This window comes from Dasypus novemcinctus (genome assembly GCF_030445035.2).
Source record: "Dasypus novemcinctus isolate mDasNov1 chromosome Y unlocalized genomic scaffold, mDasNov1.1.hap2 SUPER_Y_unloc_2, whole genome shotgun sequence".
Classification (NCBI taxonomy): Eukaryota; Metazoa; Chordata; class Mammalia; order Cingulata; family Dasypodidae; genus Dasypus; species Dasypus novemcinctus.
Window position 1 is genome coordinate 211,506 of NW_027261978.1, and position 144,179 is coordinate 355,684.

The window sequence follows — 144,179 nt, forward strand, 5'->3', positions numbered from 1 at the left end:
CTGGGCAGGAGAGAAATAAAGAACTGGGTAATTAAAGAAGGGCACACTGGAATGATAATAGTTAGAAATAAACACAAACAAGTATTTCTGTCTTTGTGTGTATTTATATGATTGCTGAAGTAGATGGAATAAATAGAAATCCTTGTTTGGGTCTTCTTAATATTCTCCAGGAAATTCCTAGTCTGGAGAGAAGGGGCCGCGAAAAAGGGCTTGGCCTACAGATGTGGATCATATGTATTATGCTTTGGATTTCTAAATGAGGACACAATTATTCCTACTAGTAGAGGCACTGGGGAGGACAAGAAGTAGAGACTAGTTGCTAGAGGTTGCTGCTTTTTATTTATTAGGAAAGTTCTGGATTTACAGTGAAATCATGCATAAAATGCAGAATTCCCATATACCACCCTAATAACAGCTTGCATCAATGTGGAACACTTATTACAATTGGTGAGAGCACATTTAAATAATCATAATATTAACTATATTCCATGATTTAATTTGGTGTTTACTGCCTGTATAGTGTACTTCTGTGGATTTAAAAGTTTATTCTGTTTTCAAACATATGATCTAATATTTCCATTTTAAAAATCATTATAAACTTTAGAGAAAGTTTAACTTACAGAGAAGTAAGGGGATTCCTTACAAAAGTATAGGGGATTCCTGTGTGACCTATACCCACCCTCATACATATTTTCCCATTAGTGATGAACATTTGCTAGTCTTGATGAACTAAATGGAAGCACTGCTACTAATCAAGGTCTATAGTGTGTCTTTTGCACTTCACACTGTATAGTTTTGTAGGCTTTTACAAACGTCTAATGCCATGTGTCTGTCATTGCAATAACATGTAGGACAATTCCAATGCCCTAAAAAGAGTGTTCTGCCTGCTTATCATTCCTTCTCCCTCTGAAACTCTGGTAGTCACTCTCTTTTTATCAATGTTAAAAGTTCATTGTTACCACATGATACCAAAAACAATAAGTCTACCTAAGTCCATGATTAACTGTTTTGCTTGTAACTATAGATTCTCCCCAGTTGGGGGATGGACTTGCCCACCATCATCATGTTGTTGTCCTGGACAAATCTGAAGAACTGGAGAGTAACTGTTGGCCACGACTCTCCTGGGATTCAGGGCTCAATTGGCATATGAACAGTTTGAAGATTCACATCTCTAAGACATATGTTTGATGGTTGTGAAAACTACAGATGGAAGTAAAAAGGGTAGAAGAATCACATGTAGGGAATTCCTGTATAGGGCCAGCTGAACAGATGTGGATTTCATGGAGCTTTGTGCTTTGCCTATAGTGTAGAGATGTCTGTAGGGCTTTTGTTTGAAGTTTTTATAGTGTGGTAATTAGTGAATTCCCCCAGAGGATCTGCATTCATTATCTAAAATTTTTCATAAATTAAACATTTTCCTTTTAAACATAACTCTCCATCATTTTTTCCCAGCCTTCTAATCTACTTTCCATCTCTAAATTTTTCTAGATTCTCCCTAAAGGGTAATCAACAGTATTCATCTTTTTGTGTGTTGTTTCATTCATTACAATGTTCTAAAGATTCGTGTCATGGCTTAGGAACTTTATTCCTTTTTATGACTGAATAATATTTCATTATTTGCCTATACTACAGTTTTTTTATCCATTCATCTGACACTTGAGTTTTCCACCATGACATAATGTCTGGGATGAACTCTCTGCTCATTTTGAACTCTTTTGGTCATAAAAAATATTTAATGCTCCCTCATTTCGGTCATAGTCTACTTCCACATGCATATTTGGTTGTTGGTGCTTGGTCATAATCTCTCAGTACCAACAAGGCTCATCTCTGGGAGTCATAACATTTTCCTTTTAGTAGCACTCAAATACATATATACACTTGGGTGTTAATAGCATCCATAGTGTTGTGCTACCATCATCACCATCCATTACCAAAAAGTTCCATCCTTCCAAATAGGACAGAAGATATCTTAAATTTTAGTTCATTATTGAAGAAAACATTCACCAAAGAATTTTGAGTGCAAGAACCCTTTGCAGTGACTACCAGCCATCCTGTGAGGACCACTCTTCAAAGTTAGAGTTTTGGAACTTGATGTGAAATGTATTCACAAGAGCTTTGGGAAAAGGAAACTTGCATGTGGAAGATTCAGATTTTCCTGGGTTTCTGAAGCTGGTGGGTACAGGAAAATCAGAACTGCAAGAAGGAAACATTTCTCATAATTAAAAGTGCATGTGATACCTTTCCTTTCTTTGCATTTCATTTTTGGTGCAACATGGATATAGTCAGAGGTAATGAGATCTAAGTGTGCATGCTGGTGGTAAACAAGTGTCAGACTACCCATGTACACTCCTTCCATGATGACCCTAAATGTAATCACTTTGTTTTTAGCCCTCTTCTGACAGCCTTGAATCTTTTGTCCAAAAGCAGCATTGGATGACTCTATCACATATAGCTTTGCATTTTCCCACAAACCTTCAAGGTCTTTCCCCTTCTAGTCGCAGCAGCCTTTCACTTCTTAATAGTTCCATAGCAAACCTTGAGAAATAACCCTTTGTGAGCTCATGACTGATGGGTTTAATCTGTATGCTTAGACTTCTCTCCCAGAAACTAGGAATAATCTGACCTTTGAACTGCTTGACTATTTTTGTATCAGTTGCCCCTATATGTAATGACTGTAAAGATGTGACGTCAGCCCCACTGACAAACATTGAAAATGCTCATTTTGTATAATCATTCTGAAAGTGTAACTTCTGCCCTGTTGAGAAATATCGTCAGTGTCCAGTCCTCGATTATCTGTCCAGAGCACTACATTTTTAAATCATTGTTCCCATACATATGCCCTCCCTATCTGCACATAAACGTAGTATAAAAGTACTCTCTTGCTTTGTGGCAAGAGTGCCATGCTGTCCAACCCCCACCACAAAAGATTTAGGCCACGACCATATATTATGCTAGAAGATACATCTAGGACCATTGAGGGTGAGGCCCCTTGTAACCCCCTTATTTACTGCCCTTCGCTAGCTAGGTTGGACTTCTCCAAGTCTTTCCTTTCTCTGATGTATCCTCAGGGGAAGCTGTCATTTTACATGGCTCCCTACTATACTTAGAAAATGGCAGACGCAAAAGTGTCACAAAATGAGCAACACATCAGCTCTATCAAGGATGAAGATTGGATAGTGTTCAGGAATCCTCCCCCCTTCTTTCCAATACGCATTAGCCATCACTTCATTTGTGGATTTGAAACTCTATGGCAGTTTTTCTCCTTCATGAGGAAAGGCAGCTAAGGCTTTAGAGATGAAGTTTTGTCCTGGTCTGACTGCTGATGACACAATCACCCCATAACTGGATTGAAGCAGACCTTCCCACCTCCACGAGTGAAACTTGAAGGGAATCCTTGCAGCTCCTGCATGCCAGTTCCTAGGACTTCTGGGCATTGGCAAAGGAAACTAGATCCCAGTAATCCTTCAGCTGGGTATAAAGCTTCTTTTGGTCTGGCCAAGGATTTAAGAAAAGGAGAGGTTGGGCCTGGATCCTCTGACTGCTTAACATCAAATAGCCAGCTATTTGATGCATGGCTTGATCTGCCCTGGTGGTAAGTGAGGGAAATACTGCCTGGATCCAGGTAGTGAATCTCTCCAGTTCGGATTGTTTCCTTGAGGGCTGCTGGCTGTTGAGAGCTTATTGATTCCTTCCTGGATCACAAAACTTAGACCTGGGTGGAATTCAGCTTCCTATGCAGCACCTTCTCATTAGCCCCAAATTTTCTATCTTTGTCAAAGGAAGTACCCACGTATACTTTTTGTAAAATCTGAGCCCCATGGTCCTCTAAAATCACAGGTCACTGTTCTGTTTTGAGTGTTAGGTCTAAATCTCTCTGAATCCCCCCCCCCCCCCCCAATAACAGGATATTTTGTTATTCTCATTTTAAAGTCCCTGTGATCAGTTTTACTTGTATTTCTCTCTTTACAAGTGTGAGTTTTTAATCTCCTTCCCTGATACCTTGCATAGCTTTATCTCTGATGTCTTTCATTGTTGCCTGTCTAGATTTGTACACCATTATTTCCATAACTGTCTCTGTCTACACCATTAAGGTCAAGCTATGGCTGTCTGTCCATTACTGTTTTGTGACAGTTTCTGTGTCTTCAGTGGACCATTTTTGCTTTTTTTTTTTTCCTGGAACTATTTCTTTTCTCTCCTTTAACCAATATCTTTTCATGGGATTTTTTTATTCAACACTCTTTATTTTGAGCATGGCTAATAAAGACAGAATTTCAAACTAATAGCAGAGTACTTCCTGGAAATCATTGAGATAACTGATTTCTCCCCTGCTCTCTTAGGATGTGAAAAAAGAGAGTGGCTTACAGAGGAATGAATAATTGCTTTTGTTGTTATTCAGAGAAAGAATGTGAAGGCTGTATCTAATAGCAAGATTCCCCTGAGGGGACACTCTTATAGTGGACCATAAGTAGGTTTTTTTTTTCTCTCTCTCCACTTATTTTATTTTAATTATTACATTCAAAAAATATAGTAGGTCCCCACACCCCACAACCTCTTACATCATCGTGGCACATTCATTGCATTTGGTGAATACATTTTGGAGCACTGCTGCACCACATGGATAATGGTTTACATTGTAGGTTCTTAAGTGTTTTGTAATACCCAAAGCAGAAATAAAGGCAATTCATTGGACTTGTTCCCTGAAGTTTATTTGACTTATTCCTTTAATAAATGACTATCTTCAATTTCTTCATGATCTTTTAGCAAAAATTTGTGATGGCAGTTTATATTTGGCTCTGTCAGAATGTGAGAAGATAGGTATTTAGATAACCCTTATCCTCTGCAACATCCTGTGCAAATAAAAGAGGAAAGAGAAAGTCAATAAGAGTATACAGAGAAAGGGCAAAGAAAGAGAGCATAGGGCCTTACCTAAAGCATCAGGTAGCATCAAATCTTTTTTATGAAGAGTAATATTATTAAGGAACTTCTTGACCAAAGAACACTTAATATTACAGTTTAAACATACTGCAGTGGAACACTCTAGAAGGAAAGAAATGAAAGAAAAGTGTTTAATTTACAATGCTAAATTAAATTGTCAAAGGTAAAAGGAGAAAGGAGTGAAGAGGCATGAAAAACTTTGTCTCAGACTGTTATTAGTTTTAATGCCCATTCTTTAAAAAAATATTGCAGGAACATACTTATCTGTTTTGAATACCACATATAGTAGAATCAGTTACATTTATAATGTGCTAAATCACCACCATTCAGTGTAAAAGTTTTTCATAAGCCTTAACAGAAACGCTGTCTTTATTTAACATAACTCTCCATTCTTTCTTTTCCCAGCCCATATTACCTTCTAATCTACTTTCCGTCTCCAAGAATTTATTTATTTGTTTCTTCATAGAGGGTAATCAAACAGTACTCATCTTTTTGTGTTTGTGTTCCATTAATCAGGATTTCATTCCTTCTTACATATGAATAATAGTCCATCATATGTATGTACCATGTTTTGCTTATCCATTCACCTGTCAATGGACATCTGCATTGTTTCCAACTTTTACAATGGTTAATAATGCCAATATCTTCCTGCGATATTTTACAAAATTGTACACACATTCATATGCCTAAGAGGCATGCCTCGGGTGTACCCCTCCGCACTTCCCCCATTAGTGACACTGTGCACCAGAAATCCCCTCTTCCAGAGTTGTGACCTATGATCCAAAACCTCACCAAAAACAAAGCCAAGAAAATTAAAATATGAAAATAAAATAAGAAATATAAAAATAAAATATTTTTTCATTGTCTTTTATCATAATAAGATTAAATTACATCTTTATATTTTGTGTGTACAATAATACATATTTATATGTGATTATTTTTACGCATTTATGTAAGAAATATGAAGTAGATTTATATAAGACTCCATCAATATAGAGCATGAACTGATTCTTGATCCCTTTCATTCTTTCTTCGGTTTTTATGAATTCATAATTTATTTTGGAGACTGTTTAATATATTTGATTTCTTGTTCCAATGTTGTACTTTCCCTGTTGTTTCATTTTATTCCTTTGAATGAGCCATTTTCCTAATAATTTATGTGCCTTCTGGTATTTTGTTGAAGTCAGGGAATTTGAATATTGTGATGTGCTCACCTGAAAGTCAGATCCTCCATTTTTTCCATGTTTTTACTGTATATTGCCTATGTTGAGATTCCTCTTTTCAGCATCTTTTCAACAGTTAGTGTCTACAGAGCTCTTTCTTTTTCTTTTTTTAAGATTTATTTATTTATTTATTTCTATCTCCCCCCCGGTTCTGTTCTCTGTGTCTATTTGCTGCATCTTCTTTGTCCACTTCTGTTGTCAGCGGTACAGGAATCTGTGTTTCTTTTTGCTGCATCATCTTTTGTCATTTCTCTGTGTGGGTGGCGCCATTCTTTGGCAGGCTGCACTTTCTTTGGCTCTGGGTGGCTGTCCTTGTGGGAGGCACTCCTTGTGCTTGGGGCTCCCCTAGGCGGGGACACGTCTGCGGGGCGTGGCTTCCTTGAGGGCATCAGCACTGCACATGGATCAAGGAGGCCCAGGGTTTGAACCGCAGACCTCCCATGTGGTAGACGGATGCCCTATTCACTGGACCAAGTCCGCCGCCTACAGAGCTTCTGACCCTGTGTGTTCCACATTTCAAGAATTCAATGTGCACCACATTTCAAGAATTGCCAAGCATATTATCTGTTTCCCCTCTGGAAAAGGAGTTTCTCTCTGCTTTGTCTCAACCATAGTTTTTCTCCCCAGACTGCTTCAGTCTGTTTGGCTTCTGTCCATTGCTCTGTGCCACCTTTCCACACTCCTTTCCTGCCCTAGGCAAATTCTAGATAGGTGACTGAAATGTGTACACGGAGTCAAAATCCAATCAACAGACTGGGACTGACACCAGATATACAAAGACATAAATTTATTAGCTATAGCACTGTTGTGGAAGCAGAGAGATTCAATAATTGTGTATGGAAGTCCAGGATGCATTAATAGTTTTGAGAAAGACACATTTTTATTAATGACTGGTTGACTCAGGAACTCTTGTTGAAAACCTCCAAGCCCCAAGTAAGATTTTTGGGTTCTTTCCATACAGAGGAAGAGCCAAATGGTGCTTTGTTTGAATGCGCCATGAGTTTGATTTAACACATATTTCCCAGGTAGGCTTGAATTAACATATTTAGTGTGTATCCTCCCTGAATAGTCAAAGTCTATAGAGCATATATTGTTTAATTGGCTTTCCAGGACTGGAGTGGTTGGCCTGGTTACGAAAGGTGGGGCTGCAGTTTATATTGTCTGATTCCCACAGCCCAGGTTATACATGAAGAGATGCACAACCCCCACCCTTAGCCCATATCAGCACCAGGAAATTGCACTTGAGCATGTGAGCCACCAAGCATTTGCCACACATATGCTGCACTGAGCCCATGAAGAATCAGGGACCAGGAAAAGGAAATGCTTCCAACAGCTTTTTTTAGAAATTTTAGGCTTTCTTTGTTCAGCATTTTCTGTGCTGTTGTCTATCCACATTCATTTCCAGAGTCTTGGAAAAGTTTCTTCTGATATATTGTAACTTTCTCTTTTTCTAATCAGGGCCACTCACTTAGGGATATCTTCCTCCAACCTTCTGCTGTATGGTGTTCTTGTTTGACTTCCTTTTAAGATTTCTATCTCTTTATTGCATTATTTCTTTTTTTCATTTACTCTTTTCCTTTAGTTCTTTGTCAAAGCTTGCCTTCAGGTCATTGAGCATATTTGTGAGAGTTGACTTAACATATTTAATTAGTCATTGCAATGTCTGGGCTTCTTAAATGCAGCTTTTGGTCACTTGATTTTTTTCATTGTTTGGGGCATTCTTATTTACTTGAATTTCTTGTGATTTAATGTTTAAATATGATTTTTCAATATAATGCATTAAACTGGAAGTCTGGTTCTCCGCTTTCCATGGCTTCCCTTTTTGTTTATTTCAAAGACTGTGGTGGTTTATTTCTTTAGCCATTTTCCACAATACTTTGCAAACATAGTATTCTTCGTCCTGTATCACTGCTGAAAACTGTTGTTTTTACTTGATTTCATGTTGCTGATGACAGAGATTTCCTGAAATCCAGGAGTTTGAAAAAAAAAAAAAACAGCTCTCCCATTCTTTGCAAATTGGCTCTGTGCTGAAGTCTTCTTCAGCATTTAATTAGACTTGTACAGACTCTAGAAATCAGCCTAGAGTGAAAATTTAGGTCTCCATAAGTCTTTCCTGAAGATAGATTTTACCTCAGGTAGGACATCATTTCTAACCATCCCCCTATACATGGTACTTCATAATATCCGAACTTCTGAAGGACATTTCACTGCTTTTCCTCCCAAGACATAGGTGCTCTTTTGTGTGTCTCAATCACAAAATTATAACTAAAGCCTCTGATTATTCCTTTACAGCATTTTCAAAGAAATGCCTGCTGGCAGTTCCTCAGGAAGCTAAGTATAGAATTGCCATATGATATACCAATCCCATTATTCACTATATATCCAGAAGAACTGAAAGCAAGGACATAAATTCAGATATATGCACACTGATGTTCATAGTGGCATTATTCACAGTTGTTAAAAGAGGGAAACAACCCAAGGGTTCATCAGCAGATGACTGGATAATCAAATTATGGTATAAACATATGAGGGAATGTTATTCAGCTCTAAGAGTGAATGAAGTCCTGATGCATTCAAAATCAGGGATGAAACTTGAGAATACAACTATAGACCAAGGTAGACTTATTCAAGTAAAGAAAGAACTTGTAACATTGACATAAACACAATTGTCACCCAAGATTGTGAGGGGAGGAAGAGGGAAGAACTGGAATAACACGAGGCATTTGGGACATTGGAATCGTCCCCCATGATATTGCAATGACTGATACAAGCCATTATACATTTTGTCATAACCTATGAAATTGTGCAGTGGAAAATGTAAACTATATGTCAACTATAGTCCACAGTTAGTAGTGCTTCAATATGTATTCATCAATTGTAACCAGTGTACCATACTAATGAAACATGTTGTTAGTGGGGGAAAGTGTGGGAGGGGCAGGGGATAGAGTATACGGGAATCCCCTATACTTTTTGTGTAAACTTCATGTAATCTAAAACTTCTTTAAAAATAATTTAAAAAATATTTTTTAAAAAATTCAGAGCAGGGACTCCAAAGAGTAATTTGTGATGGGAAGCAGATTTGGCTCAACTGACAGAGCATTCACCTACCACATGGGAGACCCAGGGTTCAAACCCAGGGCCTCCTGACCCATGTGATGGGCTGGCCCACATGCAGTGCTGATGCACACGAGGAGTGCCATGCCATGCAGGGGTGTCCCCTGCGGAGTAAAGTCCCACACACAATGAGTGTACCCCCACAAGGAGAGATGCCCTGTGCAAAAAGCAAAGCCTGCCCAGGAATGATGCCATGTTCACGGCCAGTGACACAGCAAGATGACGCAACATAAAGAGACACAGATTCCCAGTGATGCTGAAAAGAATGCAAGTGGACACAGAAGAACACACAGCAAATGGATACAGAAAGCAGACAATGGGGTGAGGTGAGGGAAGGGGAGATAGATAAATACAAGCTTAAAAAACAATAATTTGTAACAAGAACAAGAGAAGAGGGATTAGGGTATAAAAACAGATTATGTATATGGTATCAACTCAAACTAGAAGTTTATAGTTTTTTAGGATCTCATAATTTTATTGTGACATTCATGAATTGGGCAGCACCTCATTCAGAATGTAGAAGGGAGATCTACCAAAGTTGTGGAAAGGGGAAACTCAAATAGGATGGGAAAGGAAAGGTCAATATTATTGGTTGACATGAAGTTTTCATTTTACATGGGGGTGTCTTACAAATGGGAGCAGATATACATTGATTAGGGGTGTCTTACAAATGGGAGCAGATATACATTGATTAGCAGATATACATTGATTAGACTAATTTTGGTCTCTACTGGACCAAAATTAATTTGCTCACCAGATTTTGCTTATTAGCAATCCAATAGTGTGTATTCATTTTCACTGAAAATCCCTTTAGACCAGTTGTCTTCTGGAAAATCTTCGCCCTGAAAGATGTCTTCTTCCAGGATGGGCCAAAGCAAGTGGGCATTTTATCTTTATTTTTGAAAATTTTAACTTTATTTTTAAAAAAGTTTTAGATGACGGAATAGTTACATCACAAATACAGGGGATTCTAATTAGTCCGTGTCTTGTTTGTGCGCTATTCAAAACTGCCACAAGGGGGAAGCAACCCAAGTGTCCGTCAGCTAATGAATGGATAAACCAAATTTGGTATATACATGCAATGGAATACTAAGAAATTAAATTGGGATACATAAGCTAACATGGATGAATCTTGAAGATATTATGCTAAGTGAAATAAGCCAGATTCAAAAGGACAAATATCTCATGGCCCCACTAATGTGAACTATACATGAAAAATAAAAGCATGAATGTGGTACATGTGTTACTAATGATGAATAATCTATCGTTCACATTATGGACTATAGTTTACATTATGGTCTACACTTTGCACTATAGAATTTTATTTTATAGGTTTTGACAAAATGTGTAATGAACCATATCTATCATTACAAAATCATGCAGAACAATTCTAATGCCCTAAAAATGCACTATGTTCCACCTATTCTTACTTCCCTCTCCCCTCAGAACCTCTGAGAACCACTATTTTACTTAATGTTGTCCCGCATTTTGATCATCTTTCCCCACGATTGGCATTGTCTACTTGACTAAAACACTGTAGTCACTCCCGTTGATTTCTGTACTTGTCAGGCATTTGAGTATGGTCAATCAGTCATTTTTCCCCCACTTCTTCTTTGCCTTTTTTATGAGTGTTTCCTGTTGTGATTGCAGTGAGATTAATTGGCTGGTTGTTTAATTACAGTAAAGACCCTTGGAATGGATTTACATATTAAGTTGTGTGGATTATGGGTAAGGCTCTTTTTCTGAGTCAGTCTATCTTTTAATTTTCTGTTTAGTCTCAGTTCACTAGAGAGACTCACAGTTCTATCACATTTTCCTTTTGGCTTGTTACATTGAATAGAATCATGAATCAAAATTTGTATAAGATATAAAAATAATCATAATTGAACGCATACATCTAAAACATACTGGCTTTATACAACTAAAACATACTGGCTTTTCTCACATTTCATTAAACCATGAACCTAGGTGATTAAATGGGTCTGATCATTGAAATATTTGAACCTGGCTGATAGGATGATATACCTTAACTTGGCCCATTAATTAATTAATTAATTAATTAATTAATATTCTTGTTACTTCTTATGGTAAGAAATATTAATATAATGCAACATTGCTCATGGGCAACAGTTTAGGTAGAGACTACTTTACAAGAAGACTGATGCTCAGCTATCAGCTTAACCTGAAAGGCTTAAAGAAAAGTGAAGGTGGAAGTAATGGACCACGTGCTCTGCACCCCTGGCACGCGGGCCGCGGGGTGGGGACTGGGAGGAGTGGTGTGGAGCATGGAAAGCTCCACTTTCCCGCCAGGTCGGCTAGGTTGGCGTCACCAAACCCTGCGCATGCGCCCAGGACGTCTCCAACGCCACAGGCTGCAGGAATCCACCCGCGTATCTAGGGGGCGCTGCTGTACCCGCGGGCGTGGCCTGGGGAGAGCGTGTGTGGGTCCTTCCCTGCACCGGCCCGGGCCACATGGCGAGTGAAGCGGGTCCCGGCGAAGGCCCGGCTCCCCAGGCACGCTCAGAACACCTCGTTGGCTTGGCAAGCGGCCCTCTGGTAGGAACAGTCCCCACAGAGCTGCAGGGCAGGGGCGGAGGCACAGGCCCCAGCTGGAGGGAGGGAGAGGGGAGAGGCGCCCTGCGAGGAGGCCGCGGTGCTCTGGGTGGAGGAGCTGCGGGGAAATGGAGATGCTGGAGTGGAGAGCGGAGCTGGACATCTGGAGATGGGGGGACGTGGTGCTGTAGAATGTAGTGGCGGTAGTGGAGGGAGTGGCCTAAGAGCAGGTGCAAGAGCAGGAGCGAGAGGCGGAGCAGAAAAGCCTGGAGGAAGGGCAGGAGGAGTGCGGGCGGGCCCAGCCAGGGTGCGATGCCGCGGAGGCCAGGACATCCCTGCAGGCGCTGGAGGTCCTGCAGTTAGAGCTGAGCAGCCTGCAAGCCCGAGCCAACCGGGCCCTGTGCCTGCTGAAGCGCAAGCTGAAGCGGAGGCTTAAGCCGCACCTGCAGCGCAGAAGCAGCATCATCGAGGGTATTCCTGGCTTCTGGGTCAAAACCGTATCCTTGTGCAACTGCGTTTAGCTAAAGTCCAAGCGCAGGCAAAGCTCCTTTCTGGTGGTAGAAAGCGGTTTCTTAAGTGCAGGGAGGGAATTTGACTGAAGACACACAAGGCGGTGATAATGTACCAAATCCTGTTTTGAGTGGTGATTATGTGGGTTTGTACAGTTGCTGAAACTTAACATATTAAGGGCTGTACATTTTATTATATATTGTTTATGTTTTAATGCAAAAAGTTCAGAAAAGCCCTCCCCAACAAAACAAAACAAAACAAAACCAAAAAAACGTACCCTTACTGCAGTTCCAAGGGGAATGGCCGCGGGCGAGGGTCGTGGGAGGAAGTCATAGCTAGGGAAGGAGGCAGTCCTAGTTGTGAGAGGGAGTGATGCAGGAGGAAAGAGGTCCTGTTGAGGAAAAGGGATGGGTGCAACCACACACAGAGGTCTTGGGTTAATATTGATTCTATTGGTAGTTTTGTCATCCTTCATACTGCTTACTTAGGTGGATACATTCAGCACATGAAGTCCTATGTACACTTTTGCACCCTCACCGGGAACTCAGAGACTGCCTTTCGTGCATAATTAGTAGCATACAGACCCCCACACACATTTGTAAGGTAGAGCTCAGGATCTCAGGAAACAGATTTTCCAAGTGTAAGAGCAGATAGCTATCTGGGAACAGAAAGCCAAGGAAACAGTAGACGAAAGGTAGTCTATGATGAAGGATCTTGATTGAAGGAGACCATCCAGCAATGCCAAGAAATCTGGGAGGTGCACTACCCACTTCTCATTGTTCTGTAGATGTACACTGCTTGCATCTATCCCTTCCATTCCTAGCATGTTAAGGCTTCTTGACCCAGTGCAGATTTTGAACCACCATCAAATGTCAGCCATCATCACTGACCAAGATGTGGACATGCTCAGCTACATCATCAATTTGGAGATAAGTCTGGGAGCATCAGCCCTCTCGGATGAGCTAGCTCTTGAGGGCAAGTAGTACTGATTCAGAACCAAATCAGGAAAAGGCTTGTTCCATAGAGAGGGGTCACCTTTCTCTACCTTTCCCTGTCAGGTGGAAGACTTCAGCTATCCCAGGAAGAGCTGCAAGATCACATTTTCCTTTCGGAGCAACCCCTACTTTGAAAATGAAGCAATCATTAAGATTTACGACATTACCATCACTGGTAAGAGGTGAGTTTCTGGATGGGACAGGCACGGAGGTGTTCAGGATCTTTTCCCACATCTTCCTCTTCTTCCAGGATACTGGGAATTTTACTCCACTCCAGGCCAATGGTTCCACACTTTTGAACACCAGGCCTACAACCGCAGCCACCATAGCACCAACTTTAAGCTTTTTAACTTGTTCTCTGACCACAACTTTGCAGAATCTAATAGGATTGCTGAGGTGAGGCCATCATGGGGAGCATAAGAAATGGCCTTGGAGGGCCTCCCAGCTACTTGGGTAGTGGGAATAGGGTCCATACCCTGGTTCCACCATGCTCTTTCCACTACCAGATCATCTGTGAGGATCTCTGGCTGAATCCCCTGCAATACTACCCAAGGATGGAAGAGGCAAGAAGAGGGAACAGAGAGGCAGACAGGTGAGAATGGGATGCAGTGGGGGTTAAATCTGTGTGCCAGCTGCCTGGAACCCTCGGTTCTCTAGTGAAGGAATTAAGGGTAAGAGAGAAACGGTGAGTAACCCCAGGTCTTCAGGGAGGTATTCCAAGATAGGAACAGTGGAGTAGTGTAATCCAAACAAAGTTGTCACTGGAGAAGCTTAATCCAGCTAGAGAGCATGTCCAGCCAAATACACTTAGATGCAGAGATAATCTTCTCCACTCCTAAGCGTAGTAACATGGGCATCAGCCCCAGCCCCAGCTCCAACATTTTGGTTTTGCTCACCCTAAGATTCTTCAGTAGCCTTCCCTTAAAAGTGTATAAATCCTTAGGGAAGTACTCCCTCCAGTGTCCCATCAGGTATGTTTTTTAATCTTCAGAGTATTCCTGATTTTCATATCCATTTCTTTGTTGTGAACAGCCATACAAATACAGGTCGTATCACATGGACAGTGAGGGCCATTTTGAACTTAAGAGTTAGAATTTAAAGACATCACAAGTAGTAAATGGAATAGGCATTGCGTGATCTAGAGAGTTAAGACCCGCTCTTAAACATCATTTAATAAATTCCATTTTTTATATTTCTTCGTCTGTGTGTGTGCATGTGTGCGTTTTCCAGGGAACTCTGTCCTCTTGACCTGTAGACAATCGAGCAGCAAACTTAACACAAATAGGACAAGACCACTTCAGCTATAGGAGATGAATTGACAACTTCGTTCTTTTGCAAACCTGAGACAGGAAGGAAGGAATAAATGGTGAAAAAACAAAGAATGAGTTTGGATAAAATTGGAATGACACTAGTAAAAGAGAAATAAACACTGCCAAGTGTGTCACTCTGCATGTGTGTTTGTATGCTAGGTGAGAAGTGCCCTCAATGACAGCACAGCTCGTCAGTTTAGGCCAGGGGTTCTTAATGAGGGGTTCTTAATCAGAGCATCCATGAGCTTGAACTTATCTTTATTTTCTCTGACCTGTACCTGAAATTCAGCATTTCCTTCACTTTTGAATATATGCAGTAGATTACAGTAGTGTTCATCTCATGTCACATGACAGGTGTTTCATAAGTTGAAAAATCACTAATAATTGTGCTTACTTTGAAATTACCATAGTTGTTAGACATGACACTTGTTGAGTGTCTTAAAACTCTCTGATGCTACATTTTGAGGAGGCGTCCATGATTTTCACCTGACTGGCCAAGGGGTCCATGGAACACAAAAAGTTAAGAATTCCGTTTTAGTCTTTTTTAAATTGCTGCATAAAAATAGCTTATCTGTGGAAAGCAGAGTCTCTAATGTTGGAGTGACGGGGTATAGCAGCCATGGAATTATAATTTGGGGCATAGTGGTTCCTACCATTTCATGGATTAGGAATGATGAGAGAAGAGAGAGGCCAATTAATTTTGGGTTATCATTTTTACAAGGGGAAGAGCAGACAAAAGCTATAGTGAACAAGCGGCTCACAGGTTGTTAAAACCTTTATGTGCTTAATTGTTGATGTTTCACCTAATATTCTTTCATCTTGAATATTCTTATGAAAATGAACAAAATACAAGATGGAGGAAATCTTAAAACTTCACTTCTAAACAAAATGTTTTCCAAATCTATTAATAACATAGTTCTAAATAGGGCAAATTGTCAAGATCAGTGTTCCTGAACAATAGTTTGGGCAATTCAATGTATTTAAAGATTACCGAGTCAGTCTCTGAAATTTGGATTAATGTGAACACAGGTAGATTTTGTTAATTAGTTATTTCTGAAATATTGTTGCATAACAAACAACTTCAAGAATGTCAGCAGCTTACAACAAAAATACGTTACGTGCTAATGATGCATTTTTATTTATGTGGCTGCATCAATAGGTGATAATAGGTGCATCAATAGTGTGTCAGCATGTATGTGTTAAGTATAGCAAGTTCATTCTCAAAACTGAGTCTGATCTCAAATACCTGGATAAAATGCATACTGCTGAGTGCCACCTGCAGAGATACTGACTCAGTTCAGCTGGCGTGAGGCCCAGCACTTTATTGTTATAATGAGGTGAGTATAATGCAGGTGATTTATGCAGAGCAGACTTTTAGAAACAATGGGATAATTGCTGGAATATGCTCTGGGGCCAGGCTACTGGTGTTTCAGTTCTAGGCTTAGGCAAGTAAACTTGCCTCTCTCTTTATTTTTTTTAATGTTACATTCAAAAAGTGTAAGAGGTCCCCAAAATTCCCGCAACCCCCTCACGCCACTCCTCCCACATCAACAACCTCTTTCATCACCATGGGACAGTCACTGCATTTGGTGAATACATTTTGGAGCACTGCTGCACCACATGGATAATGGTTTACATTATAGTTTACACTCTCCCCCAGTCCACCCAGTGGGCCATGGCAGAACATATAATGTCCAGCATCTGTCCCTGCAGTACCACCCAGGACAACTCCAAGTCCTGATATATCATATATCTTCTTCCCTCTCCCTACCCTCATATATCTTTTTCCCTCTCCCTACCCTCAGCAGCTACCATGGCCCCTCTCTCCACATTAATGCCACAATTTCTTCCTTTACTAATCTCAATATTTCCATAGTAGAATATCAGTAAGTCCACTCTAATCCACACTCTGTTCCTCCATCCTGTGGATCCTGGGATGGTTATATCCACGCCACCTCTGTATCAAGATGAGGGTTAGATTCCACATGGATGCAGACTTGCAACTCCTACACTCTGGATTATTGGACTAAACTTGCCTCTCTTAAACTGAGTCCTCTCATCTCTGAAAAATGAACCATAATAATACCTGCCTTGTGAGGTGGCTGTGAGGATTAAATGAGTTCATGCATTTAAAATGTGTCTACAATGTAAACTTTAATCCGTGCATAGTGGCAATGCTCCAAAGCATGTTCATCAATTGCAATGAATGTACCACACTAATGAAGGACATTGTTTATGTGGGAAAACGTGGCAGGTGTGGGGAGTGGGTCATATGCCAATCCCCTATTTCTTATGTACCATTTATGTGACCTAAGTATCTTTTAAAAAAAAGCAGTTGTAATATGATGGCCTTTTCAGGACATTGGAATTGTCCTTAATGATGTTGTAGTGACAGATACAGGCCATTTTGCCATAACTTATAAAAATGTGTGGCAGAGATTTTAAACTATGATGTAAACTATAAACCACACTTAATAGTGTCCTCCAGTATGTGTTCATCAATTGTAAGAAAAGTACCACGCGAATGAAGGATGTTGTTAATGTGGGAAAGTGTGGGAGGGGTAGCGACTGGGAAATATGGGAATTGTCTGCATTCATTCATTTATGTAACATATATGTAATCTAAGTATCTTTTAAAAGGTATGTCTCAAAAAATGCAGGAAATGTAGATTCCTGAGAGGAGGTGGTAAAGGTGCCATTGATCTTGGTAACTAATGGAAAGGGGATCTATAGGAAAGAAAGAGATTGGCTCATAATTGCCTGGGCTCAGCTGAATTCCTTGTTTTACTCAGGCCTCTCCATTGGGGATAGAAGGTGGAATGGCAAGTATGCAGATGCAAGGTTGTCCCCAGGGTATTCCTAGTGATGACACCAGGTATTTTACCTCTGTTAATAGCTCTCTTGTCTACAGGCAGGCTTAAGTGTTGTGCCAAGCCCAGCAGTAGGTGGTTCATAGGAAAATGTGGGGTCTCTATGCCCTCTGTGAATACACTTCTTGGCCATGAAACCCTCTATTAGAAGTCTCCTACTTATTGTACGGTGCACCACACAGTTGCTATCACAACCAGTGCTTGTGCATCTGGTGGTCCTGTCCTTTCCTATGTCGTCATTTAATAATGCATTAAATTCAAAGAATGGGACGGTCTCCTGCAGAAAGACCCACACCTGGGAAAACTCCCTCAGCAAGGGCAGACACTTCAGCTCTTCCTCCCTGAGAGTGTAATATCCTCCCAGAAGCAACTCTAGTCCATGGGAACAACAAAGGGGAGACCCTGCCCATAACTGTAAATGGATATTCATTGTTTCACCCAGGAACTCCTCCCCATGATCAGGTAAGAGTCCACATGAGCATCTCTGTCATCGCCATAACTATATTGACATTGCTGGCTCTATATCGACTCTGTCCCCCCTGCTAATTTTATGGCAGACTTAATGTTGTGTATCACAGCAGCACTGTCAAGGCACAGGATTTGATATCAGAATTCATGGATCTTCCCTGCCCCTCAAGCATTAGATATCACCTCCTCTATGGATTTGACATTCTAGAAGATGCCGTGGCCCCCTTTTTAAGGGGGGAAGCTTAAACTCTAGAAAAGAAGCCTAGATCAGCTTTGGCTGCTGTTCCTATCACTCACCCCACAGATGGGACTGACAGAGGCCTTTCCAGTTCCAGAACTTTAGATTTCAAGGGGCCCTTACAGTTCTTATCATGCTACTGATATGGGCTATGTGTGGGGGCTGTGTGTTTCTTCATGAATATCTGGGCTGTTTGTGTAAACTTGCTAAAACTTAAAATTCCAGCAGAAGCCATGTGTGCATGCAAAGAATAAGAACTGCAGCCCCGCCTGTGGCCAATGGTTCTGGTGCTGTACAAAGGACAAAGAGACTAGAGTTCATATGCTTGGTATCTGCCCATCCATTTCCATTATTACAAAAAAGAAAAAGAAAAAAAAATGAAAAGAAATAAAAAGAAAGACCAAAACACCCATGACTTATACTGCCAAGAAATTCCAATTCACATCCCTTGAAGCATAGAGGGGGTTGAGGGATTATTCAAGCAGAACCCACTTGTCTGTTCAGGGACAAGAAGTCTGGGGTTTATACAGGCAACGAGTGCACATCCTAGATAGGGAAGGATGCCTGGAAAAGGATATGAGCTAAACAGGGTCCATATAACCGGAAAGTTGTGGCCATATACATGCAGAAGGATTCCAGCGTTTTTATACTTGGAAAGCCCATGTAGATCTATACTTTAGGGAAAAAGAAAAGGATCACTCACACATGTCAAATATGCAGCTTCTCTAAAAACAGTCTTCTGTTAAATATGTTAATATGCAAACATCATACAACCCAGCAATTGCAGCCTGGAGCTTACGCTGGAGATGTGAAAACCTGTGTTTCCATCAATCTGCACAGGCATACCATAGCAACTTCTTCTTTAAAAGCCAAACACTGGAAAGAACTCCAAGATTCTTGAATGGTGACTGTTTAAAAGTGCCACGGCACCTAATGTCATGGAAGAGTAATCAGCAAGGAAAGGGATTAACATATTGACCCCTTAGTCCCACAGCCGGCAACCTCACTTTGGAAATTCAGTTAAGCAGGTGAGCAGAGCTTAAAGTGGCCATTTGTGCTGCGTCTCCAGGGGCTGAGGATGACTCTGCATAGAACAGTGCCAAGGGACCAGATGAAATGCCCCATGTTACAGATGATGCGTGACTCCATGTTTATTAAATCCTGTGTCGGGCAAAATTATGGAATTTAGATGTTTTCATGTCCCACTGTTAAGGGTAGGACGGGAAGCAGGTGATACGGCTCTTTGCTGCGGTATGTGCCACGTACCACAGCACTACTGTAACCTACTAATAGTAGGCGAATCTGTGTGTGGGTGTGTAAGGAGGATGGGGCAGGAATTCCCGGAATTTCCAGTGGAAATTTTCTGAAAACGTTTCTAAAAACAGCTTTTATGTCTAAGTCGGGGGTGGGGGTGGGGGGGGCTTGAGGTGGTGAAAATGTCCTGTGGTTGTGGTATGGTGCTAGAGTTTTTCTTTTAACCAGATATTACCTGTGGGAGACAGTAACGGGTCCAACGGCTTTGGATTCGCTCACTGGCGCACGTGAATCCACAAGGAGGTGACCATAGAGTTAATTAAACGAAAACAATACATCTGAACTGCTGGCGTTCGCTGAGGCTGCAGTGTACTTCCCATCGCTGCTTGGAAATCCTGGCAGCAGACGGGAACCCAGTCAGCGTTCCCCTTAACAAAGACAGTCCTCCCTCAAGCTCCAGGACAGCAACTCGTGGCTCTGCAGGAGAACCAGGCAACAAGAGAGCAACTCCCCAGAAGAGGAGGCAAGCGCTCCAGGAGCAGCCTGCAACAAGGAAGGCACTGAGACCTAGGAGTGGGCCTCGCCCTTCCCGCGCCGTCTAACCTCGCCCTTACTTCCTGGCCTCAGCGGTCAGACCTCCTACTGCGAGGCAGGCTGGGCGCAAGGCCATCCGCCCTCAGCCTCCGTGGCCTCCCTACGAGCCTGCGACGTCCCGCAGCTGCTGTATAACAAGTTTGGGGTGTAACGGGCGACTCGGTCCAGAGTCAGTGTACAAGCACCCGGTAACGGTGCTCCTGCTGCAGGACTGCCTGCTCTCTCAGGCAGCTGGAGGCCAAGGGCGAGCGGAGCTTTGAGCTGGACAGGCGGCTGGAAGGCTGCAGGCGGGGCCGCTTGCACCACGGGACCCACTACCGCGAGGTCCGCTAGGTCCGCTCTGGCCGCCACCGGGTACGCTTCTTCTTCCTCACCGCGTGTGCGCCCGGTGCGCGGAGAGCGTCCTGGACCACCTGCGACGGGGCGAGCACGCCCCCGACGTGGCCGTCATGAGCGCCTGCCTCTGGGACCTGTCCAGGTACGGCCGGGGGTCCTGGCGGAGCTACAGGGAGACCCTGCGGAGGGTGTTGGGTGGTCTGAGCCGCGTGCTGCCCGCGCCCTGCCTGCTGGTGTGGACACCGCCGAGCCGCTGGCTCAGACTTGTCCGCGGGCTTTCTGCCGCGGGAGCGCTAGCCCGGGGCCGCCCGCCTGCGTCGTGGGAAGGCGTTGTGGAGGCCAACTTCTCCAGCGCCCTTGAGGCCCGCAGACGGGATTCGAAGTGCTGACTTCCGCTTCCACTTCCCGCAGACCGCGCAGCACCGGCAGCAAGCCGGCGTGCGCTGGGACCAGCGAGCTCACGCCATCTCTCTCAGCTGCTGCTGGGCACCTGGCTGACGCCTGGGGCGTGGACCTCCCGTGCCGCGCGCGTGCGGGCAGGTGGATCCTGGACGGCGCGGCGAGGGGCCGTCGAGAAGGCGCAGCCGGCAGGGAGCCCCTAGACAGCCGACATGGACGCAGTGAACGCGCTGCACCTCCCTTGCCGTCCAATCCCAGGTCTCTGGGCTCCCTGCGGCGCCCGGGCCGCCCAGGCCCCAGGCTAGACCAGGAACCCTCCACCCAGGCAAGGCACCTCTCTAACCTCCCACCTAATCCGCAGGGTCGGCCTGCATCTGGGGTCCTCATCACGCCGCACAGATGAAGCACGCGAATCCAGCTGCATGGCTGGAAGACACACCCCAGCAGGCCAGGTTCCCACAACTTCTGGTCCTCATAGCGACCGCCGAGTTCACAGGGGATCCCCAGGTGATCGCCCGCGTCCCTCGCCCTCCTCATGGAGAGGACGCGGCAGGCTTTCAGAGAGAAGTCCTGGGCGGGGCCAGAGGCAAAGCCTCGGAAGCCACACTTAGTCCAGTACCCTCCCGAAGTTGACAGGGCGTGCCTGCTGCCTGCCCTTCCCCTCCCCAGACGTTTTCTGAGTATCTGATGTTGTGGCCATTACCAGCCCTGCCACGACGGGGACCTTTTGCCCCTTGTTCTCACAAGTGGGCAGCCTGGCCAATCCTGTTTGCCGGTTGCCGTCCTCTTCCTTGAGAGAGGGTGGGACCTGCCTGGATCCCCACTGCCTTTCTCTTAGGATGCAAAAAATGAAAACAAAAAGCTCTTGCTGAAACACTGTGGCTGGCTTTGGGACGCCTTTCTGGGGCTGCACCCTGGGGCTTTGTCTCTATTTCATGGAAACTGCTTTGCTTTTCCATGGGCTTGAATATCCATTAGGCTTAGGACTAGGTGGGGCTCAGAGCAGTGCTGGGGTACCCACTAAATACGATGTCCAGAATGATTGCTGGGCTGGGGGTGTGGGCAGGAGCTACATAGAACGTGTCGTTCTCTGTGCAAACTAGCAGGAGCTGAACCTCTTGGCCTCGTGGTTTCCTGGGGCTCTCAGAGCATCGCTGACACATCTAGGTATGCAGAAGACATAAGTTTCAGTCTTCAGGTTACAGAGAAGAGAGGAGAGGCTGAGAGGTGAGTAAGTCTTGTTGACGGTCAAATAGCTGACCAGCAGCTCCATCAGGGTGTGTACCGTGGACTAGAAGTCCCTGCCTCCAGGTTACACTCGCCAATTCTAACAACACAGGGGTGTGCCCTGAGGAACACAATACCATGAGCTGAGGGTGGAGTCTGGCAAAAACCTAGGCAAGCCAGGTTTTTGATGGGTGACGCCTCTTGCAGATTACTCTAGCTTTTCAGTAATATCTGAACTGTGGAGATGGGAGTACTCCAATTCTGATGCTTTGGGATGGGTGTTCTAGAAAGACAAATGCATTTTATTGGTATACCCATTAATATTCTGCATGTACCTACACAGTTGCATGCCCACTGTGCTAAACAGCCATGCAGATAAGCTGTCAGTATCCTTTTGTTTGCCTCTATGATTTGGCCTTTTATAAGTGTGCAGGCCAGGATGCTAGGAGCATCCATGATACAGGAGCCTGCGATAGAGCATAGCCTCTAAAACTCACATCTAGATACAAGGCAAAAGCAGCCTGTGTCTGTACCACAGGGAGTGCCCAGGTCCACCCAAAGAGGAAATTGCTTAGAATAACAACATAGACTACCTCACTCGGAATCAAGAAATAAAGGTCCAGGGATTATAAAGTTTAGGAAGATTGCATTCATATGCAGGAGAATAGGTTCATAAGGGAGGATCTTACAATGATGAAAGGAACGACGCAAAAATTTGTTTTTAATATTTAAAAATTATATCATTTCTTTATTCGACCTTGTTTTGGGGGAGGTTTTGGATTGCAGAAGGGTTGCATCTGTGGCAGGGGAGGGTCACTGCTGGGGGCAGTGGTGGGGGCATGCCCCTATGGAACATGAATGTGTTCAGGTGCTCATGAGTTGTTGTCTTGGTGGATGAGATCCTTTCAATAACTGAAGGAATTCTGGATGCCCACTCTGGGTAGTCTTGCTTCTTTCTCTAATAGAGTGGCAAGAGTCTAAAGATATTTTACAACTGATGGTGAAAAAACCTTAATGGAAGCATTTATAAAACTTTTACAAAATATAAAGCCTATTGTTATACATATTATTCATTAGCCAAAAAATTCTTATGTCATTCTTATGGACTTAGCCATTATTTCCATGATTTTTTATCAGAAATGTGAAGCTTAATAACCTGACTTGCCCTATCAAAAACAGCAACAGTGACATTTTATTGCAATTTTCTGAGCTGTGGACTGAGAATCTAGTTTTTCTGAATAAGAAGACCAAAAATTCACCATGTCACTATCCACTAATTGACCTTTTTTTTGTGACATGCTTCATAATGTTTCTTAATCAATTCAACCACAAATTACTAGGCAAGTTAGAACTAACCTAAAAAAGTACCCAACACAAAATCATAACATGACATTTTTTAGTATAAGTAACATGAACCTGCCTGGTATGCTTCCTATGCTGTTTAAAGTTAAACAAGAACTTTTACCAGAAAAACTACACTCAACTATTGTATTTTGATACTCACCAATACAAATTCAGGAAATGAGATTTTTCTCTTGTTTTACATGCTAGGACTTACATAATGCCCTCAGTTTAACCTCTTGCCTTATAAGCCTTAAGGAATTTACTATATGATTTTACGGAACAAGTTTGCTAACTTACACATTAGGGAATTGTGAATTACATTTTTAGAAAAATGAAACATAATAGAGAACAAAATATAAGTATATCACAGATTTTAAGTGCTGGTCATGACATTGTGATTATACACAATAAATTATTTCAAATGTGATGGAAAACCTCTGGAAAAACAATTATCTTGCAATAAACAGGAAGAAGATTTGTTCTATAAAGTCATAAGTGGCTTCATTCAGTCAGTACCCTAATGACACACCCATTTCTAGTTTACAATTTTCTGTTTCAGGTCATTATATGTAAAAAGGATAAAAGCACACTCTAACCTAAATTACAAAACTAACTCAACATTTTTACATATGTTAAGTAATATAGCTATTACAAGAACTTCATTCACTATAAATGGAAAGAATCTGTTTTCTCCCTGCATATTTCACATTTGATAAACTAATTTTTCAATTGTACAAGATATGTTAGCTCAAAAATCACCTGGTGTTTGACTCCCTGGAACTTCATGAAGAGTTGAACTGTATTCACACACAGTATGGTATGACCCACATGGCTTAAAACATTTCCTGCTGCACCACATGAACAACAGCAAGAAATTTGGTCAACTCATGTAGCTGTATTCTCTAGCTGAAATTAAATAGTAGATTAAAAGTAAAATCATGGCATAAACATCTGTGAGATACAGTGTAGCCATTTCCTCATAAATCTCATGTTCCAATCAGAAAAGCAATTAAATCTATAAATATTTTACTACTGCAGTTTCACAAAGTACTGGACTATTCAATATATTCCCAAGAAAAATTTCTAACAAATACTGTGTAAAAATAATTACTTAAAAAGGAATGTAGTAAATGGATGAAATCGTTTATATTTTATTTTATACTTAACATATAATGAGGGATTTTATATTCATAAGAAAGAAGAAAAAGCCTAATTGCAGAATGTTTTAAAATAATTTAAGACTACAACAACTTTTAGATAAAGCTTTATAAAGTGAAAGAATAATGACTGGGAATGAAAGAGTATGAAACTAGACAATTTCCAGTCCTTAATTCTCTTTGCTCTAGTTCAAGGAAATATTACTGATGAAATTACTTACTTTTTATCATTTGAAAGGTCAATGTTGGTCCCAGACTTTATTGTTTTAAAGGGTTCTATATTCCTCTTCCCAGATATTAAAAAAAGAGAGAGAAAATATTAAATTCATGCCTTTTAATGGAAATCATGATGGACCCCAAAAGTTACATACTTATGTGAAGATGTGGGTTCATTATCCAAATAGTCTTTTTGATGAGTTCTTTTCTCATTTTCTTCCTATAGTTCAAGCAAAAATATTCCTGCTTAGAATATTATATCATTTCCTAATTCACATGAATAAATGCTGATTTCTACATGAGTAGTGTTTGTTCAGAAACTAATTTTCTATAGGCTGATTTCATATGAAAATATCTTTAATGGTCACATTAAAGAAAAACTCAAGAAAACTCAAAGCTCAATAACATACTACTTAAACTTTCCCATCAGTCATAAAGTTAATATAAACCTCAGGTAATAGGATAATTTATAAGGGAAGTATGTGCCTATTCTAAATTTACTTTGAAAAAGTTTTCTAAATGACATCAATTTTCTTTACAGTGATAGCAAGTGAAATTTAAGAAGATATGAAAAATGAAAACAGTATGTGAAAAGAAAGAGAAATGTAAAAATAATTAAGGGGAAAAAAGATTATGCTATATGTAATAGCATATTACTTGGGGAGTGGACCTGGCCCAATGGATAGGGCATCTACCTACCACATGGGAGGTCTGCAGTTCAAACCCCGGGCCTCCTTGACCCATGTGGAGCTGGCCCATGTTCCGTGCTCATGTGCACAAGAGTGCTGTGCCACGCAGGGGTGTCCCCCACATAGGGGGGACCCCACGCAAAAGGAGGGTGCCCCACATTGAGCCACCCCATGCAAATAAAGCCCAGCCTACCCAGAAGTGGTGTCACACACACAAAGATCTGATGCACCAACATGACGCACCAAAAGAGACACAGATTACGGTGTTGCTGAGAATGCAAGAGGATGATGGATGTAGGATGACCAAATACCTGAAAGTAACTTGTTTCTCTCCCTGTTACTATGATACAAAGAAAAGAATTGTATGTAAATCAGAAGGTAATGAAATGCAACCCTCTCTTTGGGCCAAATTCCACTTTTGGTGGTCAAGAATATCCTGTTGAAGCATTGAAGTATGAAAATCAGCTTCAACCAGTTGGCCGGACCGGCACAGAAACAGCCCCTTGCTGTCCTCACTTCAACTTGCTTAATTAACATAGTAAAATTCCCACCCAGGGGAGGAGTTATCCACCCCTTTCTTGATCATGAATGTATGTGCAAGCATGATTTCCTGAGCATACTAATCACACAATTATATACCAACTATGTGTGTTCATTCATATGTATAAAAACTAATTAATAAAGCAAATGCTAAGTAATAACTTGGATATTTAAGCAAGGGTGAAACTGCAGCACGGGGAGTCAGGTCTGAGTCACTTTGGACTGGCCTTGGCTCCTTACCTCTGCGGATGTAATAAATGTGAGTTTGCCTAGCTCTCATGTTGAAGTTTACTTCATGCCATCTCTGGTTATCCATAAAGGCCTTGCTTTGAGGCCTAACAAGGACACAGAAGAACACACAGCAAATGGACAGGGGAGCAGACAATGGGGAGGTAGGGTGTGGAAGAAATAAATTTAAAAAAAATAAAAAATGTATACTTCCTTAATATCTGTGAAGTTTTTCACATTAAATGTTGATTGCTGCAAAAGATAATAAAATATTTTTTCTCTTTTTTCAGTTCCAAATATTGTAAAACAATTTACCTTAATCTCTGTTAGCTGCTTATTCTTTTCTGACAATACATAATCCTGTAGTTGAAGCACCTCAAAAGTAGAACAATTAACATTTTTTAAAAAAATGGGAACTCTACCACTCACAAAAAATTACATTAACAGCTTTTATTAAGTATCACTCAGAAAAGAACACAATATTTGCTTTAATTATTTCAACCAGATTAAAAAATGTGAACTGAGGGTTGACTTTCAAACATTTTCTAAACATAAACTAGTAGCAGATTAAAAATTTAAAGGTTTTAATCATTTCAGTTATAAAATTTTGATGAAGTTTAAAACAATAAAGATGAGCATTTAAGAAATAACATTTCTGCAACTTTAAATCTGTGATACTATTCAGAAGTTCTGTTTCATAGTTTAATAGAGATCTGAAAAAACAAACTAAAATATATTTAATAGGAAAATCACAATAGATACTTTACTTGCAAAAGATTTCACAAGGTTCGTAATTCTAAACCTATTTACTGTCTATTGAGTCTTTAATAACAATCCTATGGTTATGCTTTTTTGATAATTTTTATTCCCCACAAATTATGAGACATTTCTGTAAAATTTCTACTTTTCCCACTGAGATTCATCTTACGATACTAATGCTTTTGGTGAAGTGTCTTTCAGATTAAAAACAATGGAAACATGCCTGTATGTGTGAGATGCACACATAATTCCTTTCATAATTACAAGTGATATTCAGCAAATATTAAATAGAAATGGGTTATCCATCTAAATAGAAATATTACACAAATGAGGGAGATGCCTTGTTAAGACTAATTTTTATTTCTATATAATCATGTGTATTTAATCAAGTTAAAGTTTGTGAAAGTCTTGTTTAATAAGTTTGCAAATTATAAAATTTATGTATAATTTATATGCATAAAACAAATATTTTGCAGCGGTCATGTGCCCTTTTACAACTCCAATAAAAATCTCCATATTGAATACTTACTCTCAAAGACTCCTGAAATGAGGCAGCCTGGTACTGTACATATTCAGCAATTGTAGTATGAGATCTATTACTTTCACAACACCATATTTTCTTTGTTCCAGTAGGGTCCCAGTTTTCATCTACTGGTTGCAGCAACTGTGTCCTTCTACCATATGTTCATTGTTAGCTCCTACCAAAGTTTTGGTGAAGTCCAAGATCTTCATAGATAAATAAGTGTTGTTAGTAACTACAATTAAATTTGTAAATGTATTTCAAAAGTATTAAAAAAATAAAAAAGAAATAACACTTCATGGAGCTCCAGACATTTCCTAAAAGATTTCACTGAATCATGTGATGCTCAAATTTGCAAAACAATCCCTTGAAACCCTGGATCTAACCATAATGCTTCAGTACTCTGAAGAAGTATAGTATTTATAAGTAGGGTCTAATTTCATCTTTTTCCTATGTTCAAAACTTCTATTATCTGATAAAAAGCACTAACTTTGCATAGTTTATACAAAATTAAACATTTTAAATGCCTCTAAAATTTCAGCAATAATTTCACCTTTTTCTATTTATATCATATGCTTAAAATGTTATATATATAAGGGAAGAGGGGTGTGGGGAGACACCATCAAAATAAAAACTGAAAATCCTGGGGGAAAAAAAGTCCTGTATGATGATATGCATGACTCTCTTTTAAGTTCACAATTTTTACTATACAATTATGTTCATGTATGAATGGCATATGTAAATTTAAAAATATTTAATAGAAAAAAGATAATAGAGAAAACATACAAACTTTTTATCACTTTTAAAAGCTTACCTAACTTAAGAGCTCCAGCAAGGTCAGGGATTACTGTAACAGGGTTGTTAGGATTTGTACAAAATTGATGTAATGGAGGAAAGAAAGCATCACATTTATTTTCCAACTGCAAAATTAAATATTTTGTTAGATCTCAGAAAAATGACTCTTTAATTATTAATAGCAACTCCATATTCATTTTCTCATCCATCTGGCATTGTAAAATCTACAATGAATGCTAACAATTGATATTTTATTGGTATAAATTTTAATATTTTATCATTATCTCTTGATTTAAGAGACACTATTTAAGAGACTTTACTTTCATCATTATGATATAATAGGCCTAAAAATGTCTCTGGTGAATAAATTCATTTTAAAATTAGATTTATTTTTAAATGGTATTATCCATCTCTCATTATAATATTATGGTTCACAAAGTTATACTTAAAATTTTTAACTGTTTTAAGTATTTTCAGAGAGTTCTTTAAGTAGACTTCCATTATATTTTGAATGAAAACAACCATACACACTCCATGTAAATTAAAATAAAATACATGCCTGTGTTCTAATAAATCTTTTAAAAAAAATACAATTAGGAATTTTGCCTGAGGATTGATGACAGGTATTCTCATCCCTTGAATACTACATATTTACCCCAAAACTTTCAAGATATGTCCATGCATACTCTCTGATTTAAATACATACATATATAATTAGTGTGTTCTATTTTCTAAAGATATTAAGTTCCAACACTGATTTCATTTATTTCTAAGAAACTGGGGCTCACATAAATACCAGGTGTGAGTAGATTCAATGTGTCCTTTGGCAAGGATGAGTATGGTGTAGACTGTAACCTTGGAGGTGGACATTTATCCAACAAAATGCTGCTGTTAGACAAACTGTTTTTACCAAGATTCCTTTTTTAAAAATTAGAAGAAACAAGGGCTGTATATTTATTTTGAAAACTAAGAGAAAAATAAGAAAGCCTAAATTAAATCCCAGTTTAATTATAGGGCATTTACAAATACACTGTAATTACAGGATATTTGGACTCGTAATTAAGAACATTTGATAATTTTTAAAATAATTTGAGTTCTTACATCATTTAAGAAAAATTAAACAAAATACATTATCTACATTTCATATAAATGAATGACAAAATTACACTCTTTACCCATAATTTTCCAATTTATTCTCTAACCTAAAGAACAAATATGGACCCCAATTTTTCCTTTAATATCTTTTACCCTTTGGTTTTCACCAATAAATATTTAAACAATAACTTGCACCAAAAGTCTAGATATCAATATTACCATTAGTAAAATTTGTCTCTTTGTCAATTTTGCTACCCCTTTTTCATTGTGCTAATGAAAACAAAGGCTTGAAAGTTTTGACTCAAGAATGTTATTACCTTTTTTGTTTTTTCCATTAATTTCATTAGATATTAACTCTCAATGAAATATTTAATTTTCCCCATGAAGTTAGATATAGCTCTGCTACATATATATTTTATTAAATGGTTATTACTATAAAAATTCCTTCCTTCCTTCCTTCCTTCCTTCCTTCCTTCCTTCCTTCCTTCCCTCTTTCTTCCTTTCTTTCCTTTCTTTCTTTCGCATTGAGGTGGAGAAAGTGGCCACAGTAGCCGCTGAGGATAGGGAGAGAAAGAAGAGATATGATGTGGGAGGATTTTCAGGACTTGGAGTTGTCCTGGGTGGTTATTACCTTTTTAAAGCCAGCACTCAGCTTCCTTGAGTTGGTTTGATTTATTTTGCTTGTTTTTTGTTTTTCTCAGGAGGCAAGGCAAGGGGAACCCAACGTAGAGCCTCCCATGTGGGAGTTAGGCATTCAACCACTTTAATTATTGAATTTTGTTTTATAAATACAAGAGTGTGAAATTGCTTATTAAACTAAATAAGTTATAACTAACAATTAAGAATATAAGCTAGGGAAACGGACTTTGGCCCAGTGGTTAGGGCGTCCGTCTACCATATGGGAGGTCCGCGGTTCAAACCCCGGGCCTCCTTGACCCGTGTGGAGCTGGCCATGCGCAGCGCTGATGCATGCAAGGAGTGCCGTGCCACGCAAGGGTGTCCCCCACGTGGGGGAGCCCCACGCGCAAGGAGTGCGCCCATAAGGAGAGCCGCCCAGCGTGAAAAGAAAAAGGTGCAATGGACACAACCAATCCAGTGTCCACATAGAAGAGGTGGCATTGGATTGGGAAAAGTGGACATAATGGACAAAGGGTATGGGGAAAGGCAGGAAGAGATGAGAGGTGGAGGCGTCTTCGGGACATGGAGCTGCCCTGGATGGTGCTTCAGAGGTAATCACCGGACATTGTAAATCCTCACAGGGCCTACATGATGGAATAGAGGAGAGTATGGGCCATGATGTGAACCAATGTATATGAGGTGCAGAGGTGCCCAAAGATGTACTTACCAAATCCAATGGATGTGTCATGATGATGGGAACGAGTGTTGTTGGGGGGGGGGAGAGGGGGGGTGGGGGGGTGGGGTTGAATGGGACCTCACATATATATTTTTAATGTAATATTATTACAAAGTCAATAAAAAATTAAAAAAAAAAAAAAAAAAAAAAAAAAAGAAAGAGCAGCCTGTCCAGGAATGGCGCCGCCCACACTTCCCGTGCCGCTGACGACAACAGAAGCGGACAAAGAAACAAGACGCAGCAAATAGACACCAAGAACAGACAACCAGGGGAGGGGGGGAAATTAAATAAATAAATAAATCTTTAAAAAAAAAAAAAAAAAAAAAAAAAAAGAATATAAGCTAAAGCACTACCCAAATTTCAACATCTCTTCACAATGCATGATGATCATGTAATTTTTAGAGTTAGGTATGATACACATTAAATTTTGAAATTTAAATACATAATGGACCTAAATTATAAACTGCACAGGTGTTTTGTTTTTAACAAACAGAAAAATGCTGCACTGTACCTGATAAAGGAATAATTCAAGTAACTTCATTAAACTAATGGGATTAAAATGCCAATTATAATTTATACAATAAAGAAACTGATTTCACTGCCTATGACACGTGTCACTTTTATATTTTAAACAAAATATGGTTCATTTGTTTGATTACATGAAGCTTGTTTATAGTCAGCAGTTAAGATGCAATATATCATAAAAACTATTTGAAGTGATTTTGAGAATGATCCAGTGTTAAAATTGTACTTGAAAACATGTTTATGCTAACTTACGTGCTACCAAAATTGAAGCTTATTCAACATCCATGATATGAGAAATGAGACTAGAAAGCATAAACAGTATAGTCACTGCAGTTTGTACATTTGTGTGATAGAAAAAAGTGGTTACATAGAAAATTAAATCAATGGAAAGTGCAAATGTCTGTATTATAAAGATGTAGCAAATAGAAGGGAGCCAAATTCAAGTTTTCTATCACTTGAATATTGTGAGAATCTTAGGTGCTGTAATTCATATACTTTCAATTTACAGCACTGACTGCACAAGCAAGATGAAACAAATGAGAGCTAGTTTAAAAAAGACAAACTAGGAATATAGGAACAGAATACTCAGAATAAATAGTGCTATATCTTATCTAGCAGTTTTTTAATATGTCAAATATTTACTACCTATGGCCAAGTCAGAAATTAGGAATTTTTGTGAAAGCCACTAATCTATGGGAAATATCAATCTTTCTCCCTTAAAATATACTATTACCCTAATTCAAAAGGACAGCCCTGTTGACAAGAGAAATAGACTATTTTTTGAACATGTATATGCCTAAAATTGTTGGAGACAAAATAGTGAACCTCACCAGAATTATTCAGTGAGAAAAAAATGAAGGTGAAGAAAAACTCAGGTTTGGAAAAGATTAACAGTTTAACCCATTCTGAAAACTTCTTAATCATTAGTTTATTTGTTATTGGAGAAATTAGTCAATATTTTAAAACTTCTTTTAAAAAGTGCTTTTTAAATATAGCTTTCTTTAAAATTCCAAGTTTATCATTTGGTAGAGAAATGAAAAGTTACTTTACAGATAAAACTCATGTACAATTAATTATATTTCCTCATGAAGTTTCTTAATCAGGGACATTAAATCATAAAGTCTATGTTTCTTTATCACTTCTTTTTACTTTCAGACTTCTGTTTAGTACAGATATTATTGAAAGAATCAATATGGACCTGACATGACAAATACCATTTCTTACTGGTTCTTTCTCAGCCTCAAAATAATTTTTACCCCAATTTTTCATAAACTGTTCCTTCCTTTCTACAATCTTTCCTCTTTCCTTCCCCTTCCTTTTTGGGGTGGGAGGTGGGTATCTTTAGTAAACCGAGAGATACACTTTCTGGAATAATCCATGTAGCCACAGAAATGGCTGAACATGGCTGTTCTCTTCAGAATGACTAACAGACCTCTCATGTTTTCTTTCTGTTTTCCCCTCCTCTGTGCCCATTTTATTACCTCATCAAATGAGACAAAATGTTTTTTCAAATATAAACAAAGTGGAATATTAATAATCAATGAGATTCATATCTACTCGAAACTCCAACAACTTCCAGAAAAGAAAATGAGTAGTAGGGTTTTCCAGGCCTTGCAATTATCTATGAAATATGATTTAAGCTTTGTGACAATCTTCAAAATAAAGTCAATCACACTGAAACTTATAATCCTAGAAATCAGAAGAGGGAAATGGCATTACACAAAGACATATCTCAGATTACCCAAATGCTTGTCACATCACATACATTGATAAGGTATAACCAGAAGACTGAAGCATAACCAAGAACCTTATTAAGCTGTTATTTTAAATAAGTAAATATATCAACCTTTGGTGAACTTTGCATTTCTTAAGTGATTCAAATTATAAATGAGATTTTTTAATGGGACCATTAGTCAACAATTTCACTTTGTGAGGAACATACCCACGTTAACCTGCATGCTTTCAGTACTTCTGCTGAACTGGAATATATGGACACAGACACTGATGGTATGATCTGAGAACTAGGTTTGTAGCTAATTTGAGGGAAATCTGTTTCTTTGTGGCTCTGTGAGTCCTCTACCCCTTCTCCATTGGTTCTATGTAGCTCACAGTGAGGACTATTAAGGCTGGGAACACTTTGTGTGGTCATCTGCTCAGTTGACTTAGGAGACGGAGTTGCTGTGGAAATGGCTGAAGATGGTGAAGAGGTAACAGAATCGCCAGTTTTTGTACAAATAGCTGGGAAGATGTTATTTGTCACAGGGTCTGGTATCTACATTGTCACTGGCCTTTCCAATCATCAAGGTGGAAAGCCGAGAATCATCTGAAATTAGTAAATTTGGTGACATGGAATCTCCATGGTTAGGACTGAAAGAACCATCTGGTATCAGCTGATGAACATGATTAGGATGTTCCTTGACACTGGCACAGCCATCGGATGACCCTTCACTGTGCCTGCTCTTATCAGGCACTAAGGATGTATTTCTTGACGGCTTGCTGCTCTCTTTGGTAAGAGTAATGACTTGTTGTCCACCTGAGGTAGCCGTGTGAGAGGTGAAGGGACTGAGAGCAGATCCCTCTGTTAATGAATTACTAGGCAGGGTGGAATGTCCCTTCTGATTTTGAATACTAGTGCTAGCTGATTGGAGATTCTGGGGAGGTCCAGTGAAACAGAGATTGTTCACCATTAGGGTCTGCCAAATGTGAACTCTGATCTCTCTGAAGCTCCTAGAAAGAAACAGAAAGCAAAAATAGGTTTAAAATTTAAATTTTCAACTTTGATTTAAATATTTGAATATTAAAAATCATAACTGAAAAATGAAAAGAAGAAACACATTCCTATGGTCATTATCATTTAAAGCCAAGGACACAAATCAAAATGAACCAAATCACTGGTCCAAGATATATACATTTAATAAAGGTAAACTATATATTCATTAGTCTTTAAAAATCATCAAGGGGAACAGGTGAAGCTCAATGTTTGAAATGCCTGCTTTTCTCTAATAAGGTTCTGGGTTCAATCCCCAGCACCAACTTAAAAAGGAAAATCACCATTAAAACTGTTAAGACAATAGTAATCCTTAATCAAAGGCAAAATTACTAACTCTATGAATATATTTCAAGAAACAGATTCCACAGATTCCACTCATATGTCTAAAGACATTTGAAATATAGCATCTCTCCACTAAGGATTTATAAAGAGATATAGAGGTAAGTTTCCCCAAATTCAGCTAATTAGAGAATATGATCATACTGGAAAAGTATTTTGAGGGAGAAGTTACCATAGTACTGAATTTAGAGGAAAGTTATTTCATGGGATGAATTACACAATGAAATAAGATGAATAATTCTGCTTAGATTATAGCCTTAGAGTCACAAACTGCTCTGAGAAGACTTTCTTTTATTTTACTGAAAAAGAAAACATATTTCTCAGCAATAATAATTAAGAAATACGGGGATAGGCAAACAATAATTTAATAGTTTCCACATGATTCTAATAACAACATATCAAAAATAAATACTGTTGAAAGATTATTTAAACATTAATATATTTTTAAGCTTTCTAGAATATTGGCATACTATATTTAACTTAGATGTTAGAGTTCAGCTATTTTTAAAAATTTGAAACAATTCAGTTAATATCCTAGAATAATTTGCTCCAACAACAGTTATTCAGTTAATATTGAGGGATATAGTTATTTTGTACTTTATATCTACAGAAGTTGTAGGTTTATGGAAAAATCATGCATAACATAAAGTTTCCATATACACCCCATTATTAACACTTTGCCTTGGAAATGTTAAAATATTATGTTCAGAATATGAAAGAGAAATTTTAAACCCTAGAGACATTTTAGAATTGTTCTTTTTAAGCTGGTGATTGCTTCAAAGGCAAGGATAAAGTCATTTTACTTACACATGAAAATAAATTTGTCAAAGTATAAAATAATAAAAATTTATTTTATAAGCTATTTTAACTTTTGAAGTCAGCCAGGATGCCTGTGAAATACAATTCTATAATTTAAAAAAACATCTCTGAATACAATGTTTCTAAGTAAAAATATTACTTATGATTAATTTGTTTACTTAAAAATCAGGTATTTTAAAAGAATGAGTAAGAACGCAAAAGGATGCAATTTGGTTTTTAATTAGTGAATAAGAAAGTAAAGAAATAATTACAGAAATAATTTAACAGTAATTCTTCAGTTGAATAAACTGTTTCCATAAAATAAAAATACCAAATGCTGTACTCAAATCACATTCAAAATACCACAAAAAAGGGACGTGGGCAGAAAAATTAAAAACCCACTCTTTATCATCATTGTCAAACACTGACATCATCAAAATTACAATTCAGAGGTTATCATTTAGCAAGTAAGGAGACAAGTGAAAAAGTAACACTGCTGTTATTTCTTTAGCAAAAAAATATTTTAAGGTAGAAAGAGCCCAAAGAAAATTTAAAGCAAAGGAAGACTTGAAAACTTCCTGCAACTTCAAATACATTCCCCAATCTATACAAAGCTCCATAAGCAGATGACAGTACACTAATGGCACAACCACTTGCTCTCATAATTAGCTGACCACCTATGCACAAACTATGCACAAATGTAAGAAACTCAGGGACCTATTTCTAAAAAATAAAATAAAAGGCTAAAACCAAAGAATAGAGATAAAAATTGGTGCATTGTGTAAGGGAGATTTCACAAACACATTTTTGCAAGTTATACAAGTTACTAAAAAAAAGGAATGGAAGGAATAAATTTCAGAAAAATAAAACCAAAAACACGCACAAAGAAAAACACACAAATTGAAAAAACAATTTTAAAGACCCAGGATTACAATACAATATTACATACAATAAGCAAAAAAAAGACTACCATTTAATACATCAAATTCAAACTGCTAAAAGCTGACAGAGGAATATCCAAAAGCAGCCCAGGAAAATAACTCACCACTTTAAGAGAGTATTTAAAGTATTACTATAACACTTGAGGGTGAAAAGACAGAATGTCTGCTTCCATCACTGTTAATAAACTTTATACCAAAAGTACTAGAAAAAATTTCAAGGCAAGAAAATGCCATAAAGAATATCCAAAATGGTAAAGAAGCAGATAATGTGATGATTTATGCAATTACCACAGAAAACTTCAAACCTACTAAAGCTAATAAATTCAGCAAAATTCTGGGGAACAAGACTTAACAAGTACCCCCTCCCCCCCCCTTCCTCCCCCCCCCGTCCCCATATACATATCTAGGAACAATTTAACCAAGGAAATAAAAAGATTTGTACAATCTGAAAGAAAAAAAATGCAAACGAAGAATTCATTATTTAGTAATTTTGTCCTTCAAATAGAAAAATGAGTTTAAAATATGCACCAACATAAACTAAAAGAGTCTGGCTTTGTAGCAAGCAATAAAGGGAGATTAACAACAGGAAAGAAAGAGAAGCTTGGAGGAGAGTATAGAAGGGAGGACTTCAATGGAGAATGGAAAACCAAAAGATTAAAAAGACAGAAGAAAATAAGATAAAAGCCAACAATAAAATGGTGGAAGTAAATAATGTTTTATCAATAATATAATTGAATATATGGATTAAACACACAATCAAAAGAAATCGGCTGACAGAATGGATAAAAAAACATGAGCCATCCATATGCTGTCTATAAGAAACTTAGCTTAGACCCAAAGAAACAGACCATCTGAAGGTGAAAGGTTAGAAAAAGATATTCCATGCAAACATCAACCAAAAGAGAGCATGGGCAGTTTTAATGGTGTCAGACAAAAAAAGACTCTAAATTCAAAAGTGTTATATGACATAGAAGAAGGTCATTATATACTAAGAAAAGGACAATCCACCAGGAAGGAGTAACTCATAAATGGCTATGCTGCTAACAAAGGTGTCCCAAAACACATGAGGTAAACTCTGGCAAAACTTGGCAAAACTGAAGGGAGAAATAGATATCTCTAAAATAATTAGTTGGAGATTTCATGTAACACTCACATCATTAGATAGAAGTACTAGACAGAAGATCAACAAGGAAAGAGAGAATTTGAACAATATTATAAACCAGCTGGACCTAACAGACATATACAGAACACTGCATGCCAAATCAGTGGATTAAACCAATGTTCACAGATCTTTCTCTCTGAGATAGACCACATAATGGGTCACAAAGGAGGTCTCAATGAAATAAAAGGAATGAAATTATTCAAAGCACGTTGAAGCTGGAATTAAGTTGGAAATCAGAACTATTTGGGAAGAGAAAATTAAAAAATGTGTGGAGACTAAACAACACACTCCTAAATAGTGGATGAAAGAAAAAATTGTAAGGGAAATTAGTAAATATCTTGAGATGAATGAAAATGAGACCAAAACTTCTTTAAAAATTAGTAAAAAAAATTAACTATAGAAAACAAACTTATGGGTTACAGCAAAGGCTGAGAGGGAAAATAATAACCCTAAACACTTATATTAAGAAAGAAGAAAAATGAAGAAATCAAGGAAAAAAAGTCATTTACAATAGCAATGAAAAGTCTCCAATACCTAAGAACAAATTTAACTAAAGATGTAAATGGCTCTTAGGCAGAAAACTATAAAACCCTGTTAAAGGAAATCAAAAAGACCTAAATGGAAGAATATTGCCTGTTCATGCACAGGAAGACTAAACTTCACTAAAAAGTATATCCTACCCTAACTGAGTTACAGATTTAATGCAATCACAATAAAAATTACCAAACTATTTTTTACTGAATTGGAAAAGCTAACTGTGGAATTTATTTGGAAGAGCAAGTGGCACCAAGTAGCCAGAGACATACTGAAAAAGAAAAACAAAATAGGAGGACTCACACTACCTAATTTAAAAACATATTAGGTAAGTGCAAAAGGAATTGCAGTTTTAGACTGTGAATTTTAAATTCTTATAACTAGGCTCAGAGAAGGAGATTTGGCTCAACTGATAGGGCATCCACCTACCATATAAGGGGTCAAATGTTCAAACCTAGGGCCTCCTGACCCATGTGGTGAGCTGGTCTATGCACAGTGCTGATGTGCACAAGGAGTGCCATGCCACTCAGGGGTGTCTCCTGCATAGGTGAGCCCCACATGCAAGGAGTGCACCCCTCAAGGAGAGCCACTCCTTGCAAAAAAGTATAGCCTGCCCAGGAGTGGCACTGCACACACAGAGAGCTGATGCTTCAAGATGACACAACAGAAAGAGACACAGATTCCTGGTCCCACTGACAAGAATACAAACACAGACATAAGAACACACAGAAAATGGACACAGAGAGCAGACAACAGGGGGGAGAGGGAGAAATAAAAATAAAATTTTTATTAATCAAAATAGGAACCATTAAAATCAAAACATTTTTTGTGAATGAGAAAACAGTTTGTTGATTCCATAAGCATAAAAATCCATGCTTTGGATTCAACAAACTCTGGGAAAGCAGTTTCTGCACTTTGTTGGTTGTGGAAGTGTGTTCCCTGCAAAAGTTGTTGAGATGCTTCCAGAAGTGGCTGGGGAGAGGTCAGGTGATTATGGTTGATGAGGAAATACTTCATAGCCTGATTCATTCAACTTTTGAAGCACTGGTGGTGAGACATGCAGTTGGGCACTGTTATGGAGAAGAATTGGACCCTTTCTGTTGACCAATGCCAGCTATAGGCATTGCAGTTTTCTGTGCATCTCATCAATCTGCCAAGTATACATCTCAGACGTAAAGGTTTAGTCGAGATTCAGAAGGCTGTAGTGCATCAGACTGGAAGTAGATCACCAACAATGACCATGACCATTTTTTGATGCAAGGTTGGACTTATGAAGTGCTTTGGAGCTTCTTCTTGGTCCAACTGCTGAGCTGGTTATCACTGGTTTTTGTATAAAATTCACATTTTGTCATACATCGCAATCCGACTGAGGAATGCTTCAGTGTTGTTCCATAGAATAAAATAAGATGACAGTTCAAAATGACTTTTTAAAAATTTATTTTGGTCAGCTCATGAGGCACCCACTTATAGAGCTTTTCTGCCTTTCCAATTTCCTTCAAATGCTCAGTGACCACAGAATGGGCAATTTTGAGTCTTTGGCAACTTCCTATGTAGCTGTAAGAGTGTCAGCTTCAATGACTGCTCTGAATTGGTCATTGTCAAGTTATGTAGGCTGGCCACTTGCTCCTCATTTTCAAGGCTCTTGTCTCCTCTCCAAAACTTCTTGAGCCACCATTGCACTGTACGTTCACTAGCAGTTCCTGGACAAATGTGTTGTTGATGTTGTCTCTGCTGCTTTACAAACCATTCTGAACTCACATAAGAAAATTTATCAAATTTGCTAACATCATTTCCACAGTTTAAAATAAGTATCAACAGCAAGTAATAAGTTCTTAGCAAAAAATAAAGTGAGAAATGCACATTAAAATGATGTATGTAACATAACCACATTTATTTAAGAATATATGCCAATATCAAATAAGAAACATAAACAATGGAAAACAGTAATTACTTTTGCACCGACCTAATACTGCAAAGTTACAGTGGTCAAAACTGCATGTTATTGGCACAAGGATAGCCTAACTGATCAGTGGAACTGATCTGAGAGTTCTGCTATAGATACATGTACATTCAACTGATATTTGACAAGGCCACCAAGCCTACTCAACTGGGAGAGAATGGCTTCTTCAACAAACGGTGCTTGTAGAACTGGATATTCATATTCAAAAGATTGAGAGAGAGGCACTATCTGACACCTTATATAAAACGTGATGGAGGAGGCATGGGAAGAGTTTCACCTGGGGCGTAACTATAAGTCATATAAATGTGTTCAAGTGTTTATGGGGCACTGTCATGGTGGGTGGAGATCTACAGGATAACTGAAAGAATATCCAATTCCCATCCTGGGGAGTTCTGCCACAACTTCTAATGGCAGAGCAAGAATGCTCAGTACAGTGGCAGGGACTGGTGAAGGAGGAAGGACCATTCTTGGGTCCATGTTGATGATTGTACTATGAATCATTCCTTTTTTTTTTTTCAGAAATGGGTTGTTGTTTTTTCCCTAGTTTTTTTTAAAGATACATAGATCACAAAAAAAGTTACATTAAAAAATATGAGTTTCCTGTATACCCTACACCCATCCCCCCACTACTTCCTCATCAACAACCTCTTTTATCACTGTGACACATTCATTGCATTTGGTGAATATATTTTGGAGCACTGCTACATTGCATGGATTATAGTTTATTGTAGCTCACACTCTCCTCCAGGCAATTCAGTGGGATAAAGCAGGATATGTCATGTCCAGCATTTGTCTCTGCAATACCATTCGGGACAACTCCAAGTCCCGAAAATGCCCCCACATCACATCTCTTCTTTCCCTTCTCAGCCCTCAGCAACTCCTGTGGCCACTGTCTCCACATCAAGGATAAAATTTCTTGCATTGTTTGAGTCACAATAGTTCTATAGTAGGATATCAGTAAGCCCACTCTAATCCATATTTTATTCCTCTATCTTGTCAGCCCTTGGATTGTGATGTCCATTCTACCTCTAAATCTAGAGGGGGCTTAGATTCCACCTGCCTGATGGATGGGATTTTCCTGCTTGCCATGGTAGGCACCCTCGGTTCTCTGGTGTGGTGGTTACCCATCTTCACTTCCCTGTTAGCTGACTGGGTAAACCCAATGAGCCAGAGCATAGGTGTTGCAACACTGCTTAGTCTCAGGTCCTAGACAGCACATGCCAGTCCAGAGAGTCAAGTCTCCTGAGTATTCACCAACCCTACCACCAATGACAGGTTCAATAAAAGTGACAGAAGTTATGACCCCAGTGGGTGATTTTGAGTCTTTCCTTTGAAATTTAATCTTAGCCAAGTATTGTATTTTACCTAAGAGATACCTCCTGAGAGCCTCATTTGTGGGAAACAAAGGAATGTTGTTTCCATGGAAGCAAGTTACTTTCTGACTACTGGGTCATGCTGTCCCTAGAGATATACCTGCAGGTGGCTAATCTCTCTGGGAAACATAACATTCCAGCAGAATCCAGACTTGATATCTCAAGTAACCTGGGCAACAAGATTAATGAGTATCTTTGTTTCAATAATATAATAGAACATTATGAGCTTTGGTAACTATCTAATTCACTGTGCTAGTAAGAATGAGGTAATGGGAATAGTTAGCTAGAATAGTTCCTGCTTCTCACGGCCTGTTGGGGTATATAAGCAAGCCCCTGAGATTAATAAACTTGTCTAATGAGCTTGAGACTTCAATGCTCGCAGATTCCGTGAACCCAATATTTCTTTGCCTTTCATTCACAATTCTGTTGGGTCCTTTGACTCCAACAAGTGGTGCCCAATGTGGGGCCCAAGGCTATAACTTCAGCAGAGATTCTTCCACAACAGTATCAGGAATGCGGAAACAGAAAAGCCTTCTTTAAGGTAAGAGCATCAATCAGCAGTAACCTGGGTTTGGCATTGCAGTGTGTTAATATATTTTAATGTTGTTTCCACTAGCATCAGGGTATGGGTAATCAGCCAGGATGCTTGGAAGAATATTCACAAGTTTTAAAAACACTTTTACCTACAGTTGGCATCACAGTAAAAACAGCAGATTCATGACAAAATGTGGCATTGGTGTGGAAAAAGTGGCCATGGTGGCTGCTGGGTGCAGGGAATGGGAGGAAGAGATGAGATGTGGAGGCATTATTGGGACTTGGAGTTGTCCTGGGTGGTGATGCAGGGACAATTGCCAGACATTGTATGTCCTCCCATGGCCCACTGGATGGAACATGGGAGAGTGTAGGCTATGGTGTGGACAGCTGGCCATGGGGTGCAGCGATGCCCAGAGATGTATTCACCAGATGCAGCGGATGTTTCATGATGATGGGGGAGAGTGTTACTGTGGGGGGAGTGGTGGGGTGGGGGCAGTGGGGGTGAATGGGGACCTCATATTTTTTAATGTTATATTTTCTAAAAAATGAATAAATAAAATTAAATTTAAAAAAAACAAACAGCAGATTTACTTGAGCTTTTTGCCTTAGTTCAGAAACATTGTTACTGGTTTCAGACTCAGGAGTGTAATGTTTGAAATTTGAAACAGTGGAAACATGTAATGAATGCTTTACGAAGAGCATATCAAAAAAGGGAATTCATTCCATTATCAGCATGGGCCTTATGCCACCAGATAGTGGCAGCCTTAGATCCTTTACAGTCTAAAGAAGGAGAGAAAGATGAAATTACTATATTTTCTAAGCCCATAAGTAAATGTGAAATGAAAGAAAGTAAATTGGAACAAGAACAGGAACTTGAGACAAATGGGGAATCATCAGGTTTTTTCCCCCATCCTGATATTAACCCTTTCATCAATAAAAGCTCAGTGAAGTGTCCTAATGAAATATATTCTGTGTATCCAGTACAATCCTCTGCACCTACTGAATTGTCTTCTGTTACTAAGCCTAAATTAGAAATGTTTTCAGATGTTGCCAATGCTTTGCCTTATGTTAAACAATTATTATCTGCTTTCACTGTAACATTACATGTGATACCACCAGATACAAAGAATCTGCAAGGGGGTATTGAGTTTCATCCTGAGCCAATATCTTTTAAACTATTGAAAGATTTAAAATGGGTAAAGATACTAAATAAAGTCCTTGTTAGTGAAATCAGGCTTGTAAGAAAGCGCTCTGTTAAAGTGTTAACTAAAATAAAGAAACTGTTCTGGCAGCAACCCTTTAAACCCCCTGCTGTCTACATGACAATGTAGCTGTGGGCTAGTTGGGGTTAATAGAGTTAAGCCACTGAAAAAAGAGAAAAATGTGGCAACATTGGTATTCTGTTTTGTTTTCATGCTAATTCTAATTGGGCGTATTTAACCAAGATAATAAAATTAGTACAAAATTTTTATCAGGGTTTAAAAAGGAATTTTCAGTTTTAAATCAATAGTTTACTCCTGAATTTCAAGTCTCAGTATAGTCTTATAGAGCAATAATCCAAAAATGTGTGTTAACGGTCTGTCTAAACTGCTAAATAAGAGTTTAGCTACATTTCTGCTGCTCAAATTATCTTAACTGATTGCTGATAACTAATAAAAATGTTTCCAAGCACAAGCTTGCATGTTACAGGCAACATGGATTCCAGAAGAAATCTTAAAAGGTAAAATCTAAGATGTGATATTACAGAGAACTTAAAAACAGCTATACCAAGAAAGTAAGAATTATGGGTTAATTGTAAACTGTATGTTTCTTTTACTGTGTTGTGATTATTCTGTTTGTCTATTCATTCAATGTCAGTGTATATTTTGATACCTCCGGATGGTAATATAAATTAATAAAACTTTATAAAAGAGCTCTATTCAAATGGCCAAAAATTAAATAAGTGCTTATATTAATACTTAAGTTTAAATGTTAATAAGATCTCTGCAATGATAAAAATCATGTCTTGATTAACAAAATTACTATAAGTCCTTTTATAAAAAGTTGTTCTTGCCTAGATTAAAATGAATAGCTTATTTTTCTTCACAGGATAATATGAAGGATGTAAAACTTAAATGAATATTTAAAAGGTTAAAAGTTTGTGAGAATGCTAACTGAAATTTAATAAGTTTTTGCAAATAGTGTGTTTTGTCCTAAAGCAGGATGGCTAATTTTCATAAACTCTTGGAACTTAAATGCATGTGGCAAGTTGTAGAAAGTATTGTGGTAACTTTAAGTAAAGAAATGTGTTCTGTAAAGGTAAAATTTGTCTTAAAATAATATAATTATAGTCTATATGGTTATAAATAATTATAAAAAGTCTTATGAAGCATTGTTTAAATTAAAGTGTTTAAGTGGTAATTCCAAAAGGTCATTATTAAACAAACCTGAATTAATAATAATAATAATAAAAGGTAATTTTATAACAGAAAAGCTTTGCTGCAGCCAGCCTCCCTTGACAACTTGCTTCTAAGAAATTGTTTCTAATATTGCATGCTACTAAGTATTTAAAGTAAAGAAAAGTTTATTATTTTAACAAGCTTGTTTAGTGCTGACAGTGTTATAAGAAGTTTGCTTGATAACTTTGCATGTGGCTATATGAAATATGTTTTTATTATTAAGGAAACAGGAAATAATTTTGTCCTAAGATAAAATGATTGGTTATTAAGAAAGAATAAAATATGGAACAAAGCCTGAGTGAATACTGAAAGTGCAGAAGGTTCATGGAAAAGAAATTTTTATGGTTAAAGTTGAATAAGATTTGATGGGTCTATCTATAAAATTTTAAAGGCTTTAGTATCAAGTAGTATACTAATGCAAAGTTAAAATTTTGTTCTTTCTTAAAGCCTCTCAAATCATTAATCTGTTTTTGGTAAAAGTTCTTATCCTCAATAATCAGTATACAAAGAAAGCCTATTTTATCAAAATAGATTCTTGTGCTTTAACCTTATCATTTCCTCAGTGTTCAAAAAAGGAAAAGTCTTATCTCTTTTAAAGAAACATAATGTTCAAAGCTGCTATCTCAAAATCAAATCATAAATGTAGCCTTTTATTCCAAACTAATTATAAGAGATTTGTTCTTTTACCTTGAAAGAAAAATTAAATAGTTGAGTTCATTTAATATGTTAAAATTTAAATTAAAAAGTGTTTTAAAGTGTTATAAAAGTAACAAGTTTTTTCTTTCCTTTAACCCTCTGTTAATTAAAGTTGTGTGAGTAAAAGGTTTCTATTAATGCTTAAGAGTGTATAAAGTTGCCAATATTTCAGCATAATATAAAAGTGAAGTACAATGTGGTTAATTATGGTTTTAATTATTATAAAAGAGTATGTGTCACAGAAAGAATCTCTTATCATAGATTAAAGTAACAACACTGTAGTATGCAGCAATCCCAAACACTGCTAGTTTGTTGCAAAAAGTTAATGTCCAGCTGTATTGCTATCACTTTGTTTTAAAACTTGCTAAGACTTTCTTTCTTTCTTTAGTGTCTTCTTAGACAAATCAAGCCAGCTACATTCCTCTATCTGTAAAAAAAAAAACAACAACAATAAACTTTTACAGTGCTTTTCAGGACTAGGTGCACAGCCCAACCATCTTGTACAGTATTTACTGATAGTAATAATAATAATAAGCAGCATGTGTTAATTCTCAAAAAGAACAGGTTTGGCAAAATCCTTATTCATCTGCTCAACGCACAGAGCTTTCAGCCATCATTAAAGTTTTACAAATGTTTTGAGAGCCCTTAAACATTTTCTCTGACTCTGAATATGTATGTCTTACTGTCAAGCATATTGAAAGAGCTCATATCTTTGCTACTGATGAGTTATCTCAACTTTTCACTAACTTGCAATGTCTCATTAGGTTAAGACAGCATCCTATTTACATTACTCATATACACTTTAATACCTCTTTGCCTGGTCCTATGACAGCAAATAATGCTTGAGCTGATTTATTAGTAAAGTGTTTACAAAGTGCTTGTGATTACCATGCTTTAACTTGCATTAATGCTAAAGGCCTGTGAAATAAATATCAAAAGTTAACAAGACTACAGGTGCAAGAAATTATTCGCACTTGTCCTACTTGTGGACCACTAACAGTGGTGCCTTTTCAGGCTGGAACTAATCACAGAGGCCTGACTCCTAATCAATTAAGGCAGGTGGATATTACTCACATACCATCCTTTGGTAAACTACAATGTGTTCATGTTTATATTGACACTTATTCTCATTTTATGTGGGCTACTGCACAAAGTGGTGAACGTTTTCATCATGTTCATTCACACTTATGGTCTGCTTTTGCTGTAATGGGATGCTCTCTGAAAATTAAAACTGATAATAGACCTCCTTACATTAGTAAATCCTTTAAATATTTCTGTTTAAAATATAGTATTGAACATGTTACTGGCATTCCTTATAATCCTACAGGTCAAGCCATAGTTGAACACAGCCATCATACTCTAAAAACTATGTTTTTAAAACAAAAAGGGGGAGATGATGGTATTATAACACCAAAAGGTCAATTGGCAAAAGTTTTATTTACTTTAAATTTTCTTAATGTTTATAATTCATTGACACCTGTGGAATGTCACTTTGGAAAATGTCAAACATCTACAGTGGATGCAGGAAGTGAAGATCAACCAATATTCTGAAAAGATATTTTAAGCAATGAATGAAAAAAAGACAAGATTACAGTATGGGGGTGAGGCTATGCTGTTATCATTTCAGAAAATGGAGAACAAATTTGGTTACCTGTGAAGAGGATTAAACCCCAGAATGAAGAGATGGGTCTCCTGCAACTTCTGATGATGGTGATCGTAAGTAATGAGGAAGCTGCTGGTAATTACACTTAGTGGGTGTATATACCTAACCCCCCATTACTTAGAGTGTTAACCCGAAAAGATCCATTCTTTCATATATATCGGAAGAAGATCCATATATTCCCTGGACAAACTGATGATCGACTGCCAATTAAACCCTATGAAGAAGAAGAAAGAATTGATAAACTCATATTATCATTTGATTATCAACCCTTATGCATTGGTAACCATCCTTCCTGTATGTATGTTAAAAATTGGGCCATAATTATCTTCAAAAATAATAATACTCAGTTTATTGTGACTTTATTTCCCTCTTCCAATTTATTCATGACCAAAAATCCTACTTATGATTATCCACAAAAAGACAGTAGGGATAAAGAAGGATGGCAAAAGTGCCATATAAGAAGAGGAGCTGTCATTTTAATGATTCCTATGGAATAGTGTGGGAAAGTGCCCCTATGGGAAGTCCCATTGAATATAATAACAGATTTATTTGGTATGGTCTAAATAGTAAAGGACAACAAAAAATAATTTTCACTAAAAATAATAATATTTAGAAACAGAAAGGGAAACAGATCCCTTCTTCATAGTGTAACATTACATCTATACATAAAAGAATCCCTGGAAAGTTTTTCTAGGAATAGCTCTTACTATAGAATGGATTGAGAATAATAGTAAGAGGGGTCAATATCTGCATTTAGATCAAATTATCATCTTCAGGCATGTGTAAGAGATCCTTATGTGTTTGTGGTTGGAAAATTGACTATAACTGAGAATGCTCTATTTTATAAAAGTGGGGCTTTGCATACCTGTTTGTCTGAGAACATTTTACAGAATGGAGATTTCATTACAATGGCTCAGAGGCAGCGCGGAGTATGGATTCCAGTGCGACTGAACTGAATTTGGCAATCATCACCTGAGAGTCAACTGCTGTTCCATATGGCTCAAGAAATCCTGAAGCACTCGAAATGATTTGTGGGGCTGATAATAGCTGGCATATTAGGACTGATTGGTGTCACTGCAGCTGCCGCTACAGCTACTGTAGCCTTGCATGAGACAGTGCAGACTCAACAATACGTGCATGAATGGCATAAGAATGCTAGTGACTTATGGCATAGTCAAGAATATATTGATGGAGAATTAAACAGTAGAGGTAATAATTTAGAATCAGCTGTTTTGCATATTGGAGATCAATTGTATAATTTAAACTTAAGGGGATTGAAATGTGATTGGAATGAAAGTAACTTTTGTATTACTCCACTTGCTTATAATAATTCCATATTTGTTTGGGAAAAGATTAAAAATCATTTGATAGGTCATAAAAGTAATATGTCATTAGAGATAGAAGAATTACAGAAAAAGATATTAGAAATGTCTCAAAATCAGATTTATGTAGCTGAAGATAAGGATATCTTTAATGATTTAATTTCTCATTTTAATAAGTTTAATCCAGTAGATTGGTGGAAGTCTCAACATTTTTATCAGCTTTAGGAATAGGATTTTGTGTATTAATCTTGTTGCTCATTGTTGTCATTTGCCTGGGATGAGAAATATGCCGAAACCTGCACCATGCTGATGCAATGGGACAAGCTAATAATTTGGTACTTGCAAAAAATCTGATATAGTTCCCCATGGTCAGAGAACTTGGCTGGTAGTCAATGACAGGTAAGACTCTCAGAGGAGGGCAGCCTAAAGCAGGCACAGCCACCCTGACTAAAACAAAAGGGGGAAATTTGGGAAACAAAGGCATGCTGTTTCCATGGAAGCAAGTTACTTTCTGACCTCTGGGTCAGATATACGTGCAGGTGGCTAATCTCTCTGGGAAACATAACATTCCAGCAGAACCCAGACTTGATATCTCAAGTAACCTGGGCAACAAGATTAATGAGTATATTTGTTTCAATAATATAGTAGAACATTATGAACATTGGTAACTATCTAATTCACTGTGTTAGTAAGAATGAGGTAATGGGAATAGTTAGCTAGAATAGTTCCTGCTTCTCATGGCCTGTTGGGGTATATAAGCAAGCCCCTGAGATTAATAAATTTGTCTAATGAGCTTGAGACTTCAATGCTTGCAGATCCCCTGAACCCAATCTTTCTTTGCCCTTCATTCCTGATACCCTCGGGTCTGTCAACTCCGACACTCATTGTTACTCAAATGTGGCCTCTCTCAAAGCCAAACTCAGCATATTACCTCAGCTTGACTCCTAAGGATGAACCTCCCTGGCACCAAAGGATTACTACCAAGCACAAAGTAGCAATGCACCTAGAAAAAGACCTTGACCAAAAAGGGAAAAAAGGAAAGGCAAATGAGTTTATATGGCTAAGAGACTTCAAAGTGAGTGGGGAGACCATTACAAAAGTTACATTTATGTATGTATTCACAGGATCTCATTGACTACCACAGTAAATAATGCCTCAAATAGTGGGGTTCCTGAAGGTTCTTGAAACATCCATAACCTGGATGATAGGGTTCACAGCTCAGGAGTTTGGTTCCCTGCTAGTGAGCACTACTTTGGAATTCATGCACCTCAGTATGACAGAGATGGACTCAGTGGTGATTTCCCTCCATCTGTCTCACCTGCCCCTTATATTTGAACTATAGTTGGTACTAGTGCTGTAGAATTTGAGAGAGGTTCAATGATTTGCATATAGAAAGGCCAGGACTCAGGAATGATTTTGAGAAAGAAAAATGGTTTATTGATAGCCAGCTGGACTCAGGAGTTTCAATCCCGAGCCCCGAACAAGATTTTTTAGTCCCTTTTATACAGAGAGGAAAGGCCAAATTGTTCTTTTGTTTCAGTTCTCAATAGGCTTGAATTAGCATATATTTTCTACATCCTAGCTAAGCTTTTAGCATGGACTTCATATATTCTAGATAAGCTTTTAGCACATTTGGTTTGCATTTCCCCTGACTATTTAAAGTTCATAGAGTTTGCGTTGATAAACTGTTTCCTGGGACTGGAGTCATTGCCATGGTCACCAAGGGCAGGACTGCAGCCTCTCATCCCACACCCACAAGTCAAGACAGACAGCTTAGGTTAAGGTTATCTCCAAAGAGAAAAAGAGCCTCCAACCCATAGCCCACATCACTAGAGTTGATAGTTTATGCTGTTCATGCCTAAGAGACTTAAATTTTTCCACTTTCCATGTGCCCATCAGGCCCTGAATCTCAGAAAAGTTACATCACCTAATCTCTAGTTCATTAGACTCATCTACGACAACTAACAAGGACATGATGATGGATAATGACCATCCCAAGGAACAGAGAGAGTCTATAACTGCAAGCAAGATAGATCTGTCCATCTGCCCCCATGGGATCTAAGCCCCCTCTCAATTAGAGGCAGAGTTGGCATCACAATCCCAGAATCCTTAGGATTCAGGAATGAACGATGGACATGAGTAGAATTACTGTTATTGTACCACAAACTTACTGTGAACTTACATCACTGATGTTGAGGCACTGGCCACCAGAGATTCTGAGGGGAGAGAGAGGGAAAAACAGTTGTATTATGGAGGCATTTGGGGACCATGGAATTGTCATGATTTTGCAATGACAGGTACAGGCCATTATGTATCTTGTTATAACTTACAAACTTGTGTGAAAGTTTAACACTGTAATGTAAAATATAAGCTACACTTAGTGGCAATGCTCCAATTCATCCATTGTAACAAATGTTCCACATTAATGAAGGATGTTGCTAATGTGGGAAAGTGTGGGAGGGGTAAGAGGTTAGGCATATGGGAATCCTCTACATTTTTAATATATTAGAACAGAAATAAATGAAATAGAGAACAATAACAACAATAAATCAACAGAGAAAACCCAACAAAATCAAAAGTAGATTCTTTGAGATCAACAATATTGACAAACCCTCAGGTAGAATAGAATTTTAAATAAAGAGAGAAGATACAAATCAATAAAGTCAGAAGTGAAGGGTGGGTGAGTTATGAGTGAGCCCACAGAAAGATAAAAAGGATCCTAAGTGGATTTTAAGAGAAGCTGCATGTCAACAAATTAGACAACCTACAAGCAGTGGACAAATTCACAGAAATATATAAACAACCGACAATGACTACGAGGAACACAAGAACTCAAAAAACCAATCACACTTAAAAGAGACCTATTATCCATCAACAATTTCTCAAAATAGTTGTTGCTTTCATTACATCAATCATTAAGAGCATTTTCCTTATTTCAATATTAATAATAAAACAACAAAACAAGCAAAAATACACAACTATGTGATTCTACTGAATACAACTGATTATACACTTTGAATGAATTGTAGGCGTTGTTAATATTAAACAATAAAAGTATTTGTTTAAAAAAAAAACTCCCAAATAATAAAAGCCCAGGGCCAAATGGCTTCACAGATGAATTCCAACAAGCATTCTGAAAAGAATTCATACCAATCCTGTTTAAACTCTTCCAGAAAACTTAATAGGAAGATAAAAATCACTAAATATTTTAGGAGACCAACATCACCTGATACCAGAGTCAGATAAACTACAAAAAAAGAAAATTACAGACCAATCTCTCTAAAGATATATACAAAAATTCTCAAGAAGATACTTGCAAATAGTATCCAAAAGCATATCAAAAGAATTATATACCACAACCAAGTGGGATTTATTCCTGGTATGCAAATAGTATTTCTATATATGTAAATCAATAAATATAATTATCATCACACTAACAACTTGAAGGAAAAACTACATGATCATCTCAATCGATGTAGGAAGGAATTCAGCAAAATCCACCATCCTTTCTTGATAAGAAACTTTCAAAAGATAGGAATAAAAGGAAATACCCTCACTAGGATAAATGGCATGTATGAAAATCCCCCAGCCAACATCATACAAGTAGAAAGATTGGAAACTTTCTATAAATGAGAATAAGAAAAGGATATCTCCTGTCACCATTGTTATTCCACAGTGTGCTACAATTTCTAGATAGAGCAATTAGACAAGAAAAAATAATAAAAAACATCCAAAATAAGAAACTAAAACCCTCTCTATTTACAGATGTCATGTTTCTATATTTAGAAAATTCTGAAATGACTATGATAAAGCCAGTTGACTTCATAAATGAGTTCAGGTAAGTGGTAGAATACACAATCAACACGCAAAAATCAATGTTTTGTAGACTAGCACTTAATCTATGGAGTAAAAAAGGAAAAAAAAATCATTTACAATAATAACAAAGAAACTCAAATACTTAGGAACCAATTTATCCAAAGATGTCAGGACCTATGTTCAGAGAGCTACAAAACAATGCTAAAAGAAATCAATGAATACCTAAATAAATGGAAAGATATTCAATATTCATAGACGTTGTGACGATGATAATTCTACCCAAACTGATGTAAAGATTCAATGTGTAGCAGTTTGTTATTCTTTATGAATTCCAAATATAGCTACTGAATTGGGATTCTGAGATGATCTTTTCCTCTGGGCATATCAGATTGGATTGGATTCAGAGGTTTCACTTTCACTTGATAAACTAATGAGTAAGTGAATATACCATACTAATAAGGAATGTTGTTAAAGTGGGGAAGATGTGGGAAGCAGGGCTTATGGGAATCTCCTATATTTTTAAAGTAGCATTTATGTAACCTAAGTATCTTTTAAAAAGTAAAAAATAAAAATAAAAAGGCATGGGTGCAGAAAAAAAAAAAAAAAAAAAAAGAAGCCTTGACTGGGTCATGTCACTATGAGGTAGAGTTCCTGCTCCCAGGAAGAGAACACAGGAAGCCTGAAACCTTGCAGATATCAGAAGTTACTGTGCTTCAACAAGTAGCAAGAGACTTTGGTGAGGGAAGTAACTTATGCTTTATTATGGCCTAGTAACTACAAGCTTCTACCCCAAATAAATATCCATTCTAAAAACCAATATATTTCTGGTATTTTGCATCAGTACCCCTTTGGCTGACTAATGTAATACCAATCAAAATTTCAACAGTTTAGTTTATGGAACTAGAAATACAAAAGGCAATTATCAAATTTATTTAGAAGGGTAAAGACATCCCAAATAGCCAAAAACACTCTAAAAATGAAGAGCAGTGTGAGAGATCTTTCACTTGAAACATATTATGAAGAGACTGGTCAAAACAGCATGGTATTGGTGTAAAGATGTATATAGTGATCAGAAGAAAAGAACTGAGAGTCCAGAAATAAAATCTCACCTCTCTGGCCAACTGGTTCTGTCAAACCTACCAAGTTCATGTTCCCAGAATAAGACAGTTTTTTCAACAAATGGTGCTGGGAAATAGCCAAAACAATGGCTTTTCTCATTCCCTATACAAGAATCAACTCAAAATAGAAGAAAGACCTAAGTATAAAAGCAAGGACAATAACACAACTAGAATAAAAGTGATGTTGTGGTAGGTGGTAGTTTCTTAGACCTTACATCCAAATCATGAGCAATAAAAGAAAGAATAAAAAAATGGCACTTGCTCAAAATTAGCACTTTTGAACTACAAAGGACTTTGTTAAAAGGGTGAAAAGGCAGCAAACTCAGTGGGAGAAAATACCTGGAAATTACTTATCCAATAAGGATTTAATATCCATGATAAAGAGAAGCTATAATGAAAAAATAAAAAGACAAGTAACTGAATTTTTAAAATTGGGAAAAGACTTGAAAACATATTTGTTCAAAGAAGAAACACAAATGCTGGAAAAACACACAAAGAGTGTTCTATAACACTGGTAATTAAGAAAATGAAATCAATGTTATAAAAAGATATAATTTCAATACCTATTAGAATGTCCACTAAAGGGAGGGAAAACTACAAGTGTTGGAAAGGATGGGGTGAGATGGGAATGCTCATTCACTGCTCATGGGAGTGTGGAATGGTACAGCCACTATAGAGAACTGTTTGGCAGTTCTTAAGGAATTTTAAGGTAGATTTGCTATGTGAGCCGGAAATAGCACTACAAAGTATTAATATATACCCAGAAGAACTGACAGCAGTGAGATGAGCAGACACCTAAACTTCAATGGTCATAATGGTGTTATTCACAATTGCCAAAAGAAGGAAACAATCTAGGTGTCCATCAACTGACAAATAGAGAAACTGTGGTGTACAGATACAATGGAATATTATTCAGTTGTAAGAAGAATAAAGCATTTGATAATGTGGATGAAACTGGAGGTCATTACATTCAGTTACATAAGCCAGACACAAAACATCAAATACTGTATGATTGCACTATTATGGACTAAGTATATAATGAAAACTCATGGAGTATATTAGAATATAGAAATTAGAAAGAGAACAGAATGGAAATTGAGGTTTATTCTGTACAGAAATGGGTAAAGAGGCTGTAGATCTTTATAATGAATAGAAATGGTGAGAGCACATCATAAAGTTCATTAATTAGCTGTGCTAATATAGAGGTTTAATGTGGTCAAAAGGGAGAGATTATGGTTGCATATATTAATGGAAGGAAAGTTAAAAATGTGGAACATGGGTCTGTATAGTATGGCAAAACCACACGTGAAGAATGAATATGGATAATACTGCATATATGACTGTGTTTTCTTGAAATTGAACAAATAAGCTGTTAGAAGATGTACATATCAAGCAAAAATATAGCCAGAGGAATTATGGACAGTAGTGTATAGTAATATATTAATAATCTTAGATTAAGGGTAATCAAAAAAGGAAATAAATTAAGTGAAGGGAAGTAGACAAAAATACTACATATTGTTTGACTCCACCTATACAAAATGTAACTACAAATAGATTAGAGAGATAGAAAGAGAACAGCAGCTATATGGCAAGGGAAGGTTAGAGAGACTAAGGGATGATAATTAAGGGGTAGAGTTTGGTTTTTGTTTATTGTTATTACTGAAACAATGAAATTGCTCTATTCCAATAGTAGTAATAATAAATGAAGTGATGAATGCACACCTATGTGATCATACCAAATATCAGAGACTGTATAGTGTGGATGCACAGCTATGCATTATTAACATATATCAATAAAACAGATTTTTCAAAAAATAAGAAGAAAATCTTCAGGGGTTGGAATGGTACTTCCCCTATCCTCCTCCTCACACTGGCGGGCAACAGTCCACATTCACCTACAGCTTCCTGGTTCCATATTCTGCAGGGAGGAGAGCTGTCAGTGGCAGCCGGAAGGACAGATCTATCACACTCACCCCTGTATTGCTGATCTGAGAATTCATTCTGACATGTTCTTGTGTCTGGAAGGGCAGTGAGACATCAAAAAGACAACCAAACCACAAATGTGTGAAGCAAGATATTAGTTAATATATGGTACAGGACCCCAGAACTGAAGGAATGAATACTTCGTAGGGGCAATCTGGAATATTCAAAGTGTCTGTGTAAATGCAGTTATTGGTAACACTATGAGCTTCTGGCTAGGACAAGATAAATTGCACAGAAAATAAATTAGAACACCCATATGATTTCACCTCGGATAGTTCTTTAGGTACTATAAAAGGCTATGTAAATGCTGAAGGACAAAAGCAAGAAGAGCAAATCTGCAAGTTTCCTTTTTTGTTTTGTTTTTTTGTTGCTTTCTGGCATGCAGAGAAGGCTCTTTATCAACAATAGCTGAATACAAGATTAAGGAACAAACTATAATGAACAAATAAGAGAGACTTAATAAGAAAAATACAAAAAAAAAAACCCAGAAAACAATGGCCCACTTAAAGTAAAAAACTGAAATGACATTCTTAAGAGAAGATTTTGGAAAAAACATACTTTTTAAATTTTTTTAATTTAAATTAAAGATGTGTGTTTACAAAAAAAATGCATGCAATTTAGGATTCCCATCCTATTAAAACTGCTCTCATGTAAATTTGTAAAAATTTATGAAAGCACATTTCTATAATTGCACTTTTAATGACATTCCATGTGTATAACAGGCTTCACTATTTGTGCTCTGCAATTCCATAAATTTAAAAATTTTTATCCAGTAATATATAGAATACAAAAATTTCCCCTTTTAACTATATTTAAATATGTAATTCAGTGCCATTAATTACATTGCACTTCTCTCATCACAATTTATTACCAAAACATTTCCATATTTCCAAACAGAAAATAGGATAATTTAAGGCTTAATTAATGTCTCCACATCTACATCCAGTCCACTGGTATTGATTCTGCCTTTATGAGTTTGTTATATTTAATTCATTCGGTGAAATAATACAGTACTGTACTCTTTGTGTTCAGCATTTTCAATGTTGCCTGTATCACAATTTCATTCCTTTTTATGGGTACACATTACTCCATTATGTTTACATACCACATTTTCTTTATTCCTTCAAGGTTGATGGACAAAAAAAAAAAAGTTACTTCAGCCTTTGGCAATTGTGAACAATACCACCATTTCAACATCGGTGTGCAATTATGTGTTTGAGTCCTTTTCTTTTAGGTCTCTACCTAGAAATTGGATCACAGAATGTGGTAGTTTGAAGCTGGACGTACCTAGAAAAACATGTTCTTAAATTTAATCCATTCCTGGGTCCATGTAAAGGAGGACATTTATGATGAGACAATTTCATTTAAAGTGAGATACATTTCATTCAGAATACATCTTAATCCTATTGTCAGAGCCTCTTTAACGGGAATGAATACTGAGGGAGGAAAAAAAAGTCAAAGAAGCACTCTCCAACAATTTTAATTTTCAGTTTTTAAAATATTAATCTTAGCCATTCTAATGGGTTTTGTATTGACCTGTACATTGCTTCAGGGAGAAATGACATCTTAACAATATTTAGTCTTCCAATACATGAACATGGAATGTTCTTACATTTATTTAGGTACAACCTGATTTCTCCTAGAAGTGCTTTGAAGTTTTCTGAGTGTAAATCCTGTATAACTCTAGTTAGATTTGTTTCTTGGTTTCTTTGTCAGATTGCTTATTGTTTTGTGCTAAAAACACTACTAATTTTTGCATATTGATTTTGTACTTCACCCTTTCATTGAATTCATACTAGTTCTGGGAAATTTCTTGTGGATTTTTTAGAAGGTTCTGCTGCAGAATCATGTCATCTGCAAATAGGAAAAGCATTTATTTCTTTCAAATGTGGCACCTTCAGTTTAATTTTCAATGTCTCGAACAATATTGAATTACAGGGGTCACGGGGCTTCCTTGCTTTATTCCAGATTTTAGAGGGAAAGCTTTCAGTCTTTTACCACTTATTTTGTTGTTAGCTGTAGGTTTTTACATAAATGCCCTATTTCAAGGTGAGGAAGTGTCTTTCTATTCTTTGTTTTCTAAGTTTGTAATCAAGAAAGGAGCTATATTTTGTCAAATATCTTTTATCATGAATTGTAAAGATCATGTTTTCCCCTTTCATTCTGTTAATGTGGTGCATTAAATATGTTATTATGTTGAACCACCTTTACACACCTGGGATAATTCCTACAAAATCATGGTGTCTAATTATTTTTTTTTCCTTTTTTATAACTCTTTTAAAGTACTGTTTGCTTGTATTTTGTTGAGGATTTCTGCATTTATGTATTCATTAGAAATAATGGTCTGTAATTTTCTTCTCATGGGATATCTTTACTGGATTTGGTTTTAGGATGATGATGGAATGTATTAATTTACTTTCTTATGTTGACCCTCTTTAATTTTTTGGAAGAGTTTCAGCAGGTTTGGAATTAAGTATTCTTGGATGTTTAGGAAAATTCTACTGTGAAGTCATATGGTTTTAGTCTTTTCTTTGTTGGGAGGTTTTCAATTGCTGATTCAATCTCTTCACTAGTTAAAGTTTATTGAACTATTTATTCCATTTCCTCCTGTGGTAGTTTCTGTGTTTCCAGGAATTTCTCGATGTCACCTAGAGAATACAATTTTGTAATGTTTCCATATAGGAAAATTAATTCTAAATATATCAAAGACCTAAATAAATGCTAAAAACACAAAACTCTGAAAAGACAACATAAGGTAAAACCTTCAGGGCCTTTTATTAGGCAAAAGACAAGACTACAGAAAGGTAGAAAATACTGCAAGTAATATATCTAATAAGCACTTCATATCCAAAATTTATTAAGAATCCCTAGAATGTAACAAGCAGACAACAGCCTAATTAAACAACATGAAAAGGATTTGAATACACATTTTTGCAAAGATTTTCAAATGACCAATACTCATATAAAAAGATGGTCAAAATCATAAGCCTCTAAGAAAATGAAAATCAAAACCTCAATGAGATACCACTTCACACCTACTAGGATGGCTATTTTTTATTGGAAAAAAAAAAAGAATATGAAAAGCAAGGATATGAAGAAATAGGAACCCGTGTACATCAGTGGTGGGAATGTAAAATAGTGCAGACCTTGTGGAAACCAATGTGGTATTTCCTTATGAAATTAAATAAGATAGCAGTATGTTATGCAATTTCATTTCTACATATATAACCCAAAGACCTCAAAAGAGGGATTAAGTGGATATGTGGGGAAATGATGTGGTTCAACCAATTGGTTCCTATCTACCATATAGGAGGTCCAGGTTTTGATGCCCAGGATCTCCTGGTGAGGGCAAGCTGGCCCACACAGTGAGATGGTCCACACAGGGTTCCAGCCCACAGGGGAATGCCAGCCAACATGGAGAACTGGTGCAGCAAGATGATGCAACAAGAGAAACAGAGGAGAGAAAATGAGAAGACATTGCAGAACAGGGAGCTGAGGTGGTATAAGAGAGTAACAGCCTCTCTCCTACTCTGGAAGGTCCCAGGATTGGTTCCCAGAACCACCTAATGAGAATACAAGCGGACACAGAAGAACACACAGCAAATGGACACAGAGAGCAGACAATGGGGGGAAAGAGGTCGGGGAGGGGGAAGAAATAAGAAAAATAAATCTTAAAAAAAAAAAGAATATTTACACACCATTGTTCATAGCAATAGGAAGTTACTGAAAATGTCTACAGTGACTTTATCCTTTATATGTGACCATTTCCAACTATAAACCTACCATTGTAATGGTTACTCTAGAGAAGTCTTACCTTTGTATATGAACATTTCTATTGATAGGGTGACCACTCCACCTTCCTCTGGTTGATAGCCATATGAAAAATCATGTAACTGATTTTTAGTATTCCCCTCTCCTGGATGTCTTGATCTCTGATAATGGTTTTACCTTTGTGATTCACAGACCACCACCCCCACACCTACCCCCATCCTTTGCAGCCCTTAATGTTTATTAATGAAAGAACCGGTTCAAACTCCACCCCAATTACTCATTGGCATCCTGGTGTTTTAAATAGAGAATTTCTGCAAATCTGGAGACAGTTTTGGCCACGAAGCTACTGTGTTCCATTGTTTGTGCAATTAAATGAACACTTCCTCTCTGAGTGACTGGTGTCTTTTAAATCCAGGAACTGAATTTAAAGATATACCAGGAGAAAAGAATCTGCTTTGACAGGAATCACTTTATACTGCTTATAGGAAGTAAAATTGTTCAGCCACTTTGGATTGGAGTTCGGGAGAATCTTTGAAAGTTTAACATATATGTACCACCCAAAACAGCAATTCCATGCACAGGTTTCTACCCCTAGACAGAGAAATAAAACCCATCAAAAGACTTCAGGATGCTTACAGTAACATGACATATAACACCAAAAAAAAAAAATTTCTAATCTAGTAAATGGTTAAATAAAAAGTTGCTATATATACATGAGAATATTACTCAGCTATAAAAAGCATTTATTATTATATATAACAATGAAATTTAACATCAAAAACATGTTAAGTAGAAGAATATAGGTATAAAAGACTAAATGTTTTATCATACCATTTGTATGAAATTCCTTGAAAAGTAAAACTGTAGAGATGGATGGCAGATTAGTGTTGCCTCAGCTAGGGATATTGGTAAGAACTGACTGAAGAGAACAAGGGAACATTTAGGGGTTAGGGAAATATTCTAAAACTAGTTTGTTGATGGATATTCAACTGTATCCAATGTCAAAATATAACTTTATTCATTGAAAGTGGGTAAATTTAATAGTTTGGAAATTATCCTTAATAAACTAAGCAAAAAAAAAAAAAGGATCATGCCATTCATCAATTCAAAGCACTCCTACAGTTTTCCTTTTTTAAGAGTAAAATCCAATGTCTGTATAGTGACTCACATGGCTAAACAAATTCTACAGTCGTGTCCTCATTAGTATAGTGGTGAGTATCCCCATCTGTCAAATCCTACATATCACATTACTACCCAAACCTTCAGTTTTCTCAGATTACTCCTGGTTTATACTATTTAGTTAAGTGGCTTTCTTGTTTCTCCTCAAATCAGCTGAGGACCCACTGCTCCTTAGTTATCCCAATGATCTTCATTGGTTTGTCAGCAACTCTTTGAAGTATTTAATCAAATGTCAGCACCTCAGTGAAGCCTTTCCTGATCTTGCTCTTTGTTATGATAACTCTTGAATGTTCAGTGTCCAGAACTCTGTACCTCTCGTCTCTGACAAGTTTTGACTGTATTTCAAGAAAAAACGTAAAGTTATCAGATATGTATGGCAGGGGATGGATAAAAGGATTGAAAAGTAACTGCTAAGCATTAGGGGGTTTTCTTTTGGGAGTAATGAAAATGCAAAACATTTACGGTAGTGATGAATACACAATTCTGTGATTACACCATCTTATTCCTCCATAAAAATTAATAAAATTAATCTTAGTTTTAGGGAAAACAAAATCTATGTAGCAGCATAACACACTGAACCGTAAGCTAAATCATGAACTAATATATTATGAAAAAGTGTTTTCATCAATTGTAACAAATGTACCACACAAATACAAGTTGTGATAATTAATAATACGGTGCTATTTGGAAATCCTATATGTTACACATGATTTTTCACAATTACTTGAATTTAAAAAAAAACTTAATCTACTTTTTACTAAATGACCTACAACAACACTGTTTAGAATGTGTTCCAGCAAGAAGCTACATATTTCCTCTATGGTTGAATAATAAAGTCTCTACATGTAATATGCTAGAATTTTAACCATCTGAGTCTTCAATTCCACTCTGGGCACTCACTATGGAAATAAACCCAAAAAATACAGAAGAACAACTGCATAAAAATGACACATCATAGTGTAATATACAGAAGTAAAAGGTTTAAAAACAAAGTAACAATGGAGCAAATATATCATATATCTGATAAAAAGGACATTCATGAAATTCTAGACTCTAAACTAAATGCTCACATTTCATACTCTTAACTTCACTAGCCTCATTTTATCTTTCCTTTCTCCTTCCAAATTCCCTCAATTTTCTGAGACTAATATCATGGCCCCCCTAATTACTCAGCATTCTCATACTTACACTATTCCTTGTAATTAACGGTAACTGAAACTTTATTAGTTTTTCACCTATTAGCATGAATCCATAACAGTCAGCATCTGGTAAATAGGGAATTGTGAATATATAAGTATTTCAGATTATCTGACATATTATATAAGTATATTAATTTTATAGTGAGTAAACACATAGTAACACTTAAAACTCTCATATAATTATGAATTGTTTAAAAGAGTTTTATAGATAGAATCAGTTCCTAATTTTTTTCTTATTCCTCCAAAATGTACACATATCACAGGAAGAAATATTCTATGAGAAACTAACAAAACAGCTAGTGTTGGTGTTACCTGAATGGAATTAGATAGCTGTTTTCTCCATGGCTCCTCTGTACTGCTGGTCAAGTTTGTGCAGTTATGGGTAGATTGAGTGTGTTTCGCTGTAGGTAAGGCACATTTCCATCACTTCCATTTCCTTTTATACAATTACTGCCTACCAAAATAATTTCTGAACTCCCTAGCATTTTGGATGTGCTGCAAGGAACACAGCCTGCAGGAAAAGGTCCATTGGACAAAGGCTGCCCAGGACAAGCAGGGCGAACTCCAGGGTGAGAGATGCTAGGCTCTCTGGTCACAGCAGCATGTGGCTGCTGGCCTGAGATAGAGTTTGGAGGCAGTGATGAGTCAGTTACTGGCCCGTTAGGAATTCCAGTAGATTGTAAGTAAGCAACTCCTGTTTGTCTCATGTTCAAAAACAAGAAATAAAACCTGCTTGTGTGACTTCAAAAATATATAACCAATTTCTTTCCAATTTTATTCTACATTTAATTACTCTATGTTAAAAAATATATACACTGTGAAAACAAGAAATTATGTTCATTTTTAGCTATCACACTTGTAGAGTAGAGCAGAAATCTGTTTCATTTTATAATCAAAGGAAAGACCATTTATTAACAACATAATAAAAAAAAGAAAATAACTGAAAATTAAAAATAATGAATCAGAAATTTATAAATCCTTTTCTCACTATCTAATGAGGGATTTCTAAATTCCATTCAATTGTACATACTTGCCAAAGCCTTTAATCCAACAAACCTTAAAATGTTTCCTCCTAAATTTGGGATATTTAATTATGAAGTAAATAAAAATTCTAACTGCTTACAATGCATATCAAATATTACATAAAACATAGTAGTGCCCCAGGTTTTTTGTACTAAATTAATTTATGACAATTTTCTCTAAAAAGCTCTGTCCACTATTATTTTAAAATGTTCTGATTAAAGAATTCTACAGAATGCTGTCAGAAGGTAAAATGAATCATTAACATACAGGGATAAATTTTAGAATATAAATGCTATACACACTTGGTGTTGCTGCATTAAGACAAACTAACTTTTAACTGTCCCAGCATCAGTTTCTGTGCTGGATTTAAATTATCTCTATTCACACGCAGCTGTTTCAAATGCTAGAGAAAGAAAAGAAGAATATTATGAAACAAATCTAATGAATATCATGTTATAAAACAAACCCTTATTGATAAAACTCAGAACTTTTCTGGTCAAAGATAGTAATGTCTGACAAATAATTTTCCATGTCTTTTCTGAAGTCTGAGAAAAGTAGGAAAAAATGAAAAAATTCACCACCTGAACAAGGGTGCACTGTGAAGTTTGAATTTCTAATCTTCACATAGAAAGAGATTTAAGTGTTAAGTGCTTAAGGCAGCATTGTTTATAATACTGACAATGGAAATGATGTGGATGACCCATAACAGAATTCTCACCAAATAATGGATGCATTAATATACATACTGTGTCTGTATAATGTATAGACATAATAAAAGCAGAAATGCTCTACATAGACATGGGAAGGTCTCACAGCTACATTCTTGAGGAAAAAAACAAAGTCCTTTTCTATACACTCATAGGCATTTTACCTTTCATTTATAGAAGAAAGTCAAAAAGGAATATATGAGGGAAAAAGGTCATATATGTTTATGCATGCACAAAATACCTCTGGAAAAAAATAAGGAACTAAGAAGACTAGGTGTATTTGGCAAAGGGAAATATGTGGCTAAGAGAAGGAACTTTAAAGAGGTTCTACCTTATATATCCTCTACTTTCTAATAGTTCTTAATAACACATGAATATATTACTTCTTTATGAAATACAAAACACAACAAGCATAATTTCTGACACTGGAAAATGGAGGCTCATTTTAATTATGTATACACTTACTTAATTTACTGCCATTCAAATTTTAATAATTAATACTGAAAGAATTAAAGTGCCTCTACTGCTTTAACATAGAAATAGAAAACTCAGAATAATATCCTTACCTGTAATTTCTGTGGTGTCAGACACCACAAATGAACTTGTTGCTGTTCTGGAGCATGTGAAACAATATGGCCACTACTCCAGGTATCAGAAATATTCTAAAGAAAAATTATTTAAAAAATTAAAGACTATTTGGCTAAATCCTCATAATAAAAATAATGACTAGTGGGAAATCAAATGACTATGAATTGAGTATATATATTTAATATTCACTTGGGTAAAAAGGATTTATTATTTTAAATAAGTAATAGGATAATACACATAATCAATTTGGAAAATTGTACATTTAAAACATGTATTGATTCCTTAAACTACCCAAAAAGGTTCATACCTAAACCATTACCAATGTATCTAAGGAGGCTGTCCATTAACTCCAACATTCATTTTATTTCATTGTTATAAATTATAGTGAAAAGTATGTTAGGATTATAAAATCAGGAAGATAAATAATTATTTGATAAACTTATCCCCTACTTTATTTATTTAATAGAATGCTAAGATTCCGGGATAGAAAACCTTTTAAAAAAGAAGCAAGTTAGTTTAAAATCTTTTCACTCCCTAATGTCCACAAATTTAAAGCACAGGACAGGTTGTCTACTACACTATCTACTATCTAGTACATAACCTCAGGAGTGTTGGAGCTTCTTTATTGACTGGAATTTTTTAGTTTTTCTAAAGTGCACCTATACCTTTGTTGGACTAAATGTTCTTTTCCTCTTGACAGGACTGCACAGGACATCTACTTGGCTAGAAGTCATCATGTGTACTGGCAAGGAGTGCTGTGAAATTGGCGCATGATTGAGGCCTAATACAGGTTCAGTATTTGGATGATGAGGTTTAAAATCCTAAGAATCACAGGGGAAGACAAAAACCTGGTTCTGGATATTCTTAATTCATTCCTTTAAACTTGTGACACTTATAAGCTGCATACTTTTCAAAGGGATGTGGACATAAGTGATTGTAAATATTGAAAATCAAAATCAAAGGAATCACCAATGGAAGAATGTTATCTACTTAGAAAACCACATTTTGCTTTGTTTTTTAATTAACCCCTAAAATATTTTTATTGAAACCTTAATTTCAAATGCATGAGAATAAAAAAGCTTTTAAACTTGTATTCAAATTTCCTCCCATATTGGAGGGAATTTTATTTTGAATTCATTATCTCTTCACTTAAATAAAAGATTTTCTAGACTTAGTAAAGTAGGTTGACCACTAGAGAATGAAAAAAACCCTTAAAGCTGGGCACCTACAGAACTTATTATGTCACTTCTCACCTGCTGTACTGTGTTCAAGGCACCCTGCCTGGAGGAAAGCTTTGTGGGGATTGGTAGGCTCCATACCTCCTCTATACTAGGAAGTAATTTTGTTTATATTGTGGAAGGTTACACAACTGACCCTAGGAAAATTTATGTAAAAAGCAAATTAATACAAGCCCATTTGAGTAAGAGCAAGTGAATTAAATCTCCGTCAAGAATCTAGCTGCTTATTTTGTTCAAAAAGAAACAGATTCTAATTTTGGGACTTTGAGAAAGATGGTAGTATAAAGACCAGGCAGAATATACTTTGTGAATATGAGAACAAAGCTGAACTCTTTTACAGAGTTCTCACAGGCATCTTCACACAATTTCAAGCACAAGTAACAAATTGTGTTTGTTTCTTTAAAATGTGTTCCTGAGTGTGATGGAACACTCAGATGTGATCTTTATTCACAAGCCTATCTGGTAACTTTTACCAGACTGTGGTTGGTGCTGGGGTTTAGTGTATACTCAGGGGACCTGAATCTCTCAACTGTCCATGTGATAGCCAGGCCCTGAACCTCAACAGACTTGCAACTCCTACCATCTGGTTTAATGAACTTACTCCAGCCGCCTAAAAGGAAGTGAAGAAAGTCAACCACCACATCAGGGAGCCAAGAGTGCCTACAACTGCAAGCAGGAGAACTGCACCCATCATCCATGTGGAATCTAACCCCCTCTTGATTATAGAGGTGGAGCGGACATAAACATCCCAGGGTCCACAGAATGGAAGAACAGAGTATGCATTAGAGTAGACTTACTGTTATTCTATTCTGGAACTATTGTGATTAGTAATGGAAGAAAATGTAGCATTGATGTGGAGAAAGCAACCATGGTAGCCGCTATGGGTAGGGAGAGGGAAGAAGAGATATCATGTGGGGGCATTTTCAGGACTTGGAATTGTCCCGGGTGGTACTGCAGGGGCAGTTGCTGGACATTGTAGGTCCTGCCATGGCCCCTGGGTGGACCGGGTGAGAGTGTAAACTACAATGTAAACCATTGCATTCACCAAATGCAATGAATGTGCCATGATAATGAAAGAGGTTGTTGATGTGGGAGGGCTGGGGTAAGTGGGGTGGAGGTTATACGGGGACCTCATATTTTTTTAATGTAACATTAAAATAAGTAAATAAAAGAAAAAAGAACAAAATTATCACAACTTAAAAAGTAAACAATGTACAGACAAATTAAGTAAATTCTTACCCAGCAAAAATGTAAATGTGGAAAAATGTATTTTAAAAAAATACCATATCTTATTTAAAATATAAAAATAAAATAATACCACAAACTATTACAAAATAAGAAAACAAGTTATTGAAATAAAAGCACAGCTAAACAAATATTCCAGCCACCCTCCTCCTGACTGTGTATCATGGAGAAAAATGTGTCTTTTAAAATAAGCTATTTTAAAATAATACCTGTAAATATTTAAATCTTCCTGCAAGGGCAAAGCTATTATGACAATATTTGCTTCTACTTGCATTTAAATGGCATTTAATGGCATCCTGAGGTTGGCTGCAGAATGCATACAGAATGCTGAGATCCATCCAGGCTGCAGAATGCCCATAATCTAATTGTACAGCACAAATAGGTGCCTGTAGGGCATCCATAGGCTGGTTTTGCTGCTGATACAGTACAGTGGAAAGAGAAATGAAGAATAGCTGACTAAATATGACTACTTGATTTTATATTACAAATTATATAGTATTATCAGTGAATATTCCTTGTCTATCAACTAAACTTCTTAAATAGACTTACCCTATTGAACACCAGGTATCTACACTTGCTTCTGATTGATCAATAGATTGCCTGCAAGATATGAAGTCATCTTGAACCTTTCTAAAACTTGAATAGCAATTTGGTGTGATGAAAACAGTCTAGAAACAGAGTGGTAAAAGTTACATAAAATTGTTGACGTACTTATTACCTAAGGGTTGACCAATGAAAAATGGTTAATATAAGTTTTACATATTTTACACAATGAAAAATAAGTAAAATTTATTTTAAGAAAAGAGGGAGAGATTTAAGATAGACACCTTGATAAGCAAAAACTAGAGGAGATCAGCCATATACAAAGTGCAGATGAATATGTACGTTGAAAGGCAAAGATATTACACAATAAAATTAAGCCACATGAAGAAATGGAGATTTCAGATTTCCTGTAGGGTAACAACATGGGTATATGTAAATACCAGGTTGATAGTATTTTTTGGTTTGTAACTTCACTTTTTTTTCCTAAATGAATTAAAAAGTAAATATATGACTGTAAGGTAAGTCATAATGTATAAAAACATGTGCCTTGTGATAATAACTTCATAAAGGTGGGGGAATTGAGAGGTACAGAAACACTGCATAAATTATTGAAATTAAGGCGGTATCTAAACAAGTGTTTGTTAAAAGATTTAGGATGTTAAATTTAAGCCCATAGTAACTACATAAATTATTATATACATTTAGAGCGACAGAATTGAGAGAATGGGTGCTAGGGATGAGAGTCAGGGGTAATGGTGAGTTAACACACAGGGATTCAGGATGTCCATCAGGGAAGAAGGGGAAGTTTTAGGAATGAAAGGGTGAGGCTTTAGCAATACTGCAAATGTGATTAATCCCACTGAATGGTATGCTTGGGAGTGGCTGAGATAGGAACATTTATATTATATGTATGTTCTCACAATAAAAGAAAAGGAAACAGCAATTAAAGAGACAATGACAATTAAGTGCAAAACTTGATCCTAGATGGAAACTAAGAAAGGAGGAGGAAAGGTTCCAAAGAACATTATTGGGACAAATGAAATCAGTGGCATATAAAGATTGTAAAGTCCTAATGAAAGAAATTGTTGATGTTGGAAGAGTGGGGGATGTGGGGAGTAGGTATATGGGAATTTCTTACATTTTTTAATGTAACATTTTGTGTGATCTATATCTCTTTTAAAAAAATAAATTAAAAATTTAAAAAACCCTGTAAAGTTTATATCGATGTTAAATTACTTCAACTTGATTAAATGCACTTGGATGGTTACATAATTGAAGATATTTGTTCCATATGAGAGTATTATATCTTCAAGGAGCATAATGTACACAATCCATTCTCAAATGTTTAGAAAATGGACGGATGGATGGATGGATGGATAAATAGATATAGCACTTGTGGCAAAACGTCAAAAGAAATAGCAAAGTTGGAAATATGTTCAAATTGGATAGGTGTTTGGGAGCTGAGGCAACTTCCGGGGAATTTAAAATTCACCTTAATAACTTGTACAATGGAACTTGGGAGATTAAATCTAATTTTCTCATTTAATAGGTTAATGAAAATTAAGATATCAACTGGTTTATATGGAAAATCAATAATTACACAAATAGTCTGTGGTAAACTCATAACTTGAATCCAAATCTTAGCTCTCAGGCACTGATCTTTCCACCATACCAAAATACAATCTGATGGTAATAAAACACATAATCTATCAGCTTCATCTACATTATATATGCAGGTATACAAGCAGAAAAAAATAATAATAGTGATATCTGAGAAGACTGAAACTTTAGGATTCTTACTTCAATACTCCAAGTAAGGAAAGGCCAAGTTATTTTGGATTGCAAAAATCTATTATTACATGAACTTTCCCTGCAAACCCATTTTCTCAATTTAAGATTTCAAGTAGAACTGTGGCTGAGATATATGCTTAATGCACGTATTTCCACAGTAAGGTGCAAAACTGGTAATCACAATTAAAAAACAAGTTTCTTCAAGCTACTAACAGTCTTCTGGCTATAAAGAAATCAATTCTCTTTTCTTTTATGTAAATATATTAAGAAATGATAGAAATCAGAGTGAATGTAATTATTTAATAGAAAAATCATACAAGTGATTTCTGAAAGGACAAAGATTTTTTAGAAACCAGCAATTCTAGTAGGATGAAAACAAAATTTAATGAGGAAAGTAAGAAATGACTCACTAAAAGCAATTCATCCTATTAGAAAGTACAAACAAAGCTGGTATCAATTTTACCTCCCAGAAATCTTATTTATTTATTTATTTATTTATTTATTTATTTATTTATTTATTTAGATATCAGATTGAACCTGACCCTGAGACCTCATATGTGGGAAGCCAGCACTCTGCTAGTGAGCCGCATCAGCTCTCCTAGGTTGTTGGGTTTTTTTCCGGTTATTTTTTGCTTGTTGTTTTCTTTCTTTCTTTCTTTCTTTTTTTAGGCACTAGCAACTAAACTCAGTATCTTCCACATGGAAAGCTCAACCACTTGCCTAATATCCACTCCTGAAATCTTTTGTTTTAATGTACTTAAAATATTGAGTCACTGGCCAGATTATACTACATAACATTTTAGACTGAAAATCAACTCTCAAGCAGAAATAAACAAAGGCACACACAGTATCTAGTAAGTATCACCTTCCAAGGAAGTAACAAGATTGGCCAGAATTAAGCTCTGTCTCCAGAGACCTTTGCAGATATTGAATAGCATTGCTTTCCTTAGTGACTTTGTCTCCTAGTAGATCTATGATGCATCAAATCTAAAATAAAAACATTAAAAGCAATTATCCCTGATACAAATATTGTTCTAGTTTTAAGAATATGAAGCAGTAAAATTAAAATATTTCAGTGAATTTATTAATTTAGCTTGAATTACAAAGCCAAAATTGGAAACTATCAAAGTTATAGGAAAGTGCCCAAATTTTTGCTTAATAAATACTTACAATTCTGGCTATACTACATGGTCAATCAAAAGACTGGATGATGTAGTAGTATATATGAAACCATCAAATTAAATAAGAAGCAATATTTCAGTTGTGAATAAATTAAATTTCACCTCTAATTATATAGGATATATAAAATAAATATCCCTTATTTCTATTTTTAAAATGGTAGCTATGCTACAGAAAACATGGATTATGAAACTATATATTAGTAAGACAACAATACATTTGTATTCTTCCTTGCTCTTCCTTTAATTCTCTTGTTACTATTAATAAGAAAAAGACCTGATGAAACTGAGACCTAAAGGGAAATGTTTGTGTCATTGGCAAACAGCCAAAGAGGCTCAATATACAAATAAAATCAAGTAGGAAAGTATACTTATGTTCATCAAAGAATGTAGTTATAAAAGCACCAAAAGCTTCCTTTTATATGCTCTGAAATATAGTTTATAGTCTAATATAATGGATATTCAGACACAGATGATACCAAAATCATTCAATCTATTTCTTTAGTTTCAAAGGTATGTGCATTTTTCTTATGACACATTTTTTTCAGTAAAGCAGGAATTCATAAATACTTAAAAGAATAATTTGCATTAAAATTTTATTAGAATGAATGACCTGACTATTCTACAGTCAACACTTCATTTCCTTAACTAACAATGAACATACAAATGTTTCTAGTGTCCTAATAAACATTTCTAGAGGTTTAATTGAAAAAAAACTTAAGATATTCCTCCATTTCATATCATAATACTTACATCAAAATCATTCATTTGATATACATTAATATGAAGAAAAAGGAATATTCTTAACTGTTTTTGAAAGTACAAACAACATATATACATTATGAAAACATTCATAATTCCATAATTGGTTAAAAATTATGAATGAACTACTAGCTCATGTAACATTTAAAAAAAAAACAATAAAAAAGAAAAAAACTGAAAAAAGAAAATATAAAAAGCACTCAACAAAAACAACAAGGCACCCAAATATTAAATATCTCCAAGACAGCTAAGCAACAAAATAAACAGTTGGGAATATGAGTACTAACGTCTGACAGATAAAGAGAGAATTCTTACGGCTAGCATTCCTCCTTTATCTTACATTTGAGAACAAACTGCTTTGAAAAGCTACAGTGTTAGATATTTTATAATTTATAGTCGTGTTTCCTATAATTTACATTTCAACAAACTATGAAAAAAATTTAACACCCACACAAAGGCTATGTGAATAATTTTAGTACCTCTAGCTTCCAAGCATGGTAAGCTCAAGGAAGTACTTTAATTCCTCCTGTGGTCAAGTGTTGGGGGATAAATTTGGGAATTTCAAAGGATTTGCTGTAGGAAGCATTGTAGATGGATATTTGATGGGTTCAGATTAATTACACCAACAATGGATAAAGAATGGAAAAACATAACACATAAATCACACATTTGACATGCATGTTATGTTAGAGACAAAGAAAATAGCAAAATAATGTCAACTATAAACATTAAAAAAAGATTTCTAATGAAAATTGCCTTTGAAGGAGAAGGGTAAATAAATAATGTTCATCAGAAGAAAAACCTCCTCACATTAATGTATAATTAAAAGTAAATTTTATATACCTAACTGTTATAATACCATAGCTTTTACTTGTGAAGGAAGGTTTTCTGTCATCAAAAGTTGTTATAGGCTTCCACTGCAGAATGATATTTCCTTTAAAGATTAGAAAGAAAAGAAGGAATTGGAGAAAAACAAAATGCTTAAATCTTTACACAAAAACCAACAAATTCATGGCCATGATTTAGTGAAACAATGAAGTCAAATAAAACAAATGAATATTATTTCAAAGAACTAGCTAGTAAATTTGGATTATCATAATAATGATCATCAAAGTTTCAAGCACTAAAAAAACATAACTGATAGTAAAAGTGCTCATTTTAATTTATCACTGGATATTTCTTTAACTCTAATCAGGCATGGGTAATAGGCCATGTTTCAAATATCTATCAGCTAATAAAACACAATGAGCACAAGGTATCATCAGAATATGACATTTTAATAAGTTGCTATATCCTATTGTTACAAAAGAAATAATTTAATTTGCATCCTATTTTATAATATTCAGAAAACTATGTATTCTTTATACAAATACTTAATTGGTCCAGAACCCTTTCAAAAAAAATTATTATAACACATGCCATGACAGCTTACAAAATTTAATGAAGGTACAAAAATAGTTAAAATTAAAATTGGGAAAAAAGGCAGTTTTGTGGAATAAAATATTCTAGGAAATTATTTATAAACTTTTATGAGTTTAAAATGTTGTATTTCCCACAGATATGGTCTAAGAATGTTCTTTTAAGGTTACAAGGAAATCTCAAAATGATTCCATTTATCCACAATTCTTCCTCAACAAAAAATGCTACTAAGACTAAAAATCACTACTGCAACAGCAAAAGTTTAAGATGTATACTCCAAAACAAAGGAAAAGCTAATAAAAGCAAACCTGGTAAATGTTATCTTTAAAGTATACTTGGCAAAGTGTGGGAAGATGAAGTCAAACTAACAAGCTGAGCTCAAAGCTCGCATGAAAACAATAAAGAAAGCCCAAAGCTGTCTGCAGGAAATGTTTTGGTGCTCAGCAGGCCAGGACAGCATTACACAACTCCCAAAAAGGTGAGAGACAGAGACAAAGAAGCCACAACATCAAAAATGAGCTACTAAGCCCCCATGGTGACTGGAAAGGGATCCCCTCCTCTATCTCCAAGTTATAAACTGGGGTAAAATCCATGGCTTACCACAGCTGACTGAGAGAAGAGACGTCTTTCTTTCTGTCAGGAGTTTCAAAGGAAAAAGAAAGGGGAATAGAGGTGCTTTTCTTCAGAGTTTGGAGAGTTTGCCTGCTTTGAATCTCCACACAGAAAATCCCAGACTGAAACACCTCCTTGGAGAGGTGCATTCACGTGCACCATCTCCTGGATGGTCTGGAAATTGCATGAACAAATCTGTTCTCAGTTCACTCTGTATTCTAACCCGAGGAGAAAATCTGAACACCACTAGTGAGTGTGTGGTCTGATTCTGATAACTTAAATTGTGCAATTATAAAGACAGAGTTGAGCCAAATATCAAAGAGCTGTGGGGAAAAATACATAGGCAAAATAGAGAAATTGACCATAAGAGTAAATTCACCAACATTTTCAGTTGCTTAGACATTGGCAAGACATTACAAGCCATACTAGGAAACAGGAAAAGATGGCCCAAGATAAAGAACTAGCCATTTGGAAACTTCAGCTGTGCTGTCAACTTTTGAAAAGCTATCCCAATTGTACATGGTGAGTTGGGATTATACATAAATTAACAAGCATATTGATGCAGAAATGTTAAATTTAATCTTTTTCCATTGTAATGTACTGTATTAAATATGTTTGGTCTTATCTACATGGGTTTTATTATAGAAACTAATAAAGTATTCTTTAAATTCTGTGGGGTGGCGGGGGGAGGGGGCGTGTTGTGGGGAACTAACCAAATACCCTGAGCCGATATAGGAGTTAAGACAATTAATCACTGATAATCACACAACCCTTAAATCAGTTCAAAGAATTTAAAGAAAATACCACTAATGAAATAAATAATATTAAAACACTGGTGAGCACAGACACTGGGTGAACATAAAGAACAATTTGAAAGCCAACACAGAAAGGTAACCAGCTTATGGGAATGAAAGGAAGACATAATGGATGACAATAAAAATACATTAGAGACATGTAAAAGCAGACTTGAACTCCTCAAAGACAGAATTAGTAATTCCAAGACAGGACATCTCAAATGGAAGAGACAGGAGAAGAGAAAGAGAATGGAAAAAATAGAACAGAGTCCCAGAAAACTGAATGACAAAGCTAAACTCTGAAATATTTACATTACTGGTGTTGCAGAAGAAGAGAATTTGGGAAAGGGGCAGAAAGAATATTTGAGGAAATAATGACCAAAACTTCCCAATCTTTACAAAAGACAAAAATATCAGTATCCAAGAAGGGCAATGCACCCCAAACAGAATAAATCCAAACAGACCTACCATGAGACACCAACTATTCAAAATGTCAAATATTAGAGATAAAAAGAGGGTTGTGAAAGCAGCAAGAATAAAAACAAAGCATCACATACAAGGAAAAGTCAGTAAGATTAATTGCTGACTTATCATCAGAAACCATGGAACTTAGAGGAAAGTGGTAAGATGTATTTAAGGTACTGAAAAAGAAAAATTGCCAGCCAAGAACTCTGTATCTGGCAAAACTGTCCTTCAAAAGTTAGAGACACTTATCACTAGTGATTAGGGAAATGTCAATCAAAACTATAATGAAATATCATTTCATACCTATTTGACTGTCTGTTCTTAAGTAGTCAGAAAACTGTAAATGTTGGAGATGATGTGGAGAGCTAGGAACACTTCTACACTGTTGGTGGGAATGTAGAATGGTACAGCCACTGTGGAGGAATGTTTGGCTCCTCCTAAGGTAGCTGAATATAGACTTGCCATGGGATCCAGCCGTGTTATTACTAGGGATATACTGGGAAGAACTGAGAGCAAAGACACTAACAGGCATCACAGCAGCATTATTCACAATTGCCAAAATTTGGAAACAACCCAGGTGTCCTTCAACTGATGAGTGGATAAACAAATTGCGATGTATACACAGGGTGGAATATTATGAAATGGTAAGAAGAGATGAAGCTGTGAAGCTCATGACAACATGGATGAAACAGGAGGACATTATGTTAAGTGAAGAAAGCCAGATATAGAAGGAAAAATACTATATGATTGCACTATTATGAAATAAATGTACTGTGTAAACTCACAGAGTTAATTACAGTATAGGTCACCAGAAAATAGGAGGGTAGAGAATGGAAAGCTGAGGTTTACTGTGCAGAACTGGTAAAAAGGTTGTTTGAAAATTGTTGGAAATGAATAGAAATGGTGAAAGTACCATGATGTTTGTAACTAGCAGTGCTCTTGTATGGGTATGACAGTTGTTGAAAGGAAAAGTCTAAGGTCATGTATATTACTAGAAGGAAAGCTAAAAATTATCACATAGGACTGTATAGTAAAGTAAAATATCACGTAAAACACAAATATGGGGAATATTGCATATATAAAACTCTTTTTTACAAAATATAAATAAAAACATACTAGAGATAAGGAAAAGAATAGCAGCTACGGAGGGCAGGCAAGACATAGAGAGATTGAGAGGTGAGTTTTTTTTTAATTGGAATAAATGAAAGTGCTCTGGGAATGATTGGGGTGATGAATGCACAAATATATGATTAAACCAGATACCACTGATTGCACTCTTTGGATGGATTTATACTTTATTAATATGTAACAATAAAATTGTTTTGATTAAAAAACTTACTTGACAAAACAAAGACTTAAAGTGGCTTGTACACTATCACTAGTACCTAAGCTATTATAGCTGCATGAACCACAGGCAGATCAGTTAAACCATGATTCCACTTCACTGACAAAGCAAATGCTTTACTGTTTTTCCCTCAATATTTCTGTAATAACTAAGAGATGAGTTAATTATTGTATAATGTATGAGATACAGGTCCTCTTTTGTTTTCCTTTGGATATGGATATTCAGATCGCCCAACACAATTTTTAAAACAGACTGTTATGATTGACCTGGGTTGGCTTAGCCTTATCAAAATTCTTTTGACCATAGATGAATGGGTCTGTTTCTGATCCATCAATTCTGTTCTATTGGTTTGTCTATTTTTATGCAAATACAACATTTTTACCACTGTAGCTTTTAGGATGTTTCTGGCTACTCAAGGCCCCTTACCATTCCAAATAAATTTGATATTTGGGTTTTCCTTTTCCATTTCTTTAAATAAGGATGTTGGAATTTTTATCATGATTGCGTTGAATTTGTATACCATTTGGGTAGAATTTAAATCTCAGTGATAATTAATCTTCCAATCAATGAACACAGAGTATTCATCAATGTATTTAGATCTACTTTGATTGCTTTTAGTAATGCATTATGATTTTCTAAGTAAATGCTTTATGTCCTTCTTTAAGTTATTCCTAAATATTTGATTCTTTTGGTCACTATTGTAAACACAGTTTTTTACCCTGACTTCCTCCCCAAAATGCTCTTTACTAGTGTACAATATTACAGATTTTTTAATGTTAATATTCCTTATTTTTAAAGGAGCTTTAGATTATGTAAATGTTACATCATCAGAAATACAAGGGATTCCCATATATTCCACTTCCAGCCCTTTCACATTTTCCCCCATTACCAACATTTTTCCATTGGTGTTAATTTGTTACACCCTACAGATTTTTATATGTTATCTTCCATCCTCCTGAGCCCGTTTCTAGAAGTTTTATTGTAGATTTCTCATGACTGTATCATTAGTGAAGAGTAAAAGTTTTATTTCTTCTTCAATTTTCATGCCTTTTATTTCTTTTTCTTGCTCTACTTGTTCAGCTGTGGGTTTTTCATGCATGCTCTTTATCATGTTGAGAAAATATCCTTCAATTCTTATCTTTAAAGGTATACTTATCAAGCAAGAATGCTGTCTTTTGTCAAACACTTCTTTGGCTTTAACCAAGACTATCATGGGAATTTTCTCCTTTGATTTATTAAAGTGGTATGTTATGGTGATTAATTTTCTTGTGATGAACCACCCTTTCATGTCTGGTACAAAACCCATTTGATCAGGATGACTAATTCTTTTAATGTGCTGTTGGGCTTGTTTAGAGAGCATTTTATTGATTTCTGCCTCATTATTTATTAGGGATAGAGGTCAGTAATTTGGTTTTTGCACAGTGTCTTTATCTAACTTTGGTATTAGATTATGTTGGCTTTAAGAATGATTTGGTAGCATTCCTTCCTTATCAATTTTTGGAAGTGTTTGAGTAAGACTGATATTAAATGTTCTTAGAGTGCTTGGTAGAATTCATCTGTGAAGCCCTCTGGTAATGGACTTTTCATTTTGGGTAGTTGGGTGATGACTATTTCAATATCTTTACTTGGGCCTGGTTTGCTGAGGTCTTCTATTTCTTCTAGGGCCAGTACAGGCTGTTTGTATTTTCCTAGAAAAATTTCCATTTCATTTACATTGTCTATTTTGTTGGTGTATAGCAGTTTATAGTATTCTTTTATGATCTCTTTTATTTCTTTGGGGTCAATAGTAATGTCCCCATTTTCATTTCAAATTTGACTTTTCACCATCTCTCTTTTCTTCTTTGTCAGTCTAGCTAAGGGCTTATCAATTTTCTTGAAAAACCAACTTTTAGGCTTGTTAATTCTATTGATTTTATTCTCAGTTTTATTTCTTCTCTGCTCTTTGTTATTTCATTCCTTCTGCTTTGTGAATAGTTTGCTATTCTTCACCTAGTTGCTCTCAATGTGTAGTTAGGTCCCTGATTTCAACTCTTTTATTTTTAATGTAAGCACTGAGGGCTATAAATTTCCCTCTCAGAACTGCATTTGCTGCATTCCATAGGTTCTGCTATGTTGTATTCTCATTTTCATTCATCTCAAAATATTTTATTTCTTTCACAATTTCTTCTTTGACCAACTGATTAAGAGTGCATTGTTTAACCTCCATATATTTGTGAATTTTCCTTTTTGCTGCCTATAGTTGATTTCCAACTTTATTCCATTACAATCAGACAAAGAACTTTGTATAAATACTGTTAAGTTTATTTAGATCTGCTTTATGAGTCAATATATGGTCTATCCTGGAGAGAGAACAATGAGCACTTGAGAAGAAGGCATATCCTGCTCTTTGGGGATGCAATGTTGTGTACATATCTATTGGTTTTAGTCCATTTATCATACCATTCAAGCTCTCTATTTCTTTACTGATCCTTTGTCCAAATGTTCTATCCAATGCTGAGAGTGATGTATTGAGACCTCAGTTAGAGGTTTTTCATGGTTACCAGGTCATAATGCTGTGGCTCCATTCTGATCGACTGAGCAAACTGCCTACCTGTGGAAGGTACCATATCTCTCCCCAGGAATGAGCCATATCACAGTGGGAATGGAGTAGATAAAGGCCCTCATTACTTTTGGGCCATCAAACCTTCCTGCATTCCAAGAAAATCCTACCTCCTAGTCCAACACACCACCAAGCCATACACAAGAATTCACTTTTACAGCCCTTTATTGACCCAAGACTGTACTCTGGACACTAATCCCCTCCCTATGAACTAATGATTCCTAACCTTTTGATGTACTGTAAAAATTCACATCAGTATCTTCCATGAGGGGAACTGAAGTCTCTCTTCAGATACCCACCACGCTCTAAGTCTCTAGCCTATCGGCAAACTCCCCTTAGGAGTCTCGTAGGAATCAGAAACTGTGCTTACTGCTGGTCCACATGACCACAGTATAGCTAAGAGCAGCCTCTGCATAGAATCCTGAATTCTATTTAAATCACTGTAAAAAAAGAAAACAGATAAATCTGAGGCCCAGGAACCTCATGTCATGTCTCCTTAATGAAATGAGGACATAAACCTTAAACTTCTCAGTTTAAAACCTAGATTGATATTAATGGCAAAAAGTTACTTCATAGCAATGAAACCTGCCTAAAATTCTCCTCGATGTACATATTCAAGGGGTAATAATAACAAGTTACCTTAATTCCATTGGGTAGCTTCAGTTTTCATTTTAAAAATGGAAAAAATAATTTGCTTCTACTGCTAAAGTAAAATAAAATCTTCCTAGTAAAAGTGTAGGAGTAAAAAGCAAAGTAATAAAAAGTTAAGTTCATTTGATATGTAACACATTGCACTGGAAATGTTTAAGGTATACAAAAATCAAGAGACAGACTTCAGCATTGTCAAACTCTCTTGTACATTCAAACCAGGCCTTGAATACATTGCAGGTTCCCTCTCTATATGAGTTATTCACTAGATTGGTCACTGACCCCTCAAACAAGAAAGATATTTACTATATCTCTGGTTGTGCTTCTGAAGTTGATGAAAACTATGTTGCAGTTTCAAACTCCTGAAGCAGCCAATGGGGGCTCAATATAGCAAAACGTGCCATGGATACCACCTCCAAACTTGCACTGTTTCATAGTGTCAAAGAATGCTATGTATCAGGCCAGTAAAATACTGAAATTACCTTCTTAGTTTCTCTCTAGGATCAACAATATTGTGGCTTGCTCACTGTGTGAAAGACATATCAAGTGAAGCCATAGTTAACCAGAGTTCTGCAAGTAGAGCTTAATTGCAAATTGGCATTATGGCCGGTTCCTGTGGAGAGATAACATGTAAGGTATTGCCAATCTGAAACTTGAATTTATTAATTGGAGTTCAAAGAGAAACTTATGCATTTAGTAGTACATTAATTAGCATTAAGTATTGTACCTGTATCCTGTTCTAAATATATGCCTGATGATTACAGTGTTATCTTTTCTATTAGATCCTGTGCAGAGGGACATTAAACATGTTAAAAGTCCTGGTAAACATCATTTTCTAAGTAACTAATGAATGTGCTTAGCCCAGGTCTCCCTCATAGCCCTTATTCAAGTTAATGGAATATCCAGCTTGGTGCACTAATCCTGAATGAAATCATCGGTCCAGGAAAGTGCCAGCTCACCAAAAGCACCTTGTGGAATGTACAAGTGCCAGTCATTGGATGGCCTGACATGCCTCTTTGAGAACAAAAGCTAAATAGTGTCTGTATCAAAATCAGCTGTTTCCACTAACTCTAGCTCAAAGTCTACTGCTAGGGGAGAACAAACCAAACATCCCTTAAAAATCCTTGCCTGTTTTCTTTTGAAAAAGGCTGTGTCCCTTCTCATCCCTCTCTTAACTGCTTTAGGCATAACTGCCACTGTTGAAAATTGGGGTTGGCAATCTATACAAAATCTAATGATCTATTTCAATTACTCCCTAGAAATAACTAACAGCATAAATGAAACCAGTCATGCCTTAAAAGCTCTAAAACAGCAAGCAAACTCTCTTGCAGCTATGGTGATGCAAAATCATAGGACACTTAAAATGCTAACTGCAGCACAGGGAAGGGTTTGTCCTTTCCTTAAGGAAAAATGCAATCTCTATGTAAATTACTCTAAAATAGTCCCAAACAGTATTCAAAACCTGGAAAATAAACCCAAGGATGTCAGGGAAATGCAGCCTTTATAAACACCTGGCCTTTTCTACTCCTGTGGTCCGGTGTCCTCTCAGTAGGACCACATATTCTCAAAATTCTAATTAAGTTTATTTTTCCCAGGATCAACATCTTGTTAGCCATATGGGGACTTCATCCATCTTCATACAGGATACCAGATTCGTCTTCCTCCAGTCAAGATAGAGAAGCAGGAGAGTTCTACACCTTGTCAGGTAGGGTCTGTGAGCCCCTAATCAGCAGGAAGTAGCTACAGAAGAAAGAGCATCTTCCTTCAGCAAAACTCTCTGAGGGGGGGAATGAAGCAGGCTGGTAAGATAGGGAATTAATAGATAGAACTGGAACCTGGCAAAGAGTCCACGTGGACATCAGTAACCCCCAAGATGGCTGCTGGAAGACCCCCACCCCCAAGACTCTGTTATCCAGAACAAAGACTTCCTTGGTGCAACCTTATTCAGCACTTCTGCAAGTGCAGTATGTTGATTTGTGAGTTAACCTTTCCCTGCACAGGTGGTTCAACATGATTTCCCTCTGTTACCTGAGAGTGCTAGAAAAGAGTCATCCTGCTAATGTAATAGTAATTGAATCCTGCCAATTATGCCATAATTTTCTGCTAGATAAAAGCTTTCTATATAGATATATGAGTAGAGAGAGAGAGATTGATATAATTATTCAATTAACTCAAGCATAAGAAAGACATGCATGACATTTATTTATTTATTTATAAACTTTGGTTAATATTTGGGAGCATATAAAATAGGGAAAGGATTGTCTACAAACAGGGGTCCAACTGCTACATCATAATCCTTTATGATGTAGATATGGGCTCACCAAATTGGGGACCCACTGACATACCTGGCTCTCCAGGGGACACACCAACATACCTGGCCCACCTCTGGCCAGAGTCCCAAATGGATGAAAAATAAATTTGTATATACATATCTAGTTTAATAAGTTTATCTTGACAATTAGATTGAGAGACAAGAATTCCACAATCAGTGAAAAGATGAAATCATCATTGAAGAGACTCACAAAATAAGAGAGAAATAGAAGAGTCTTAATAAAAACTCCCCAACATCTATCTCAGGCTGGGAAGCCCCAAGTCAGCAGCCAAAACCAGAGTCTTGAGTGAAAGCAACACCTGTGCAGAGCACCCTCTGCCAGGGTGGACTTCACTGTCCTGACCAGGGCCTGTCCCTTTCATTTGGCTCATAATCAATGAAATTGATACGATAGATGCCAACTTGAGGGGGCTGCGTCAGTTCCCAAGGAAGTGTCCAGCTTTCCCAGGAAGGAACACAAAACTCCCTGGGCAGTACTTCCCAAGGTTCACGTGTTAATTCCTGAGAAAGTGTCCAGCCTTCCCAGGGAGGACCATAATCCTCCCTGGGCACTACTTTGCAAGGTCTGTGCACCAGTCCCCAAGAAAGTGTCCAGCCTTCCCAGGGAAGACCACAATACTCCCTGGGCACTACTTTGCAAGGTCTGTGTGCCAGTCCCCAAGAAAGTGTCCAGCCTTCCCAGGGAAGACCACAATACTCCCTGGGCACTACTTTGCAAGGTCTATGTGCCAGTCCTCAAGAAAGTGCCCAGCCTTCCAAGGGAGGACCACAATTCTCCCTGGATACTACTTTGCAAGGTCTATGTGCCAGTTCTCAAGGAAGTGTCCAGCCTTCCAAGGGAGGACCATAATTCTCCCTGGGCACTACTTTGCAAGGTCTATGTGCCAGTCCTCAAGAAAGTGTCCAGCTTTCCCAGGGAAGACCACAATTCTCCCTGGGCACTACTTTGCAAGGTCTATGTGCCAGTCCTCAAGAAAGTGTCCAGCCTTCCCAGGGAAGACCACAATATTCCCTGGAGTGCACCCTATCTGTTATTTGTCAGAAAACACATTTGGCAATGTGCTCACTGTTCTAGTTCTCATTAATCCCTCTGAAATATGAAAAGTACCGACCAGTGAGGCACTGGGGTCCTGATTAACAAAGCCTTCTGCGTGATTTTTCACTTCTAGGTTTACTCATTAAAATTTGTCCACGTACTGGGGGGTGAGTTCAAAGAATTCACAGACAAACAAAAACTGACAGAATATCTTACTAAAGGACAAGAAATACAAAAGATACTAAAGAGAGTTCTGCAGTCAGAAAGGAAAAAAAAAAAAAAAAAAAAAAAAACAAACATGGACCAGAGACTTGGAGAAGAGTTTAAAAATGAAGATTAGGAAGTATAAATTAAAGTGTATCTGCTAACGGACTCCAAAAGCACATTAAAAAGAATCACACATCACAAGTGGGTTTTATCCAAGGTATGTAAGGGTAGTTCAACACATGACAATCATTTAGTGTATTTAACCACACTGAAAATTTGATGAAAAAGAAACATATGATCCTCTCAATTGATGTAGAAAAGGCATTTGACAAAATATAACACACTTCCTTGATGAAAACACTCCAAAAGATAGGGATAAAAAGAAGCTTTCTCAATAAAGGAAAGAGCTTGTAGGAAAAACCTACAACTAGTATTGTACTCTACGTAGAAAGACTGAAAGCTTTCCTACCATGATCAGGAACAAGGCAAGGATGCCCACTCTCACCATTATTATTGAATTGTGTGCTAGAAAATTGAATGGGAGCAATTAGGCTAGATAAGAAATAAAAAGGCACAAATATAGGAAAGAGAGAAGTAAAACTTTCACTATTCCCTTGCGATATGATCATATACTTAGAGAATCCTTAAAAATCCACAACAAAGCTTCTAGAATTAATAGATGAGTTCAATAAAGTGGTGGGATATAAGATTAATATGCAAAAATCAATAGCTGTTCTATATGCTTCTGAAATGCAATCTGAGGCAGAAATCAGAAAAAAAATCCATTTTTAATAATGGCTAAAAGAATCAAATCTTGAGGATTAAAGTTATCCAAGTACATAAAGAACCTGTATTCAGAAAATTACAAAACTTTGCTACAAGAAACTGAAGACTAAAATAAATGGAAGGACATTCCATATTCATGGACTAGAATCTAAATATTGTTAAGATGATAATTCTATCCAAACTGATTTAGAGAGCCATGCAATTCCAATCAAAATCTTAATAATCCTTTTTGCATAAATCAAAATTCCAATAATCTAATTTATTTGGAAGAGTAAAGGGCCCCAAATAGCCAAAATAACTTTTAAAAGAAGGTATGAGCCATCTGCCATAAATTCCAGTATTAAAAAATGAAGAATATTATAAAGCTTTGTCTTTGACATTTTGTCTTTCATCTCTGGAGTTCAGTGCCATGTCAGTGGATCCTACTTTGGAATTCATGTGCCTGAGTTTGATGGCGTTGGACTCCAACGTGTCCTTTCTACACATGCCTCTTCTGATACTTTTACTGAACCTGTGGTTGTTGCTAGGGTTGTTGAATACTCAGGAGACTTGAATCTCTGAATTGCTCATATGCCAGCTGGGCCCTGAGCCTCTGGGCAACTCCTCTGGTTTGTTGGACATTCCCAGGTCAGCTAACAGGCAGGTGAAGATGGTCAACCACCATACCAGGGAACCGAGCGTGCCTACAACTGCAAGCAGAATTGCAATCAACATCGATGTGGAATCTAAGGCCCCTCTCAATATAGAGGTGGAGTGGACATTACCAACCCAGTTTCCACAGGACAGTGGAATAAAATATGGATTAGAGTTGACTTAGTGATATTGTGCTATGGGACTATTGTGACCGGCAATGGATGAAATTGTAGTATTGATGTGGAGAAAGTGGCCACAATAGTTGCTGAGAGCAGGGAGAAGGAAGAGGAGTTGTAATATGGGGGCATTTTTGGGACTTGGAGTCATCTTAAATGATATTGTAGGAACAGATGCTGGACATTACACATCCTGCTATAATCCACTGAATGTCCTGGGTGAGAGTACAATCTATAATGTAAACCACTTTACATGTGGAGCAGCAGTGCTCCAAAATGTATTCAACAAATGCAGTGAATGTGCCATGATGATCAAAGAGGTTGTTGACGTGGGAGGAGTGGGATGAGGGGGTGGGGAGTATATGGGAACCTGTTATACTTTTGAATGTAACATTTTCTCTGATTAGGTATCTTCAAAAAATACAATTTAAAAATTTGTTGGGGTTGGACGGGTGGGGAGTGGGGTGTATGGGAAGCTCCTATGTTTTTTAATGTAACATTTTCTATGATCTAGGTATCTTCAAAAATATACAGTTAAAAAATTGAAAGGGATGGAGGGTTGGGAGTGGGATATATGGGAACCTCTTATGCTTTTTAATGTTACATTTTGCATGATCCTTTTTAATTTTAAGAAAGATAATTAAAAAAATAATAAACTAAAATAAATAAAGTAAAAAAGGAAAGACAGATAGAGGGTATGTTATGCGCCCCTGAAGAAGGGCAGGATGGTCAGGCTAGTGATTGAAAGCTCCCTAAAATCAAGACTCTTTGCTAGCCCTCTGCCCAGTGACAATGCCTGTAATATCAGGACAATCAGAGTAGAATTGGGATTCAGGTGTGGGTTGGGGCTGGCCTGCTGAATGTCAGGCTCAGGCACTGGGACCATGCTCCTGCACATTTGCACAGTGTAGAAGAAAAGGCCAGTCCTCTGATACTTTTTCCCACCTGACTACCCCTAGGTCTATCTCCTCCATCTTGAGCATCTGGCTTTATGAATCCTCAGCATTTCTTTTTTTTTTTTAATTATTTATTTTTAAAAATTACATTAAAAAAATATGAGGTCCCATTCAACCCCACCGCCCCCACCCCCCACTCCCCCCACAGCAACACTCTCTTCCCTCATTGTGCACCTGGTAAGTACATCTCTGAGTATCGCTGCACCCCTAGTCAATGGTACACATCATAGCCCACACTCTCCCATGTTCCATCCAGTGGGCCCTGGGGGGCTCTACAATGTCCCGTAATTTTCCGTGAAGCACCACCCAGGACATCTCCTCGTCCCGAAAACGCCTCCACATCTCATCTCTTCCTCCCATTCCCCAAACCCAGCAGCCACTATTGCTACCCTTCCCACACCCATTCCACATTTTCTCTGTGGACATTGGATTGGTTGTGTCCATTGCACATCTATGTCTAGTGGGGGCTTAGAATCCACATGGATACTGGATGCACTCCTCCTGCTTTCAGTTGTAGACACTCTAGGCTCCATGGTGTGGTGGTTGACCTTCTTCAACTCGATGTTAGCTGAGTGGGGTAAGTCCAATAAATCAAAGTGTAGGAGCTGAAGTCTGTTGAGGTTCTGGGCCTGGGTGTCATATTATCAGTCCAGAGATTCAAATCCCCTAAATATATCTAAAACCCCAGCACCAACTACAATTCCATTAAAGTAGCATGCAAGTCTTGTGAAAAGAGATCCCCTCTGAGTCCAATTCCATCACGCAGAAACACCAGTTCCAGAGAAGGGCCATCTGCCATGGCAGTGAACCCCATCTGCCATGATCATAGAACCCATGGGTCTCTTTATTCCTCAAAAGAACCAATACTTGGGGTTGTATCTACTTTATCTGTCTCTCAGACTCTGCTCATTTGTGCATAAGGGCATTCCTTCTGACAGCCTCCAGACTCTTTTTTAGAGACTCATAGCCTTATATTCTCATTTCTCTTTTCCATTTCCCCCTTACATTAGGTCAAACAGCATTTTGAAGTCATGTTATTATATGTAGACAGGGATTTTCTGCTGATCCGTGTTGAACCTTTAATTCAAGGTCCTTTTCTAGTTGCATCTTCAGCTGATATGTGGTAGTGATCCCTCGGTGCCAGGGAGGCTCATCCCCGGGTGTCATGTCCCACGCTGGGGGGACTGCACTGCATTTACATGCTGAGTTTGGCTGTGAGAGTGGCCACATTTGAGTATCATGAAGGCCGTCAGGAGGAAACTCCCAGGCACAGTGCTACTCTAGACCTTATTCTTATTGGAGGTGTATAGGCTCAAAAGCATAGCCATAAGTATCAGGAGCCCACTGTTGGGCCCTCCTTCCTTCCTGGTTCTTGCTGTTGCACCTGGGGAACTGCCGCTGCTCCCCAGGGTCCACAACAGTGACCCCTCGGCCAGGGGCCCAGTACCGCCCCCCCCAGCTATTGTTTTTAATTGTTTCCACTATGAGTATATCTAGACATTACTATATACCCTGGGCATATGCCCTGGCAATTAGTCTGGCAGGGGCTCAGAGCTAGAGAGTGAGGGAGTCTTGCCTTCTCTCCATCCTGCTCTCCCCTGAGAGAGGAGAGAGACCATCAGCTAGTGAGCGAGGAAGGCTCCAGCTGGTCCTATTGATGTCTAATCCCAGACCCTACAAGTGCCAAGGGCTTCCTGGGCTTAGTGGGGAGGAAATATTTGGGGACCCGGGAGAGTGAATGAAGTTCTGTATAAAAGGGAAAAAATACTAACCACTTGGGTTGGGACAATATTTTCAGTATATTTTTCTTGAATTTATTGTTTTATATGTTGCATTGACTTCCATGTCCCTTTAAGAGCTGTATTTTTAAGTTTTCAGGTGTACCTTATGTGTCTGTTTCTATTATTTTTATAGGAATGCCCAATTATTACTGTATCATTTCTTTAAATATACACTATTCTTTCCACTGATGTTACTTTCAAGTTTGTCAAAATCAGTTGGCTAATTCGTGTATTTCTGGGACTTCTTTTTCATTTCATTGGTTTATGCATAGTAAAATTTCTTCTTATATTCTAGTTGAAGTTTTCAATAAAATATACATCATAATTCAAAAAGAAAAGAAAAGAAAAGAATGTAGGTATGAGAGCAGTGGCGTAATATGTATATGCACTTTGATGCTCATAACAGCATTATTCTCTATAGTCAAATTTGGAAACAAGCCAGGAGTCATAAACAGTGGAATACATACACAGTGGAATGTTATGCAGTGGTAGGCAGAAATGAAGTTGTGAAGCAAACGACAACATGCATGAACCTGGAGGATATTTTGTTGAGTGAAGGAACCCAGACATAAAAGCACAAATACTGTAGGATTGCACTATGTGAATTAAATACATTATGTAAATTCATGGATATAATAATTAGAACATAGGTCACCAGAAATTAGAATGAGGTAAGGAATGGAAAGCTGACGGTAAATCTGTGCAGAATAGGTTAAAATATTCTTTGTAAAACTTTGGAAATGAATGGAAATGGTGATTGCACAACATAGTGTTAGTGACTAGCAGAGCTATTACATGGGTATGACAGTGGTTGAAAGGGAAAGTCTAAGGTCATGTATATTGCTAGAAGGAAAGCTAAAAACATAACATGGGACTGTATAACATGGTGAAACCTCATGTCAAATAAACATATGGATGATATTCCATTTATACATATCAACTAGAAAGAAGAAAACAGAATAGCAACTATGTATGGTGTGAAAGCAAAGAAAGATCAATTGGTGATGAGTTTTTTACTTCTGTTTTTGTTTGTTAGTGTTATTATTATTACTGGAATACTGAAAATGCTCTGAAAACGATTTAAGTGATTGTATAGAATGTATGACTGTCATTATATGGAATACCAATGATTGTACACGTTATATGGATTTATGGAGTATTAACATGTATCTACAATAAAATTTATTTGTTAAACACTAATGGGAACAGTGAAGCTCAAGGTGCCTGATTATTTTTACATTTTCAAGGAGTTAAGATTCCTCAGCTTTGAAACATTTGACCCCTTTATCTTTTGGAAGTCAAATTTAAAATTAAAAGGTAGGTATCATCCACATTTGTGGATTTGGGGAGGAGGGGTAAGGAATTTTTCTTTCTGGAGTAATGAAAATGTTCTAAAATGGACTGAGGTGATGACAACACAACTTTGTAATGAAAATGAGAGCCACTGAGTATACACCTGTGATGGATTGCACAAATCATGGGACTATATACCACAGTAAATCCTGTGGTGGAAGATATATTGTGGTTTACCATATAATTATGTGAACTTTCTCACATGAATTGTAACAAATATCCAATACAAATACATGCTGTTAATAATAGGATGCTTTATGGGGAAATCATACCTAAGTTAAGCTAACACCATAGTTAAAAATTGTGCTTTTATCAATTGTAGCAAATGTTCTACAACATTGCAAGGAATTGTTGGTGTGGTAATGTATGGAAATCCTATCTGTTTTTGTATGATTGCTTTCTAAACTCATAATTTCTTTTAAAAATACCAAAGAAGTAAATAAAGTATAAAGAAATTAGTGCACTAAAACCTGAATATCTGATAAATGTTTTTATCTTGAAAAGATGATATTATTAGTTTGTATGGAATGGTATTAGTATGTAGTTGACTTTTTTTTGATTGCTGAATCTGTGTATCCAAATTTCCAACTATAATTTAAATTTGATTAATTCACACCCTTTGCATCTCTTCTATGTTTGTGACAGAAGAAGTATATATTTCAGGTATTTTATTTTGTATTTTAGCATTTTATGCTCTTCCTCTTTTTCTCACTCAATACTTTGGGCTTATGAAATGTGACTTATACATTATTAATACTGTCAGTATATTGTGTTTGACTTTTTTTTTCCAAATTGTGCCTAACCCATTTATCTCTGTTTCTTCTTTTTTCAATGTATGTTTGCTTCAAATAATATAAATGGATTTTTAGGATTCCAAACACCAAAGAGGTTTAGACCATTCACACTCCCAAGAGCGAGCAGGGAAGCCTTAGGCTGGCTCTCTGTACACCTGGGGGATGGCTGAAGGAAACCCACTCCCAGGTGAACTCTGTCAGCGGACGACTGTGGCTTAGAAAACATTGTGGGGGAATTCTTTTGGCAACAGTGGCAGGTGAGAGTCCCTAGCACAGGGTGCCCATCGCGGGGGGATGTGTGGGGATGGGTGCACCTGGGACATGCTGCTAGGGAATAGGAATGTGTTCATGTGGTCACTGGTTGTTGTCTCAGTGGGCGGAGATGCACGCAATACCAAAGGAAAAAAGGCAAAGAAAAGAGGTCTCGGTGTAAAATATGGGTTTCAAATTTCTGGAGCAAATGTCCATAGCCACTTCTTTGGATATTTGTATAAGTTTCTCAGTTGTGTAGCCCTGGCCTCCTTCTCATTTCAGTAAGTTTGAAAGGTCTCATGTGTATAAACCCCGGCCTACTTCCTTCTTGCACATAGGTATGATCTTCCTAGGTAAACAAATCATGTTTCTTTCTGTGCATTTGGTGTACCTTCCTAGCTGAATATTTCTGGAGTTCCATTATTCTTGAATATAACTGCATTCCAATTCTTTGCCTGTGAATGTGAGCACATAAATTCAGGCTTTTTTCTTAACTGGATATAATGCTAGTTTTCCTGCTATATAAACCTAACTTGAATGAACCTTATACTAAAGTGCGAGCTTCTTGGGCTGATGAAGTCTTGAATATTGATCACTGTTATTTGACATAGACTTCCAGAATATATAAACCCTGAATTACCTTTTTGTATATGGCTGTGAGCTTCCAGCTACTCAAATGCAGGCTTCTGTATTTCCTAAACTAGTATTCTTTTTTTTTTTCCTTTTTCTTTACTTTGAAGAAGCTTTAGATTACATAAATGTTACATCAAAAATCTGGAGGATTCCATATACTCTACTCCTTCCCCTCCCATGCTTTCCCCCATTAACACCAGCTTTCCTTAGTGTGGAACATTTGATAAAATTGATGAACACATATAGAAGCATTGCTACTAACCATGGACTACAGTTTGCATCATAGTTTACACTTTGCCCTGCATAGTTTTATAGATTATGATGAAATATATGAAGGACTCTATTCATCATTACAATGTCATGCAGGACAATTTCAATGTTGCCCAAATGCCCAGTGTTACATCTATTCCCCCCTCTCCTTTCCCTCTGAACCTCTGGTGACAACTGTCTTTATGTCACTGTTACAAGTTCTTCCATTTCTGGAATAGTAATGACTAGTCCATAGATGCATTCCCATCTTATGTTCTGTTTGTTCCTCAATCTTCAGGATTTGGGGATGGTGATGCCCACTCTCCTTCCGATTGTGGGGGCTTAGATCCGTGGGGTAGATGAAGGGGACCATCTTGCTCACAATTGTAGGTGGGCATTGTCCATCATTCACCTTGTGTTAGCTGTCCTTGGTGAGTGCAATGAACTGTAACTCTGCTGAGATTCAGGGCTCAACCTATGAACAGCTAGGAGGTTTAAGTCTCTGGGACATAGATTAAATGGGTATAGCGCTAACTGTGGGTTCAAGTGTAAGGGGTAGAAGAACCATATAGGAAAACTATAAGTGAGTCTAATTCTGAAACCCTGGACAAATGGGCCATCATATATTCCAAGGAAAGGCCCAACAACAGCATGCCAATTCTCTGGGATTGTCTGCCCTGCCTATAGTGTCAAGATGTCTCCAGAACCTTCAGGAGCTCCTGTGCTTTGGGCACAGTTTGCTGTGACATTCAGTGAGAGCCTCCTAAGACATGCATAACCATAAGCTCTGGAATGAACTCTCGATTCCATTTGAAATAATACCTTAGCCATATAAAAAACTCATATGCATTTAATATTTCCCCCTTCCACAGTCTTTTTCCCAAGCATTCCTAGTAGTCACTTGCTTATAATCTCTCAGTGCCAGGGAGACTCACCACCAGGAACCATTCACTGTTGGAGATTTGAACCGGAAGGGTATCGGGAATGAAAGAAAGAGAAAAAAGAGAGTGAAATAAAAAGAAAGAAAGGAAGAAAAAGAACGAACGAGAGAGCTAGGAGCAGGGTGTCTGCTAGTAGAGACTCATCAGACAATTTGTTGTTTACAAGGGGCTGTCTATATACCCCAGTCTATGTGACAAGCAGCAACACTTAGCCTACATGACAATAAGCAGCAACAGGCACTTAACTACCAGCATTACTCATAGTCTAAGGAATTCAAAACAATCTTATCTCAAGGTACAAAGTCTAAGTGTTCTATTTACTTCAAAAGGTATGTGCTCATCTTTTCTTTCAGCCTTTAACAGCTTCATCCTATTTGCCAGGAACTCTTAATTACTGCATTCCTTAGGTTGCAAGCGTAGCCATGGAAACAGCAGTGTCTCCCTGTGAGACCACTATGCCTCAGTTTGCAACAATGCACCAGCCTGGGGGAAGATACTGAGTTTATATGCTGAGTTTGGCCAAACAGGAGGCCATATTTGAGCAACAAGGAGGCTTTCAGAGGGTAACTCTTAGGCAATATGTATCACTGGCTAAGTTTCCATTTCACAAGAAAAGGTTCATCCCTGCAAGCGTCAATATCAAGAGGCTGGTGTATTGGTCTGTCCTCCTTTGCTAGGCACTGCCCATGTACTCTAGGGACTCTTGCCACACTATCAGAGAGAGAAGCAGAAGTACCCAGAGTGGGCATCCAATATCCCTTCAGTTATTGTAAGGATCTCATCCACCAAGACAACAACCCATGAGCACTTGAACACATTCATGTTCCATAGAGGCATACCCCCACCACCGCCCCCCACCAGTAATCCTCCCCTGCACATTTGCAACCCATCTGCAGTCCAAAATCTCCCCCAAAACAAGGCCAAATAAGAAATAAAATAAAATAATTTTTAAAAAATTAAAAACAAATATTGCTTCGTTTCTTTCATCATTGTAAGATGTTCCCTTAGAACCTATTCTCCTGCATATGAATGCAATCTCCTAAACTTTATAATCCCTGGACCTTTATTTCTTGATTCCGAGTGAGGTAGTCTATGTTGTTATTCTAAGCAATTTCCTCTTTGGGTGGACCTGGGCACTCCCTGTGGTACAGACACAGGCTGCTTTTGCCTTGTATCTAGATGTGAGTTTTAGAGGCTATGCTCTATCGCAGGCTCCTGTATCATGGATGCTCCTAGCATCCTGGCCTGCACACTTATAAAAGGCCAAATCATAGAGGCAAACAAAAGGATACTGACAGCTTATCTGCATGGCTGTTTAGCACAGTGGGCATGCAACTGTGTAGGTACATGCAGAATATTAATGGGTATACCAATAAAATGCATTTGTCTTTCTAGAACACCCATCCCAAAGCATCAGAATTGGAGTACTCCCATCTCCACAGTTCAGATATTACTGAAAAGCTAGAGTAATCTGCAAGAGGCGTCACCCATCAAAAACCTGGCTTGCCTAGGTTTTTGCCAGACTCCACCCTCAGCTCATGGTATTGTGTTCCTCAGGGCACACCCCTGTGTTGTTAGAATTGGCGAGTGTAACCTGGAGGCAGGGACTTCTAGTCCACGGTACACACCCTGATGGAGCTGCTGGTCAGCTATTTGACCGTCAACAAGACTTACTCACCTCTCAGCCTCTCCTCTCTTCTCTGTAACCTGAAGACTGAAACTTATGTCTTCTGCATACCTAGATGTGTCAGCGATGCTCTGAGAGCCCCAGGAAACCACGAGGCCAAGAGGTTCAGCTCCTGCTAGTTTGCACAGAGAACGACACGTTCTATGTAGCTCCTGCCCACACCCCCAGCCCAGCAATCATTCTGGACATCGTATTTAGTGGGTACCCCAGCACTGCTCTGAGCCCCACCTAGTCCTAAGCCTAATGGATATTCAAGCCCATGGAAAAGCAAAGCAGTTTCCATGAAATAGAGACAAAGCCCCAGGGTGCAGCCCCAGAAAGGCGTCCCAAAGCCAGCCACAGTGTTTCAGCAAGAGCTTTTTGTTTTCATTTTTTGCATCCTAAGAGAAAGGCAGTGGGGATCCAGGCAGGTCCCACCCTCTCTCAAGGAAGAGGACGGCAACCGGCAAACAGGATTGGCCAGGCTGCCCACTTGTGAGAACAAGGGGCAAAAGGTCCCCGTCGTGGCAGGGCTGGTAATGGCCACAACATCAGATACTCAGAAAACGTCTGGGGAGGGGAAGGGCAGGCAGCAGGCACGCCCTGTCAACTTCGGGAGGGTACTGGACTAAGTGTGGCTTCCGAGGCTTTGCCTCTGGCCCCGCCCAGGACTTCTCTCTGAAAGCCTGCCGCGTCCTCTCCATGAGGAGGGCGAGGGACGCGGGCGATCACCTGGGGATCCCCTGTGAACTCGGCGGTCGCTATGAGGACCAGAAGTTGTGGGAACCTGGCCTGCTGGGGTGTGTCTTCCAGCCATGCAGCTGGATTCGCGTGCTTCATCTGTGCGGCGTGATGAGGACCCCAGATGCAGGCCGACCCTGCGGATTAGGTGGGAGGTTAGAGAGGTGCCTTGCCTGGGTGGAGGGTTCCTGGTCTAGCCTGGGGCCTGGGCGGCCCGGGCGCCGCAGGGAGCCCAGAGACCTGGGATTGGACGGCAAGGGAGGTGCAGCGCGTTCACTGCGTCCATGTCGGCTGTCTAGGGGCTCCCTGCCGGCTGCGCCTTCTCGACGGCCCCTCGCCGCGCCGTCCAGGATCCACCTGCCCGCACGCGCGCGGCACGGGAGGTCCACGCCCCAGGCGTCAGCCAGGTGCCCAGCAGCAGCTGAGAGAGATGGCGTGAGCTCGCTGGTCCCAGCGCACGCCGGCTTGCTGCCGGTGCTGCGCGGTCTGCGGGAAGTGGAAGCGGAAGTCAGCACTTCGAATCCCGTCTGCGGGCCTCAAGGGCGCTGGAGAAGTTGGCCTCCACAACGCCTTCCCACGACGCAGGCGGGCGGCCCCGGGCTAGCGCTCCCGCGGCAGAAAGCCCGCGGACAAGTCTGAGCCAGCGGCTCGGCGGTGTCCACACCAGCAGGCAGGGCGCGGGCAGCACGCGGCTCAGACCACCCAACACCCTCCGCAGGGTCTCCCTGTAGCTCCGCCAGGACCCCCGGCCGTACCTGGACAGGTCCCAGAGGCAGGCGCTCATGACGGCCACGTCGGGGGCGTGCTCGCCCCGTCGCAGGTGGTCCAGGACGCTCTCCGCGCACCGGGCGCACACGCGGTGAGGAAGAAGAAGCGTACCCGGTGGCGGCCAGAGCGGACCTAGCGGACCTCGCGGTAGTGGGTCCCGTGGTGCAAGCGGCCCCGCCTGCAGCCTTCCAGCCGCCTGTCCGGCTCAAAGCTCCGCTCGCCGTTGGCCTCCAGCTGCCTGAGAGAGCAGGCAGTCCTGCAGCAGGAGCACCGTTACCGGGTGCTTGTACACTGACTCTGGACCAAGTCGCCCGTTACACCCCAAACTTGTTATACAGCAGCTGCGGGACGTCGCAGGCTCGTAGGGAGGCCACGGAGGCTGAGGGCGGATGGCCTTGCGCCCAGCCTGCCTCGCAGTAGGAGGTCTGACCGCTGAGGCCAGGAAGTAAGGGCGAGGTTAGACGGCGCGGGAAGGGCGAGGCCCACTCCTAGGTCTCAGTGCCTTCCTTGTTGCAGGCTGCTCCTGGAGCGCTTGCCTCCTCTTCTGGGGAATTGCTCTCTTGTTGCCTGGTTCTCCTGCAGAGCCACGAGTTGCTGTCCTGGAGCTTGAGGGAGGACTGTCTTTGTTAAGGGGAACGCTGACTGGGTTCCCGTCTGCTGCCAGGATTTCCAAGCAGCGATGGGAAGTACACTGCAGCCTCAGCGAACGCCAGCAGTTCAGATGTATTGTTTTCGTTTAATTAACTCTATGGTCACCTCCTTGTGGATTCACGTGCGCCAGTGAGCGAATCCAAAGCCGTTGGACCCGTTACTGTCTCCCACAGGTAATATCTGGTTAAAAGAAAAACTCTAGCACCATACCACAACCACAGGACATTTTCACCACCTCAAGCCCCCCCCACCCCCACCCCCGACTTAGACATAAAAGCTGTTTTTAGAAACGTTTTCAGAAAATTTCCACTGGAAATTCCGGGAATTCCTGCCCCATCCTCCTTACACACCCACACACAGATTCGCCTACTATTAGTAGGTTACAGTAGTGCTGTGGTACGTGGCACATACCGCAGCAAAGAGCCGTATCACCTGCTTCCCGTCCTACCCTTAACAGTGGGACATGAAAACATCTAAATTCCATAATTTTGCCCGACACAGGATTTAATAAACATGGAGTCACGCATCATCTGTAACATGGGGCATTTCATCTGGTCCCTTGGCACTGTTCTATGCAGAGTCATCCTCAGCCCCTGGAGACGCAGCACAAATGGCCACTTTAAGCTCTGCTCACCTGCTTAACTGAATTTCCAAAGTGAGGTTGCCGGCTGTGGGACTAAGGGGTCAATATGTTAATCCCTTTCCTTGCTGATTACTCTTCCATGACATTAGGTGCCGTGGCACTTTTAAACAGTCACCATTCAAGAATCTTGGAGTTCTTTCCAGTGTTTGGCTTTTAAAGAAGAAGTTGCTATGGTATGCCTGTGCAGATTGATGGAAACACAGGTTTTCACATCTCCAGCGTAAGCTCCAGGCTGCAATTGCTGGGTTGTATGATGTTTGCATATTAACATATTTAACAGAAGACTGTTTTTAGAGAAGCTGCATATTTGACATGTGTGAGTGATCCTTTTCTTTTTCCCTAAAGTATAGATCTACGTGGGCTTTCCAAGTATAAAAACGCTGGAATCCTTCTGCATGTATATGGCCACAACTTTCCGGTTATATGGACCCTGTTTAGCTCATATCCTTTTCCAGGCATCCTTCCCTATCTAGGATGTGCACTCGTTGCCTGTATAAACCCCAGACTTCTTGTCCCTGAACAGACAAGTGGGTTCTGCTTGAATAATCCCTCAACCCCCTCTATGCTTCAAGGGATGTGAATTGGAATTTCTTGGCAGTATAAGTCATGGGTGTTTTGGTCTTTCTTTTTATTTCTTTTCATTTTTTTTTCTTTTTCTTTTTTGTAATAATGGAAATGGATGGGCAGATACCAAGCATATGAACTCTAGTCTCTTTGTCCTTTGTACAGCACCAGAACCATTGGCCACAGGCGGGGCTGCAGTTCTTATTCTTTGCATGCACACATGGCTTCTGCTGGAATTTTAAGTTTTAGCAAGTTTACACAAACAGCCCAGATATTCATGAAGAAACACACAGCCCCCACACATAGCCCATATCAGTAGCATGATAAGAACTGTAAGGGCCCCTTGAAATCTAAAGTTCTGGAACTGGAAAGGCCTCTGTCAGTCCCATCTGTGGGGTGAGTGATAGGAACAGCAGCCAAAGCTGATCTAGGCTTCTTTTCTAGAGTTTAAGCTTCCCCCCTTAAAAAGGGGGCCACGGCATCTTCTAGAATGTCAAATCCATAGAGGAGGTGATATCTAATGCTTGAGGGGCAGGGAAGATCCATGAATTCTGATATCAAATCCTGTGCCTTGACAGTGCTGCTGTGATACACAACATTAAGTCTGCCATAAAATTAGCAGGGGGGACAGAGTCGATATAGAGCCAGCAATGTCAATATAGTTATGGCGATGACAGAGATGCTCATGTGGACTCTTACCTGATCATGGGGAGGAGTTCCTGGGTGAAACAATGAATATCCATTTACAGTTATGGGCAGGGTCTCCCCTTTGTTGTTCCCATGGACTAGAGTTGCTTCTGGGAGGATATTACACTCTCAGGGAGGAAGAGCTGAAGTGTCTGCCCTTGCTGAGGGAGTTTTCCCAGGTGTGGGTCTTTCTGCAGGAGACCGTCCCATTCTTTGAATTTAATGCATTATTAAATGACGACATAGGAAAGGACAGGACCACCAGATGCACAAGCACTGGTTGTGATAGCAACTGTGTGGTGCACCGTACAATAAGTAGGAGACTTCTAATAGAGGGTTTCATGGCCAAGAAGTGTATTCACAGAGGGCATAGAGACCCCACATTTTCCTATGAACCACCTACTGCTGGGCTTGGCACAACACTTAAGCCTGCCTGTAGACAAGAGAGCTATTAACAGAGGTAAAATACCTGGTGTCATCACTAGGAATACCCTGGGGACAACCTTGCATCTGCATACTTGCCATTCCACCTTCTATCCCCAATGGAGAGGCCTGAGTAAAACAAGGAATTCAGCTGAGCCCAGGCAATTATGAGCCAATCTCTTTCTTTCCTATAGATCCCCTTTCCATTAGTTACCAAGATCAATGGCACCTTTACCACCTCCTCTCAGGAATCTACATTTCCTGCATTTTTTGAGACATACCTTTTAAAAGATACTTAGATTACATATATGTTACATAAATGAATGAATGCAGACAATTCCCATATTTCCCAGTCGCTACCCCTCCCACACTTTCCCACATTAACAACATCCTTCATTCGCGTGGTACTTTTCTTACAATTGATGAACACATACTGGAGGACACTATTAAGTGTGGTTTATAGTTTACATCATAGTTTAAAATCTCTGCCACACATTTTTATAAGTTATGGCAAAATGGCCTGTATCTGTCACTACAACATCATTAAGGACAATTCCAATGTCCTGAAAAGGCCATCATATTACAACTGCTTTTTTTTAAAAGATACTTAGGTCACATAAATGGTACATAAGAAATAGGGGATTGGCATATGACCCACTCCCCACACCTGCCACGTTTTCCCACATAAACAATGTCCTTCATTAGTGTGGTACATTCATTGCAATTGATGAACATGCTTTGGAGCATTGCCACTATGCACGGATTAAAGTTTACATTGTAGACACATTTTAAATGCATGAACTCATTTAATCCTCACAGCCACCTCACAAGGCAGGTATTATTATGGTTCATTTTTCAGAGATGAGAGGACTCAGTTTAAGAGAGGCAAGTTTAGTCCAATAATCCAGAGTGTAGGAGTTGCAAGTCTGCATCCATGTGGAATCTAACCCTCATCTTGATACAGAGGTGGCGTGGATATAACCATCCCAGGATCCACAGGATGGAGGAACAGAGTGTGGATTAGAGTGGACTTACTGATATTCTACTATGGAAATATTGAGATTAGTAAAGGAAGAAATTGTGGCATTAATGTGGAGAGAGGGGCCATGGTAGCTGCTGAGGGTAGGGAGAGGGAAAAAGATATATGAGGGTAGGGAGAGGGAAGAAGATATATGATATATCAGGACTTGGAGTTGTCCTGGGTGGTACTGCAGGGACAGATGCTGGACATTATATGTTCTGCCATGGCCCACTGGGTGGACTGGGGGAGAGTGTAAACTATAATGTAAACCATTATCCATGTGGTGCAGCAGTGCTCCAAAATGTATTCACCAAATGCAGTGACTGTCCCATGGTGATGAAAGAGGTTGTTGATGTGGGAGGAGTGGCGTGAGGGGGTTGCGGGAATTTTGGGGACCTCTTACACTTTTTGAATGTAACATTAAAAAAAATAAAGAGAGAGGCAAGTTTACTTGCCTAAGCCTAGAACTGAAACACCAGTAGCCTGGCCCCAGAGCATATTCCAGCAATTATCCCATTGTTTCTAAAAGTCTGCTCTGCATAAATCACCTGCATTATACTCACCTCATTATAACAATAAAGTGCTGGGCCTCACGCCAGCTGAACTGAGTCAGTATCTCTGCAGGTGGCACTCAGCAGTATGCATTTTATCCAGGTATTTGAGATCAGACTCAGTTTTGAGAATGAACTTGCTATACTTAACACATACATGCTGACACACTATTGATGCACCTATTATCACCTATTGATGCAGCCACATAAATAAAAATGCATCATTAGCACGTAACGTATTTTTGTTGTAAGCTGCTGACATTCTTGAAGTTGTTTGTTATGCAACAATATTTCAGAAATAACTAATTAACAAAATCTACCTGTGTTCACATTAATCCAAATTTCAGAGACTGACTCGGTAATCTTTAAATACATTGCATTGCCCAAACTATTGTTCAGGAACACTGATCTTGACAATTTGCCCTATTTAGAACTATGTTATTAATAGATTTGGAAAACATTTTGTTTAGAAGTGAAGTTTTAAGATTTCCTCCATCTTGTATTTTGTTCATTTTCATAAGAATATTCAAGATGAAAGAATATTAGGTGAAACATCAACAATTAAGCACATAAAGGTTTTAACAACCTGTGAGCCGCTTGTTCACTATAGCTTTTGTCTGCTCTTCCCCTTGTAAAAATGATAACCCAAAATTAATTGGCCTCTCTCTTCTCTCATCATTCCTAATCCATGAAATGGTAGGAACCACTATGCCCCAAATTATAATTCCATGGCTGCTATACCCCGTCACTCCAACATTAGAGACTCTGCTTTCCACAGATAAGCTATTTTTATGCAGCAATTTAAAAAAGACTAAAACGGAATTCTTTACTTTTTGTGTTCCATGGACCCCTTGGCCAGTCAGGTGAAAATCATGGACGCCTCCTCAAAATGTAGCATCAGAGAGTTTTAAGACACTCAACAAGTGTCATGTCTAACAACTATGGTAATTTCAAAGTAAGCACAATTATTAGTGATTTTTCAACTTATGAAACACCTGTCATGTGACATGAGATGAACACTACTGTAATCTACTGCATATATTCAAAAGTGAAGGAAATGCTGAATTTCAGGTACAGGTCAGAGAAAATAAAGATAAGTTCAAGCTCATGGATGCTCTGATTAAGAACCCCTCATTAAGAACCCCTGGCCTAAACTGACGAGCTGTGCTGTCATTGAGGGCACTTCTCACCTAGCATACAAACACACATGCAGAGTGACACACTTGGCAGTGTTTATTTCTCTTTTACTAGTGTCATTCCAATTTTATCCAAACTCATTCTTTGTTTTTTCACCATTTATTCCTTCCTTCCTGTCTCAGGTTTGCAAAAGAACGAAGTTGTCAATTCATCTCCTATAGCTGAAGTGGTCTTGTCCTATTTGTGTTAAGTTTGCTGCTCGATTGTCTACAGGTCAAGAGGACAGAGTTCCCTGGAAAACGCACACATGCACACACACAGACGAAGAAATATAAAAAATGGAATTTATTAAATGATGTTTAAGAGCGGGTCTTAACTCTCTAGATCACGCAATGCCTATTCCATTTACTACTTGTGATGTCTTTAAATTCTAACTCTTAAGTTCAAAATGGCCCTCACTGTCCATGTGATACGACCTGTATTTGTATGGCTGTTCACAACAAAGAAATGGATATGAAAATCAGGAATACTCTGAAGATTAAAAAACATACCTGATGGGACACTGGAGGGAGTACTTCCCTAAGGATTTATACACTTTTAAGGGAAGGCTACTGAAGAATCTTAGGGTGAGCAAAACCAAAATGTTGGAGCTGGGGCTGGGGCTGATGCCCATGTTACTACGCTTAGGAGTGGAGAAGATTATCTCTGCATCTAAGTGTATTTGGCTGGACATGCTCTCTAGCTGGATTAAGCTTCTCCAGTGACAACTTTGTTTGGATTACACTACTCCACTGTTCCTATCTTGGAATACCTCCCTGAAGACCTGGGGTTACTCACCGTTTCTCTCTTACCCTTAATTCCTTCACTAGAGAACCGAGGGTTCCAGGCAGCTGGCACACAGATTTAACCCCCACTGCATCCCATTCTCACCTGTCTGCCTCTCTGTTCCCTCTTCTTGCCTCTTCCATCCTTGGGTAGTATTGCAGGGGATTCAGCCAGAGATCCTCACAGATGATCTGGTAGTGGAAAGAGCATGGTGGAACCAGGGTATGGACCCTATTCCCACTACCCAAGTAGCTGGGAGGCCCTCCAAGGCCATTTCTTATGCTCCCCATGATGGCCTCACCTCAGCAATCCTATTAGATTCTGCAAAGTTGTGGTCAGAGAACAAGTTAAAAAGCTTAAAGTTGGTGCTATGGTGGCTGCGGTTGTAGGCCTGGTGTTCAAAAGTGTGGAACCATTGGCCTGGAGTGGAGTAAAATTCCCAGTATCCTGGAAGAAGAGGAAGATGTGGGAAAAGATCCTGAACACCTCCGTGCCTGTCCCATCCAGAAACTCACCTCTTACCAGTGATGGTAATGTCGTAAATCTTAATGATTGCTTCATTTTCAAAGTAGGGGTTGCTCCGAAAGGAAAATGTGATCTTGCAGCTCTTCCTGGGATAGCTGAAGTCTTCCACCTGACAGGGAAAGGTAGAGAAAGGTGACCCCTCTCTATGGAACAAGCCTTTTCCTGATTTGGTTCTGAATCAGTACTACTTGCCCTCAAGAGCTAGCTCATCCGAGAGGGCTGATGCTCCCAGACTTATCTCCAAATTGATGATGTAGCTGAGCATGTCCACATCTTGGTCAGTGATGATGGCTGACATTTGATGGTGGTTCAAAATCTGCACTGGGTCAAGAAGCCTTAACATGCTAGGAATGGAAGGGATAGATGCAAGCAGTGTACATCTACAGAACAATGAGAAGTGGGTAGTGCACCTCCCAGATTTCTTGGCATTGCTGGATGGTCTCCTTCAATCAAGATCCTTCATCATAGACTACCTTTCGTCTACTGTTTCCTTGGCTTTCTGTTCCCAGATAGCTATCTGCTCTTACACTTGGAAAATCTGTTTCCTGAGATCCTGAGCTCTACCTTACAAATGTGTGTGGGGGTCTGTATGCTACTAATTATGCACGAAAGGCAGTCTCTGAGTTCCCGGTGAGGGTGCAAAAGTGTACATAGGACTTCATGTGCTGAATGTATCCACCTAAGTAAGCAGTATGAAGGATGACAAAACTACCAATAGAATCAATATTAACCCAAGACCTCTGTGTGTGGTTGCACCCATCCCTTTTCCTCAACAGGACCTCTTTCCTCCTGCATCACTCCCTCTCACAACTAGGACTGCCTCCTTCCCTAGCTATGACTTCCTCCCACGACCCTCGCCCGCGGCCATTCCCCTTGGAACTGCAGTAAGGGTACGTTTTTTTGGTTTTGTTTTGTTTTGTTTTGTTGGGGAGGGCTTTTCTGAACTTTTTGCATTAAAACATAAACAATATATAATAAAATGTACAGCCCTTAATATGTTAAGTTTCAGCAACTGTACAAACCCACATAATCACCACTCAAAACAGGATTTGGTACATTATCACCGCCTTGTGTGTCTTCAGTCAAATTCCCTCCCTGCACTTAAGAAACCGCTTTCTACCACCAGAAAGGAGCTTTGCCTGCGCTTGGACTTTAGCTAAACGCAGTTGCACAAGGATACGGTTTTGACCCAGAAGCCAGGAATACCCTCGATGATGCTGCTTCTGCGCTGCAGGTGCGGCTTAAGCCTCCGCTTCAGCTTGCGCTTCAGCAGGCACAGGGCCCGGTTGGCTCGGGCTTGCAGGCTGCTCAGCTCTAACTGCAGGACCTCCAGCGCCTGCAGGGATGTCCTGGCCTCCGCGGCATCGCACCCTGGCTGGGCCCGCCCGCACTCCTCCTGCCCTTCCTCCAGGCTTTTCTGCTCCGCCTCTCGCTCCTGCTCTTGCACCTGCTCTTAGGCCACTCCCTCCACTACCGCCACTACATTCTACAGCACCACGTCCCCCCATCTCCAGATGTCCAGCTCCGCTCTCCACTCCAGCATCTCCATTTCCCCGCAGCTCCTCCACCCAGAGCACCGCGGCCTCCTCGCAGGGCGCCTCTCCCCTCTCCCTCCCTCCAGCTGGGGCCTGTGCCTCCGCCCCTGCCCTGCAGCTCTGTGGGGACTGTTCCTACCAGAGGGCCGCTTGCCAAGCCAACGAGGTGTTCTGAGCGTGCCCGGGGAGCCAGGCCTTCGCCGGGACCCGCTTCACTCGCCCTGTGGTGGCCGGGGCCGGTGCAGGGAAGGACCCGCACACGCTCTCCCCAGGCCACGCCCGCGGGTACAGCAGCGCCCCCTAGATACGCGGGTGGGCCCCGGCAGCCTGTGGCGTTGGAGACGTCCTGGGCGCATGCGCAGGGTTTGGTGACGCCAACCTGGCCGACCTGGCGGGAAAGTGGAGCTTTCCATGCTCCACACCACTCCTCCCAGTCCCCACCCCGCGGCCCGCGTGCCAGGGGTGCAGAGCACGTGGTCCATTACTTCCACCTTCACTTTTCTTTAAGCCTTTCAGGTTAAGCTGATAGCTGAGCATCAGTCTTCTTGTAAAGTAGTCTCTACCTAAACTGTTGCCCATGAGCAATGTTGCATTATATTAATATTTCTTACCATAAGAAGTAACAAGAATATTAATTAATTAATTAATTAATTAATGGGCCAAGTTAAGGTATATCATCCTATCAGCCAGGTTCAAATATTTCAATGATCAGACCCATTTAATCACCTAGGTTCATGGTTTAATGAAATGTGAGAAAAGCCAGTATGTTTTAGTTGTATAAAGCCAGTATGTTTTAGATGTATGCGTTCAATTATGATTATTTTTATATCTTATACAAATTTTGATTCATGATTCTATTCAATGTAACAAGCCAAAAGGAAAATGTGATAGAACTGTGAGTCTCTCTAGTGAACTGAGACTAAACAGAAAATTAAAAGATAGACTGACTCAGAAAAAGAGCCTTACCCATAATCCACACAACTTAATATGTAAATCCATTCCAAGGGTCTTTACTGTAATTAAACAACCAGCCAATTAATCTCACTGCAATCACAACAGGAAACACTCATAAAAAAGGCAAAGAAGAAGTGGGGGAAAAATGACTGATTGACCATACTCAAATGCCTGACAAGTACAGAAATCAACGGGAGTGACTACAGTGTTTTAGTCAAGTAGACAATGCCAATCGTGGGGAAAGATGATCAAAATGCGGGACAACATTAAGTAAAATAGTGGTTCTCAGAGGTTCTGAGGGGAGAGGGAAGTCCAAGAATAGGTGGAACATAGTGCATTTTTAGGGCATTAGAATTGTTCTGCATGATTTTGTAATGATAGATATGGTTCATTACACATTTTGTCAAAACCTATAAAATAAAATTCTATAGTGCAAAGTGTAGACCATAATGTAAACTATAGTCCATAATGTGAACGATAGATTATTCATCATTAGTAACAAATGTACCACATTCATGCTTTTATTTTTCATGTATAGTTCACATTAGTGGGGCCATGAGATATTTGTCCTTTTGAATCTGGCTTATTTCACTTAGCATAATATCTTCAAGATTCATCCATGTTAGCTTATGTATCCCAATTTAATTTCTTAGTATTCCATTGCATGTATATACCAAATTTGGTTTATCCATTCATTAGCTGACGGACACTTGGGTTGCTTCCCCCTTGTGGCAGTTTTGAATAGCGCACAAACAAGACACGGACTAATTAGAATCCCTGTATTTGTGATGTAACTATTCCGTCATCTAAAACTTTTTTAAAAATAAAGTTAAAATTTTCAAAAATAAAGATAAAATGCCCACTTGCTTTGGCCCATCCTGGAAGAAGACATCTTTCAGGGCGAAGATTTTCCAGAAGACAACTGGTCTAAAGGGATTTTCAGTGAAAATGAATACACACTATTGGATTGCTAATAAGCAAAATCTGGTGAGCAAATTAATTTTGGTCCAGTAGAGACCAAAATTAGTCTAATCAATGTATATCTGCTAATCAATGTATATCTGCTCCCATTTGTAAGACACCCCTAATCAATGTATATCTGCTCCCATTTGTAAGACACCCCCATGTAAAATGAAAACTTCATGTCAACCAATAATATTGACCTTTCCTTTCCCATCCTATTTGAGTTTCCCCTTTCCACAACTTTGGTAGATCTCCCTTCTACATTCTGAATGAGGTGCTGCCCAATTCATGAATGTCACAATAAAATTATGAGATCCTAAAAAACTATAAACTTCTAGTTTGAGTTGATACCATATACATAATCTGCTTTTATACCCTAATCCCTCTTCTCTTGTTCTTGTTACAAATTATTGTTTTTTAAGCTTGTATTTATCTATCTCCCCTTCCCTCACCTCACCCCATTGTCTGCTTTCTGTATCCATTTGCTGTGTGTTCTTCTGTGTCCACTTGCATTCTTTTCAGCATCACTGGGAATCTGTGTCTCTTTATGTTGCGTCATCTTGCTGTGTCACTGGCCGTGAACATGGCATCATTCCTGGGCAGGCTTTGCTTTTTGCACAGGGCATCTCTCCTTGTGGGGGTACACTCATTGTGTGTGGGGCTTTACTCCGCAGGGGACACCCCTGCATGGCATGGCACTCCTCGTGTGCATCAGCACTGCATGTGGGCCAGCCCATCACATGGGTCAGGAGGCCCTGGGTTTGAACCCTGGGTCTCCCATGTGGTAGGTGAATGCTCTGTCAGTTGAGCCAAATCTGCTTCCCATCACAAATTACTCTTTGGAGTCCCTGCTCTGAATTTTTTAAAAAATATTTTTTAAATTATTTTTAAAGAAGTTTTAGATTACATGAAGTTTACACAAAAAGTATAGGGGATTCCCGTATACTCTATCCCCTGCCCCTCCCACACTTTCCCCCAATAACAACATGTTTCATTAGTATGGTACACTGGTTACAATTGATGAATACATATTGAAGCACTACTAACTGTGGACTATAGTTGACATATAGTTTACATTTTCCACTGCACAATTTCATAGGTTATGACAAAATGTATAATGGCTTGTATCAGTCATTGCAATATCATGGGGGACGATTCCAATGTCCCAAATGCCTCATGTTATTCCAGTTCTTCCCTCTTCCTCCCCTCACAATCTTGGGTGACAATTGTGTTTATGTCAATGTTACAAGTTCTTTCTTTACTTGAATAAGTCTACCTTGGTCTATAGTTGTATTCTCAAGTTTCATCCCTGATTTTGAATGCATCAGGACTTCATTCACTCTTAGAGCTGAATAACATTCCCTCATATGTTTATACCATAATTTGATTATCCAGTCATCTGCTGATGAACCCTTGGGTTGTTTCCCTCTTTTAACAACTGTGAATAATGCCACTATGAACATCAGTGTGCATATATCTGAATTTATGTCCTTGCTTTCAGTTCTTCTGGATATATAGTGAATAATGGGATTGGTATATCATATGGCAATTCTATACTTAGCTTCCTGAGGAACTGCCAGCAGGCATTTCTTTGAAAATGCTGTAAAGGAATAATCAGAGGCTTTAGTTATAATTTTGTGATTGAGACACACAAAAGAGCACCTATGTCTTGGGAGGAAAAGCAGTGAAATGTCCTTCAGAAGTTCGGATATTATGAAGTACCATGTATAGGGGGATGGTTAGAAATGATGTCCTACCTGAGGTAAAATCTATCTTCAGGAAAGACTTATGGAGACCTAAATTTTCACTCTAGGCTGATTTCTAGAGTCTGTACAAGTCTAATTAAATGCTGAAGAAGACTTCAGCACAGAGCCAATTTGCAAAGAATGGGAGAGCTGTTTTTTTTTTTTCAAACTCCTGGATTTCAGGAAATCTCTGTCATCAGCAACATGAAATCAAGTAAAAACAACAGTTTTCAGCAGTGATACAGGACGAAGAATACTATGTTTGCAAAGTATTGTGGAAAATGGCTAAAGAAATAAACCACCACAGTCTTTGAAATAAACAAAAAGGGAAGCCATGGAAAGCGGAGAACCAGACTTCCAGTTTAATGCATTATATTGAAAAATCATATTTAAACATTAAATCACAAGAAATTCAAGTAAATAAGAATGCCCCAAACAATGAAAAAAATCAAGTGACCAAAAGCTGCATTTAAGAAGCCCAGACATTGCAATGACTAATTAAATATGTTAAGTCAACTCTCACAAATATGCTCAATGACCTGAAGGCAAGCTTTGACAAAGAACTAAAGGAAAAGAGTAAATGAAAAAAAGAAATAATGCAATAAAGAGATAGAAATCTTAAAAGGAAGTCAAACAAGAACACCATACAGCAGAAGGTTGGAGGAAGATATCCCTAAGTGAGTGGCCCTGATTAGAAAAAGAGAAAGTTACAATATATCAGAAGAAACTTTTCCAAGACTCTGGAAATGAATGTGGATAGACAACAGCACAGAAAATGCTGAACAAAGAAAGCCTAAAATTTCTAAAAAAAGCTGTTGGAAGCATTTCCTTTTCCTGGTCCCTGATTCTTCATGGGCTCAGTGCAGCATATGTGTGGCAAATGCTTGGTGGCTCACATGCTCAAGTGCAATTTCCTGGTGCTGATATGGGCTAAGGGTGGGGGTTGTGCATCTCTTCATGTATAACCTGGGCTGTGGGAATCAGACAATATAAACTGCAGCCCCACCTTTCGTAACCAGGCCAACCACTCCAGTCCTGGAAAGCCAATTAAACAATATATGCTCTATAGACTTTGACTATTCAGGGAGGATACACACTAAATATGTTAATTCAAGCCTACCTGGGAAATATGTGTTAAATCAAACTCATGGCGCATTCAAACAAAGCACCATTTGGCTCTTCCTCTGTATGGAAAGAACCCAAAAATCTTACTTGGGGCTTGGAGGTTTTCAACAAGAGTTCCTGAGTCAACCAGTCATTAATAAAAATGTGTCTTTCTCAAAACTATTAATGCATCCTGGACTTCCATACACAATTATTGAATCTCTCTGCTTCCACAACAGTGCTATAGCTAATAAATTTATGTCTTTGTATATCTGGTGTCAGTCCCAGTCTGTTGATTGGATTTTGACTCCGTGTACACATTTCAGTCACCTATCTAGAATTTGCCTAGGGCAGGAAAGGAGTGTGGAAAGGTGGCACAGAGCAATGGACAGAAGCCAAACAGACTGAAGCAGTCTGGGGAGAAAAACTATGGTTGAGACAAAGCAGAGAGAAACTCCTTTTCCAGAGGGGAAACAGATAATATGCTTGGCAATTCTTGAAATGTGGTGCACATTGAATTCTTGAAATGTGGAACACACAGGGTCAGAAGCTCTGTAGGCGGCGGACTTGGTCCAGTGAATAGGGCATCCGTCTACCACATGGGAGGTCTGCGGTTCAAACCCTGGGCCTCCTTGATCCATGTGCAGTGCTGATGCCCTCAAGGAAGCCACGCCCCGCAGACGTGTCCCCGCCTAGGGGAGCCCCAAGCACAAGGAGTGCCTCCCACAAGGACAGCCACCCAGAGCCAAAGAAAGTGCAGCCTGCCAAAGAATGGCGCCACCCACACAGAGAAATGACAAAAGATGATGCAGCAAAAAGAAACACAGATTCCTGTACCGCTGACAACAGAAGTGGACAAAGAAGATGCAGCAAATAGACACAGAGAACAGAACCGGGGGGGAGATAGAAATAAATAAATAAATAAATCTTAAAAAAAGAAAAAGAAAGAGCTCTGTAGACACTAACTGTTGAAAAGATGCTGAAAAGAGGAATCTCAACATAGGCAATATACAGTAAAAACATGGAAAAAATGGAGGATCTGACTTTCAGGTGAGCACATCACAATATTCAAATTCCCTGACTTCAACAAAATACCAGAAGGCACATAAATTATTAGGAAAATGGCTCATTCAAAGGAATAAAATGAAACAACAGGGAAAGTACAACATTGGAACAAGAAATCAAATATATTAAACAGTCTCCAAAATAAATTATGAATTCATAAAAACCGAAGAAAGAATGAAAGGGATCAAGAATCAGTTCATGCTCTATATTGATGGAGTCTTATATAAATCTACTTCATATTTCTTACATAAATGCGTAAAAATAATCACATATAAATATGTATTATTGTACACACAAAATATAAAGATGTAATTTAATCTTATTATGATAAAAGACAATGAAAAAATATTTTATTTTTATATTTCTTATTTTATTTTCATATTTTAATTTTCTTGGCTTTGTTTTTGGTGAGGTTTTGGATCATAGGTCACAACTCTGGAAGAGGGGATTTCTGGTGCACAGTGTCACTAATGGGGGAAGTGCGGAGGGGTACACCCGAGGCATGCCTCTTAGGCATATGAATGTGTGTACAATTTTGTAAAATATCGCAGGAAGATATTGGCATTATTAACCATTGTAAAAGTTGGAAACAATGCAGATGTCCATTGACAGGTGAATGGATAAGCAAAACATGGTACATACATATGATGGACTATTATTCATATGTAAGAAGGAATGAAATCCTGATTAATGGAACACAAACACAAAAAGATGAGTACTGTTTGATTACCCTCTATGAAGAAACAAATAAATAAATTCTTGGAGACGGAAAGTAGATTAGAAGGTAATATGGGCTGGGAAAAGAAAGAATGGAGAGTTATGTTAAATAAAGACAGCGTTTCTGTTAAGGCTTATGAAAAACTTTTACACTGAATGGTGGTGATTTAGCACATTATAAATGTAACTGATTCTACTATATGTGGTATTCAAAACAGATAAGTATGTTCCTGCAATATTTTTTTAAAGAATGGGCATTAAAACTAATAACAGTCTGAGACAAAGTTTTTCATGCCTCTTCACTCCTTTCTCCTTTTACCTTTGACAATTTAATTTAGCATTGTAAATTAAACACTTTTCTTTCATTTCTTTCCTTCTAGAGTGTTCCACTGCAGTATGTTTAAACTGTAATATTAAGTGTTCTTTGGTCAAGAAGTTCCTTAATAATATTACTCTTCATAAAAAAGATTTGATGCTACCTGATGCTTTAGGTAAGGCCCTATGCTCTCTTTCTTTGCCCTTTCTCTGTATACTCTTATTGACTTTCTCTTTCCTCTTTTATTTGCACAGGATGTTGCAGAGGATAAGGGTTATCTAAATACCTATCTTCTCACATTCTGACAGAGCCAAATATAAACTGCCATCACAAATTTTTGCTAAAAGATCATGAAGAAATTGAAGATAGTCATTTATTAAAGGAATAAGTCAAATAAACTTCAGGGAACAAGTCCAATGAATTGCCTTTATTTCTGCTTTGGGTATTACAAAACACTTAAGAACCTACAATGTAAACCATTATCCATGTGGTGCAGCAGTGCTCCAAAATGTATTCACCAAATGCAATGAATGTGCCACGATGATGTAAGAGGTTGTGGGGTGTGGGGACCTACTATATTTTTTGAATGTAATAATTAAAATAAAATAAGTGGAGAGAGAGAAAAAAAAAACCTACTTATGGTCCACTATAAGAGTGTCCCCTCAGGGGAATCTTGCTATTAGATACAGCCTTCACATTCTTTCTCTGAATAACAACAAAAGCAATTATTCATTCCTCTGTAAGCCACTCTCTTTTTTCACATCCTAAGAGAGCAGGGGAGAAATCAGTTATCTCAATGATTTCCAGGAAGTACTCTGCTATTAGTTTGAAATTCTGTCTTTATTAGCCATGCTCAAAATAAAGAGTGTTGAATAAAAAAATCCCATGAAAAGATATTGGTTAAAGGAGAGAAAAGAAATAGTTCCAGGAAAAAAAAAAAAGCAAAAATGGTCCACTGAAGACACAGAAACTGTCACAAAACAGTAATGGACAGACAGCCATAGCTTGACCTTAATGGTGTAGACAGAGACAGTTATGGAAATAATGGTGTACAAATCTAGACAGGCAACAATGAAAGACATCAGAGATAAAGCTATGCAAGGTATCAGGGAAGGAGATTAAAAACTCACACTTGTAAAGAGAGAAATACAAGTAAAACTGATCACAGGGACTTTAAAATGAGAATAACAAAATATCCTGTTATTGGGGGGGGGGGGGGGGGATTCAGAGAGATTTAGACCTAACACTCAAAACAGAACAGTGACCTGTGATTTTAGAGGACCATGGGGCTCAGATTTTACAAAAAGTATACGTGGGTACTTCCTTTGACAAAGATAGAAAATTTGGGGCTAATGAGAAGGTGCTGCATAGGAAGCTGAATTCCACCCAGGTCTAAGTTTTGTGATCCAGGAAGGAATCAATAAGCTCTCAACAGCCAGCAGCCCTCAAGGAAACAATCCGAACTGGAGAGATTCACTACCTGGATCCAGGCAGTATTTCCCTCACTTACCACCAGGGCAGATCAAGCCATGCATCAAATAGCTGGCTATTTGATGTTAAGCAGTCAGAGGATCCAGGCCCAACCTCTCCTTTTCTTAAATCCTTGGCCAGACCAAAAGAAGCTTTATACCCAGCTGAAGGATTACTGGGATCTAGTTTCCTTTGCCAATGCCCAGAAGTCCTAGGAACTGGCATGCAGGAGCTGCAAGGATTCCCTTCAAGTTTCACTCGTGGAGGTGGGAAGGTCTGCTTCAATCCAGTTATGGGGTGATTGTGTCATCAGCAGTCAGACCAGGACAAAACTTCATCTCTAAAGCCTTAGCTGCCTTTCCTCATGAAGGAGAAAAACTGCCATAGAGTTTCAAATCCACAAATGAAGTGATGGCTAATGCGTATTGGAAAGAAGGGGGGAGGATTCCTGAACACTATCCAATCTTCATCCTTGATAGAGCTGATGTGTTGCTCATTTTGTGACACTTTTGCGTCTGCCATTTTCTAAGTATAGTAGGGAGCCATGTAAAATGACAGCTTCCCCTGAGGATACATCAGAGAAAGGAAAGACTTGGAGAAGTCCAACCTAGCTAGCGAAGGGCAGTAAATAAGGGGGTTACAAGGGGCCTCACCCTCAATGGTCCTAGATGTATCTTCTAGCATAATATATGGTCGTGGCCTAAATCTTTTGTGGTGGGGGTTGGACAGCATGGCACTCTTGCCACAAAGCAAGAGAGTACTTTTATACTACGTTTATGTGCAGATAGGGAGGGCATATGTATGGGAACAATGATTTAAAAATGTAGTGCTCTGGACAGATAATCGAGGACTGGACACTGACGATATTTCTCAACAGGGCAGAAGTTACACTTTCAGAATGATTATACAAAATGAGCATTTTCAATGTTTGTCAGTGGGGCTGACGTCACATCTTTACAGTCATTACATATAGGGGCAACTGATACAAAAATAGTCAAGCAGTTCAAAGGTCAGATTATTCCTAGTTTCTGGGAGAGAAGTCTAAGCATACAGATTAAACCCATCAGTCATGAGCTCACAAAGGGTTATTTCTCAAGGTTTGCTATGGAACTATTAAGAAGTGAAAGGCTGCTGCGACTAGAAGGGGAAAGACCTTGAAGGTTTGTGGGAAAATGCAAAGCTATATGTGATAGAGTCATCCAATGCTGCTTTTGGACAAAAGATTCAAGGCTGTCAGAAGAGGGCTAAAAACAAAGTGATTACATTTAGGGTCATCATGGAAGGAGTGTACATGGGTAGTCTGACACTTGTTTACCACCAGCATGCACACTTAGATCTCATTACCTCTGACTATATCCATGTTGCACCAAAAATGAAATGCAAAGAAAGGAAAGGTATCACATGCACTTTTAATTATGAGAAATGTTTCCTTCTTGCAGTTCTGATTTTCCTGTACCCACCAGCTTCAGAAACCCAGGAAAATCTGAATCTTCCACATGCAAGTTTCCTTTTCCCAAAGCTCTTGTGAATACATTTCACATCAAGTTCCAAAACTCTAACTTTGAAGAGTGGTCCTCACAGGATGGCTGGTAGTCACTGCAAAGGGTTCTTGCACTCAAAATTCTTTGGTGAATGTTTTCTTCAATAATGAACTAAAATTTAAGATATCTTCTGTCCTATTTGGAAGGATGGAACTTTTTGGTAATGGATGGTGATGATGGTAGCACAACACTATGGATGCTATTAACACCCAAGTGTATATATGTATTTGAGTGCTACTAAAAGGAAAATGTTATGACTCCCAGAGATGAGCCTTGTTGGTACTGAGAGATTATGACCAAGCACCAACAACCAAATATGCATGTGGAAGTAGACTATGACCGAAATGAGGGAGCATTAAATATTTTTTATGACCAAAAGAGTTCAAAATGAGCAGAGAGTTCATCCCAGACATTATGTCATGGTGGAAAACTCAAGTGTCAGATGAATGGATAAAAAAACTGTAGTATAGGCAAATAATGAAATATTATTCAGTCATAAAAAGGAATAAAGTTCCTAAGCCATGACACGAATCTTTAGAACATTGTAATGAATGAAACAACACACAAAAAGATGAATACTGTTGATTACCCTTTAGGGAGAATCTAGAAAAATTTAGAGATGGAAAGTAGATTAGAAGGCTGGGAAAAAATGATGGAGAGTTATGTTTAAAAGGAAAATGTTTAATTTATGAAAAATTTTAGATAATGAATGCAGATCCTCTGGGGGAATTCACTAATTACCACACTATAAAAACTTCAAACAAAAGCCCTACAGACATCTCTACACTATAGGCAAAGCACAAAGCTCCATGAAATCCACATCTGTTCAGCTGGCCCTATACAGGAATTCCCTACATGTGATTCTTCTACCCTTTTTACTTCCATCTGTAGTTTTCACAACCATCAAACATATGTCTTAGAGATGTGAATCTTCAAACTGTTCATATGCCAATTGAGCCCTGAATCCCAGGAGAGTCGTGGCCAACAGTTACTCTCCAGTTCTTCAGATTTGTCCAGGACAACAACATGATGATGGTGGGCAAGTCCATCCCCCAACTGGGGAGAATCTATAGTTACAAGCAAAACAGTTAATCATGGACTTAGGTAGACTTATTGTTTTTGGTATCATGTGGTAACAATGAACTTTTAACATTGATAAAAAGAGAGTGACTACCAGAGTTTCAGAGGGAGAAGGAATGATAAGCAGGCAGAACACTCTTTTTAGGGCATTGGAATTGTCCTACATGTTATTGCAATGACAGACACATGGCATTAGACGTTTGTAAAAGCCTACAAAACTATACAGTGTGAAGTGCAAAAGACACACTATAGACCTTGATTAGTAGCAGTGCTTCCATTTAGTTCATCAAGACTAGCAAATGTTCATCACTAATGGGAAAATATGTATGAGGGTGGGTATAGGTCACACAGGAATCCCCTATACTTTTGTAAGGAATCCCCTTACTTCTCTGTAAGTTAAACTTTCTCTAAAGTTTATAATGATTTTTAAAATGGAAATATTAGATCATATGTTTGAAAACAGAATAAACTTTTAAATCCACAGAAGTACACTATACAGGCAGTAAACACCAAATTAAATCATGGAATATAGTTAATATTATGATTATTTAAATGTGCTCTCACCAATTGTAATAAGTGTTCCACATTGATGCAAGCTGTTATTAGGGTGGTATATGGGAATTCTGCATTTTATGCATGATTTCACTGTAAATCCAGAACTTTCCTAATAAATAAAAAGCAGCAACCTCTAGCAACTAGTCTCTACTTCTTGTCCTCCCCAGTGCCTCTACTAGTAGGAATAATTGTGTCCTCATTTAGAAATCCAAAGCATAATACATATGATCCACATCTGTAGGCCAAGCCCTTTTTCGCGGCCCCTTCTCTCCAGACTAGGAATTTCCTGGAGAATATTAAGAAGACCCAAACAAGGATTTCTATTTATTCCATCTACTTCAGCAATCATATAAATACACACAAAGACAGAAATACTTGTTTGTGTTTATTTCTAACTATTATCATTCCAGTGTGCCCTTCTTTAATTACCCAGTTCTTTATTTCTCTCCTGCCCAGGAGAAGCACCTTGCCACCATTTCATGTTTCTGAAGTAGCTTTTTATGCCTTGTGATATTTGACATAAACTTTGATGCTCTATCATTTCCATTTTAAAAGCTCCAAGAGCCCTGAAACGTGAACACATAAAAAAGTATTACACACACACACATATATATAAACATTAAAAGCTGTATTTTTTCTGGGCAATATTAAAATATTAAATTAATTCCTACAGGTCCTGTATTGGAGACTATTCCTTCATCACTTGTGATTTCTTAAACTTTCTCCCCCATGAGTTCATATAATCCCTGCATGCCTATATTATCTGTATTGCTGTGGGAGGGGTCAGGAGATAGACATGACAATTAAAAGACTGATTATATGAATAGAAAAGTGATGGAACACTTTAGTGAGTAATTCCATAGAGATGCGTAGTCATTTTTGGAGAAGGTGGTTATAAAGCCTTAGGGTGAGCCAAACCTTAATGTAGGAGTTTGACTGTGGAAATGAAACCCATGGAATGATGTTTCAGGGAAATGGAGCTAATGATTCAGCCTTCCATCCATTTGAGTGGTCTGGGCTGGTCATGCGCCTTTATTAGGCTTAAACTTCCCCATTCAGAACCTGTTTTGAAACAGTTCTCCAATGTTCCTGTCTCACAATGACTCCCTGCCTGACCTGGGGTGCATAAAGTCTTACTCTTAACCTCAGTTCCTCCACCACAGAAATGAATTTCCCAGCAAGTGACCACTGCATTTCAGTCCCCACTGCCCATTATCCTCACCCATCCTCTCCGTTCTCTGTGCTGGTCCCTTCCTCCCTTGGGTAGTACTGCAGGGGATTGGGCCACAGGTCCTCATTGATGATCTGATAGAGGAAACAGGTAGGGTTAGGCCAGGGTAAGAACCTCATTCCCCAAGCAGCTAGGGGCAGGCCAACAAAGGCCACTTCTGATGATTCCCAGAGTTGCCCCACCTTAGCAATTCTGTTATACACTGCAAAGTTGTGGTCGGAGAACCAGTTGAAGAAGTTAAGGTTATCATTGTGATGCCTGCGACGGGAGGCCTGGCGTCCATAATCCCGGAACCACTGGACTGGAGTGGAATGAGAGGCCCTATATCCTGTAGAAAGAGGAAAATGTCATCCAGGGACTGGATCCTTTCGGTTTAAGGCCCACCCCTACCATCTGCCATGATCCACCTGGAAAGCCATCTCTTACCAGTGATGTTAATGTCATACTCCTTAATGATTACTTCATTCTGGAAATACGGGTTTCTCCTAAAGAAAAATGTGATCTTGCAGTGGTTCTTGGCTTGGGTGTTCTCCACCTGCCATGACGACATGGAGTAGACATGTACAATCTCTTCCTAGAAGACCCCTGCCTGTTTCCATGGATGAATTATTTCCCCTTGCTGGCCCCCACCCAGCTCTAGCACCTCAGTCTTCCCTGCCTCACCTCCAGATTGGTCATGTAGTTAAGCATGTCTTCATCTTGGTCAGTGATCATGGCTGATATCTGGGGATGGTTCAGAATCTGCATTGAGTCAAGGAGCCTTCAAAGCTAGGAATGAAAGGGTTAAAAGCAGGCAAAGCATATCTGGCATGCAACCAACATAAGGCAGGACATCTACCAGATAATCTGCCATTGTAGAGCTCTCTCTCAATCGCCATCCTTCATGAGAGGTTGCTTAGGCTCTATGGTCCTCTCGGTTTTCTGTGGCTGTCTGTACTCACATATGGACTGTTTGTTTCTAAGGAGCTCTTGATCCCTCTCTCTCCTATGTGCCCTCCTGTCTCTTCTGCCCTGATCCTTCTTGGGTCTGGATGTGTGTTCTCTGGGCTCTCAGTGAGGACATGGGGATGTTCACATAAGGCTATGACCTGAAAAATGTCCTCTGGTTTAACATGAGCTACATGGCTATGTTTGGAGCTCTGCTGGCATCACACAGTACAAGGAGATGACATATATATTTGGAGGAACAGTGCATGCAGTGAAGATAGTGCCAAGCAAGGGACAGCAGCTGTAGTGCAAAGGAAATCACTATTTGGAAAATGTGGTGTTTGGCAAGGAAATAGTGGCAGTGACAACACAGCACGTACATGACAGGATGGGAGTTTGCACAACATCCGGTCGGTTATTTTCCACGAAAAAGTGTGCTACACGTACCTGCTGTGTGTGAAAGTTTCTTTATGCTGTTTTTAATGCTGCATACAGATCTCCACACATACGTAAACACCCACGAAGTTTCCCCACATTACGCATAAGCCCAAAGGTTTCAGGCACCTTTTGCCTAGGATTTGCGTGAGTGTGGTTCAAGAAAGGCCGTTGTCTCATCCCTGGGCCCGTTGGTTCCCAACTGTACCCACCCCAGCTGTGAGTAACCCCTCGCCAACTGGCAGTGCCCTCTCTAACCACCATTTCCCTAGGTGAGGCCACCACGTGTGAGCAATAGGAAGGATACGGCTTTGACCCAGAAACCAGGAATACCCTGGATGACGGCTTTTCTGTTGTCCATGTGTTTTTTGCGCCTCTGCCACAGGGTACGCTTCAGCCGAAAGAAGGCCCTGCTGGCTTCGGCATTCACTGGCTCCAGATCTAACTGAAGGGCTAACAGCTGCTCCAAGGAGGGTCGGGTACTGGTGGGTCCACGTTCTGGCCGTGCCTGCCTGTTTTGCTTCCGCCTCTCCGCTAGTTTCTCCTCTCGCTCCTCCTCTACTACTATAACCGCCACCTCCAGTATATTCTCCACTACCACATCCTTCCCCACCTCTGCCTCGTCTTTCTTTCCCCGGATCTCGGTTGCCTGGAAGGCTACCTCCCCACATACCGGGGCCTCCCCCGACTCCTTCCCTCCAGCTGGGGCCTGTGCCTCCGGCCCTGCCCTGCAGCTCTGTGGGGACCGCTCGCCGGCAGGCCCCAGCGACTCTCCTACCAGAGGGCCGCTTGCCAGGCCAACGAGGTGTTCTGAGCGTGCCTGGGGAGCCGGGCCTTCGCCAGGACCCGCTTCACTCGCCATGTGGCCCGGGCCGGTGCAGGGAAAGACCCCGCACACGCTCTCCCCAGGCCACGCCCGCGGGTACAGCAGCGCCCCCTAGCTACGCGGGTGGGCCCCGGCAGCCTGTGGCGTTGGAGACGTCCTGGGCGCATGCGCAGCGTTTGGTGACGGCACGACGGCCAGTGACGGGGAAAGCCGCGCTTTCCACGCCCCACGCCGCTCCCTCCCCCCCACCCCTCCGGCGGCGCAGAGCCCTGGCCCCTCCCGCTCCTGCCCTTCCCCGCTCCTGCCCCGCCCTCACACTGGGCTGGAGCAAAGCCTGCGCCTGCAACCCGCAGCCCAGCCTTCGAGGGAGCGAGTCTGCAGGGCGCTGCTCACCTCCAGCAGGCTGGTGGGGAACGTGCGTGGCGCTCAGTGAAGGTCAGGTCAGGGCCCGCGCGGGGACCCCGGCTGGTTCTGGGGCGGAATTTCCTAAGCCATGGAGGCAGACCCCGCCATACAGGATCTGGCTGCCCGCAGCGATTATCCCGCCCACAAAACCTAAGCGGAGCCGGGAAAACTGCGCCCTGGCAGCCGAGCACCGGTGCCCGGAAAGGCGCCCTGTTCTGCCCCTAAGTTTCATTTTGGGGGCGCTAGGCCGCCTACCTGAAACACCTTCGCTCCTACGCAGGGAGGATGGCAAGAGGGGAAAAAAAGCCTTTTCCCAACCTAGAGGAAGGTGGGTCTTAATCTCGATCCCATCCGATTATGAACGTGCATGATAGAGGGTCTCCTTCATCACGGTGTGTGGACTTACAGGTCCGTGACTTCCTGGAAGTCGTTCTTCTGGAGCGTCTGTTCTGCTTTTCCATACTTACCGTCTTTCCTTATTATTTTTCCTTTTGCAGTACATATCTTGTAAGGCTTGCTAATAAAATACTTTCTTTCTCCCAAGAGAGTATTTCCCTCCTTTCCCGTGGTCGGGAAGTAAACGTGTTTCCTTCCATGTGATGAAGCAGAAGCCGTGCTAAAATTCAAATTTGATGTTACTGCTGTCAAGATTTCTTAATCTTGCAAATATTTAAAGATATTAATAGATTGTATGTGGGGAAGTGGTTGTAAATATAAAATTTTTAGGTCTTCTGAATACTGTGACAGTCAATTTAAGACTTATGCACCAACGTTTTTCAAGATCAAAATGATTATTTAAAAATTAAGAAAATTTCACAAAAATTCAATTATTAGTTAACAGAAATCTGATGTCACTTTTGTGTTAAGAAATTCAAACATTTGAATGCTCTGAAATATGAAAACACAATAGAAAGGGTTTACATTAATTAATTCAGGAAATAAGGAGAAAGCAGTCAATGTGAGAAAGTATTTATTAAGGGAATAGCTAGTGAGATCCTGTTCAGTATTGTATCACTTGTATTTGTGATGTTTTGTGTTGTGTATATCATAATGTCAACAGTTTAGCTCTACCAGCTATATCCATTGTGTTGCAGTAATCATTATTGAAGAAAGTGGTAATGGCGGCTGGCTGTTTAAGCAGCTTTCTTCTTGGCCTCTTCCAGCCAAGGCATGAGGGCCAGATTTATGGAGGATTTGCACCAATAGGAACCACAAGTGTGGGCTCACAGTGTACAGCCTTGAGACTGGTGAGGCTTATCTGTCTCCACTTGCCTTCAGATTTTCATCCAGGCAGACAGCGTAAAGGCCACCAGAAGGAAACTTTGGGAAGAGCTTTAGGGCTTAGGCTCAATACTCTCTAGAAGCAATTTGTGTAATATACTTTATCCACACTATAAAACATCTTTCAATTTTTCTTTTTTTCTTTGTAATGTACACATCTTTATTAATGTAAAACACTATCACGTTTGAGCTAGTTAACTAGTGGGCAAAGAAAGTGAAAAATGTGAGTACTTCAATAAAATCTGTGTTGTATCCTAACCTAAACTCTGCCCACTTCCCTAGTAACAGCTAACGGCACAAGACCACAAGTCCGCCCACGAGTTTCTGCCAACCCCCAGCCGCCCCATAACCATCACTCCTCCTGCTCTACCCCCGCCCCCCTCATTCTCTATATAAACCCCTGCACCTCCGTAATAAATTAGACTTGCTCTGCACTCCAGACTGTCTCCGTGGTCTCTCCTTACCACGCATCCTCCCACGCCTTAGAAGCCCCGCTCTGGCCCACTCCTCGCCTGGGTCTTAGAGCATCATCGTCGGCCGTGCCAGCCCCTCGGTCTACCCCCGCTGACCCCCGACCCCTCAGGGAGCAAGCAGCCCGTCAAATCTGCAAGGAATAATCGATTCTATTTTGCATCTAAGGAGGAAAAACAAGTCATTTTCATTTCCTTACCTTCCTCTTACTCTCTTTATAAAAATCATAGGAATAAATAAAAATGATAAACTCAAAAACAATTTATTCAAATCCCAGAAGTTGGCACTTGAAGTGTTTGTCAGATCTATCTTTGGAACAATTTTGAATATTGGGTCTCCACATCTGAAAATCCTCAGAAAAGTATACTCAGGAACATTAAACACAATCCTCAGGATTTCAGTAATCCTCTCTAGAATTTAAGATTCATGCTTTTTCTCAAATTATGTTCATTCAATAAAAAAAAAAAAAATTATGTTCATTACTTTTTTGTTGTTTGGCTTTTTGTTTTCCCTTTCTCTCTTACTTTAAAAAAAAACTTTCTTTCTCTTTACACATCAATTCTTTACGGTTTTTTTTAGTTGGTGACCCCTTTTTTTAGCTTATGAAAAGTAAATCATCAAGGAAATTGGTCTTTACATAGTTAATGTATGTCTCTGTGCCTGTGGGTTGTGATCATAGGGAAGTTATAGTTTGCTGCCTCATCTCCCCCCTCCTAGTTTTCTTCAAGTCTCTGCGTTAGTGAATGGAGAAATGTAAAAGGAAAAAGCTAAGTAACCATTTATAGCATGTAACCAAATGCAGGTTTTGGGACACTTTCCAGCTCTTTTTGATAGTAAAACCTTTGGCTGCTCACTGGCATGTCCTTTCTGTATATAGAAAATTGGTGGGGAATAAGGCGTAAACATGGCAAGTTGTTCATGGCAAGTGCCTGTTTATTTGTGTACTATGGAAAATAAATAGTACTGGGTGATGGCAATTGTTAGGAAAGGGCTGAGAGAACTTTAGGAGTTTTTCAGAACACTGTATACATGTTCTGAATAATGTTTATGACGGTGGTATATTTATCAGGTAAAAACGACTGACAACATATTTTAGAAGATTTCATTTCTCCTCAGTATTTTTAGCAATGCTATAAAGGAAGTTCCACCACCAAAGTAAATACTAGGATAGTAAATTATTTTTGACTCATGGGTACAATACACAAAATATTAAAGGAAACAAAATGGTACAATTTAAACTATCCAGTGATAATGGCTATTGCAGTGTTCAGGATAGAGACATTGTGGCATTCTCAGGTTGCTAGGAGAATGTCTTTCTCTTGCTAGAGGGAACTTCCTTTTTAGGAGGAGAAAACTCTAAAGAAAGATTTTCTCTGTTACTGTTAGGAGGGAAAGGCTGTAAAGAAATAACATACCTTCTCTGATAAGCTCATGTTGCCAGGAAAGTAAGGACCTATCTTCCTCAGTACTAGAGGGACACAAAGAAGACACCTAATTATCTCCTTCTATTTGCCCATGCCTTTGTGTATTCCACATTCTCAAATGTGGGAGGGATATCTAATTTGCTTCTAACCTATACAATATGGCAAGTATAATAGATGTCACTGGAGTTATAACATGTCAACTCTTAGTGCCTTCTTTTTCTTCCAGAGAAAGAGGAACTTTCTTTGTTGACTTGAACAACTTACTGAGTACCGTTGAGGCCTTCGGACACTAGCCAGCAAGAACCCAGGCCTTCAGTTTATTGTGTGAAAGAAAATTTATTCTGCCATCAACTGGGATGATATTGGAAATCATTCCTTTTCCAGAAGATTTCAAATGAGAACAGAGCTGCCCTGCAGGTTGGGTACAGTTCAATGGGAGCTTGTACTGGGGACCAAGCTAAGTTCTGCCCAAAATACTAACTACTCTAGCTATGAGATAGTAAACAGGTGTTGTTATAAGCCACTCTATGTGTATAAATTGTTTATGTGGCAACAGAAAATGAATACATCCTCTCCTTCCTTTACTTGTGGAAAAAGCCTGTTAATTCCCTACTGGCGTCTACTGGATAAATTCCCATGTTATCCAGTTGATAAGAAGGTAAATTCTGTTATCTTCTGAGATTTCTTGTTTTGTACATATTAATTTGTTTTATTCTGTTAATTTGATCAATCACTTCTGTATCCCGACTTATGTTCTTTAGTGTCTGTTCTATCAGTAAAGGACACAGAATATTACTGTCATCTGCCCATTTCTTCTTTACATCTGATTGCTTTTCCATTATAGGATGGGAAGCAATGTTATGGCTTGGATTGTTGTGTCTTCCTAGTGGATTGACTTTAGTATAAATAAAAGAATCCCATATTATGCCAATGTTTCTTTATATAAAGTCTGTTTTGCTTGATGATAGGGGAGCTATCTTAATAAATCTTGTTACACTTTATTTCCCAATTTTATTTTGCTCACTTATCTAAATGCTTACATTTAAATTATCTTTTTTGTGTTGGCACCATATAATGTTGTCATCATGTAATGTAAGTATGAAGACCTTAAGTCTCATGTTGAGTTCCACATACCACATATATATGAGAAATTAGAAAATTAGTTTTCTCTGTCTCATTGTTTCATATTTTCCTGTATCAATGCCCCATCACTTGATGACCTTTTTTTCTCTGTGATCATATTTTTATAATAACTTTTATTCAATTTCCCCTTCTATAGATTTTGGTTAATAAGAGAAGGTAAATTTCCTTGCAAAAAGTTATGGTGACATGAATTATTTTTAAAACAATGGTATCTTAAAGCTAGACACAATCTGAGGTTAAGTAATCCTCTACTCTCCCTGTTGACCTTCAAAAATCAACACTTAAAAGTACATGAGCAATGGTTCTCTTTCTGTCCTTCTATAATCTTCCCTTACACTAATACAAAACTGGAATATCCTCATTTATTTTGTCTGAGGCTTTAAATACACTACTCTCTCCCTGAAGAGTTCATACACATTGTACTCCTTTTGATAATCTAGATGAGGTTGACATACCCTTCATAGTTCTTTCTCTGCATGCCCTACTTAGATTATTTTTCACTTTCACACTGCTATATAAAGTAATTTAGGTGTTCAAAGATATCAGAATAAGTAACAGCAGGGCACATTCTTCCTTGAGAAATGGCAAAAATATAGGCAGAAAATCCCTGAGGTGGTGGTGTTCAAACTCTGGAGGTTAGGAAACCTGGTACAGCATCTAGGAAGAAGCAGGACGGGTATCAGGACAAGTATGAGTCAACTGCTTTCCAGCCTGGTGCCCATCCCCAACACTTGAGACAAGCAGCCTCAGGTACAGACTGGTGATGGCTAGCTGCCATGGGCTGAAACGGGCAGAGAAACCTTCCTCCCTGGAAACAGGTTGGGGCAGGGACAAGGGCCAAGCCAGGCTTCTGATCAGATGTTTTGAACCCTGGGTCTCAGCTGAATTGCAATTCCACATGGCCATGTCAAAGCTCCTTGTTGCCATTTTTTGGAACACCAATCCTAATAAGATTGGATACTGTAGAGTAAGAAAAAATAACAGCAAAACACTCCCTTTGCTAAGGCAGTGGTGAACAGCTGGACAAAAAGCACGAACTACTAGGCAAGTAAAAAGGAAGAAAAAGTCCCTTTAGAAGATCATGGGTCCCTGGCATAGTTTTGATCAGTTAAACCCAGGCAATTTTAAAGATTTGGAATTAGTTGAATTAAGTGTCAAAGAAGAACCTTAACACACATACAAAACAAAATCCTAAGAAAGAGAAATTGACCATCAGAGTAAATTCAAGACAATTGAATCGGTGCCTAGATATCGGCAAAATATTATAAGCCATACCAAGAAATGGGAATATATTTCCTAGCCAAAGAAACAGATCAAAAATAAAGGAAATCATTAAAGATGTCCAAACAAATTGCCAAAACCAATTCAAGGAGGTGAAAGTGATAAAGGATATTAAGAAGACTGGGTGAGCATAAAGAAAAATTTGAAAACATGCAAAGAAAAATAAAATAACAAGCTAGGATAATGAAAATGAAAGGTACAATACATGAAATTAAAAATACAATCTGGTCATACCTCAGCAGATTTGAATTACAAGCACACTCCAGTCATACCTCAACAGATCTGAACTGACCAAACTGTCAGGATTGGTGAAATAGGAGATAAGATTCTGAAAATACAGAGAAGAGATAGAGGAAGACATGGAAAAAGTTTGGCAAGAGTCTCACAGACTTGAGTGATAATATGAAGTGCATGATAAGAATCTCAAAGGGAAGACAAGAAGGGAAAAGAGGTGGAAGGAGCATCTGAGTAAATAATGGCTGAAAAATTCCCAGCTCTTATGAGGGACATGGACGTATATGTTCAGGAAGTGCATCATACGCCAAACAGAATAAATACTAGCAGAACTATGCCAAGACATATACTAATCAGATTGTCAAATGCCATATATAGATAATTCCTAAAGCAGCAAGAGAAAAATGATCAATCACATACAAGGGATTCTTGATATAATTAAGTGCTGAGCTCTCATCAGAAACCATGGTCATGAGGAGGCAGTGGTATGACATTCTAAAGTAACAGAAAGAGAAAAAAAAACTGTCAGCCAAAATGTCTTAATCCAGCAAAATTGTTCTTCAAAAATGAGAAAGATTAAAATATTCATAGAAAAACGGAATCTGAGATAATTGATCAACAAGAGACTTTCCCTACAGGTAATACTAAAGGGAGTTCTGCGGAATGTACAGAAAAACAAGAGGGAAAGTTTCAAGGCGAGTGGAGAAATCACAATTATCAGTAAGGATAACTAAAAAGATAGAAAGAGAGACAAGAATGACTTATGATATATAAATGCCTAAGAATAAAAATGGCTGAAGGAAGTACTGCCTGTAAACTGGGAACACTGAATGTGAATGCATGAACTCTCCCATGAAGGGACACATTAGCAAATAGAAGGGAAAAAAAGAGCTATCTATATTCTGTCTACATGAGATTCACTTTAGACTGAAAAACACAAAAAAGAACTGGGGTAACTATGCTTAATATCAGGCAAAATAGACTTTAAATGGCAAACTTGATTTTTTTTTTAATGAAGGACACTACATATTAATAAAAGAGACACTCTACCAAGAAGAAAGAACAAATACAAATATTTATGCACCTAATTAGGGTGCTGCAAAATACGTAAGTCAAAACCTGGCAAAATAGGGAGAAGAAATAGAAATACCTACAGTAATAGTGGGAAATGTCAGTATACAACTCTGAGCAATAGGCAGAACCTTTAGCCAGATCAAAAAGGAAACAGAGAAACTGAATACTACGATAGAAGAACTAGGCATAACAGACATATACAGAAACATATATCAGCATATATATCCTCTTTGGAAGGGATCATGGATATTCTCCAGGATAGACCACATAGGAGGACACAGAACAAGTCACAGTGAATTTAAGATACTGAAATTATGCAAAGCACTTTCTCTGAACACTGCAGAATGAAGCTGGAGATCAATATTTGGAGAAGAATTGGAAAATTCACAAACACATGGAGGTTAACACACTCTTAATCTTTGGGTCAAAGAAGATATTGTAACAGAAATTAGTAAATATCTAGAGACAAATGAAAGTGAGAACACAAGATATAAAACTTATGAGATAGAACAAAGAATGCAAAGAGGTTAATTTATAACCCTGTGTCTACATTAAAAAAGAAGAGCTACAATCAAAGACCTAACTGCCCACTGGAAAGACTAGAAATGAAACCAAAGGATGCAGAAAAAAAGGAAAAGCAAAGGTTAGAGCAGAGATGAATTAAGTGTGTTTATCAATTGCAATGGATGTAGCACACTAATGAAGGATGTTTTTTTTTTGTTGTTGTTGTTTTTTCATGAGACATTCATTGCATTTGGTGAATACATCTCTGAGCATTGCTGCACCCCATGGTCAATGGTTCACTTCATAGACCACACTCTCCCACATTCCATCCAGTGGGCCATGGGAGGACCTACAATGTCCAATAATTGTCCCTGCAGCACCACCCAGGACAACTCCAAGTCCCAAAAACGCCTCCACATCTCATCTCTTCCTCCCATTCCCCACACCCAGCAGCCACCATGGCCACTTTCTCCACAACAATACCACATTTTCTTCGACTACTAATCACAATTGTTCATGAATAGAATATCAGTAAGTCCACTCTAATCCATATTCTATTCCTCCATCCTGTGGACCTTGGATTGGTTGTGTCTATTCCACATCTATGTCAAGAGGGGGCTTAGATTCCACATGGATGCTGGATGCAATCCTCCTGCTTTCAGTTGTAGGCACTCTTGGCTCCATGGTGCAGTGGTTGACCTTCTTCAACTCCATGTTAGCTGAGTGGGGTAAGTCCAATAAGTCTGAGTGTAGGAGCTAAAGTCTGTTGAGGATCAGGGCCTGGCTATCATATGGTCAGTCCAGAGATTCAGATCCCCTGGGTATATATTAAGCCCCAGCACCAACTACAATTCTGGTAAAGTAACAGGAAAGCCTTGAGAAAAGAGATCACATCTGAGTCCAGCTCCATCACACAGAAACACAAACTCCAAAGAAGGGCCAACTGATATGGCACTGAACTCCATCTGCCATGCCATAAAATCTGTGGGTCTCTGTATCCCTCAGAAGAACCAATACCTGGGGTTGTATCTACTTTATCTGTCTCTGGGACTCTGCTCAGGTGTGTATAAGGGCAACCCCTCTGATAACCTCCTGGCTCTTTTTTAGAGACTCATAACCATATCAACTCATTTGTCCTTTCCATTTCCCCCTTGATTTAGGTCAAAAAGCATTTTTAACTCCTGTTATTACATGTAGACAGAGACATTCTGCTGGTCCAAGTTGAACCTTCTATTCAAGGTCATTTTCTAGTTACATCATCAGCTGGTACTTGGTAGTAATCCCTCGGCATGAGGGAGGTCCATCCCTGGGAGTCATGTCCCACACTGGGGGGAATGAAACAAATTTACATGCTGAGTTTGCCTTCAAGACTAGCCACATTTGAGCAACACAGAAGCACTCAGGTATAACTCTTAGGCACACTTCTGCTCTAGGCCTTGTTCTTATTTCAGGTGCACAGGCTCACAAGCATAGTCATTTGTATCAGGGGCTCATTGTTGGACCTTCATTCTTTTCTGGTCTTTGCTGTTGCAGTTGGGGGATTGTTGCTGTTCCTTTAGGGACTGTGATAGAGCTCCCCTGGCTAGGAGCTCAGCACTCCCTCAGTTGTTGTTTTTAATTGTTTCCACTATGAAAATATCCAAACATTTTTATGTACCCTGGATACATGCCCTGGAGAACTGCCTGTTAACCATGTGTCCCCTGTCAATAACATTCCACACCAGTATTCCTCTGCTGCCATTGTTGAACCTCTCTGTGATCCAAAACTTCCTGAAAAGTGAAGCCCAATATATTGCCAGGTTCCCTTAATAGTAAAATGGAATATAGCGATGAGTTTAAAGGTTAGATATAGAATACATATTAATTTGGAAAAATTCTACATCCTATCTCGTTCTTTTCTTTGTTTCTAATTATTAAGTTTATCTTCACAAGAGTTTTAGATCACAGTAATTCATATATACAATATACAGTACTCCCACATATCCAACATAAAGCCTTTTCTCTTCCACAGCAATAATCTTTTAACATATTCATACCATTTTTACTGAAACTGGTGTACAGATATTGAGACAATAGCTTTCAAACAAGGTAACATTTGTGTTTACATTGTGGTTTATATTTTAGACTATACAATTTTCTAAATTTTTAGCTATCTTGTTTTACATTATGATTTACAATTTAGGCTATCAGCCCCTATATATTTTTGGTGTAATTTTACATGTCTTATATCCATCCTTGCATACTCTTTTGAAACACTTCTATTGCCCACACAGTTACATTGGTTCCATCTATTCAATACCTCTTTCCCCCTCCCCTTAGGGCCCACAGTGACAGTCAATCTTCATTTCTTGAAGAGCCATGTTCAGATATACTGGCAACAGTGTTGAGGGCTTGACATGCTCAACTGCCCTAATGCCCTGGAAGCCACCATTTCTTTTGAGAGATATAGTTCCCTCTATTTGATGGCATCAGTCCTCCCCAGGATGTGGATATACCTTCACTCTCATTATAAGGGTCTCTACCCAATGATATAACCCACTCTGTCAAAATGAGCATTCACAAATTCCCTATGAATAGAGCTGCTGATGAGACCTGCAGCCTTGCCATGCTGTGCACTGCCAGATGAGCAAACTCTCAGGTGTACACACGTTAGGGCACACCCTAAAGATGGCACACCAGCAGAGAGTGGAAGCTGTCAAGTGCCACCCCCCTGCCCTTTCCTGTTAGCATATTGTCCAATTAAAAAATTACACATAAGCCACACTGCGCTATTGCCAGTAGCTGACACCTCGCTGTGCTTTTATAAAAGCTGCTGGTCTTCCTCAATAAAGTAGATTCATGTCCTGAACCAGTCTCCGGAGTGTGTTTATCTCTGTTGTCCTCACCCCAGCAGGTTTCAAGTTCAACAAGTGGTGCCCAAACAGGGACCTGCTGCATCGACGCTGTGTTTCCAGCTCGGGTGAGTGACCCTCGTCATGGGTAATCTGCCTTCCTCTGCATGGGCCCCCCAAGCGAGGGCACTCCATTCTCTCCTGGAGAGCAGATGCATGAAAGTGTCTGGTACAGGAGGAGAAAAACTGTTGTGTTTAAATGGAAAGGCTGTTATAGAGACTCTTTCACAGAGCATATCATTTTCACAGAATTCCTCTTTTGGATATTGTCAACATCCTGGGAACTCTACCTCCTGTAAGTTCCACTGGCTTGCCCTTCCAGTGTGGCTCCCTGGGCAGGGTTCTGGAGGAAGCACAGGAACCCACGTTCACATTCTGGAAGCATATGTCTTGTCCAATATGTCTTTTGGTGGCCTGAAGGACTCTCCATCCCAGAAATTGTCCCGGCTGCTTGACCCTGTGGGCTTCTTAGCGTGCCGGCCCAGGCAGGCCCGGGCACAGCCCCGGATGTTGTTAATGTGGGAAAATGTGGGAGGTGTGGGGAGCAGAGCATATGGGAATCTCCTATTTTTTTATGTAACATTTATGCAAACTAAGAAACTTTAAAATAAAAATAGAGGTAATATGGTGGCATTTTTTTTGGACTTTGGAATTGTCCTGAATGACAATGCAGTGATGAATATAGGTTATTATATATCTTGTGATAACCTACAAAAATGTTCAGGAGAGAGATTAAACTATAATGTAAGCTATCATCCACATTTAGTGGCAATCTCCAATAGGTGTTCATCAATTGTAACAAATGTACTACACTAATGAAGCATGTTGTTAATGTGGGAAAGTATGGGAGGGGTAGGGAATCTCTTACCTTTTAATGCAACCTTTATGTAATCTAAGCATCTATAAAAAATAAAAGTAAAATACTAAAAACACATTAAAGGAACATAAGAGCAGACTGGAAATGACAGAAGAAAGAATAAGTGATACTAAAGATAAACAGCAAAAATTAAAGAGGAAAAAGAACAGAGAGAGAGAAGAATGGAAAAAAATTAAGCAATTGCTCAGAGAGTTGAATGACATCATGAAACAGTACAACATGTGTTTCTTACCATTTCCAGAAGTAGAAAACAAGGGAAAGGGGGCAGGAAAAGTATTAGAGGAAATAAAAGCACAAAATTTCCCATTTTCATAAAAAAAATGAACTTACATGTCAGAGGAGTGCACTGTACCCCAATAAGAATAAATCCAAATAGTCTTCATCCAAGAGACATACTACTCAATGTCTGATGTCAAAGGAAAAATTCTGAGAGCAGCAAGGAAGAAGCAAACCATCACGTATAAGGGATGCCCAGTAAGATTTAATGTGGATTTCTCATCAGAAACTATGGAGGCAAGAAAAGTGATATGACACAATTGGAACACTGAAACAGAAAAACTGCCAGTGAGAATTCTTTATCCAGAAAAAAATTGTCCTTCATATATTAAAATAAGTATAAAATATTCATGAACAGAAACTAAGAGAGTTTGTAAAAAAAAAAAAATCCGCCTTGCAGGAAGTATTAAAGGAAGGTTTAGGACTTGGAAGAAAAAGACAGGAGAAATACAGCTGAAGGAGAGTATAGAAGAAAAAATAGCATAATAAAAGAGTAAAAGCATAATAAAAGAGTAAAAACACAGACAAAAATATGACATGACAGAAAACTAATGAATAAAATGGTGGAAGTAAATAAGGCATTTACAGTCATATCACTGAATGTGAATGGATTCAACTTACCAATCAAAAGATACAGGCTGACAGAATGGATAAAAATATATATATAAGCCATCCATATGCTGCTTAAAGAGACTCACCTAAGCCTAGGGATACAAACTGGATGAAAGTAAAAGGTTGAAAAAAGATACTCCATTGCAAATAGTAACCAAAAAAAGGGCAGATATAGCTATACTAATATCAGATCAAACAGATTTTAAATGGAAAAAGTAATGAGATACAGAAGGTCATTATATATTAATAAAATGGACAGTTGACCAGGAAGATGGACCACTCATCAATATCTATACACCTAACTGGGGTGCCTCAAAATACATGAGACAAAGTCTGGCAAAACTAAAGGTAGGAATACAAATCTCTATAATAATCAGCGAAGACTTCAACACACCATTCACATCATTAGACAGAACAATAAGGACATTAACAAAGAAACAGAACTTGAACAATATGATAAATGAATTAAGACCTAACAGACCTATGGAGAAAGCTACATCAAAATTCACTGGGTTATACATCTTTCTCAAGTGCCCAGGGATCTTTATCCAGGATAGATCACATGTTAGGGCACAATGCAGGTCTCAATAAATATAAAGAGACTGAAATTACACAAAGCACTTTATTATTTCAAAATGGAATGAAACTGGAAATCAAGAATAGACAGGAAAAAGGTAAATTTGCAAATGTGTTGAGGTTAAACAGCACACTCCTAAATATCAGTGATTTAAAGAAAAAATTGCAAGGGAAATCAGTGTATATATTGAGACAACTGAAAATGAGAATACAACTTATCAAATCTTATGTAATATAGCAAAGACAATCTTGAGAAGGAAATTTATAGGCCCCAAATGACTATCTTAAAAAAGCAGAAAGAGCTAAACTCAAAGATTTAACTGAACAACTATAGAGAAATTAGAAAAAGAACAGCAAACCAATCCCAAAGCAAATGGAAGGAAAGAAATAATAAAGAATAATGCAGAAATAAATGAAATTGAGAACAACAACAACAACAAAATACAAGAAACAACAGTAGAGAAATTCAACCAAACCAAAAGCTGATTCTCTGAGAAGATGAATAAAAATGGTAAACCCTTAGCTAGAATATAAAAGAGAGAGAAGATGCAAATCAATACAATCAGAAATGAAAGTGGAGAAGTTACAATTGACTCCACATAAACAAAAATGATGATGGGGGCGGGGCAAGATGGTGGTTGAGTGAGTGCACCTGATAATTTCTCCTGCAAAGAAGGAGCTGGGCAGCATTGGAAACTCTTCGGGACCAGGCCGTTTTGGGATTTTGCAGGGCAGGAGGTGTCTGGACATCAATTTGGTGGGAAGGTAACAGAGAAAATTTGTGTATAAGATAAAATTGAGGTTCTATTACACGGAGGTGGGGGCTGTGTGTGGGACGCTCCCTCCTGGGGTGGGCAGAGCCACGGCACCAGCACCGCTGCGGTGATTCCTGGAGGCACTGTGGTACTGGGGAATTCATAAGCCCTGAGTGGGTTATTGGGGGGCTAATAGGGCAGGAGGCCTTCACAGACTGATTTGGGGAGACAGACAGGAGTTTTATTGCGAGGTGGGGAATTTTTGATTGCGGACAAAAATAATAGCGCTTCTGGCTAGAGCCCCACCTGTAAGGCCAGCTGCCAATCTGCAGTGGCCTTAAATTGGTCACAATAAATAGACATCACCAGGAGGCTGTTTCAGGGACTGGCAGGGTGGGAGTCATCTGGAAGCCGATTAGGGGAATATTTTGTGAACCATTGGAATTTCAGTTTTGGACTCTGATATCAGCATTTCTGGCTGGAGCCCAACCCCCTGGGCCTGGCTACTGATCTGCAGAGTCATTAAATTGGCTGCAGGGTAGAGGCACCCCCAGGTGCCCATTTTGGGGGCTTACAGGGTGGGAGGTGTCCTGAAGTGGAATTGGTGATACAGCCACAGAAGAGACCCAAGTGAGAGGGTGAATTGTGGGATTCTGACACATAGGTCAGAGTTTGCGGATGTGACCTCCTCCATAGGGCTGGCACCCAGCTGTGGGGATCCCTGAAGGCTGTGTTGCACTGCAGTGCTCCCAGACTCCCTGTTAATCAGATTTGAGGGTGCCAGGTCTGAGTCCCCTAACCCTGGTGGCCCACACCCCAGAGACTCACACCTCTTGAGTCTGCAATATCACAGACTTTTCATCCCTGAATCCATCATGCCCTGAGGTCCATCTGAGGTCCTTGAATATCCTAGCCCTCAAAGTTTGTGTTTTTTCTTTTTTGTTTTGTTTTTTTTAATTTTTATTTTATTGTTTTGTTGTCTGATTGCTAACATTGTATTACCTCCTAGTCTTTTCCCCCATTGTATCTCACAAAGTCTTTTTTTTTTTTCAGTTATTTAGGGTTTTTTTGTTGTTGTTGCTGTTGTGATTGTTCTATATCTTTTCTTCTTTTTCTTACTTGTTCCCATCCCTTTACCCATCTCCTTATTCTTTCTTTCTTTCTTCCCTTTTTTTTTTACTCTTGTTGATCATTCTCTTCTTATTTTATTTTATCTTAATTATAAAATAGGTGATGCAGGGAACACTTCACATTTGCTGGGTTTCCTTATCCTCCATTGCCTCATTTCTGTGTGAATTGATTTAGGCTACCTACACTATCCCCTTTCCCCCACATTTTGATATCATACATCAACTACTGTCTCTTGTATATTCTACCTCCCTTTCTTTGACCCCCATTGTCTAACTCTTAATTTCTAATACCTTTGTTTTGTTTTCTGTCTTTTACCCACTCTTGAAACTATTGCCTTTCTTTTCTCTTTCCCTCTCTCACGAAAAAAAATAGCTTTTTAATTCATACCATATCCTCCCATATTAGGTCAACTACCTCATTATAGGTACTCTACCTACTGCTATAACCCTACACAACTTACATGAATCTAATATCCATCCTCCCAGGTCTCATATTGTTGCTCTGTTAACATTTATTACCAATACTACTTTACACATTTTCCTTTCTTAAACAATAGCCATTCCCTGGCCTAATACTTGCTTCAAAGTGAAATCAGCCAGCAATAAGAAATTAGAATAAGAAGAACAAAGTGACAAAGAGAAGATATAACACATATGCAAAAGCAACAGCTAATTAATCCCCAAGAATAGACAAAGAAGCTAAGGAACTGATTAAAGCCATCACGATAAAATGATAACCAGACAGCAATAAAAATCTACAAACCAAACCAGTAATCAGGAAAACATGGCTGAATCCAATGAACAAAGTAAAAACCAAGAAGGGGAGCAGAACTTCACATAAGTAATTAAAGATTTCAGAATATATATGACAGACAAATTTAATGAAGTAAAGGAAGAGGTTAACAATATGAAGACAACACTTGGAGTGGAAATTGTAGACATACGCAAAAAGATAACAGATATGATGGGAATGAACACCACAGTTCAAGAAATCAAAAATACATTTGCAGCAAATAACAGTAGATTAGAAGAGGCAGAGCAGAGAATTAGTGATGTGGAAGACAGTACATCGGAAATCAAACAGTAGAATTGATTGATGAAAAGATACAAAAAATCCAGCTAGGACTTTGGGACCTGAATGACAATGCAAAACACACAAACATACGTATTATAGGCATCCCACAAGGAGAAGAGAAGGGAAAGGTGTCAGAATGAGTGTTGCAGGAAATAATGGCTGAAAACTTCTCAAATCTACTGAAAGAAACAGATGTACATATCCAAAAAGCACAGTGCACCCCAAACATCATAAACCCCAACAGGCCCACCCCAAGACATATACTTGTCAAATTATCCAACGCTCAAGACAAAGAGAAAATTCTAAAAGCAGAAAGAGAAAAGAAAACCAACACATACAAGGGAAGTTCCATAAGATTAAGTGCTCATTTCACATCTGAAACCATGGAGGCAAGAAGACAGTGGTATGATATAGTCAAGGTACTAAAAGAAAAAAAATTTCCAACCAAGAATACTCTATCCAGCTAAACTAGCATTCAAAAATGATGGAGAGTTCAAAATATTCACTGATAAACAGATATTGAAAGAGTATGCCAACAAGAAACCTCCCCTTCAAGAAATTCTAAAGGGAGTTCTGCAGGAAGAAAGGAAAAACAGGAAAATCAGAGTTAGAGGAGAGTGTAAGAGCAACAAAAAAGACAAAGAGAGAAGAAAAAAAGGCAAAAAAAAACACACCAAAATATGACAAACACAACTCCAATCAAAATATGGCTAACGCAAACAATTCCTTGAAAGTAATAACAGTGAAAGTCAATGGATTAAAATCACCTATCAAAAGACTCAGGCTGGGACATTGGATAAGAAAATATGACCCATCTATATGCTGTCTACAAGAGACACATCTTAGACCCAGAGATTCATCAGGCAGAAAGTGAGTGGTTGGAAAACAATCTTACAAGCAAACAATAACCAAAAAAAAAAAAAAAAAAAGCAGGAGTAGCTATATTAATATCAGACAAAATAGACTTTAAATGCAAAACAATTGTGAGAGACAAAGAAGAATACTACATATTAGTGAAAGGGACAATCTGTCAAGAAGAATGAAAAACCATAAATGTTTATGCTCCTAACAAGGATGCCTCCAAATATGTGAGGCAAATGCTGCAAAAACTAAGTGAAAGAATAGATGCACCTACATTTATAGTGGGGGATTTTAATGCACCACTATCAACTCTGGACAGAACACCTCAAAAGAGAATCACTAAAGAAACAAAATATTTGAACAATATAATAGAGGAGCTGGATCTAATAGACATATACAGATCATTACACCCAAACACAGCAGGATTTACATTTTTCTCAAGTGCACATGGATCATTCTCCAAGACAGACCATATGCTAGGCCACAAAGAAAGGCTTAATGAATTCAGAAAGATCGAAATCATACAAAGTAATATCTCTGACCACAGTGGAGTGAAGCTGGAAATCTGCTAGGGCCAGAGGCCCAGATTTCACACCCAGATATGGAAATTAAACAGCACACTCTTAGAAACCAGTGGGTCAAAGAGGAAATCTCAAAAGAAACCAATGACTGCCTTGAAACAAATGATAATGATAACACAACATACCAAAATTTGTGGGATGTAGCAAAGCAGTACTGAGAGGGAAAGAGAAGAAAGAGCAAAAATTGAAGAACTAACTGCATATTTGGAGGAATTACAAAAAAAAACCCAACCCAACAACAAGAAAGTAATCCCACAGGAAGAAGAAGGAAGGAAATAACAATGATAAGAGCAAAACTAAATGAAAGAGAAAATAAGAAAGCACTTGAAAATATAAACAAGACAAAGAGCTGGTTTTTTTGAGAAGATCAATAAAATTGACAAACCTTTAGTGAGACTAACAAAGAAAGAAAGAGAGAATATGCAAATACATAAAATAAGAAATGAGAAAGGAGATATGACCACTGACCCCACAGAAATAAAGACTATCATAAGAGGATACTTAAAAAACTATATTCCAAGAAAAATAACAATTCAGAGGAAATGGACAAATTCCTAGAAACACATAAGCAGCCTATATTGACAAAAGAAGACATTGATGATCTCAACAAACCAATCACAAGTAAAGAGATAGAATCAGTCATTAAAAACCTCCCAACTAAGAAGAGCCCAAGGCCAGACGGCTTCACAGGTGAATTCTACAAAACATTCTGGAAAGAACTAACACCAATCTTACTGAAACTCTTCCAAAAATCGAAACAGAAGGAACATTGCCTATCTCCTTCTATGATGTCAACCTTACCCTAGTACCAAAGCCTTACTAGGGTAAGGTTGACATCATAGAAGACCAATATCTCTAATGAACCTGGATGCAAAAATACTTAACAAAATACTTGCTAATCATATTCAACAACACATTAAAGGAATTATACACCACGACCAAGTGGGATTCATTCCAGGTATGCAAGGATGGATCACATAAGAAAATCAATCAATGTAATACACCATATAAACAGATTGAAGGAAAAAAATCACATGATTATATCTATAGATGCAGAAAAAGCATTTGACAAAATATGGCACACTTTCTTGATAAAAACACTCCAAAAGATTGGAATACAAAGAAATTTTTTGAACATGATAAAGAGTATATATGAAAAACCTACAGCCAACATCGTTTACAATGGAGAAATCCTAAAATCCTTCCCTCTAAAGTCAGGAACTTTAGAGGGATGCCCACTGTCTCCCCTTCTATTTAACATTGTCTTAGAAGTACTTGCTGAACCACTGAGGCAAGAACCAGATATAAAAGGCATTCAAATTGGAAAGGAAGCAGTTAAAATCTCATTATTTGCAGTGACATGATCCTATACATAGAAAACCCTGAGAGGTTTACAACAAAACTTCTAGAACTGATAAATGAGTTTAGTAAAGTTGCAGGTTATAATATCAATGTGCAAAAATCAGTAGCATTTCTGTTCACCAATAATGAGCAAGACCAGGAGGAAATCAAGAAACAAATACCATTCACAGTAGCAAATAAAAAAATCAAATATTTAGGAATAAATTTAACTAAAGATGTAAAAAACTTATGCACTGAGAACTATACAAGACTGTTCAAGGAAATCAAAGAATCTAAATAAATGGAAGAATATTCCCTGTTCATGGATAAGAAGACTAAATATTATTAAGATGTCTATCCTACCAAAACTGATCTACACATTCAATGCAATCCCAATAAAAATCAACACAGCCTTCTTTAAGGAACTAGAAAAACTAACTATGAAATTTATTTGGAAAGGAAAGAAGCCCCAAATAGCCAAAGACATATTGAAAAAGAAAAACAAAATTGGAGGAATCACACTACCGGACTTCAAAACAAACTACTAAGCTCCAGGAGTGAAAACAGCATGGTATTGGCATAAGGAGAAACACACAGACCAATGGAATCGAATTGAAATTTCTGATACAGAACCTGATATATATAGCCATATAATATTCGATAAAGCCACCAAACCCTCTCAACTGGGAGAGAATGGCCTATTCAACAAATGGTGCCTGGAGAACTGGATATTCATATGTAGAAGAAAGAGGATTGCCATCTCACACCTTATACAAAGATCAACTCAAGATGGATCAAAGACCTAAATGTAAGAGCCAAGACCATAAATACCTTGGAAAGCACTGTAGGGAAACATCTACAGGACCTTGTAATAGGGAATGGCTTCATGAACATCACACCAAAAGCCCGAGCAGCAAAAGAACAATAGATAAATGGGACTTCCTCTAAATTAAAGCCTTCTGCAGCTCAAAGGAGTTTGTCAAGAAAGTAAAAAGGGAACGTACACAATGGGAGAAAATATTGGCAACCATATATCTGATAAGAGACTTATAACTTGCATATATAAAGAACTCCTGTATCTTGAAAATAAAAAGATAAACAACCCTTTTAAAAAAAGGGGAAAAGATTTAAACAGACACTTCTCCAAAGAAGAAATACAAATGGCTAAAAAGGATATGAAAAAATGCTCCAAATCTTTAGCTATCAGGGAAATGCAAATCAAAAGTACAATGAGATACCATCTTACTCCCATAAGATTGGCAGCTATGAAAAAAACAGAAGAATACAAATGGTGGAGAGGATGTGAAGAAATGGGAACACTCATCCACTGTTGGTAGGAATGCAGAAGGATCCAACCATTCTGGAGGACAGTTTGGCAGTTTCTCCAAAAACTAACCATAGATTTGCCATATGACCCAGCAATACCACTGCTGGGTGTATACCCAGCAGAACTGAAAACAAGGACACAAACCAATATATGCACACTAACGTTCATAGCAGCATTGTTCACTATCACCAAAAGTTGGAATCAACCCAGGTCCCCATCAACAGATGAATGGTTCAATAAAATGTGGTATATACATACAATGGAATACTACTCGGCTGTAAGAACAAATACACTACAAACACACGTGATAACATGGATGAATCTTGAGAACCTTATGCTGAGTGAAGTAACCCAGGCATTGAAGGACAAATACTACAAGACCTCAATAATATGAAATAAGCAAGCTGCCTCAGAGAGCTAGAGACTGGAAGATAGGCTTACAGGAAATCGGGGGGTAGAGGAAGGATGTAAGCTGACATCTACATGGGTGAAATCTATGATAAGCTGGCGGTAAGTATGTGCACATGGAAGAGATAAAATGGGGCATAGGGTTACCTTTGGTTGGGGCTTTGCGGGTTTGAGGGTGGCTAGGGGTGGGCAGATGTGTAATATTGCCCAAGAAATTAGGGGGAGGGTGGGGCAAAATACAAACATAGGAGATTGTCAGGTGTTAGTTGAGAGTATAATGCTTAGAAAACCTTTTCAAAATATACTTAGGAAAGTTAAATGTTTAAGATACTCAAAGGGGATAATCTGACGCAGGACAGATTCCTGCTCATTTTGCCAGAGTGGGTTATACCATTGGGTAGAGACCCATATAATGAGAGTGAAGGTATATCCACATCCTGGGGAGGACTAATGCCATCAAATAGAGGGAACTGTATCTCTCAAGAGAAAGTTTGGCTCCCAGGGCATTAGGGCAGTTGAGCAAGTCAAGCCCTCAACACTGTTGCAAGTATCTCTGAACATGGCTCCTCAAGAAATGAAGATTGACTGTCACTGTGGCCCCCAAGGGGAGGGGGAAATAGATATTGAATAGATGGAACTGAAGTAAATGTGAGGGCAAAAGAAGTGTTTCACAAGAGTACATAAATATGGATATAAAACATATAATATTACACCAAAAACATATAGGGGACGACAGACTAATAATGAAAACCATAATGTAAAACATAGGATAACTAAAAAATCTAGAAAACTGTATAGCCTAAAGTATAAACCACAAGGTAAACACAAATGTTACTTGTTTGAAAGCTATTGTCTCAATATCTGTACATCAGTTTCAGTAAATATGATATGAATAAGTTAAAAGATTATTGCTGTGGAAGGGAAAGGGTTTTATATTGGATATGTGGGAATTCTGTATATTGTATATATGAGTTACTGTGATCTAAGGCTCTTGTGAAGAGAAGCTCAATAATTAGAGGAAAAAAGGAAAGAAAAAATAGGATGTAGAATTTTTCCAAATCAATATGTATTCTATATCTAACCTTTAAACTCATCGCTATATTCCATTTTACTAGTAAGGGACATGACATTATATTGAGCTTTACTTTTCAGGAAGTTTTGGATCACAGAACGGTTCAACAATGGCAGCAGAGGAATACTGGTATGGAATGCTATTGACAGGTGATATATGGTTGACAGGGAGTTATACAGGGCATGTGTCCAGGGTGCATGGAAATATTTGGATATACTCATAGTGGAAACAAAAACAACAGCTGGGGTGGTACTGGGTTCCTGGCCAGGGGGGGCTCTGTCATGGTCCCTAGGGGAGCAGCAGAATTCCCCCAGGTGCAACTGTAAGGACCAGGAAGGAATGAGGTTCCAACAGTGAGCCCCTGATACTAATGACTATGCTTGTGAGCCTATACACCTGAAATAAGAACAAGGCCTAGAGCAGCACTGTGCCTAAGAGTTCCCTTCTGACAGCCTCCGTGTTACTCGAATGTGGCTGGTCTCAAAGCCAAACTCAGCATGTAAATGCAATGCCTTGCCCCCAGCGTGGGACATGACACCTGGGGATGAGCCTCCCTGGCACCGAGGGATCACTACCAAGTACCAGCTGATGACATAACTAGAAAATGACCTTGAATTAAAGGTTCAACATGGACCAGCAGAATATCCCTGTCTACATACAATAACAGGAGTTAAAAATGCTTTTTGACCCAAAGTAAGGGGGAAATGGAAAGGACAAATCATTTATATGGCTATGAGTCTCTAAAAAAGAGTCTGGAGGTTTTCAGAAGGATTGCCTTTATGCACATCAGAGCAGAGTCTCAGAGACAGATAAAGTAGATATAACCCCAGGTATTGGTTCTTTTGATGGCTAAAAAGACCCATGGTTCTATGGTCATGGTAAATGGCAAATGGAGCTCACTGCCATGTCAGTTGGCCCTTCTTTGGAGCTGGCGTTTCTGCATCATGGAGCTGGACTCAGATGGGATCACTTTTGCTACTTTACTGGAATTGTAGTTTGTGCTGGGGCTTAAGATATATCTAAGGGATTTGAATCTCTGGACTGACAATATGATAGCCAGGCCCTGAGCCTCAACAGACTTCAGCTCCTACACTCTAATTTATAGGACTTACCCCACTCAGCTAATATGGAGTTGAAGAATGTCAACCACCATACCATGGAGCCTAGGTTGCCTACAACTGAAAGCAGGAGGATTGCATCCAGTATCCATATGGAATCGAAGCCCCCTCTTGACATAGATTTGGAATGTACACAACCAAGCCAACGTCCATAGGAAAGAATACAGTAAGGATTAGAGTGGACTTAATGATATTCTATTCATGAACTATTGTGGTTAATAATTGAGAAAATGTGGCATTGGTGTGGAAAAAAGTGGCCATGGTGGCTGCTGGATGCGGGGAATGGGAGGAAGAGATGAGATGTGGAGGCATTTTTGGGACTTGGAGTTGTCCTGGGTGGTGCTCCAGGGACAATTTCCAGACATTGTATGTCCTCCTATGGCCCACTGGTTGGAACGTGGGAGAGTGTGGGCTATGGTGTGGATCACAGAACATGGGGGTGCAGTGATGCCCAGAGATGTACTCACCAGATGCAATGGATGTGTCATGATGATGGGGGAGAGTGTTACTGTGGAGGGAGTGGTGGGGTGGGGGCGGTGGGGGTGAATGGGGACCTCATAATTTTTAATGTAATATTTTTTAAAAAATGAATAAATTGAGTAGAATTTTGAAAAAAAAGAAATAACACTCCTTCACTGTTGATGGGAATGTAAAACGGTGCAATCCTCTGTGGAAGACAGTTTAGCAGTTCCTAAGGAAGCTAAATATAGAACTTTCACTTTTTGCAGATATCCAACAGTTGCTTACACAGTGGGGATTGCAAACTGCTCCAGAAAATGTTCAAAAATACTTTCCTTTCACTTACTTAGGTCATCTAATGGAAAAGCGGTGAGTAGTGCCACAAAGGCTGACTATTCATGCGTCCCATTTAACTACAAATGTTAGAGGAGATATGGAAAAATATGAACACTCATTCACTGCTGATTGGAATGCAAAAAGATTCAGCTGCTGTGCAAGACAGTTTGGCACTTCCTCAGGAAACTATTATCTCACTAATGTTCATAGAAGCATTATTCACAATTGCCAAAAGAAGGAAGGAACCCAAGTGTCTATCTAGAAAGGAATAGATAAACAAAATGGAGTATATATTTATACAATGGGATATTGTTCAGATATAAGGAGGAACAAAGTATTAACACATATAACATGGATGAATCTCAAAAACTTTATGGTTAGTGAACTAATTGTCATAAATTATTAGATGTAGGACCTAGATGATAGGTTACCAGGAGATAGAATGGAGGAAGAAAATGGGAGCTGATATTTAACTGCTTCTGAATTTACAAGTAGGTTGACAGAAACTGTTTGGAAATGGACAGAGGTGATGGTAGCACATTATTGTGAGTGAAATGATCAGTGATGAAGTATTTATGTGAATGTGGTTGACACAAGTTTTTGGTTATGGCTATAATTACAAGGAAAGCTAGAGGACAAACCATAGGATTATATAACACAGTGAACCCTCTTGTGGATGACTGTGCTTAATAATAAAAGCACAAGAAGGTTCTAAAATATGTCACTGACCCAATGTATTAATAATAGGGTGGTATATATGGAAAAATACACCAAAAGCAAAGTATGGGCTATAGTAGCACTAATATTTTAATATTCTCACCTCAATTGTAACAAAGTACAACAAATGTTAACTGTCAACAATAGGATGGATGAACAGAAAAGTATCTATTTCTCTCTATTCTATAAAAATTTCCATTAAAAAAAAATAAGAGGTCCCCACACACACCCCCATCCCCCTCACCACACTCCTTCCAAATCAACAACTTCTTACATCATCATTGCATTTGGTGACTACATTTTGGAGCACTGCTGTACCACATGGATAATGGTTTACATTGTACTTTACACTCTCCCCAGTCCACCCAGTGGGCCATGGCAGGACATATGATGTCCAGCACCTGTCTCTGCAGTACCACCCAGAACAACTCAAAGCCCTGAAAATGCCCCACATCATATCTCTTCTTCCCTCTCCTCAGCAGCTATTGTGGCCACATTCTCCACATAAATGCTACAATTTCTTCCATTACTAATCACAATAATTCCACAGTAAATTATCATTAAATCCACTCTAATCTGTACTGTATTCCTGCATCCTGTGGACCCAGGGACGGTTATATCCACTCCACCTCTATATTGAGATGGGGCTTATATTCTACATGGATGATGGATGCAATTCTACTTGCAGTTGTAGGCACTCTTGGCTCCCTGGTGTGGTGGTTGACCTTCTTCACCTCCCTGTTCCCTGGCTGGGGTAAGTCCAATAAACCAGAGGGTAGGAGTTGCAAGTCTGCTGAGGTGCAGGGCCTGGCTGTCACATGGACAGTCCAGTGATTCTGGTCTCCTGAGTGTGGTCACCCCTTGGACTGAAGTGTGGTTTGCTGGCCTGGCGAGGGGAGCAGCCATGGTAAGCCTAATTCTGCTGCCCCCATAATAGGGTGGTTGGTCGGGCCCACCGCCACCCCTGAAGGAAGCTCGGCATGGGCGCAGAGAGCCCTCCGGTCTTCCCTTCTCGGCAGCCATGCTTCCGCGGCTGCCCCTCCTCCCAGATGGCGCCACATGATGCCTTGTGGGGCGGCACCCTTCTTCTTCTTTCTCCCTGCACAGGCGCAGGGCAGAAAATTCCAGTCTGCCCTTTTCCCCTCCCCTGACAGCAGCAACAGCCAGGTGTGGGCGGAAAAATCCAGTCTGCCCTTTTCCCCTCCCCCCGACAGCAGCCACAGCCAGGCGTGGGCGGAAAAATCCAGTCTGCCCTTTTCCCTCCCCCTGACAGCAGCAACAGCCAGGCATGGGCGGGAAACTAAAGTCTGCCCTCTACCCCAGCAACAGCAGCCACCAATCACTAAGCCCTGCCACTTCCCGCAGAAACAGCAACAGCCAATCCCTAATCACCACCCCTCCCCCATCCAGTACCTCCCACTGACCTTTCGCCGGCAACCAATCAGAACAGGGTGTGGCTTCGACCAATCAGCCTTCCCCAGCCCCTATAAAACTGTTGCCTCTCCCTCAATAAAGTGGACTTTCGTGTTTACCTTGTCTCCGCAGTAGTTCTTCAGCCGTGCGCCCTCCAGTCCTGAGAGCCCCTGACAAGGGCCTGGCCTCCCTTGGCCCAGTTCATCGCCTGCTTCTCCGGGCAACCCCTTCGTCGCCGGCTTCGCCGGGTGACCCCGTCAGCCGAACCGTGCAACCCCTGTGAGACCGACCCCTCGTCTGCTGCCGGACCGACCCCTCGTCCCAAGCGGGACCGATCCCTTGTCCCAAGCGGGGCCGGCCCCTCGTCCTGAGCTGGACTGACCCCTCGTCCGCAGCCAGACCCCACCTCTACCGACCGAGCAAGCCGCCGCAGTTGGCGCCCAACATGGGGCTTGGCAACTCCACCACAGCCTCACTCCATAACCTGGCGGCCCCCCCCCTCTTCTCACCGTGGGGCTTCTCTCGTGCAACATTGCTGCTACCTGAGCCTTGGCTACCTCACATGATCCACAGCGGTCTGGGAGAATCACTGGATGGCTTTCTCCTTCCATGTTGGGGGCTTATACCAACCCGCTATGATTAAGAGGAGCCTTGGATTTCTCGGGAGCGTGCCCTTGCACGTCTGAAGTAACCCTACCATAGCCCTACACTCTCCTCTCTTCTCACCCCTATCTTTTCACTCTGCATTGCTGCTCCTGAACCTTGGTGACCTCATACGATCCACGGCGGTCTGGGAGAATCGCTGGATGGCTTTCTCCTTCCATGTCGGGGGCTTATACCGACCCGCTATGATTAAGAGGCACCAATAAAACTCTCAGGAGCCCGTGCCTGAGCACCTCCACCCCTGCCTTCACCTCTGCCTCCTCCCCTCCACGCTTGCTCCCCTTTGCCTTGCTTCACTGCTCGTCGTTCCACCCTCCCCTCGTCGGGGCCTTCTTTTGGCCCGCGACCACCGTCGGAGCCCCACCGCCTCTGACCCCTCGTCTCACCGCGCACCTTGGCTCCCATCACCGCGCTCTCCAGGTAAGGGCCCCTTTTCTTATCGGCTCCAAAAGGCCATTAGCAATGGGTAACATCCTGTCTGCTAAGCAAGCCCCACAAGTTCAGGCCCTTGCCGGTCTCCTAGACACTCACTGGTGTAAGATCTCTTTGAAACAGCCCCAAGTCTTCGGTAACCGCGGCCCCCCATGCCGCCATCGCTCTCAAGCAGCTCCAGCCCCACTAAACGGCCAGCAACCCGCTTTCCCCAGCCCGTGGCCTGCTTTCTAGCATCTAATAACGTTTCTGCTTTTGCCTCCCCATACTTCTGTGGAGCTTCCTCCTGTCTCGACCTCACTCCTCTTTTCAGCCATCCAAAGCGTCCTTTCTCGTCCGCTGCCCCCCTCCTTTTTTTTGCCTGAACCCCCACTGCGTTGCAGATTGGGCCGCCCCATGTCGGTCCGCCCCGTCAATGTCAGCCTCCCTCGAGCCAGTGGATACTTTGGCCTTCTTGTTGTCCTCGCCTACATCTCCACCACTCATGATGCTGCCGCCACCACCGCTGCTGGTGCCCTGACGCGACTTGTCCTTACCGCTGCGATCCTCCAGACCATCACACAGTCTGCCCCTGCTGCTCTTCGCCACCAAGAAGAGATCAACAACCTGTAACGCGCTGTCACCCTGGACTTTTAACAGCAGATGGACCTTATAGCCGCTGAGATCAACGAGAATTGGACATTGGCCACCCTTGTTTGCAATGGCAAGATACCACCCCCCAAATTGTACATTTATATCCCCAGCATACTCACCTCCCTCTTCAGCCCTGCTTCCCTCATTGCTTGCTGCCTCTTGGGCCTCGGCTACTTGCTACTGCTGCCATCCTGGCCCTTATTTGAAAAGAAG

The 144,179-nt window shown here is 39.1% G+C and overlaps 2 protein-coding genes, 2 long non-coding RNA genes and 1 pseudogene across 4 annotated transcripts in view; 2 read left to right on the forward strand and 3 right to left on the reverse strand.

Annotated features, from left to right (window-relative positions):
- LOC139438601 (testis-specific Y-encoded protein 2-like) overlaps window positions 1-84 on the forward strand; it is a 3,191-nt gene extending 3,107 nt beyond the window's left edge. Inside the window, exon 6 of the mRNA XM_071213681.1 lies at window positions 1-84. This exon is cut by the window's left edge and continues 110 nt beyond it. Within this exon, the coding sequence (XP_071069782.1) occupies window positions 1-35 (35 nt within the window). The 3' untranslated portion in view covers window positions 36-84.
- Window positions 85-13,610: 13,526 nt separating this feature from the next.
- Window positions 13,611-14,676, forward strand: LOC139438602 (uncharacterized). Its single transcript, XR_011648249.1, has 3 exons — window positions 13,611-13,726; window positions 13,837-13,922; window positions 14,561-14,676. It is a non-coding gene; the product is annotated as an uncharacterized lncRNA (long non-coding RNA).
- Window positions 14,677-24,118: 9,442 nt separating this feature from the next.
- Window positions 24,119-92,436, reverse strand: LOC139438605 (lysine-specific demethylase 6A-like; annotated as a pseudogene).
- Window positions 92,437-98,958: 6,522 nt separating this feature from the next.
- On the reverse strand, window positions 98,959-100,024 carry LOC139438607 (uncharacterized). Its single transcript, XR_011648250.1, has 3 exons — window positions 99,909-100,024; window positions 99,713-99,798; window positions 98,959-99,074 (listed from the first exon to the last, which is right to left on the reverse strand). It is a non-coding gene; the product is annotated as an uncharacterized lncRNA (long non-coding RNA).
- Window positions 100,025-113,549: 13,525 nt separating this feature from the next.
- LOC139438608 (testis-specific Y-encoded protein 2-like) lies at window positions 113,550-116,714 on the reverse strand. The gene is made up of 6 exons (XM_071213682.1): window positions 116,078-116,714; window positions 115,072-115,149; window positions 114,835-114,943; window positions 114,591-114,736; window positions 114,400-114,482; window positions 113,550-113,743 (listed from the first exon to the last, which is right to left on the reverse strand). The coding sequence occupies exons 1-6, from the start codon at window positions 116,630-116,632 to the stop codon at window positions 113,599-113,601; spliced, it is 1,116 nt and encodes a 371-aa protein (XP_071069783.1). The 5' UTR covers window positions 116,633-116,714; the 3' UTR covers window positions 113,550-113,598.
- Window positions 116,715-144,179: the final 27,465 nt, after the last annotated feature.

Excerpts from the sequence above, each read along its gene's own strand:
- LOC139438608 (XM_071213682.1), bottom strand. The coding sequence starts at position 116,632 with ATGGCGAGTGAAGCGGGTCCTGGCGAAGGCCCGGCTCCCCAGGCACGC. Across the intron at positions 115,150-116,077 it reads CTGGTTTCTGGGTCAAAGCC|ATTCTGAACCATCCCCAGAT; the intron begins GTATCCTTCCTA and ends GACTCAATGCAG. Across the intron at positions 114,483-114,590 it reads TGTATAACAGAATTGCTAAG|ATCATCAATGAGGACCTGTG; the intron begins GTGGGGCAACTC and ends TTCCTCTATCAG.